General features: G+C 42.9%; 4 protein-coding genes and 1 long non-coding RNA gene across 5 annotated transcripts; 4 read left to right on the top strand and 1 right to left on the bottom strand.

Annotated features, from left to right (window-relative positions):
• The first annotated feature begins 17487 nt into the window (after nucleotides 1-17487).
• LOC124126750 lies at nucleotides 17488-28620 on the top strand. The gene is made up of 9 exons (XM_046490265.2): nucleotides 17488-17684; nucleotides 23560-23709; nucleotides 23969-24196; nucleotides 24614-24770; nucleotides 25144-25259; nucleotides 27323-27476; nucleotides 27867-27971; nucleotides 28317-28335; nucleotides 28516-28620. Exons 1-9 carry the CDS (start codon nucleotides 17513-17515, stop codon nucleotides 28528-28530), a joined length of 1116 nt encoding a protein of 371 aa, XP_046346221.1. The 5' UTR covers nucleotides 17488-17512; the 3' UTR covers nucleotides 28531-28620.
• An 11937-nt stretch (nucleotides 28621-40557) lies between these two features.
• On the top strand, nucleotides 40558-41421 carry LOC124126748 (uncharacterized protein K02A2.6-like). The gene has a single exon (XM_046490263.2). It carries the CDS (start codon nucleotides 40558-40560, stop codon nucleotides 41419-41421), a length of 864 nt encoding a protein of 287 aa, XP_046346219.2.
• Nucleotides 41422-42196: 775 nt separating this feature from the next.
• LOC125379993 (putative nuclease HARBI1) lies at nucleotides 42197-43239 on the top strand. Its single transcript, XM_048395945.1, has 3 exons — nucleotides 42197-42360; nucleotides 42463-42597; nucleotides 42998-43239. Exons 1-3 carry the CDS (start codon nucleotides 42212-42214, stop codon nucleotides 43218-43220), a joined length of 507 nt encoding a protein of 168 aa, XP_048251902.1. The 5' UTR covers nucleotides 42197-42211; the 3' UTR covers nucleotides 43221-43239.
• Nucleotides 43240-44546: 1307 nt separating this feature from the next.
• LOC124126751 lies at nucleotides 44547-45839 on the bottom strand. Its single transcript, XR_006859830.1, has 4 exons — nucleotides 45816-45839; nucleotides 45026-45188; nucleotides 44763-44823; nucleotides 44547-44598 (listed from the first exon to the last, which is right to left on the bottom strand). It is a non-coding gene; the product is annotated as an uncharacterized LOC124126751 (long non-coding RNA).
• Nucleotides 45840-47403: 1564 nt separating this feature from the next.
• On the top strand, nucleotides 47404-49366 carry LOC124126749 (L-proline trans-4-hydroxylase-like). The gene is given in 5 exon segments (XM_046490264.2): nucleotides 47404-47463; nucleotides 48000-48091; nucleotides 48597-48687; nucleotides 49178-49193; nucleotides 49196-49366. Coding segments are annotated over 5 exon segments (399 nt in total). The 3' UTR covers nucleotides 49336-49366.
• The last annotated feature ends 83540 nt before the right edge of the window (nucleotides 49367-132906 follow it).

The following is a 132906-nucleotide window of genomic DNA, read 5'->3' on the forward strand; positions in this document are numbered from 1 at the left end:
CTGTTATACCTACTTGGGTTGTCGGTCCAGATTTGAAGAGGTCATTTTAAGACGAAGTCGTATTGGCCATTCACGTTACACTCATGAATATATATTAAAAGGTGAGGATCCTCCATTCTGCATCCCTTGTGATGAAAGAATCACGGTCAAGCATGTCATGCTTGACAGCATTGATTTTTCCATCACAAGGGATAAATATTTCAAAGTATCATGTATCAAGGATCTTTTTTATCAGGTAAGTAGTCATTTAATTATTGTTTTTTTTAAAGGAAATCGATTTACTTCATAAATTTTGATTGTTATAATTTGTAAATAAATAAATAACTTTTATAATTAGTAGAATTATTCAGTAACTGAGATTGTTAGTGGCTATATCCTCGAAGGGGGTTAAAGTAGTGTAAAATTATTGTCCCCCTGAGAGGGTATGTAAGACCACCTCTTTCAAAGTATGTTTATTTCTGCTCGTTTTAAGACGTAGTATATATGTTCATTTGTTCTGGCTAGATTTGTCATAAATCGCCAGCAGCGGAAGGGATGATGTAAATCCGGCTGGGGTCCAAGCAGGTAGCAAAGGTACTGTAATTCCCCATGGACCCTAGCATGGTGATCTACCTTCAGCTGCTGGCGATCTATAGCCCTTTTTATATTGTACCGTTATATATAGTGATATCTTTTATAGTTGTATGCTAGTTTTAAATATTAATCTGTGATATTCTAGTAATTTTACTGTCCATCGATGACAGGTTTTAATTTAGTTAAAACATATGTATTAATAAGTGAAATTTCTCGTCACGATATGGCTGAAATATTGCCGATGTGACGTAAAGCTTTAACTCACTCACTCTTTATCATGGCTGGGAACTTTCGAGTAATGAATTGAGAGGAGATCTTATGAGCTTTAAGGGTGGTTTAGCGTATACTGTTACAAAATTTGTGCAACTTAACGATACAACATACGCTTGGAATGAATTTCTTAATGATAAAACAGAAAACAAGTTTACTAGCCCAGGAGTTGTAAGAGTTAATGAATCAATAAGAACTTATGTATGGGCAATTTGTGGTGCACAATCGCAAACACGAACGGGAATAATTAGTTCTGGGACGGCGCTAGATGCACAAAATCAGTTTCTCGCAAACGTAGAGGATGCTATTAATTCATCCGTTGACATACCATCTTCTTAAAAGCGTTATCAAGATGTATTACAGTACGCTCAATCCAAAGTAGACTACGTTTATGCGACGGGACTATACATGTCTCCGAGTAATATGGAACTTAAGATCGGTCAAGTGATAGGCTATAATAATTGAAGATGCAAGAAACACACACTTCCGACACTCGCACCCAGAGGGATTTTTATTACATGATGTTGGGCGTTAATCACAATGTTCAGTACAAACGTTGAACAATATCCATTCAGACATAATCGTTGGTGAAGGAGTTGAATTGAAGAGCTGACGTTGAACGGTAAAGACGACTTCAAAATACAACTTCAAACTATGTTTACGTTCTAAGGCGTTATAATGAGGCAATTTCAGTCTCGTTATAAGACGACTATCTTTGTTTGCATTGTTTACGTTGAATACGTTGGTGGGTGATGTTCAGAAAACTAAAATAGAAAGAAAATACAATCCTTACTTTAGGCTGAACCAGTCAAATTGTCAAAATTACCAATTTAAAAAAATAACAAACAACTTTCTGACAAAATACTCAAAATTGCTGCCAAATGGTTACTGAATGGAAGTTATAAATGCATTGAACACTTGAGAGAATAAATAATATTAACTTTGGCATTGAAAAATAAGAGTTTACTTACATTTGTGTTGCTTTACACTTTGGAGAATGTAACCGTGGTCCTTACAAGATGGAGATTTGACTGATTGTGTGGGGAACATGTGCTTTTTAGATCATGTAACTTGAAATGAAATTGAGGCTGTAAACAAGTTATTAATTTATCTACAAAAGGTTATTGAGAGATGGGGATTTGACCCCACAATCTCTATGTTTCAAACGACGATATAACTGAAACACTGTTACACAGGATACACGATGATATAACTGAAATACTGCTACAGGTGACACATGACAATATAACTAAAATAATGTTACAGGTGACACATGACGATATAACTGAAATACTGCTACAGGTGACACATGACGATTTAACTAAAATACTGTTACAGGTGACACACGGCGATATAACTGAAATACTGTTACAGGTGACACACGACGATATAACTAAAATAATGTTACAGGTGACACACGACAATATAACTGAAATACTGTTACAGGTGACAAACGACGATATAACTGAAATACTGTTACAGATGACACACGACGATATAACTGAAATACTGTTACAGGGGACACACGACGATATAACTGAAATACTGTTACAGGTGACACACGACGATATATATGAAATACTGTTGCAGGTAACAAACGACGATAAAACTGAAATACTGTTGCAAGAGACACACGACTATAGAACTGAAACACTGTTACAGGCAAAAGGCGACGATAGAACTGAAATACTGTTACACGTGACACACGACCATAGAACTGAAATACTGTTACAGGTAAAAGGCGACGATATAACTGAAATACTGTTGCAGGTGACACATGAAGATATAAATGAAATACTGTTAAGGGTGACACATAATGATATAGCTGAGATACTGTTACAGGTGACACACGATGATACAACTGAAATACTGTTACAGGTGACAGACGCCGATATCAATAAAATACTGTTACAGATGACACACGACGATATAAAAGAAATACTGTTACACTTGACAAATGATATAACTGAAATACTGTTGCAGGTGACACACGATGATATAACTGAAATATTGTTACAGGTGGCACACGACGATATAACTGAAATACTTTCACAGGTGACACACTAAGATATAAATGAAATACTGTTAAGGCTGACACATAATGATATAACTGAAATACTGTTACAGGTGACACACGACGATATATATGAAATACTGTTTGATGTGACACATGATTATATCAATGAAATACTGTTGCAGGGGACACACGACGATATAACTGAAATACTGTTGCAGGTAACACACGACGATATAACTGAAACACTGTTACAGGTAAAAGGCGACGATATAACTGAAATACTGTAACAGGTGACACACGATGATACAACTGAAATACTGTTACAAGTGACACACGACGATATAAAGAAAAACTGTTAAAGATGACACACGACGATATAACTGAAATACTGTTAGAGGTGACACATGATAATATAAATGAAATACTGTTGCAGGGGACACACGATGATATAACTGAAATACTGTTTCATGTGACACACGACGATATAAAGAAATACTGTTAAAGATGACACACGATGATATAAATGAAATACTGTTACACGTAAAACACGATGATATAAATGAAATACTGTTGCAGGGGAGACACGACGATATAAATGAAATACTGTTGCTGGTGACACACGACGATATAAATGAAATACTGTTAAAGATGACACACGATGATATAAATGAAATACTGTTAAAGGTGACACACGACGATATAAAGAAATACTGTTAAAGATGACACACGATGATATAAATGAAATACTGTTACAAGGGACACACGAAGATATAACTGAAATACTGTTACAGGGAACAGACGACGATATCAATAACATACTGTTACAGGTTACACACGATGATATCAAAGAAATACTGTTACACTTGACAAATGATATAACTGAATTACTGTTAAAGGTAACAAACGACAATATAACTGAAATACTGTTGCAGGGGAGACACGATGATATAAATGAAATACTGTTACATGTGGCACACGACGATATAACTGAAATACTTTTACAGGTGACACACGAAGATATAAATGAAATATTGTTAAGGGTGACACATAATGATATAACTGAAATACTGTTGCAGGTAACACATGACGATATAACTGAAATACTGTTGCAGGTGACACACAACGATTTAACTTTAATACTGTTACAGGTGACAGAAGAGGATACAAATGAAATACTGTTGCACGTGACACACGATGATATCAAAGAAATACTGTTACACTTGACAAATGATATAACTGAAATACTGTTAAAGGTAACAAACGACAATATAACTGAAATACTGTTGCAGGGGAGACACGATGATATAAATGAAATACTGTTACATGTGGCACACGACGATACAACTGAAATACTTTTACAGGTGACACACGAAGATATAAATGAAATACTGTTACACGTAAAACACGATGATATAAATGAAATACTGTTGCAGGGGAGACACGACGATATAAATGAAATACTGTTAAAGGTGACACACGACGATATAAAGAAATACTGTTAAAGATGACACACGATGATATAAATGAAATACTGTTACAAGGGACACACGAAGATATAACTGAAATACTGTTACAGGGAACAGACGACGATATCAATAACATACTGTTACAGGTTACACACGATGATATCAAAGAAATACTGTTACACTTGACAAATGATATAACTGAAATACTGTTAAAGGTAACAAACGACAATATAACTGAAATACTGTTGCAGGGGAGACACGATGATATAAACGAAATACTGTTACATGTGGCACACGACGATATAACTGAAATACTTTTACAGGTGACACACGAAGATATAAATGAAATATTGTTAAGGGTGACACATAATGATATAACTGAGTTACTGTTGCAGGTAACACAAGACGATATAACTGAAATACTGTTGCAGGTGACACACAACGATTTAACTTTAATACTGTTACAGGTGACAGAAGAGGATACAAATGAAATACTGTTGCAAGTGAAACACGACAATAAAAATGAAATACGTTTGCAAGTGACAAACGACGATATGACTGAAATACTGTTACAGGTAACACACGACGATATAAAAGAAATACTGTTAGACGTGACACAAGATATAACTGAAATACTGTTACAGGTGACACACGACGATATAACTGAAATACTGTTACAGGGGACACACGACGATATAACTGAAATAATGTTACAGGTGACACAAGAGGATATAAATGAAATACTGTTGCAGGTGACACACGACAATATAAATGAAATACGTTTGCAAGTGACAAACGACGATATGACTGAAATACTGTTACAGGTAACACACGACGATATAAAAGAAATACTGTTAGACGTGGCACATGATATAACTGAAATACTGTTACAGGTGACACACGACGATATAACTGAAATACTGTTAGAGGTGACACATGATAATATAAATGAAATACTGTTGCAAGAGACACACGACGATATAACTGAAATACTGTTGCAGGTGACACAAGAGGACACAAATGAAATACTGTTGCAGATTAAACTGAAATACTGTCACAGGTGACACACGACGATATGGCTGAAATACTGTTACAGGGGACACACGATGATATAACTGAAATACTGTTAGAGGTGACACATGATAATATAAATGAAATACTGTTGCAAGAGACACACGACGATATAAAAGAAATACTGTTAGACGTGGCACATGATATAACTGAAATACTGTTACAGGTGACACACGACGATATAACTGAAATACTGTTAGACGTTGCACATGATGTAACTGAAATACTGTTACAGGTGACTCACGACGATATAACTGAAATACTGTTGCAGGTGACACAAGAGGACACAAATGAAATACTGTTGCAGATTACACTGAAATACTGTCACAGGTGACACATGACGATATTGCTGAAATACTGTTACAGGGGACACACGATGATATAACTGAAATACTGTTACAGGTGACACACGACGATATAACTAAAATACTGTTACAGGTGACACACGATGATATAAATGAAATGCTGTTGCAGGTGACACACGTCGATGTAACTGAAATACTGTTTCAGTGACACACGTCGATATTACTGAAATACTGTTTCAGGTGACACACAACGATATAAATGAAATACTGTTACATTGGACATACGGCGATATAATGAAATACTGTTACAGGTGACACATGATATAACTGAAATATTATAACAGGTATAACGACGATATAAATGAAATACTGTTGCAGGTGTCACACGTCGATATAACTAAAATACTCTTGCAGGTGACACATGACAATATAAATGAAATACTGTTACAGGTGACACACGATGATATAAATGAAATACTGTTGCAGGTGACACACAACGATATAACTGAAATACTGTTACAGGTGACACATGACGATATGACTGAAATACTGTTACAGGGGACACACGACGAAATAACTGAAATACTGTTACAGGTGACACACGTCGATATAACTGAACTACTGTTTCAGGTGACACACGACGATATAACTGAAATACTGTTACAGGGAACACACGACGATATAACTGAAATACTGTTTTAAGTGACGAACGTCGATATAACTGAAATACTGTTTCAGGTGACACACAACGATATAACTGAAATACTGTTTCAGGTGACACATGTCGATATAACTGAAATACTGTTACAGGTGACACACGTCGATATAACTGAAATACTGTTTCAGGTGACACACGACGATATAACTGAAATACTGTTACAGGGGACACACGACGATATAACTGAAATACTGTTACAGGTGACACACGTCGATATAACTGAACTACTGTTTCAGGTGACACATGACGATATAACTGAAATACTGTTACAGGGGACACACGACGATATAACTGAAATACTGTTTTAAGTGACGAACGTCGATATAACTGAAATACTGTTTCAGGTGAAACACAACGATATAACTAAAATACTCTTGCAGGGGGCACAAGACGATATAAATGAAATAATGTTACAGGTGACACATGATGATATAACTGAAATACTGTTGCAGGTGACACACAACGATTGAACTGAAACACTGTCACATGTGACACACGATGATATGACTGAAATACTCTTACAAGGGACACACGACGAAATAACTGAACTACTGTTATAGGTGACACACGACGATATAACTGAAATACTGTTACAGGTGACAAACGACGATATAACTGAAATACTGTTACAGGGGACACACGACGATATAACTGAAATACTGTTTTAAGTGACACACGTCGATATAACTGAACTACTGTTTCAGGTGACACACAACGATATAACTAAAATACTCTTGCAGGGGGCACAAGACGATATAAATGAAATACTGTTACAAGGGACACACGACGATATAACTGAAATACTGTTGCAGGTGACAGACGACGATATAAATGAAATACTGTTACAGGTAACACACGACAATATAACTGAAATACTGTTGCAGGTGATACACGATGATATAACTGAAATACTGTTTCATATGACACACGACGATATAAATGAAATACTGTTGCAGGTGACACACGACGATATAACTGAAATACTGTTGCAGGTGACACACGATAATATAACTGAAATACTGTTGCAGGGGACAGACGACGATATAACTGAAATACTGTTACATGGGACATACGGCGATATAAAAGAGATACTGTTACACGTGACACAGAATGATATAAGTGAAATACTGTTTGAGGGGACACGAGGCGATATAATGAAATACTGTTACAGGTGACACACGACGATATAAAAGAAATACTGTTAGACGTGACCCATGATATAACTGAAATACTGTTACAGGTGACACACGACGATATAAATGAAATAGTGTTAAGGGTGACACACAATGATATAACTCAAATACTGTTGCAGGTGACACACGACGATATAACTGAAATACTGTTGCAGGTGATACACGATGATATAACTGAAAAACTGTTTCATGTGACACACGACGATATAAATGAAATACTGTTGCAGATGACACACGACGATATAACTGAAATACTGTTACAGGTGACACACGAAGATATAAATGAAATACTGTTGCAGGTGACACACGACGATATAACTGAAATACTGTTTCATGTGACACACGACGATATAAATGAAATGCTGTTGCAGGTGATACACGATGATATAACTGAAATACTGTTTCATGTGACACACGACGATATAAATGAAATACTGTTGCAGATGACACACGATGATATAACTGAAATACTGTTTCATGTGACACACGATAATATAACTAAAATACTGCTGCAGATGACAGACGACGATATAACTAAAGTACTGTTACACGTGACACACGACGATATAAAAGAAATACTGTTACACGTGACACATGATATAACTGAAATACTGTTACAGGTGACACACGATGATATAAATGAAATAGTGTTAAGGGTGACACATGACGATATAACTGAAATATTGTTGCAGGTGACACATGACGATATAACTGTAATACTGTTACAGGTGACACACAACGATAAAAATGAAATAGTGTTTAAGATGACACATGGCGATATAACTGAAATACTGTTACATGTGACACACGACGATATAACTGAAATACTGTTACACGTGACACACGATGAAATGAATAAAATACCGTTACAGGTGCCACACGACGATATAACTAAAATACCTTTGCAGGCGAAAAATGAAATGGCTAAAATATTGTTGTAGTTGGAAAACCTTGACAAAACTGAAATATTGTTCAATTTCGAAAACCTCGACAAAACTGAAATAATGTGCAGGTTGACTCACCATGAAACTTGAACAATATTTCAGTTTTGTCAAGGTTTTCCGACTTTAACAATATTTCAGTTTTGTTAAGGTTTTACAACTTGAACAATATTTCAGCCTTTTCATGGAGAGTCAACCTGATCAATATTTCAGTTTTGTCAAGATTTTCCAACTTGAACAATATTTCAGTTTTGTCAAGGTTTTCCAACTTGAACAATATTTCAGTTTTGACAAGGTTTTCCAACTTTAACAATTTTTCATTGACTGAAATAATGTACAGGTTGTCTCACCATGAAATGGCAGAAATATTTTTTCAAGTTGGAAAACCTTGACAGAACTGAAATATGGATCAGGTTCACTCACTATGAAATGGCTGAAATATTGTTCAAGTTAGAAAATCTTGACAAAACTTAAATATTGTTCAAGTTGGAAAACCTTGACAGAACTGAAATATGGATCAGGTTCACTCACTATGAAATGGCTGAAATATTGTTCAAGTTAGAAAACCTTGACAAAACTTAAATATTGTTCAAGTTGGAAAACCTTGACAAAACTGAAATAATGTACAGGTTGACTCACCATGAAATGGCCGAAATATTGTTCAAGCTGACACGTCGGTATATAACGGAAATACTGTTCAAGTTGACTCACCATGGTGAAACAGAAATACTGAAGTATAGTTCACGGACCTTCGCCTGTTGTAACACAATACCTCGTCAGTTCCCATGGTCGTAGCAATGTATATTTGTTGAAGCAATCTGATTTTTATCAATGATGTGTTTGTGGCTGTGTGAAGATTCGCTCACTCTATTCACAGATACACAATTGTTATCTAAAACAATAAATGTAATTCTTTGTTCTACCCAAAGTGTTAAAAAACGCTTCAATGGAATCACCAGTGTAATTGGCGTTTAATTTTAAAATATATTTGCAAGAGGGCAAGACCCTTGCCTGTTCAATCCTCACTAAAATATAAACTAAGAATATAGAGATTTACGAAGTAAGGATAACATATAGTTGACATATGGTTGACAACAATATATACATGATAGGAGGCAGTGTTTATACAGTTGAATTGGTTTAATATTCAGTTACGCTGGAGTGGAGAAGCCTGTTATGTATACAGAAGGGTAAAACATATTGGCCGGTGAATCCTGTAATATCAACAAAAGGGTGAAGTCAGTATTATAAACAGCAAAAAGTTTATGACTGATTTGGGTCTTTGATGAGTTGGTGGTACGCCGGTGGTATGTAGTAGCCTTGGTCACGGTTGATTGATGGTTGGAATCTTTTGATGTTGATGGCTTTTTCTAGTTTTCTGATTTTGAAGTCGTTGAGGTTGGTTGTGAGGACTTTACATTTGGTGATTTCAGTCAATTCATTTGATGACATTACTTTTTGAAATGAGGCTACCTTATGTTACAGTAGAAAAGACTCCAGGGGGGTACCAGGTGTTGGCGACAGAGGTTGACAGTAGTTTTCATGACCTCTCTCTATACCAATCAGTGCAAGATGGTGAACCCATGGTGACAGTCCACAACGTCAGAATCTCACACATTTTAGATATGGGGATATACACTCTTCAAAAAAATAAACGCACAGGTTGTATGCAGTTCATTGAACTACACGGAAAACCCGGTATATAATTTGGATATATGTTATTGGAAAATGTTGGTGGCCTGAAATTCGACAAAAGGTGCGCCAAAACGCAGCCATTGTCGATTTGCAATGTCTTAAACGGTATTGTCTTCACACTTGTTCAAAAATGTCATTGAGGAAAACAGTAAAGCAAAATGCACGTTCAAGTTATGGTATTCGTAACTCGTAAAAAAGGCTATAAGGCAAGCATAAACCAATAATGTGTCATTCAATTGTCAACATTTTTCAAGTTCGAAAATGCCGAGACTCAGCGCTGCCGATCGGAACATCGCCATAGGACGTATCCAAAGAGGAGAATCGCATGCAGTCTTCTGCTGCACGCCACTTCAACGTCCACCACAGCACCATTTGCCGCCTTTGTGACCGATACATGCATTTCAATTCCACTGCAGACCGACCAAGAGTTATCACCCCTGCACAGGATCACTCCATTCGACTGTTCCACCTACATCATCGCAGTGCCACAGCTACGGAGGCTGCAGGACGCATCCCTGGTTTGAGGAGGATATCGGACCAGTCTGTCGGGAACCATCTTCGCGAAGCTGGACTCCGGCCCAGAAGACCAGTTATCGTCCCTGTTTTGCAATAGATCCATCGACAGCGACGCTTGCCTTGGTGCCCTACCTTACAGCCTTGGAATTTGAGAAACTGGAGACGAGTGTGGTTTAGCGATGAATCACGATTTCTTCTTCACCAGCGAGATGGAAGACAACGTGTTTATCGTCGTCGATATGAGCGTTTTGCCCCACATTGTGTACGTGAATTCGACACATTCGGTGGCGGTAGTCTCATGGTGTCGGGGGCTATATCCTACACCACGACGACTGACTTGGTTGTGGTTCAAGGAAATTTGACAGCAAATCGCTACATGAATCAAATTCTTCAACCCCACCTTCTTCCAATCATTGACCGCCAGAGGTTGCTGTTTCAACAGGACAACGCTCCACTGCACACAGCTCGTGTCATGGTAGACTATATAATGCCAACATCAACGCCTTGCCCTGGCCGTCGAGATCTCCAGATCTTAACCAAATCGAACATTTCTGGGATGAACTTGATCGACGTGTACGTCAATGTCAGAACACGCCGCAGACACTCCTCACAACGCGTGACAAGCAGAATGGCGCAGAATTCCGCAGGACAGAATTCGTACACATATCCTGTCAGTGACGAGGAGATGCAGAGCCGTGATTGCTGCCCGGGGCGGTCACACGAGATACTCGCCACCTTCTGGCCTTGGTTGACATGACAATGAACAGTTTTCAATGCCTTTGTACAAAGACAACATGTCACTATCGAGCTCCAAAATGTCAAAGTGATGGAGTGTGTGGTGTGACAGAACAGTGTGGCTGTGTAATGTAGTTTGTGGTTTGAGAGAACCGTGTGGCTGTAATGGAGTGTGTGGTGTGATAGAACAGTGTGGCTGTAATGGAGTGTGTGGTGTGATAGAACAGTGTGGCTGTAATGGAGTGTGTGGTGTGATAGAACAGTGTGGCTGTAATGGAGTGTGTGGTGTGATAGAACAGTGTGGCTGTAATGGAGTGTCTGTGGTGTTGGAGGACATTGTAGCTGTGAGAGGATAGTGTGGCTGTAATGTAGTATGTAAGGTGTGAGAGGATAGTGTGGCTGTAATGTAGTATGTAAGGTGTGAGAGGATAGTGTGGATGTAATGTAGTATGTGGTGTGAGAGGATAGTGTGGCTGTAATGTAGTATGTTAGGTGTGAGAGGACAGTGTGGATGTAATGTACTATGTGGTGTGAGAGGACAGTGTGGCTGCAATGTAGTGTATGTGGTGTGAGAGGACAGTATGGCTTTTATGTAATGTGTGGTGTGAGAGGACAGTGTGGCTGTAATGTATTGTGTGTGGTGTGAGAAGAAAGTGTGGCTGTAATGTAGAATGTGTGGTGTGAGAGGACGGTGTGGCTGTAATGTGTATGTGCGCTGTGAGAGGACAGTGTGGCTGTAATGTAGTATGTGGTGTGAGAGGACAGTGTGGCTTTTATGTAATGTGTGGTGTGAGAGGACAGTGTGGCTGTAATGTATTGTGTGTGGTGTGAGAAGAAAGTGTGGCTGCAATGTAGTATGTGAGGTTTGAGAGGACAGCGTGGCTGTAATGTAGTATGTGTGGTGTGATAGAACACTGTGGCTGTAACGGAGTGCCTGGTGTGAGAGGACAGTGTGGCTGTAATGGAGTATGTGTGCTGTGAGAGGACAGTGTGGCTGTAATGTAGTATGTTAGGTGTGAGAGGACAGTGTGGCTGCAATGTAGTATATTAGGTGTGAGAGGACAGCGTGGCTGTAATGTAGTATATGTGGTGTGATAGAACACTGTGGCTGTAACGGAGTGCCTGGTGTGAGAGGACAGTGTGGCTGTAATGGAGTATGTGTGCTGTGAGAGGACAGTGTGGCTGTAATGTAGTATGTTAGGTGTGAGAGGACAGTGTGGCTGCAATGTAGTATATTAGGTGTGAGAGGACAGCGTGGCTGTAATGTAGTATATGTGGTGTGATAGAACACTGTGGCTGTAACGGAGTGTCTGGTGTGAGAGGACAGTATGGCTGTAATGTAGTATGTGTGGTGTGAGAGGGAAGTGTGGCTGTAATGGAGTATGTGTGCTGTGAGAGGACAGTGTGGCTGTAATGTAGTATGTTAGGTGTGAGAGGACAGTGTGGCTGCAATGTAGTATATTAGGTGTGAGAGGACAGCGTGGCTGTAATGTAGTATGTGTGGTGTGATAGAACACTGTGGCTGTAACGGAGTGTCTGGTGTGAGAGGACAGTATGGTTGTAATGTAGTATGTGTGGTGTGAGAGGGAAGTGTGGCTGTAATGTAATATGTGTAGTTTGAGAGGACAGTGTGGCTGCAATGGAGTGTGTGTGGTGTGAGAAGACAGTGTGGCTGCAATGTAATATGTGTGGTTTGAGAGGACAGTGTGGCTGTAATGTAGTGTGTTAGGTGTAAGAGAACAGTGTGGCTGTAATGTAGTTTGTTACATGTGAGAGGACAGTGTGGCTTTTATGTAGTGTGTGGTGTGAGAGGACAGTGTGGCTGTAATGTAACGTGTGTGGTGTGAGAGGACAGTGTGGCTGTAATGTAGTGTGTTAGGTGTTAGAGAACAGTGTTGCTGTAATGTAGTGTGTTAGGTGTAAGAGAACAGTGTGGCTGTAATGTAGTTTGTTAGGTGTGAGAGGACAGTGTGGCTTTAATGTAGTGTGTGGTGTGAGAGGACAGTGTTGCTGTAATGTAGTGTGTTGGGTGTAAGAGAACAGTGTGGCTGTAATGTAGTTTTGTTAGGTGTGAGAGGACAGTGTGGCTTTTATGTAGTGTGTGGTGTGAGAGGACAGTGTGGCTGTAATGTAACGTGTGTGGTGTGAGAGGACAGTGTGGCTGTACTGTAACGTGTGTGGTGTGAGAGGACAGTGTGGCTGTAATGTAGTGTGTTAGGTGTTAGAGGACAGTGTTGCTGTAATGTAGTGTGTTAGGTGTAAGAGAACAGTGTGGCTGTAATGTAGTTTGTTAGGTGTGAGAGGACATTTTTTTTCTTTTATGTAGTGTGTGGTGTGAGGGGACAGTGTGGCTGTAATGTATGGAGTGTGTGGTGTGAGAGGACAGTGTGGCTGTAATGTAGTGTGTTAGGTGTTAGAGGACAGTGTTGCTGTAATGTAGTGTGTTAGGTGTAAGAGAACAGTGTGGCTGTATTGTAGTATGTGTGGTGTGAGAGGACTGTGTGGCTGTAATGTATTGTGTTAGATGTGAGTGGACAGTGTGGCTGTAATGTAGTGTGTTAAATGTGAGAGGTCAGTGTGGCTGTAATGCAGTATGTGTAGTGTGAGAGAAGAGTGTTGCTGTAATGTAGTGTGTTAGGTGTGAGAGGACAAGTGGCTGTAATGTAGTATGTGTGCTGTCAGAGGACAGTGTGGCTGTAATGTAATGTGTTAGGTGTGAGAGAATTGTGTGGTTGTAATGTAGTGTGTTAGGTGTGAGAGGACAGTGTGGCTGTAATGTAGTATGTGTAGTGTGAGAGGACAGTGTGGCTGTAATGGAGTGTGTGGTGTGAGAGGAAAGTGTGGCTGTAATGTAGTATGTGTGGTGTGAGAGGACAGTTTGGCTGTGATGGAGTGTGTGTGGTGTGAGAGGAGAGCGTTGCTGTAATGTAGAATGTGTGGTGTTAGAGGACAGCGTGGCTGTAATGTAGTATGTGTTGTGTGAGATGACAGCGTGGCTGTAATGGAGTGTGAAGTGTGAGATAGAACAGTATGGCTGTAATGTAGTATGTATGTTGTGAGAGGACAGTATGGCTGTAATGTAGTGTGTTGTGTGATAGAGTGTGGTTGTAATGTAGTATATTGTGTTAGAGGACAGTTTGGCTGTAATGTAGTGTGTTAGGTGTTAGAGAACAGTGTTGCTGTAATGTAGTGTGTTAGGTGTAAGAGAACAGTGTGGCTGTAATGTAGTTTGTTAGGTGTGAGAGGACAGTGTGGCTTTAATGTAGTGTGTGGTGTGAGAGGACAGTGTTGCTGTAATGTAGTGTGTTGGGTGTAAGAGAACAGTGTGGCTGTAATGTAGTTTTGTTAGGTGTGAGAGGACAGTGTGGCTTTTATGTAGTGTGTGGTGTGAGAGGACAGTGTGGCTGTAATGTAACGTGTGTGGTGTGAGAGGACAGTGTGGCTGTACTGTAACGTGTGTGGTGTGAGAGGACAGTGTGGCTGTAATGTAGTGTGTTAGGTGTTAGAGGACAGTGTTGCTGTAATGTAGTGTGTTAGGTGTAAGAGAACAGTGTGGCTGTAATGTAGTTTGTTAGGTGTGAGAGGACATTTTTTTTCTTTTATGTAGTGTGTGGTGTGAGGGGACAGTGTGGCTGTAATGTATGGAGTGTGTGGTGTGAGAGGACAGTGTGGCTGTAATGTAGTGTGTTAGGTGTTAGAGGACAGTGTTGCTGTAATGTAGTGTGTTAGGTGTAAGAGAACAGTGTGGCTGTATTGTAGTATGTGTGGTGTGAGAGGACTGTGTGGCTGTAATGTATTGTGTTAGATGTGAGTGGACAGTGTGGCTGTAATGTAGTGTGTTAAATGTGAGAGGTCAGTGTGGCTGTAATGCAGTATGTGTAGTGTGAGAGAAGAGTGTTGCTGTAATGTAGTGTGTTAGGTGTGAGAGGACAAGTGGCTGTAATGTAGTATGTGTGCTGTCAGAGGACAGTGTGGCTGTAATGTAATGTGTTAGGTGTGAGAGAATTGTGTGGTTGTAATGTAGTGTGTTAGGTGTGAGAGGACAGTGTGGCTGTAATGTAGTATGTGTAGTGTGAGAGGACAGTGTGGCTGTAATGGAGTGTGTGGTGTGAGAGGAAAGTGTGGCTGTAATGTAGTATGTGTGGTGTGAGAGGACAGTTTGGCTGTGATGGAGTGTGTGTGGTGTGAGAGGAGAGCGTTGCTGTAATGTAGAATGTGTGGTGTTAGAGGACAGCGTGGCTGTAATGTAGTATGTGTTGTGTGAGATGACAGCGTGGCTGTAATGGAGTGTGAAGTGTGAGATAGAACAGTATGGCTGTAATGTAGTATGTATGTTGTGAGAGGACAGTATGGCTGTAATGTAGTGTGTTGTGTGATAGAGTGTGGTTGTAATGTAGTATATTGTGTTAGAGGACAGTTTGGCTGTAATGTAGTGTGTGTGGTGTGAGAGGACAGTGTGGCTTTAATGTAGTATGTGTGGTGTGAGAGAACGGTATGGCTGTAATGGAGTGTGTATGGTGTGAGAGGACAGCGTGGCTTTAATGTAGTATGTGTGGTGTGAGAGGACAACGTGGCTGTAATGTAGTATGTGTGGTGTGAGAGGACAGTATGGTTGTAATGTAGTGTGTGTGGTGTGAGAGGACAGTAAGGCTCTAATGTAGTGTGTTTGGTCTGAGAGTACAGTGTGGCTGTAATATAGTGTGTGTCGTGTGAGAGGACAGTATGGCTGCAGTGTAGTATGTGTGCCTTGAGAGGACAGTGTTGCTGTAATGTAGTGTGTGTGGTCTGAGAGGACAGTGTCGCTGTAATGTAGTGTGTGTTGTGTGAGAGGACAGTGTCGCTATAATGTATTGTGTTTGGTGTGAGAGAACAGTATGGCTGTAATGTAGTGTGTGTTGTGTGAGAGGACTGTGACTGCTGATCACAGGATTCTTTGTCCGTCTGACTTTGAGTTGTGAGGATTTTGGATTAGGTACAATGGGATCAGAAACGTCGATCTGTTTTGACATGGTTGCTTTATATCCTATTCTATTATTGGGCTAAACCTTGGTTAATGTAATTATGTGATGACTCCACGTGATTAAGTATGAATATGAATCGGATTGACACAAGTGGAAACAAAAGGTCAGGTCAAAGTCCTCTAGCCATAACCTAATCTTTCACACCAGTATACACTTTACTAAACTAAATTATAATTTAAACATTTTCTGAACATCTGGGACATCTGTTGTTTTTATATCTTATTTTATATGGCCATTATAAGTATTGTCAAGGTTGTATTTCAACTTGTTATAGAATGATGTGACCTTAACCAACCTTGAACGTGACTGCGTACCTAAGAGTTAAGCTCATTGCCACACAGTGGTAAGTGGGGAACATAATTCTATATATGGTTCAAACTAATAACTAGTATCTCGTTATCCTTCTAAATTAATGTTTTGTGTGAAGGTAATGTATTCACATTGCATTTACAGATGGCAATTTTATATAGTTATTCAGAAATGGTTAACACCCTGCTATTTATATTTAAGGATTTATTCATGCTAGTGCAAATGTGCTAGCTGATAAGATGAAGTCATGTAATTGTGTTTAATCTCTACGAAGGCAATATTATGTTCTTCTACAAAAATACTAATGATGTTTTTTTTATATTTTCAGGGTTTACTGTGATTATTATTATCTGCACTCTGAATAAAGATGGCAGTCATGTGAACTGACAAGTAGCGTCGTGTTGTGTGTGCCCCACCAACATCCACCCCATAACCGCTACTACACTATGTGGATCGATCAAATCGACCAAATCCTTTGGTGTGCGCCATCTGTTGTAATATTCAGTAGGCCAAGATAGACCAGTGTTTTGTAACACAGTTTCTCCAAATGAACTGCACCCAGCATGATGTCTACTACCACGTGGGTGATATACTGGGTCATGTGCGTCACTCCACTGGTCCACGTCAGCTTCAGTTGCCTATAAATGTTCCAAACTGAGGCGATCAGGCATTCGGAATCAACATGATGATGTTCAATAGCAGTCTCATCTTCGTCCTCCTGGCTGTCATTGCGCCATCGCTGGGGTGCAGCGATTTAGAGACGGATCTTGGAAGTGCCCTTGCCACACTGGAGGCAGCTATAGAAGCCTTCGGGTGTTATCCGAACATCACGGACGAACAATGTCCATGTATGAGTGAGTAAAGGAACTTTGTTTTAAAATTATAATTTTGTCTGAACTTCGTTTGGGTTTATTGATGGTACGTGTGAAAATAGTAATATTGTGGGGTTGATACACAATAGATTATACAATTTAATCCAGTCAAACACCCGACACAATCCGTTCCATATTTAGAAGAATTTTTGTTCTCCAATAGAGTCGATTATGCGATTCCGACTATATCATGGGCTTGCGTCAAATAGTGATGACAGCAGGTGTTCGCGATCATGTCAGCGTATCCTGCCTCTCTGGTAGCACCCGTCACTAACACTTCGATTGTTCACTTGACAAAATGCAAAAGACAACATATGGTACAAGCAAAAACAGAGAGATTACCTGATTGGGTGGATCTTTCCACTCCAACGGACAGTTTGCAACTATTCTTCCACTGTAAACAATAAGGGACAACATAGCTAAATCGTAAAACTCCAACATACAAACACAAATTCACAATTGCTGCAATAGGTGACCAAATTCAGCGTAGAAGAAAGACAAAGTTATTTTGCTCCTGGAGACCTTGAATGTACTTATTACTTGTAATCCTTTGTATCTGATGTGTTTTGTAAACACATAACGAGATTACCTTTTATTTGAACCTTGTCTTACATTATAGTAGCATAGCTTTCAAACACCCCTTTCATCCAATTATATATCCAAGGAGTATATCCCTGATTATTATGCCTCATAGTGAGTTAGACCAATCAGAGAGCAGAACTACTAACCCCATATAAGCCCGTATACCGTCAGTACAAATACAAGATGGTTATTACTGACCTAATATGAGACCGTATACCGTCAGCAACAGCCATTTTGGATTTTCCAACACCCACCTCACATATTTCATATGAAAATTCTGGTACAGAAATTCGTTATTCGACACTATTTTGTGGTTTAATATCATTAACTTTGCAAAGACGTTAATGTTTTTGTGGTTCACGTTCGTGGCTTTAATAAAGATTATATAAAGTTAAATTATCAACAAGGTATGGCCTCTGAGGTTTGATGAGTAGTCTCCCTTTGACCCTTAACGTCTTAGGTTGTAAGTGTTAAGTTTTGACCATGTGCGACACAGATACTAAATAGCAGAATCCTTTCAGCAAAATTTTCATTCGTTATAGTGTCTTTAGTTGCTGTATACGGTGCCATATTAGGTTAGCAGAAAAATATAGCCCAATATATTTCTGCGAAGCTAATATGACACCGTATACGGCATACGTATACGGCATCCTAAGACACCATGACTAATAATAAGTGCCACGTGGACCAGCGTACACACCAGGTTTACACCATGCACATTCCCTGAACTTTTACAAACAGTCGATCTGAGGAGTAAATCTCTTGTCAAATATATGGACATGTTTTTGATAATTGTATTGGTATCCAAAACATTTGGGAATACAGTATGTTTTCTAAGAGTATCTAAATATGTGTTAGTTAAGACTGTTGTTACCAGAAATGGAATTCCGTTAGAAAATGGTTCTCGATATTCAATGTAGAAAGAATAATTATACAAGCTTGTTAGAACCTGAAAAATACCTGAAAACAATAACTGTTGAAGTTGAACAATAATAAAGGAACATGGTAAACAATTCATAATTTTATGACGTGTACACAATTGATAATTTTATGACGTGTAAACAATTCATAATTTTATGACGTGTACACAATTGATAATTTTACGACGTGTAAACAATTAATAATTTGATGACGTGTCCACAATTAATAATTTGATGACGTGTATATCCATGATTGAATAATGAGACTGCTATTGAACGTGATGGCTCACGGGAGTATTGCTACTCAACAAGTTTGCTCCCTGTTCACTAAAATAAAGCTCTTCAACATCAAATCCGTTTGTACCTACAGGAAGCAGTGTAATGCGCAATGTTCTATTGTATACGTTATGGGAAGGTCGCTATTATCCACTTGATTTGACTTCAGATATCCATTTACTGTATTTGAGAGACCAAATTAGTTTTGCCATTGCCGTCAAAAGTCCTCAGCATATGAAATCAATGATATTTTTTTCCATTTACCTAATTAGGAGTATCAATATCTAATACAACGATTCCAACAGTTTACTCATTCGTAAGTTTTCACTAGTCCTCCTGACTCGTGAAGATCTGGGGTAGAATAAGCAACCCATGCTTGCCGTAAAAGGCGACTAACGGGATCGGGTGGTCTGGCTCGCTGACTTGGTTGATGCACGTCATCGATCCCAATTGCGTGGATCGATGCTCATGATGTCAATCACTGGTCCAGACTCGATTATTTACAGACCGCCGTCATATAGCTGGAATATTGCTGCGTGCGGCGTTAAACATCAAACAAACAAATAAACACTAGTCCCCCTAAAACTTGCATATGCAGATGTTCGATTACCAACAGAAAGATGATAGCTTTTAACGGAATTACTGCGATTATTGTCAATAGTATTATCCCCCGATGTCCGGGCCTAATTTAATAATGGGAACAAAGTTTGCATCAAGCAGTTTAGCATAATAGAAGAGTCGGAACTGCTTTACACATATCTACACAAGTCGCTTTCAGTGCGTGGATACTTTACTACATATTCATATCTATACAAGTCGCTTTCAGTGCTTGGATAATTTACTACATATTCATATAAACACAAGTCGCTTTCAGTGCGTGGATAATTTACTACATATTCATATCTACACAAGTCGCTTTCAGTGCGTGGATAATTTACTACATATTCATATCTACACAAGTCGCTTTCAGTGCTTGGATAATTTACTACACATTCATATCTATACAAGTCGCTTTCAGTGCTTGGATAATTTACTACATATTCATATCTACACAAGTCGCTTTCAGTGCTTGGATAATTTACTACATATTCATATCTACACAAGTCGCTTTCAGTGCTTGGATAAATTACTACATATTCATATCTACACAAGTCGCTTTCAGTGCGTGGATAATTTACTACATATTCATATCTATACAAGTCGCTTTCAGTGCGTGGATAATTTACTACATATTCATATCTACACAAGCCGCTTTCAGTGCGTGGATAATTTACTACATATTCATATCTACACAAGTCGCTTTCAGTGCTTGGATAATTTACTACATATTCATATCTACACAAGTCGCTTAAAATGCTTGGATAATTTACTACATATTCATATCTACACAAGTCGCTTTCAGTGCTTGGATAATTTACAACATATTCATATCTACACAAGTCGCTTTCAGTGCTTGGATAATTTACTACATATTCATATCTACACAAGTCGCTTTCAGTGCTTGGATAATTTACTACATATTCATATCTACACAAGTCGCTTTCAGTGCTTGGATAATTTACTTCACATTCATATCTACACAAGTCGCTTTCAGTGCGTGGATAATTTACTACATATTCATATCTACACAAGTCGCTTTCAGTGCTTGGATAATTTACTACATATTCATATCTACACAAGTCGCTTTCAGTGCTTGGATAATTTACTACATATTCATATCTACACAAGTCGCTTTCAGTGCGTGGATAATTTACTACATATTCATATCTACACAAGTCGCTTAAAATGCTTCGATAATTTACTACATATTCATATCTACACAAGTCGCTTTCAGTGCTTGGATAATTTACTACATATTCATATCTATACAAGTCGCTTTCAGTGCGTGGATAATTTACTACATATTCATATCTACACAAGTCGCTTAAAATGCTTGGATAATTTACTACATATTCATATCTACACAAGTCGCTTTCAGTGCTTGGATAATTTACTACATATTCATATCTACACAAGTCGCTTTCAGTGCGTGGATAATTTACTACATATTCATATCTACACAAGTCGCTTTCAGTGCTTGGATAATTTACTACATATTCATATCTACACAAGTCGCTTTCAGTGCTTGGATAATTTACTACATATTCATATCTACACAAGTCGCTTTCAGTGCGTGGATAATTTACTACATATTCATATCTACACAAGTCGCTTTCAGTGCTTGGATAATTTACTACATATTCATATCTACACAAGTCGCTTTCAGTGCGTGGATAATTTACTACATATTCATATCTATACAAGTCGCTTTCAGTGCGTGGATAATTTACTACATATTCATATCTACACAAGTCGCTTTCAGTGCTTGGATAATTTACTACATATTCATATCTACACAAGTCGCTTTCAGTGCGTGGATAATTTACTACATATTCATATCTACACAAGTCGCTTAAAATGCTTGGATAATTTACTACATATTCATATCTACACAAGTCGCTTTCAGTGCTTGGATAATTTACTACATATTCATATCTACACAAGTCGCTTTCAGTGCTTGGATAATTTACTGCACATTCATATCTACACAAGTCGCTTTCAGTGCGTGGATAATTTACTACATATTCATATCTACACAAGTCGCTTTCAGTGCTTGGATAATTTACTACATATTATTATCTACACAAGTCGCTTTCAGTGCGTGGATACTTTACTACATATTCATATCTACACAAGTCGCTTTCAGTGCGTGGATAATTTACTACATATTCATATCTACACAAGTCGCTTTCAGTGCTTGGATAATTTACTACATATTCATATCTACACAAGTCGCTTTCAGTGCTTGGATAATTTACTACATATTCATATCTACACAAGTCGCTTTCAGTGCGTGGATAATTTACTACATATTCATATCTACACAAGTCGCTTTCAGTGCTTGGATAATTTACTACATATTCATATCTACACAAGTCGCTTTCAGTGCGTGGATAATTTACTACATATTCATATCTACACAAGTCGCTTTCAGTGCTTGGATAATTTACTACATATTCATATCTATACAAGTCGCTTTCAGTGCTTGGATAATTTACTACATATTCATATCTACACAAGTCGCTTTCAGTGCTTGGATAATTTACTGCCAAGTGTATTGGTTCGAACAATCCGTGAAGCAAATGAAACAAGGCGTTTATAGTATACCACTCCTTCAATTTGTTAGGGTTAGGGTAGGGTTAGGGTTAGGGTTAGGGTAGGGTTAGGGTTAGGGTTAGGGTTAGGGTTAGGGTTAGTGAAGCAACCCGTGAAGCAAATGAAACAAGGCGTTTATAGTATACCACTCCTTCAATTTGTGAAAACAGTGTGATGCTCGAGACTGGTTATCGCTGGCGTTGACGGGTCCTATTCACTGGTCTCTGCTATGCATTGCTCAGGTGGGTAAATCGGTTGAAAGAATAGGCTATGTGACCATTATTTACTGAAAGTATCCATATTCCTGAAGGTTATCTAATCTTAGCAGAAACTCATGTGTAAAAAAACCCAGATCAGTAAGGAGTGGAGGACAATTGGTGCGCATAGGGATGCCTACTTCTTGCCTCAATTTCATACCCCAAGTTCTACAATATTTCAGAATAAACTTCTTAACAAACTTCAGATGACAATTGCTTCCATTTTTGAAAAAAATCCAACTAAACATTGAAGGGGCTGATGTAACTATAGATATGGGCACCACGTACAGCCACAGGGGATCAACGTATGAAGGTTTTACTCAGGCCTCATTCGTGACATTTCTATAAATGACGCATTAGTGAGAAAAATGATGTCCGATGCAATTCACTATTTTGACTTGTACCATGTGTTCGCGAGTTTTTTTCAGGTGAATATATGACTTGCCTTTTCTTGTTTTTGTGACGTTTGCCATCATTTTGGGCAGGATACGCTCACATTTTATCACCTGTTAATGTCACTATTTGTCAGTGAGGTCAATGAACGCTTGGGATATAAATGTTAAACCAAGCAATACATTTCTTTTTACTACGTTCATTATTTTCAAAGTAACAATTCTGTTTTTCTAGCTGAGGATGGCATATGTTTGGTCGGAAATGAAACGATAGATGATGTTGAATGCTTTGCAACTAAGCTGGAAGTTCTCAGGAATATCATGTACACCCTTCTTGATGACCTCGAGAATATAACGACAACCCGGCCTGATGATTGCCCAAACCGTAGGTATCCAAACCAAGCATCAATATTGTTAGTTTATAAGCATGATTAATATTGTTATTGTATTCTTGTATGTGCTGTACCCAAAACTCTATTATATTCCATTAAATAATTTGCTATTTGCATGTTAGCCAGCGAATAGTTAAACTAGAAATAATACAAATGTCTTCTTCATAATGACACACGGAAAACAGAACTAAGAACAAAGTATGCATTTGTTGGGTTTAAATTGTAAATTTACCTGGATGTTTATTTTTACAGTCGTAGGTTGTGCTGCACTTGTGTCTGGGTGTGAAACGGATGAAGTTGCTGTGGTCGACCCAGTTGGGACGATCCTGCCAAGTGTGAATCTGGCTACAAAAGTCAGCGGATTGACAACAGCTGATCCAGAAGCCTGTTATTATGTCTTCTCCTATAGTAACGCTCCTTTCACCCTAACCACAAGGTTGGAAAATGGATCCGATTACACCAATCTAGTGTTGGACACAGGTACTTTCTCGGCTCAGTATATTAGCTTCACCATGGTGATAGGCCACGCAAAATTCGGTTAGAATTCAGTATTCAAGTTATATTTGTGACTGTATCTGCAGTTCTTTGATTGTGATGTCATACATGTTCAAAAAAAGGTATTTGGTAATATCTTGTAATTGAAACAGCCAAGTGAAGCAGAGAGATTGTGATCAAAGGAAAACTCTACTATTATCAACCTTATCGCTCTTACAGTATGAATCTGTCACTGAACTATTCCCAAGATGGAAAAGTACAAGATTATCAACTAAGGTTACCATTATGCTTACACAATTACATTATGCATTTTCTTTTCCATTTCAAAGAAATGATATTCAGCTCAAACATACAGATATTCCATATTGCAATTTCTCTCTCTCTCTCTTACCCACCATCTAGGGTCGGCAACTGGCATTGCTCATTGTAATGCTGTTGTATATGTCGCCTTTGTAAACGGGAGTGATACCATTCTGGCAATTGACACATTGAATTCCAACACCGTCTCAACTATTGCCGATATTACCTGCAGCCCTGGCAAAGTTAGAGTATATGGCAGGTTGGTATCACAGTGTTGGAGCTATCTGCAACACAGCGCCCATTATAGAACATCAGCTGGAATTGTTTACCGGCTTGCTTTAGCTCTATCGGAGAAAATTGTTACATTTAAAGCATGCAATTGTTGAAACAGTTGTAAAAGAAGGTTCAATCAATAGATATTTAAAGAGATATGTATGTTTTTGGCGATTCTCCATACAAACAAGAAGATATAATATAATAACAAGTTATTGATAGTTAACACCAGTACACAGGTTGATTTATAAATAAATGTAATTATCCTTCAAATAGGAAAACAAATCTTCTTTTCGTCTTTGCCCAGACGATATTTCAACGACGTAATTGTGTTTAATATTTCACATCTTTCATTTCAGCCGAGTTTATTTCAGTGATTGCAATGAAATCAAAAGCGTCAACAAGACGGGTGGGGATGAACAGGACGAGGTGAAGTTTTCCATGAATATTGTCTCGTTTGATGTCCTTGAGGATGGTACGTATTCTGCACTACTGGACCATACTGGCTGAATACTGGATCCTACAGACTATATACTGGACCATATTGACTATATACTGGACCCAACTGACTATATACTGGACCCTACTGACTATATACTGGACCATATTGACTATATACTGGACCCTACTGACTATATACTGGACCATATTGACTATATACTGGACCATATTGACTATATACTGGACCTTACTGACGATATACTGGACCCTACTGACTATATACTGGGCCAAATTGACTATATACTGGACCATACTGACTAAATACTGGACCATATTGACTATATACTGGACCTTACTGACTATATACTGGACCCTACTGACTATATACTGGACCATACTGACTATATACTGGACCTTACTGACTATATACTGGATCCTACTGACTATATACTGGATCCTACTGACTATATACTGGACCTTACTGACTATATACTGGACCTTACTGACTATATACTGGACCTTACTGACTATATACTGGATCCTACTGACTATATACTGGACCTTACTGACTATATACTGGACCTTACTGACTATATACTGGATCCTACTGACTATATACTGGATCCTACTGACTATATACTGGACCTTACTGACTATATACTGGACCCTACTGACTATATACTGGACCTTACTGACTATATACTGGATCATATTGACTATATACTGGACCCTACTGACTATATACTGGACCCTACTGACTATATACTGGACCCTACTGACTATATACTGGACCCTACTGACTATATACTGGACCTTACTGACTATATACTGGACCCTACTGACTATATACTGGACCCTACTGACTATATACTGGACCCTACTGACTATATACTGGATCATATTGACTATATAGTGTATCTTACTGACTATATACTGGACCATATTGACTATATAGTGTATCTTACTGACTATATACTGGACCCTACTGACTATATACTGGACCATATTGACTATATACTGGACCATATTGACTATATACTGGACCTTACTGACTATATACTGGACCCTACTGACTAAATCCTGGACCATACTGGCTTCATACTGTACCATAATGACTAAATACTGGACTTTAATGGCTAAATAGTGGACCATACTGGCTAAATACTGGATCTTACTGACTATATACTGGACCATATTGACTATATAGTGGATCTTACTGACTATATACTGGACCGTACTGTCTAAATACTGGACCATACTGGCTAAATACTGGACTATACTGGCTAAATACTGGACCATACTAGCTAAATACTGGATCCTACTCACTAAATACTGGACCATACTGGCTTCATACTGTACCATAATGACTAAATACTGGACTTTAATGGCTAAATAGTGGACCATACTGGCTAAATACTGGATCTTACTGACTATATACTGGACCTTTCAGACTAAATACTGGATCTTTCATACTAAATACTGGATCTTTCAGACTAACTACTGGACCTTACTGATTAAATACTAAATGTTAGTGACTAAATACTGGATCTCGCAGACTAGATATGAACGAAGATCTATTATACCCACACAATCAAAATGTAGTATTTAATACATTAACTTTGAACACTCCCATCCAGAAGCTTTCCTAATGAAAATTAAATTTGACAAAAGCAGATGGATATACAATTTCCTATTAATCCTATTATACACTAACACTGTAACATCTAGATCGGGTGTCTTACATCAAGGAGGACGAACTGTGCTTCTGCAATTATCCTAGAAAATAGTGTCAAGAAAAAGACCTGGTTGGCGTCAAATTAACATTTAATACCATTTAATGACTTTAAAGCCTAAACATGTTCTTGTTATTCTATATACCATGGTAGTAGCTACAGTAAACTACGTTTATAACCATTATAACGAACTGACGGATGTGACGAACTTATTTGTTTGGTCCCGGCCATTTGCTGTATATATGTTGTACATATGCTTCTAACGAACTACGGTTATAACGAACTAAAATTAGAAGACAATTTGAGTTCGTAATAACCGTAGTTTACTACGTATAACAATTGTTGTGTATTTTCACTTCACTAGGGAAGATAGTGTTTGCTGATACTGCTGGTGGTCTGTGGGTCTATGACGAAACCACCGACTGTTTCACGCTGATCGACTGCGAGGACACAGCAAGTTCGGACGTCCTACTGAACCGCTGTACAGAGTTCATCTACGTTGTCTACCCTGACCGCGCGTACGTGCACAAATACAAAGTATTGGAAACATATGAAATAACTTCAGAATAAAGGTTGTTTTGGCAGGGGTAATTCAGTAAGTAAAGATCGAAGTTTATTCGGATATTAATGTCACTTTTAAGAAGTGATTGGTCGATCTCACACTAATGACTTCAGAAAGACAAAACCTTTCGTAAGTCGACAAGTTAATACGAATTGGTTCAACTTTGCAAGTTTAGAATGGCATCATGGTTGAATATTCCGTGGGACTCAGGGACTCACTGGCATCACTGCATATATGATATTACAGGGTTTTTATTTATATACAATATACAAGTTACAGGAAGTTACATAACAGCCGAGATGGATGGATGGATGGATAGATGGATACGAATAGTTTCTTCTTTCAGATATCTGTCCCGTTACAACGCCACTTCCTTTACGGAGGGCGATACGTTGCTCTACACTGAGTCCACACCCAGAGGCTGTCCTAGTCTCGCGTTTGAACCAAACTGGTACGTTAAATCACAACAGCTACAATACTCAATGATCAATATGAAGGCTTAGTTTGGCAAGATTGGAAACCCATTTAAAGTGGGTTTAATTTAAGGCAATAAAGATTGTAGCAACATGCAAATGCTGATCAAACGCCGTTATGCGAAGGAAACACTCTTGGCTTCACTAACATATTATCTACCTCGTTTGAACGTAGACTTCCTAAAGTTTCATTTCGACACTAACGTCCCTTTGTGGAACAGGCCTGCAAGGCAGCAATGAGGAAATATTCAACTTTCAATCAGAATTTAAAGGGCAAACAATTGTTATTCATCATCTTACAAGGAATTGTGTTTTTTTTACAGCGCTCGATCTGTCGATGGGGTAAGTTTTAGCATGAGCATCATGAAGCTGGGCCAGCTGCCTGGCTGTTTTAAATAACTGAATAAGTGAATGACCACCTCTTACTAGCTTTTGTCATCGACGACAGCCTTTCCACGAGTAAATGTTGTCTTCTATGTAACACATGCAAATGTATCTAAATAGTTGATTCTCTTTTTTCAGAATGCCTTCCCCTAAAAGCAGCTCCATGTGAAAGTAAACAAACGATGAAGTTTGTCAAATGAATTGAGTCCGATCTGTATCAGTTCAATAAACGTTTGAGCACGAGTTTGTGTTTTGGTCTTTCGACATACTAAAAGTAAAGTTTATTTTTGTTTCTTGTTAAAAAGTGAAGCGTTTTTGCCCTAATGAATCACATGACGATGCCCTGATGAGTCACATGACGATGCCCTGATGAGTCACATGACGATGCCCTGATGAGTCACATGACGATGCCCTAATGAATCACATGACGATGCCCTGATGAGTCACATGACGATGCCCTGATGAGTCACATGTCCGTTTGTCTGATGTAGACTCACCTGGTGTATCGGACCGCCTCTGTGGTCTTGTGGTAGAGCATCCGCGCGGAGAATGGAAGGTCTGGGGTTCGAACCCCGCCGTGTTAAACTAAAACACGTTATAAATGGTACTCATTGTTCACTTGTCCGGCGCACGGCATTAAAGGGTTTAAACTAGGATTGGTCGGCTCGGAGTCTGTATTCTCTGTCTGGGGGTGTGTGGGTTTCTTGTTAAACTGCGGTATTGTATCTCAGTGGGCTAGCACCTGGAAATCGGCATAAGTTCGGGCTGGTGCACGCTCTCACGCACGCACGCACGCACATGCACGTCGCTATATAAGTGCAATAATCTTGGACACGATGTTAAACCCCATTTCATATCGTTTGAACTTACATCATATGTAAGTTTATTTGATGCATCACATCTGAATATCTGATTATCACAAATCGATTCACCTGATGTTTCGTATGACGATTGAACCTGATGTTTCACATGTCGATTTATCTGATTATCACATGACGATTGACTTGATGCATCACATGTTAATTCACCTGATGTATCGGACTGTCTCTGTGGTCTGGGTGGTGGAGCATCCGCTCGAAGAGCGGAAGGTCTGCGTCCGACCCCGGCAGCGTCAAAACAAAAACATGAAAAGATGAGATAAATCAGGATAAATTACATGTGAAACATCAGGTTAATCGACATGTGAAACATCAGGTTAATCGACATGTGATACATCAGGTTAATCGACATGTGGTAATCAGGTTAATGGACATGTGATAATCAGGTTAATCGACATGTGATAATCAGGTTAATCGACATGTGATACACCAAGTTAATCGACATGTGATACACCAAGTTAATCGAAATGTGATAATCAGGTTAATCGACATGTGATAATCAGGTCAATCGACATGTGAAACATCAGGTTAATCAACATGTGATAATCAGGTCAATTGACATGTGAAACATCAGGTTAATCGACATGTGATAATCAAGTCAATCGACATGTGATAATCAGGTCAATCAACATGTGATACACCAAGTTAATCGACATGTGATACACCAGGTCAATGGACATGTGATACACCAAGTTAATCAACATGTGAAACATCAGGTTAATCGACATGTGATAATCACATAAATTGACATGTGAAACATCAGGTTAATCGACATGTGATAATCAGGTCAATCGACTTTTTCATACACCAAGTTAATCGACATGTGAAACATCAGGTTAATCGACATGTGATAATCAGGTCAATCGACATGTTATACACCAAGTTAATAGACATGTTATACACCAAGTTAATCGACATGTGAAACATCAGGTTAATCAACATGTGATAATCAGGTTAATCGACATGTGATAATCAGGTCAATCGACATGTGATACACCAAGTTAATCGACATGTGATACACCAGGTCAATCGACATGTGATACATCCGGTCAATCGACATGTCATACAACAGGTCAATTGACATGTGAAACATCAGGTCAATTGACATGTGAAACATCAGGTTAATCGACATGTGATAATCAGGTAAATCGACATGTGATAATCAGGTAAATCGACATGTGATACACCAAGTTAATCGACATGTGAAACATCAGGTTAATCGACATGTGATAATCAGGTCAATCGACATGTTATACACCAAGTTAATCGACATGTGAAACATCAGGTTAATCGACATGTGATAATCAGGTCAATCGACATGTGATAATCAGGTCAATCGACATGTGATACACCACGTTAATCGACATGTGATACACCAGGTCAATCGACATGTGATACATCCGGTCAATCGACATGTGATACATCAGGTCAATTGACATGTGAAACATCAGGTCAATCGACATGTGAAACATCAGGTTAATCGACATGTGATAATCAGGTCAATCGACATGTGATACACCAAGTTAATCGACATGTGATACACAAGGTCAATCGACATGTGATACATCAGGTCAATCGACATGTGATACACCAAGTTAATCGACATGTGATACACCAGGTCAATCGACATGTGATACATCAAGTTATTCGACCTGTGATACATCAGGTCAATCGATATGTGATACATCAAGTCATTTGACCTGTGATACATCAGGTCATTCGACATGTAATACATCAGGTCATTCGACATGTGATGCATCAGGTCATTCGACTTTTGATACATCAGGTCTATCGACATGTGAACATTAGGTAAATCCATTTATCAGGTCATCCAACATGTGATACATGAGGTAAAACGACCTTTGATGCATCAAGTCAGTCGACAGGTGATGCGTCAGGTCAATGGACATGTGCTATATCAGGTAAGTCAACATGTGATACATCAGGTCAATGGACATATGATACATTAGGTAAAACGCCATGGTTTCAATCATCCCAATCGACCTTTGATACATCAGGTCAATTGACATTTGATACATCAGGTAAATCGACATAAGAAACATCAGGTAAATCGACATGTGATTTATCAAGTCAATCGACATTTGATACTTCCAGTCAATCGATATGTAATACATCAGGTAAATTAACATATGATACTGTAGGAAAATCGGACTTGGATACATCAGGTCAATAGACATGTCATACATCAGGTAAATCGACATGTGATGCATCAGGTAAATCGGCATTTGAGCTCAATAAACATGCCGTTCATCAGATAAACCAACATGTGATTTATCAGGTCAATCGACATTCGATGCATCAGGTCAATCGATATGTGATACATTAGGTAAATCGGCATTTCATACATCAGGTTAATCGACATGTGATACATCAGGTCAATTGCCATGTGGTGCATCAGGCAAATCGGCCTTTGATACATCAGATCAATCTACATTTGATGCATCCGGTCAATCGATTTGTAATGCGTCTGGTCAATCGACATATGATGCATTAGGGCAATCGACATGTGATACGTCAGGTAAATCGACATAGGATGCATTAGGTAAATCGGCATTTGAGCTCAATAAACATGCGATACATCAGATAAACCAACATGTGATTTATCAGGTCAATCGACATTCGATGCATTAGGTCAATCGATATGTGATACATTAGGTAAATTGGCATTTCATACATCAGGTTAATCCACATGTGATACATCAGGTCAATTGCCATGTGGTGCATCAGGCAAATCGGCTTTTGATAAATCAGATCAATCTACATTTGATGCATCCGGTCAATCGATTTATAATGTGTCTGGTCAATCGACATATGATGCTTTAGGGCAATCGACATGTGATACATCAGGTAAATTGACATGTGATGCATCAGGTAAATCGACATGTGATGCATCGGGTTAATCGACGTGTAATGCGTCAGGTCAATCGACATTTGATGCATCAGGTAAATCGACATGTGATACAGCAGGTTAATCGACATATTATTTATCAGTTCAATCGATATGTGATACACAACATAAATCGACATGTGATGCATCAGGTAAATCTACATACAATAGATCAGGTCAATCGATACCTGATACATCAGTTGAATCAAACTTTGATACATCGGTTCAGTCAACATGTGATACAACAGGTCAATCGAAATATGATACATTAGGCCAATCGGCCTTGGATATATCAGGTCAATTGGCCTTTGATACATCAATCCAGTCAACATACCTTACATCAGATACATCGACATGTGATGCATCAGGTCAATCAACATGTGATACATCAAGTCATTCGACATGTGATACATCAGGTCATCCAACATATGATTCATCAGGTAAATCAAAGTGTGATGCATCATCTCAATCGACCTTTGATACATTAGGTCTATCGACATGTGTATGAAACCGGGGGTGTTCATGAATAACACAGGTCGTTAATTGTCGTGAGGATTTATTATCAGAACAAACAATCGCCCAGAAACATATTAAATGTAAAGATATATATACACGTAAATATATATGTATGTTAATATACACAAACACAGATATATAAGAGCACATCACATTATATTCATTCACATTGTCACACCGACGACATCATAGAAATAGATAGAACTCTTGCTTTCAACAAATACATTGAAGGATGTGTTATAACTTACAATAACTATATATACATTTGTATCCCTATACATGTGTAATAATATGATAAATACAATTAATTAATTTCATTTATACACAAGAAAATACAAGCATACCCTGTAGGTGAAACTGGGGCGGGAACTGCATTCACCAACGCAACTGACAGGACTTATGGTGCCTACATCTAAATACAAATACAAAGACAAATATACTTACTTAGGTAAAACGGGTAACCTTAGAAAACATGAGTTATGTGTTACACATAACATACCAATGAATGCTTTACATTATACATAAATAACATTGTCATAAGCAAACACATACATCATAAATACATACCCACTCGCTCATTCATTCTCAAATGAAACATTTAGGAAAGGTGAAGATATACAGTGCTAACCTAGTTAAAAACATTTACATGGCTGCAATTATATGACTATATGTAATGACCTATCTAAATATGTATTAAGACTGAGTAACACTACAGCTGATTACACAAATAGATGCAAGTACATTATAACAATATGTATAGAAACATTACTAACCTATTTGGACGGTCTCAGATGAAAATACTACACACAGCAGAAATTTGTTGTCCGCATGGTCAAGGTGTAGTGGCTGGTGTGCTGGTTAAATGCTGGGTGTTAGTATTTGAAACAAGGCCAATCAGGCGCAAGCTGTACTAAACAAAGGACCGACCCAAGCTACCTACTCTACCCCACAACCAGTAGAAGTTAAAATAAAAGAAAACTCCACGCAGAGATCAAGTCGTTATGCAGAGCTGTTAAATGCCATACAGGTTTATTTCATTTAATTCAACATAATAAAAGGTTAAAACACCATTTCATTACAAAACATCATATGTATACAAATATATAAAATACAGAAAATATGGATATATACAACACTGCCACACACTTCCCTCCACTACGAAATGATGTCCTCATCATTTAATCCTACCAGTCACAATATCCAGGATTGCATCAGATACTCGATGTGACTGATCAGAAAAACTTGCTGTATCAAGGAGGTTGTTGAGATAATTGGCTCTCGTTAGCCAGTCCGGCTGTGCAATGGCTGACAGAACATAGTCTCCACTTGTCATCCACTGTGGTTGTGCCCGCTGTCGATTAGACCGCCGAGGTTGGGGGACAGATGGCGTAGATGACCTCACACCAGAATGAGAGTTAGGATCTTCAGGATGAGTGAGTGATTCACCAGAGGGTTGTTCCTCCTGAGCATCCCGTGTCCTCCTCCTGATCTCCCTCAGTGACTGCAGTCATCTCATCATTCTGATTCTCTTCTACTACTGCTGCTTCAGGTGGCCTATCAGCTGTAGAAACAGCTGACTCTGAAGATTCTGAGGATTCATGGGAGAGATATGCGATATAATCATCCTCACTTTCTGTTTCACAATCAGATCCTGGTCTGTCTGCATCAGCCTCGTCAACTGGGATGGTCACAGTCGGTGCTAAAGTCCTCTGTCGTGGTCTTGGTGTTGGCGTTGGAGTTGCTGGATGTACTTTCCTTGGCCACGGTATGGGTGTCTCTTGGTTCTCAGGCTGTGGGATGGGTCCAATTGGAAGTAACAAGTTCCTGTGTAATGTCCGCTGCCGTCCTTCTCCACACTCCTTACCAACTGTATACACTGGTATGGATGGATTCGGCTGGGCAAGCACAATGTACACATCTGTTTCCCATTTGTTGGCCAACTTGTGTCTACCATCAAAAGCCACTACCTTGACAAGTACTCGGTCGCCTAATGCTAGAACAGCAGCTCTAGCCTTCTGGTCATAGTACTACTTCTGCTTACCGCGTGACTTCGTAGCTGCACTGGAAGCAATGTTGTAAGCTTGAGAGAGTCTTTCCCGAAGTTCCTTGGTGTACTTATTGATGGACTTGGACTTGCTTGGCTCCATGTCTAAACCAAATGCTACATCAACAGGCAACCGAGGGTGCCGTCCATACATCAGAAAGAAGGGAAACAACTCTGTAGACTCATGTCGGGTACAATTATAAGCATGGACCAGTGGTCCAACATGGGCTTTCCAATTCCTTTTGCTGTCAGGATCAAGTGTGCCGAGCATGTTGCATAAAGTACGGTTGAAGCGCTCACACATTCCATTTCCCATCAGATGGTAAGGCGTGGTCTGTGACTTGTCTATCTTGAGCAACTGACATAATTCCTGCATGAGCTTCCCCGTGAAATTTGCTCCCTGGTCTGAGTGTATGCGTTTCGGTATTCCGTAGTGAACAATAAAGTTGTTAAAAAAAACCTCTGCTGTTGTTCTTGCAGTCATGTTCTTTGTTGGTTAAGCCTGAGCATATCAGGTAAAATGATCTGTCACCACGAGAACATGTTGTTGGCCTCCTTTCGATGGTTCCAGGGTCAGGAAGTCCATGTATACAAGCTCCAAGGGTTGCGATGTTACAATGCTAACCAATGGTGATCTTCCAGCAGATGGAGTCTTTCTTCGTAGACAAGATACACAGTTCTGAACATGTGCTTCAACATCGCGAGTCATACCAGGCCATATATAGTCCTTTCCCTTCCTGGATGTCCAACATTGTCATGGAGTGATCGTAATGCTGCGATGCGGCACTGAATTGGAAGAACCAGCTGATCCCGCACTTCTCCATCTTTCATGGTAATTCGATAAAGAACTCCTCTCTTCAATCTTAGCTGCTGGTATATCTTGACAAGGGCTGTGAGATTGGCATCATCTGTAACTGGTATTCTGTCGCGCCTTGTCTTGTCCCTCAAGTGTCCAATGACAGTAGCCAGGGCTTGGTCCTTACCCTGAGCTCTCCTCCATTCTCTAACATTGGCTTCACACTTATCATCAGTGATCATCAGATTTTCATCATCATCCACATCATCATCGACTGAGACACAAAGACTCTCAATGTAGTTAGGTGTAGTAAGCCCATTGCAGATGGCTTTTACAGAGTCCACATTGACCAGGTCCAGTTGTGAGGGATCTGATGGAGTCGGAAGTCGCGAGAGAGTATCTGCATCAGTATCAGCTTTCCCAGGCCGGTACTTGATGGAGAAGTTGTAATTAGAGAGAGATGCGAGCCACCTATGACCAGTGGCATCAAGTCTTGCTGATGTAAGGATGTAAGTTAATGGGTTGTTATCCGTCACAACAACAAAGTCATTGCCATACAGGTAGTCATGGAATTTCTCTAATACTGCCCACTTCAAACACAGGAACTCAAGCTTGTGCGCAGAGTAATTCCTTTCAGAGGGCTTCAATCCTCTGCTGGCATAGGCTATGACTCGCTGCTGATCGTTCTGGTGTTGATAAAGAACTGCTCCCAGACCTTGGGTGCTTGCATCTGTGTGCAATTCAAATGGCTGGTGAAAGTCGGCATATCCTAGGACTGGCGGTATGGTAAGACGATCTTTGATTTCCTGGAAGGCCTGTTCTTGTGCCGCTCTCCACTCCCACTCGGTCTGCTGATGTTGTCGTCTCTTGGACTTCTTTGTTGCAGTCTTAGGCATCAGAATAGATAAAGGCCTTGCAATCTTAGAGAAATTTTACACGAACTTCCGGTTAATATCCAGCGAAGCCGAGAAACTTCCTGATATCTTCTGGATTGGTAGGTGTTGGCCAATTTCGTATTTTGTCCACTTTATCTGGGTCTGCCTCGATTCCATCAGCGCTGATAATGTAGCCCACATACTTGACCTTTCGTTTGAAGAACTTACACTTTTTGGGAGCGACCTTTAATCCACAGTCACGGAGGCACTTTAGAACTCTTTCAAGACACTCCAGGTGTTCTTCATATGTACGAGAAAATATGATCAGATCATCCAAGTACCGTATTTTCTTGAGTATAGTGCGCACCCATGTATAATGCGCACCCCCCTCTAGCGGGTTCAATATTTTGGAAAAAAAGAAATTTGAATATTATGCGCAGAAATTTTTTACACCGTACCCTTTCAGCGAAGTCCGGCAAACGAACGGGTGCTGAGAAAAAAACATCCAAACTCATAATTTGTGTATAATGCGCACCCCCTTCTACACAGCTGTGTTTTTTCGAAAAAAAGTGCGCACTATACTCAAGAAAATACGGTATATGAGACAGATTTGGAGATGAAATCCATCCAAGCACTGCTCCATAAGACGCTGGTAGGTTGCCGGGGCGTTGGAGAGTCCAAAGGGCATTTGTTATACTCAAAGAATCCCAAAGGTCCTACTGTGAAGGCTGTCCGTTCTTTGTGGCACTCCTCAATTTCCACCTGATGGTACCCACTCTTCATGTCCAGTGTGACAAGTAGTCTCACTACTAGCAGCATTTGTGTATGACGTCATTTGTATAACGTCATGTGTATGACGTCACAACTTTGGGTGTTCCGCCATCTTGCCGACTGAGTAAAGTATGTCCACCAAACTCTCACTGTTTGTGGTATCTTAGAACCCCAAGATTCATGTCTTTGTCAAAGACAGAGATGAAGCCTTAAACATGGTGTCAGAAGTGTACAGTGAGGAGAGTCGTACGTTCGTTTTCAAACAGCATTGGATCGTCATGGGAGACGAGGAGTCGCAAGAGATCATAGAAAATGGCGGCAACCACGTGAGTGTTGTGAGAGGACCCATACATCTCAAACCTCCAAATCAGTTGGATTTTCACTCCCCTAATCTTCAACACAGATGGAAGAAGTGGAGAGAAGAGACGGAGCTGTACCTTGATCTTTCTACGGAAGGCAAGTCTGCAGAATCGAAAATAAAGTACTTTCGATATCTGATCGGGCCCCAAGGTAGGGAAGTGTATGAAACCTTCACCTTGGTAGCGGGTGAAAGAACATTACAACATGTTTTTGATGCGTTTGAACTGTATTGTATTCCAAAGAAATCGGAAACTGTGGAGAGGTATAAATTCTTTACCAGGAATCAGGACACTAGTGAGAGCTATGATGTATATATAACTGACCTGAAAATCCTAGCTACCACATGTAACTTTGGTACATTGAGTGAATCACTGATTAGAGACCGCATTGTCTGTGGAGTTACAGACAAGGAACTTCGTGAACGACTCTTGAGAGAGGATGGTTTGGATCTGGAGAAGTGTGTACGCTTATGTAGAGCATCAGAAATTTCTAAGGAACAATTAAAAACCTTGGACACTGTGCAAACAGTTCACACAGTTAGAGAAAAGAACTGGTCAAATAAACCAAAGAATTGGAATACTGTACATGCCGGCGGGCATCACTCACAGAAAAAGAATTATAGATTGCACAGTCAACGGGCCACTCAAGTGAAACCAATTGTAAGTAGCAACACAATACAGTGCAGATTCTGTGGGCGAGAACATAAGAGGAACCGAAGTGTCTGCCCTGCATTTGGAAAAACTTGCTCCAGATGTAAGCAGAAGAACCACAGTCCAGCCATGTGTCGCACAATGCAATCACCTCGCCACTCTAGACCACGTGTAAATATCATCCATGAAGATGAAGACTCGGATGAATATTTCACCATCAACTCACTCACTCTCACAGAGCCAGTGATAGATGTGCATCAGGTGCAAGAGGAGTCTGAATATCCCAGACAAATATTCGCATCCATGAACATTGCAGGTAAACCAGTTTCATTTTAAGTCGACACGGGAGCCACCTGCAACCTGATACCAAGTTCTCTACTACCTCCTACTACAGAATTACAGCAGACATCCCAGTTGTTGAGAATGTACGACAAGACTGTCGTCAAGCCTTTAGGCAAATGCCCTGTAAAAGTAGTCAACCCCAAGGATGGGAGAAAGTACAAGGTAGACTTTATTGTCCTCAGTGACCCTTGTGCTACGCCAATATTAGGCAGTCACGCGTCTATGAGTATGAAGTTGATAAGAGTGGATCATGAACACATTACTATGGTTGATAAAGTAATGACAGCATCCATGCACTCAATTAATATTCCTCAGAATCTAACATTGAAGGGAGTAAAAGAGGAATTCAAAGATGTCTTCACGGGAACAGGAGAGTTTGAAGGAGCATACAAGATCCGACTTGACACATCGGTGGCATCAGTCGTTCACCCTCCAAGGAAAGTGCCACTAGCACAGGAGCCGAAGCTGAAGGCCGAACTAGAGCGTCTGGTGAATCTTAAAATACTCGCTCCTGTCACTGAACCAACACCTTGGGTATCTAGTCTCGTCATCGTGGAGAAACCCAATAAACTTAGGATTTGCATCGATCCAAAAGACCTAAACCGGGCAATTCTCTGCAGTCACTACCTACTACTAACTATTAAGGATATCTTACCGGACCTTGGCAAAGCTAAAGTGTTTAGCGTTGTGGACGCAAAGAATGGGTTTTGGCATGTGGCTATGGAAGACAGTAGTTCATACCTCACTACCTTCAACACCCCATTTGGACGTTTTCGTTGGTTACGTATGCCGTTTGGTATATCCTCCGCTCCAGAGGAATTCCAGCGACGGCAAGATCAGGTCATAGAAGGGCTCAAGGGTGTATGAGGAGTTGTGGATGATATTCTCATCTATGGCGAAGGAGACTCCATTGAAGAAGCATCTGTAGATCATGATGCAAACTTCAGAGCGCTCATGGAACACTGCAGAGTTCGCAACCTGCGGATCAACCCCAACAAGATAACATTTAAAGTACAGGAAGTTACCTTCATCAGACATCGTCTTACATCCAATGGTCTAGAGCCTGACCCAGCAAAGACCAAAGCTGTTCTCGATATGCCGAAACCAACAGATGTACAAGGTGTACTTCGCTTCGTTGGATTCGTGAACTATCTAAGCAAGTTCCTCCCACATCTAAGCAGTGCCTGTGAACCGCTAAGGCAGCTGACTCTGAAGGATGTTGAGTGGCATTGGGAACAGATTCATGATGACGCCGTCGATGATATCAAGAGGCTTGTAAGCAAGTACCCTGTGCTCAAGTTCTTCGACACACAGAGTCAGGTCACGATTCAGTGTGATGCATCTATGTCAGGTTTCGGCGCAGCTCTTCTCCAAGATGGTCAACCTGTGGCCTTTGCTAGTAGGGCATTGACAGACGCCGAAACCAGGTATGCCCAAATCGAGAAGGAATTGTTGGCAGTTGTATATGGGCTGCAAAAGTTCCACCAATACACGTACGGAAGGCCAGTTGACGTTCAATCTGACCACAAGCCACTTGAGACTATAGTTAGGAAGCCACTACACAGTGCACCCAAGCGTCTACAGAGAATGTTGCTAAGACTGCAGCGCTACGACATACAGCTCGCATACAGGCCTGGGAAACAGATGCAGTTAGCCGACACATTAAGCAGAGCACCCCTGCCTGAACTTGCAGATACAGGTATGGACCAGGAATTCATCAACATGATAGACTACGTCCCAATTGCTAAACCAAGAATGAAAGAGATACGGGAGAAAGTCAAGTCGGACGCAGATCTACAACAAGTGTAAGACATCATTTGGAAGGGCTGGCCGGATCAGTTGAAAGATGTTCCTGACGCTGCAAGACCATACTTCCACTGTCGAGATGAGTTGACTGTACAAGATGGAATTATCTACAGAGGTCAAAGAGTAGTGATTCCCCGAATCCTGAGAAGAGACTTGTTAGTGCAAATTCATTCTTCACACATTGGAGCAGAAGGATGTCTCCGACGTGCAAGGGAATGTATTGACTGGCCTGGGATGAATGGGGCAGTCAAAGATTATGTCGCAAAATGTGACATCTGCCGTGGAAGTGACAGGGAACAAGCTAAGGAACCCTTGTTGTCACACGCAGTAGCAGACCGACCATGGTCCAAAGTTGGAGCAGACCTGTTCGTTCTAGATGGCAACAACTATCTCATCACTGTAGATTACTTCTCAAACTATTGGGAAATTGATTACCTTACAGATACCAGGTCAGCCACAGTAGTGAACAAGCTAAAGGGACAGCACGCACGACATGGCATACCAGACACTTGCATATCTGACAACGGTCCACAGTTCTCAGCAGAGGAATTCAAGAAATTCGCTCATGACTGGGGATTTAATCATGTAACATCCTCTCCAGCCTACCCTCAGAGCAACGGAAAGGCAGAACAGGCAGTGAAAACTGCAAAACAATTACTGAAGAAAGCCAAACAGGCCAAGAGTGACCCTTACTTGGCCATACTGAACTTTCGTAACACACCGACACAGGGTCTTGACTCGAGTCCTGCTCAAAGGCTCATGAGCAGGCGAACACGAACATTGTTACCTATCCCTGAAAATCTGCTGATTCCGGAGACTGTTTCAGGAACTACTGAAAAGATGAGAAACCTCAAGTACAAGGCAGCTCAATACTACAACCAGGGTACGAAACAGCTTCCTTTTCTTCAGAGAGGTGATAGCGTGAGAATCTCACCCAAAACAATTGGTGACAAACTGTGGCGGAAAGCAGAAGTCTTGGGACCAATCAAAGACAGACCCCGTTCCTACGAGGTCATTACAGAGGACAATCAGATCCTGAGACGAAATCGCAGACATCTGAGAAAAACATCTGAATCACCAAGTCGTGGGCACTTGTAACTAGCTTACGACATCCTAAGTCAGCGTCTGATATGGCGACACTATTGAGAATTAGTGAAATTTTGAACAGGAGAAACATTAGGCGAGAGCGAATATTCAGGGATAGGACTCAAGTGTTGGATACTTTGACCGACACAGAACTGATTGCCAGGTATCGCTTTCCTTGACATACCATCCTACAGCTGGTTGATCGGGTCAGCTCGGAGATCTCTCGGCCGACCCAACGTTCGTGTGCCTTACCTGTCCATGTGCAGGTGTTAGTAACACTTAGATACTTTTCAAAAGGGGGATTCCTAAGCGAATTAGGAGATATACATGGTATTGCCAAATCAAGTGTTTGTCGCATGTTGGAAAAGACGACAGATGCAATCGTAAAGTCGTATGACTTGATCCGGTTTCTAACGCCCGACAAACACGCTAAACTAGCGGAGGATTTCTTCCACATCTGTTGTTTTCCGAAAGTTGTTGGCTGCATAGATTGTACTTTGACACCTATTCAACGACCAGCATTAGATGAAGCAGTATATGTGTGCAGAAAAGGATTCCACGCCACCAATGTCCAAGCTGTGTGCGACGCCCAACTCCGGTAAATATCCTTGACGTCCTTGACCCTTGCAATGTAAACAAACAATCTAGACTTGCTGGTACTTTCAGATAATAAACGTCATTGTGTCATAATTGATTTGTCAATAGCTCTTGTAGGCTCATTTATGTCCAAATGTTTCATAATTATTCGGCTTATTTAAATATTATTTTCTTAACAAATGTGTACTTGTGGATTTAGTTATTTATGTATGTATTTATTTATTTTTGCAGATTCACAAACATTATTATCCAATGGCCAGGATCAACCCATGATTCACATATTTTCAACAACTGCAATTTGAAAAGGCATCTGGAGGAAGGGAAATATGACATCTGGCTTCTTGGTGATTCAGGGTAGGTACATGCATGTCCAAGTTATTTATGTCATGTTTGTCTTTTAATGTATACATACATATATATTGGGAACATTAAATTTATCAAAACATTCTACATTAGGTATGCCTGTAGACCCTACCTCCTGACACCTGTCAACAACCCTGCAAATGAAAAAGAGGAGAAATACAACCGCTGTCATATTGGAACAAGGAACTCAGTTGAGAGGGCATTTGGATTGTGCAAATCTAGATTCAGGTAAATATTTAATTCATGGAAGGTTTATGTTTTAATTCAAGGTTTTGCTGAAGTAACTGGACTAATGAGTATGTGTATTGCTGATTGTATGTCATTCTGATTTCAAAATACCTGTGCTGTTGGCATGTATTTATCATGATATAACATTTATACTAACAGGTAAAACGCATAATATAAAATATGCGTTTTACCTGATGATAAGTATTACTTGATGATAAGTATTACTTGCTAAACTATAATTATATATGAAATGATGTATAAATATTACACCATGATAACTCATAAAAGCACTTGATGTGGATCTAATTATTATAGGAAAACGTAGTATAAATGTTATATCATGATATATTCATCACTATATTTGTAAACACAACTATATAAGTATGTTACATCTGCTTAGGTGTCTACACAAATCAACAGGATGCCTGTTATTCAGCCCACAGAAGAGCATCAAAATTATTACTGCCTGCTTTCAACTTCATAATTTGGCAATATTACTGAGGTTGCCTGAGCCTGATGTTCTTTGTGAGACTCCTGGACCAGAGGTGGACAGCAGTCCTGCTGATAACCACAACATAGATGGATGTAGAGTCAGGGGAAATCTTATCAACACTAGGTTTTAAATGAGGTAGCATACATATCCAATTGTGATACTTTTACTAAGAGGCCACATAATGTCAATAATCCCATACTAAAAGTTGTAAGGTAGCACTTTTTCAAAATCCAGCACCACTTTATGGCCACACTTGTGAATATTGCATATTATTGTTTTTTGGAGTTTATGAAAATGGATTGCTTTTGTACATATGCTATATCTAAATAATAACACAAACAACAAACAACTTTGTGATCACAAGTAAACAGTAACATGAGTCACTGCCTTTAATCAAATTTGATTATGGGAGACAATGAGTTTCCAAATGATTTTTTATATTCAAATTTTTCTCTTTCCAGGTCCAGGCTCTGTCTTTGGATGTCACGGATGTCCCGCTGCACAGACAGAATTTCCTCAAGGAGAAACATCTTTCTCTCCTCCTTGGCTTGTAAGGACTTTATCTCTCCCAGAATGTCTTCTGAAAATATTTAGACAATTTTGGGTTATATCAATGATATTTGGATGTTCATTAATATCATTTTATTAAACATTTATGATCATGATATGTAATACTGAAACCACTACATTATGAACAAATATATGCCATACCTTCATTAGATGTTTTCTTGATCAGAGGCTTCCCTTTAGGTTTTCCTTGAAAACAAATTTGTATTGTTATTAACTAGAATTCATGATATAGTGACTTGATTTTTTAATGTTAATACAAATTTACTATTGAATAAAGTTACATAATGTTTAATACATACTGGTTCTGATAGCAGGAGTCATCATTATATCCTCCAGACTGGCTTGGTTCTTTTCTGAAATGTATATAATATTTTTAAGATAATTGTAACTTCTAACATCTCACATGGGGTACCGGTATTCAGTTTGTTCACATGTATTTACAGCATACACTTGGATTTTTAGAATAAAATAGCACCAAGTATATGAATTTATTCACCATATCAGTGTAAATTGTAACATTTGATTATCTTTATTATTAAAAATTATTTCATACCTGTGATAGTTCCACAATCATTGTCTCCTGTGCTTGTAGCTGTCAGTGGAGTGTAAAACACCTCCTGTGGAGAATCTGAAATATATAAGTTGTGAGTCCACTAAAATATTTGTATTGAAGATATTGCTTAATTGTGCCTGACCGTTAAGTGCATCGAGAAATCTCAAATATTTCTTTTGTATACATGTGTTCATTTATAATACATTTAATATCTAAGGGGAATTTGCCAATATGCAGGAGGTATTAGTTTTTGAATATGGCAATATTTAGTTTATTTACATCTTCAAAACAAAGAAATAAATGAGTTTGAAGTATTATTTGCCAAACTTTATTGCCTGTGTAGCTTCTTCAGCTTCATCAGCTACTGAAGGAATCATGCTGAACACTGTTAAATAAATAAAACATATTTTTCATTGGTGTTATCATAACAAATACTGTCAATATGTCATAAATATACCATCAAATACCCATAAAACTGTATTAAGTTACATACTTTATTGACTTTAGTACACGTGTACATGAATCCCAAGAAGGAAGTGTCATCCTTACCAGGTGTTTCCATGCCTCCTGAGATCCCCTCAATAGCACAGGATGGAATCAGTTGTAGAATCTATTTAAAGAAGGAATTGGTGTCTATATTACTATAATAATAGTTTATTTTAAAATGTGTAATACACAATTAGTTTTTCATGAATTATGTCTATTGTCACACAAACTCAATATGTTTCAAACCATTTTACTTTATCAGGTACATATTGAAACATTTTTGTTTGTAGGCTTCATGCTGACATGAATTTATGTTAATTATTTACCCTCTTTTCAGTTGCAGTAAGGTCATCTGGGGGTGGTCCACCACCAGTCCTCCTTGCATTCAGCCTCCTGGCTGACTCTGCCTTCTTCACACATCCCTTCATGTCCGTCCATTTCTTACGTACTTCATCCTCATTCCGGGTTATGTCACCAGTGGCATTTAGTCTGATATTTAAAATTATTATTATTATTTATATTATTATGATTAGTAATGGTGTCATTTGTGAAAATTATTTGAAATTGGTATCTTTATTTAAAAATACGACTGTACTGTGTAAAATTCGTGTAAGATGTTAATTTATTTGTTCATCATAAAAAACTGGCAAGATTGATGATGTGGTTTTGAGGAACAATCACTCACCCACTCTCCTGTTGTTTCATATTTGATCATTATGCAATGATCATTAACAGTGAGAAGTTAATACAATTTTGAAGTGAAGTGGTGGTTCGTAGTTGTTTATGTCATAAAGTGAAACCAAACAAATGAAAATAATCTGACCTTATTTAACCATTACATTATGTAATCCAGTATAGATCAACTTCTCGCAATAAACCTTTCCCCCCATTTCCAATTTGTTTCATTATACCTCACATTTTATGACCCTTGAAACACATGACAAATTCTTGTTACGTTTTTGAACATTCTGGGAAACAAATATGTAAGTTGAAATAAATAAACAAATGAATATATAGTGGAATGTCCCCCTGCTTTCATGGGTGAAAATCCTAGACTCACCTTTATATTTTATGAGAGTTTCATTTTAAGGTTTCATCAGAATAAAAGGCGCTTACTTCGTGGTGATATCTTTCCAAATCTTTTCTTTGTATTATTTGTCACTGTATTTGTAAAGGCCTAATTCAGCGTGTCAAAATTACTTTCCACGCCTGACACAATGATATCTATGTCAGCCGAGGAGAAGTTTCTCTTTCTTTTCTTCAGTCCAGAAGCGTCCATAATAGATCTTAAGGTCGTCTGCCCCTACGAAGGGGAACAACTCTAATATTACAATCTTCCGTGTTTCCACACAAGAGAGTTACTATTTTTGCCGGTGCAGCTTGCTGTCGCAGGATTTACTATTCAAACCCTCACACTTGACAGCTATTGATGGAACTTTGATGTGTAACAGACTATCATTAAACTCGAACAGGTTTGTAGTTATCTATACTCACCACATGAGCTTTTATTTCATTCATGTTTAGCATCTGGCTCTTTTTTGATAAAAATTAACAGGTGCGCTTCCATTTCCGGTTTGAATTGTAAAGCGTTGCTACGCAAGTAAGGATGTCGTAAATCGTAATTTCACTCTTATCTTAAGAGGGGTTTACGACGGGCTTACGATGCCTTTGTGAAACGGTCGTAAGACATGTCATTAGGACATCCTAAACTAGGTCGCAGCGGGTAGGAGATCGTAGCGCTAAGAAGCTTTCGTGAAACGGCACCCTGGACGGTACAGAAATGAGTATCAACCAAGCGTAGTGCCATATCAAATCGACCCAGTGTTTTCTCTTTAAGTGAGGCTATCTGACCACTGCAGGTCTGGAATCACAACAGTAGTCAAATGAACCAAAGATTTCCCATGCGGTTTATTTCTGTTTGAAATATTGCCTACCGAATTCAATCAGTGTTGCACACATTTATTTGTCTGATGATCCTCTTGTGAAGCATGTCAAGACTCATGGTGAATACATTCCACAGTTTTCGTAAACGAGCCAAGGATGTGGGACATAATCTCAATGTCGGTGTTGATTTTGTTGATGGGTCTGTACTGCTGGACGGTACAGAAATGAATGTCAACCAAGTGAAGCGCCATATCAAATCGGCCCCAGACTCAATTTTCATGAAGAGGCTATCTGAATGACCACTACATCGAGATTATGTGCAGTGTGTTGAGACGATAAGCAACCCTGCAGAATCTTTCGCTTGGCTGAAGTCGGTTGGCCTCAAAATTGAAACAGAAGTCTTTCTGCTTGCCATTCACTTCCCACTCGAAACCTGCATCAAAATGTAAATATGAAATGAAGATTATGTACTCGATTTAATGAGACTGTCCAACACATTGTAACAGAGTTTTGGCACGACTACAGTATCTTACGACATGATGGGGTGGCTCGATCATTTTATTACCGTCTTCGCCATGCTTTAGGTTTTGACACAGAGGTCCTTCCACGGTATGACCCAGAATATGTAGAGGCTTCATGGAAAATGATAAATACAAAATTCTTTAGAATAGGCCCGTATACAGCCCAAGACCTATCCAGTCTAACAAACTTGATCTTGTCTTTTTTGATAAATCCAATAAAAGCATTTATATTATTGAAGTTTCTGACACTAATGTGAAAGACAAGATTGAGAAAAAACATGGCAAATATTGCTTTCAAAATGTCACGCTTGCATCCCAGGTACCAAGTTTCTGACTCCCCATTGTTCTTGGAGCCTCAGGTTTGGTACATCCCAATCTGTTGACTGACATTGGGAGAGTACCTGGGTTTGCTGCGAGGAATACAGCCCTTCTGACAATCTTGGTACTGTAGAAGGCTGCAGTGCTAGGGAATCTTCACATTCGCCGAAAAGTTCTGGATGGGTCCCATTCGCTGTCAGGGCTTCGAGAGGGGGCAAGGGACCCGAGTTGATGATGGGCCTAAACAGCCTGGATGAGCTAGGATAATCAAAACACTCTTTGCTGCTTTTAATCTGTACATGATAATCAAAATTTATGGTCATACCCACACGCCTATGTTTATACCTCCATGAACACAAAAAAGAACATTGTCAATTCCTCATTATAAATATATTTTTTAATACAAAATATCCAGTAGGTTCAACCAAGAATATTGATCAGTAACTAATGGGATGGTGTGGTAGCCTAGTGGTTCAAGCGTTCACTTGTCACGTAGAAGGCCCGTGTTCGATTCCCCACAAGGGTAACATGTGTGAAGCCTCATCCAATTCACTCACCATGCAAACTGTTATTTCAGCTTCTTGGTGGAGAGGTGTATCACTACCACAGCAAGCTTACGATGAAGAACGCTAAGGGCGGAAGCAAGTTCATCTGGCACCAGGACTATGGGTACGACCTTCTCCACGCTGCCATCCCTTTGTCTCCCCATATGTTTTACTGTCCATAGTTTTGTCTTTTGTCACAAACATCTGACCTCCGTGAGGATTCCGGGTTAGGATGCGCACGACTTAATCGGGTACTCGGTAACTTGATTGAATACGTGTCATCACAGCTCGAAAGTGTGGATTGTTGTTCGTAATATCAATCACTTATTGTCTGGCCCTACCACGTGTATTTACTGTCCACCATCACCGGCTGGAATATAAAAAACATATGGACAGTTCTGAATGTAAATAATAAAGCTGAATTATGACAGAAACACATCAATCATTCAGGTTATCCTGTGAAGCAGTTGATATCGTGGAACTTCTTTAACAAATGTGTCACAATCATGTTTCCAAATATACATGTGTACTATTTGTTTCTATTTGTACCATTTGTGTAAGTTTTATATTCTCGGGTTCATGTTGCTTGGCTAAATCGTAAATCAAGTACTTACCCTTACTTCCAACAGCTACTGGTACCAAAATGGCTGCCTATTCCCAGACATGCTCAGTGTCTTTATTCCGGTCGATCGCTGTGTGAAGGAAAATGGCTGCCTCGAGGTAGAGAACCTTTTTATCAGCCCGATGCGCATATATTTCCCTTTTCTGAATAAAACACCTAACCTAAATAAGCAAGAATACCAACTTTTTATGAATATTAAAATTTACAGTGTCATCATTTATATATTTAATAAGTAACATGTTGTCGTTTATGTAAAAACACTGTGCATTTTGTGTTGAAATTTATTATTTTAGGGAATACTGACCAGGGGATTTCTTTTGTTATCATAAAGCCATTGACTAGACATTATATCATACAATACCCCACAGGGATTCCATGTCAGCATATGTCAAAGCAACCTATTCTTGTAGTAGGTTATCGATGACCTGCATGTGATCAAACCCCGACAGAATTGGGCATTGCTCGTAACACCAATGACTGTTGTCCAGATTCGATTACTACAGGATGGCGTCATTTAGTTGGAATATTGCTGAGTGCGGAGTTACACAACGTATAATACAAATGTTAAAGGAATGTCTATATCGCCAGATTCTCGATGGCTCCAACTATGCGGTCGAATAGAACACCAATTTCGTGAAGGGCAACATGAGGCTGACACAGACAGGGTTAATGAAATAAGAAACCTTTGTCCTCATAAATATGTGGAGCTTGAACCAGGTGAGCATTTTATGAATCAAGTGTTTTAGATCTCCTTTCTCTTATAAAAAATACACCGGCCTTAGCTGATAGCCGCTCCACTGCAGCATGCAACATATCAACTGCTGAGAAAACCCAGAAAGAACACTATGATTCTCCGTCTCGTAATTCCAGGAAATATTACAGGAAAGAACAAACTGAAAACTCTCTGGTCTGGTCCGTTCATTGTAACAGATGGACTTAACAAAGGGACGTATCGTTTTCGTGGAAAGAAGACAATAATCAATGGTTCCAATTTGAAACTGTACAAAGAATCGGAAGTAGCAAAGGACAATTCAACTACAGCCGAAAGGAGCAAACTCTTCACCTCGGAATCAGGCCAGACTACAAAAATGCAAGCGAAGCTCCCATTCAAGATAAGAAAGTTGTATTCAGACCTGCCTGAGGGTGATATATTCAGCAAGTTTGTCAATTCGTGGAGCCTAGCTCTGGATGTCCATACCATAACGTCTAGTGCAACAGCAAAACCCAGTCGGGGCGACTGCGGTACAGACCCCCTTTTTCATTTTCCAGTTGGCCAATACTGGCATAGGGCAAAAGCAAGCTTGTTTGGCCTTGAGTGTCAAAACACTCTATAATGAAGCTCCCCAACTTTACTGCCTGCAAAAGAATCACCAAAGGATGTTGTTCGGATGCGAGGTGACGGAAACTGCCGTTTTCGTTCATTAAGTTTTGCAGTTTTTGGAAGCCAAAGTCTTCATGGTTTTGTATGAACTTCTGTTGTACAGTTTATGGTGTCCCACGCACATCTTTTGGATGATATAACTATCACTCCAATGGAAGAGTATATTAGCAGAAGTGATTTTAAAATTGACAGAGTAGAGATGGTTTGTGTGTAACATGTATATTTCTTTCATATAAATATGCATCCATTCACAAAATGCAAACGGAGTTGTTGTTACATAAATGTCCATTGTGTCCGAGATGTGCACACCTAATTACAGCCATAAAAATGATCGAGATTGAGATGGTTTGTGCGTAATATGTATCCTTCTTTCATATAAATATGCATTCAATTAAAAATTTGCAAACAGTGTTGTAGTTACTTGAATTGGCATCCTAGTGAATTGTAAGGCAGGACCTTTCACTGACAGAGCATTCAATCCATCATCAACAATCATGAAAATCGTATCCGCCCCGCCGCGTGTATACGAGGAGGAGTGTCGGCGGGGATACGATTATATAACATGATTGTTGATGATGCATAAATAAAACAGTTGGTCTATCTGTCTTGTTGTACATGGCCACCAAGTGATAAAACATGACATATGCGACTGGGTAAGTCGGCATTGATGTCCTGCACTAGCACCTGGTGTTCACATTATATGCAGTGAAAAATGCAATGCTAGGCTTGTCAAGGTTTTTAAAATATTTTTTCAAAATTATCTGTTATAAAAATCATTTGTTTATTAACACCAGGTGCCTGTGATGTGCTGCCTCTGTTATTCAATGACGGGCCAGAAACTAAGGGGAATTTACCACACCACATATAGATTCACCTGCAATCAAGTCCTTATATCAGGATAACGAAGTAGGACACTGCTGTATACCACAGTGAATAATATTGTACCCTGCCCTCGCAGAAATTAAAACGAGTACCCGCCACGTACAGAGTTCCGCCGCCCTGGCGAAATTCGAACTTGGGATATGTTAAAGTTTTGATCAGAGCCACTGTGCTGGTTTAAATCAAATTGGGGTCCAAATCGGGGATCTAATTACTATGGGAGCGTTCAAATACAATGGGGATCAAATTTCTACTTAAGGTGAGGGGGTCCAATAGCCACAGACGAGCCATAGTTCTATGGAATGGGGGGTCCAATTACTATGATTTTTTTTATTGTAGAAGTACTGGGGGATACAAATACTATGGGAGTCCAAATATTTCTTTACACCGGCTTTGAATGATTCACAGCGGATTTTTGGTTAAAAGTGTTCTTGCTGACTAGAATGAGGTTTAATATTAAAACACACTAACGTGTTCTCTTGCAAAACATGTTTGACTGGCTCTTTAGTAACATGTACCTCCACAAGAGAAGTATTTTACAAACTTTTATGAACAGATACACTTCCAACACACTGTACCTGATCGACATCTACATTTAAAATAGAACTAATAAGGGCCATACACGACCATTTATTTGCAAGACGTAATCAAACTTACTATATGATTTGCCGGTATAGGGCCTCAACACATTTGTTCACTATTTTGAAAGATTGCAAATGTTGATCTTCATTTGACCATGTGTTTGGCCATGCTGTTAAATGATCTCAAACTACGTTTCTTCGTACTGAAAACGTCATCTTCTCAGAAACCACTGATGAAGATAAAACTATACAATCTATTTTGACAGATAATCGAGACTGACAATATTCTGGCGTTGGCATTTGGTATATACCACATGTGTTTAAATATATATTGGTTTGGCGATTCTCTGGATGTGCGAGGCGATTAATGTGATGGTATATAACTAAGTCTAGGGGCTACTTTTCTAGAAGAGGAACGAGGAATCTCACAGAAGAGGCCATGCGTTATGGAACAGTCTTTGTGCCTTCATTATGTGCAGGTGCGAACAAATCTTGCATTTATCTCAATCTTGCCCATAAAGTCTACAATTTAGGAGAGCAGATTCAAGTGCAAATAGATCTGAATGATTTGAATGGCAACCGCAAATTTACGGGAGGTGATTTTTTGAGAGTTTGGATGGAGAACCGAGAGGCAGCAGCTTCCGTTGCCGGTCAGGTAAAGGACTTCAATAATGGAAGTTACACTGCTCTGCTGAGAGCCGTGTGGTCGGGAGGTGCTACAATTAAGGCATTTATTGCTACAAGGAAGGAGGAGATTGTTCTAAACTATATGATATACCACCAGCACAACAGTCCCTGGAAGATTGTATCTGAATTCCGGGCAAACAAGCTGACAGATGCAACAACGTGTTCAGTTAGACAAGAGGATTCTTTCAAGACGAATGAGTGGTGTAATTTTACGAATGAGAACAATGGCGCTAGTTGGTATTGTAAGAAGTCCACAATCAACCAGTTAACATGTGATACATGGTCGCGTTCATTTAGTGTCAACGTAATTGGATCTCTACTCAACAGCACCGAGAAAAGTATTATTGGTTTGTATGTATATTTTATATTTTTTTCAATTTTGATCATATTAACTTCATTCACCTTCAAAATATAGCTGTGTTAGTTGAGTTTAAAGGTGAAGTAAAAAATGGTTTAACGTGGCGTTCAAGGTTATTGCACTTCTCTAGCGACGTGGATGCACGTCTGTGTGTGTCTATGCTTTTATTAGACTGGACTATGCCGATTTTATAATGCTAGCCCACTGAGATACAATGTTGCAGTCCGAGCCGAGCCGACTATTTATTGCTTAACCCCTTAATGCTGAGCGCCAGGCAAGGTAATAACAAATACAATATTTTAATGTCTTTTGGTATGATGCAAGCGGAAATCGAACCCGCGACCCTCCGATATCCTGACAGACGTTCTATCCCTGGACAAGGGAGGCAGTCAGTTGATTTTAAAGTTGCTTTGAGGGGTATGTTGGTAATTTCAACTAATATGAGACGAAACTCTAAAAGTCAGAGATTTGACACCTGACACCTAACACATATGCCATTGTGAATCATATCCTCAATTGTTTCCTTATAAATGACATCTTAGGCCTTGTGATTGACCTTTGTAATCAAACAAATGAATATGCTTTTCCGAACACAGGTCTGTGAGGGATTCAAAAGAAGATATGTTACGGAGTCCAGTGCAGGTATATGTTGGAGGAGGTAAGCATTTTGCGTGTGTGTATCTCTCAGTGGACAAATCATCTATTCATAGTGTTAAAAGGAGGGATACAATTGTGCAAGATAGGTGCTGAAACAGTGTCTTCGGTGCTTATACCACTGGGCGTCAACAAGGCTACCACTAGGCTACCACGAGGCTACCTCTGTAGCCATGTTACAACAACTTTAAACTGAAGTTGAAATGATTAGTCAATGTTGTAAATCCGGCGATATACAACGCCATCAGTTGATGGGATGAGTAATGTTCAATACCGTCGAGACAATGACCTACAAGCAAGGTCAGAAATTGTTACTTATCGCTCTTCATAAGTACAAGCATTGCTCCATGAGAACCTAGTCTGACCCAGAATCCCTACGGTGACCGCGCTACAAAGGCAGTATATAATAACAGGTAAACATATATGACTCCGAGGATATATAAACCTTTAGGAACAATGAGTAAGTGAGTTAGAATATAAAGTTAGTTATGATTTAATTCCTGTCGACAGTTTAGATATAAAGCAAACCTGAGCAATATTAAAACAACGAATATTTCTGTAGATTAGATAATATACTACCCATCAAAAGTTTAGACTCACTGAAACCACTCACTATATCTCGTAGGAAAATCGTATTTGTGAAAGCTAACAATAAAAAAACCAAAAATCATTCATTTAGGTCTTCAAATCCATGTTCAGAAGGCCGTGTGCATTGATGATTAGTGAACCAGAATGCCGTATTGGCTGGTACCATACAAAAGTGAAATTGCAAAAGTTAATAACGGGTATGACCACCCCTGGCTCTAACACAGTCATTGCATCGACGTTGCATACCACGAATGAACAGTCCAATCTGCCGCTGGGGAATGTTTTGCCACTCCTCTAACAATGCATTGCGAAGTTGGCGAAGGTTAGCAGGGGGGGGAACTCTGGCATAAACATGCCATCCCAGCAGATCCCAAACATGCTCAATGGGGTTCATATCGGGCGATAATGCTGGCCAATCCATTCGATTCACCCCAAATTGTTGTAAACAAGCTGTCACGATGCGAGCTCTGTGAGGCCTGGCATTATCATCTTGGAAAACCGCGTGACCTGGCATGGCCCTTAAGAATGGAAGCACAATTGGAATGATGATCTCGTCCCTGTATCTCTGCCCAGTCAGATTTCCTTCCAGTACCAGTAAATCAGTTCTTCCAGTCATGGTGATACCTCCCCAGACCATAACGGATCCACCTCCAAACCGATCGTGCTCCACAACAGCAACGTCAGCGTACCGCTCTCCCTGACGTCTGTAGACTGGGATCCGACCATCGTTGAAATGCAGATTGAACCTTGATTAGTCGGAGAAGAGTACCCTTGCCCATCTGCGGGGACCCCAGCGTAAATGTCCATTTGCCCAATTCAGTCTGTTCTGACGGTGGCGTGGTGTAAGAGGGGGTCTTACAGCTGGACGACGTGCCCGCAGTCCGTAGTGACGTAATCGGCGGCGTATTGTTGATACAGATACACGTCGTCCTGTAGCTTGTTGGAAAGCATTATTGGCTGCTGTGGCTGTAATGTGTCTGCCCCTGAGAACCACCAAACAGACGTATCGGTCATCTTGCTGTGATGTTACCCTTGGCCTACCCGACCTGGGTCGATCCTGGACGGAGTTGGTCTGTTGAAAGCATACCCAGAGGTTGGAAACTGCCTTTTGGGATACGCCAAGACGTCTGGCAACACACCATTGTGATCTGCCATCTTGTAGCAGTGCCAAGGCTTGATGTCGTTGCTCAATACGGAGACTTCTCCCTCTACCCATGCTTGCATCAAAGAAGAATTTCTCCAGGAGCCAAATGCAATCCTTATAAAGATGAATTGCACGAGTAACCCGCGTCAAATTGCTGCTAAAACACGTGCATTATCGTGCATGTGAACAGCTGCGATTTGGTGCGAAGTTTTGTTTAAAAAAATGCGACATTTCACTGAATTTTATCAATTAATAACTTCAAAACTCTTATCTTTTCACCATTACAGATTTGGTTTTACGCCACATCAGTTCATGTGTTCACAGTACCTGTAAAACGTTTAGAATATTTGGCATTATCTGGTTTGGAACAGTTGAGTATAGTGAGTGGCTACATTTACACTGGTGAGTCTAAACTTTTGATAGTATATAAATTATAGGGTAGTATATAAATTAAAACCAGGCTAAAGAACACTGGAAGCCATCTACTGGATCACTTAAAGCCGTTGAAAGAAACCTTTAAATGCTAGAACTGAATAAAGTGACGCAACAAGACTGCTGATCCTGATTATAATGGTCTTGAAATTGTCTGTTAAAAACTTTGATTTAAAGTGTGGCAAGCAGTCTCTCAGACCCAAATCATTCTAATTCCGTAAAAAGGCCATGATTCAAGATGTCTTCTTAAGCTTTCTCAAGGCCGAAAAATATTAACACTGCATGTTGTTTGTTGAAAATAGCAATTTTCACGAAAGATTTGAATCGTACAAAAGGATTTAATAGAAACTGCATTGAATATTAATCATTAGATTTTTGGTTTGAAAGTACCTAACTAATCTATTATTTACCATTCGATCCATGGTTTTACAGACACAGCTTATTAAATATATAGGGCAGTAATTATAGGGATCTGTATGATCCTGACCAGGATTCGGGATAGGGACTACAATAGCATCATGCATGCCACGAAGGAGGAAACTTCCCTGAAGTCCATATTTGGTCAAAGATATCTAAAAGGGTTTCGAGACGTGATTAAGGCAAATAATTCAGGAGCTGATAGTGAAATATTATCAGCACATCCAGCTGCATCATGAGCTTGCCTAATGGCAGAATGTAGTTCATGTGACGAAATACTTCATTATAGCCTTTCAAGTTATCAGAGGTTTTTTTTCTCTGTTGTTTCTGATCTTTTTTAAATTCAGGGACGTAATGAGACGAGGACGAATGTTTTGCCAAAGTTTCACCAAGTGTATTGGCAATATCTGATGTAACAGTTAATAACTGAACATCTTCCTTGAGATGGTCAACGGACAAATATAATCCTTTTCCTTTTATCTGTTGTATCATGTTTCAGACCTTAAACATAGGAGTGCGTGAATTTATCTTATATACATACCTCCTCCACGATTGACACATAATATGTTGTCTTGCCTGGCCTATGCATTTGTAATATTTACTTGATCTAACTTATGAACTATAGGATGTCGGCGGAATTATCTTTCGGTTTTCTTACTGCACATGCATGCCTGTTTATAAAACCACTGTTTACGAATATGATGATGTGCAGAGAACTTGAGAACTGTGTGATAAGCTATTGTATTGAGCTGATCTGAAAACAATCGGATCTTCAATATTTCTAAGATATTCAGGGGTAAGGTTTGCTGTACAAAATATGTCATACAATGACCAACGGGCCTTTGTAAAATTACATCTGGATGAAGATAGCTTCAACAGATGTCATCATGGACTGACCATTCAAATTCGTTAAATAGATTTGAATCTGTGAGAGACAGATCAAGTGCTGAGTATGTTCCAGTGGAAGGATGGAAATAGGTGTTTGAATCAGCACTACAGATGCACAAATTATTATCACAAATGAATTCCTCAAGTACCATTATGAGACATGGTTTAGGGATCTGATCATACAGATTTTAAAGATACAGGGAACAAAGAGTAAAGACAGCTGGAAGATTTGTATTGAGAGTAACGGGGCTGTGAATCACGTCCTGCCCCACCAAGATAGAAGACCCTCCAATAGCTTTATCACCTGGAGGGAGGGGCGTATTATGAATGATAACAATTGTACTGCCTAATGTCAAATTTATTTAACTGAACGTTTAAGGTATGTTTCTTCAAGACATTTAATGCCATTAAAATCATTTCTGAGTCCTTTGCAATTCCACTGAATTAGGTTGGCTGATTGAGCCAGAGTGGTTCAACAGGAGACCTCTCACGTGATGGTGAGGAGCAGGTACTTCTACCTGTCTTCTGTTGACTGGGCCACCTCCATATGTAGAAGTCCAAATGAGGTGCTAAGAGGGATCTCGGGAAGTGAGGGGCTCCTAGGGTTTGGTTTCGTTTTTTCCTAATTAGAAACAATGAGCATAATCTTGAAATAATGATTTCCGTTTCATTTAAGGGTACGTTCAACCATCACAAGAAGCACGAACATGTACGTAGCCAACATTGAATTATTCATATAAAAACCCGTTTCTCTTCACAGTTTCCAACGATGTAAAACTATCGGCTCCTACGACTTCCTGTAATACACTACGGGCGGAAAAGACATGGCAACAAAAGTCCCTTAATGGTTTCTTTCACCAGAACAAGTGGCATTCGCTTCTGTGTAGTGACACACTGCCTCGCACCATTGATGCTTACAGACAATGCTTGAAAGGACGAACGCTCTGGCTTCATGGTGATTCCACGAGTAATCAGTTTAAAAGTGCTCTTCATTCAATATTACGCTTTCCTTCCCACAGTGATGGACATGTGCCTGTTACTGACACAGACTTCAAACATAATTTCTCAATTTCTTGGCATGCTCACGAATTACCCTTCTTCCATGGAAGTCGACACTATGAAAGGTCCACAAACCAGGCACAGTATATCATGATGGACCGTCTCCCGAACACCACCAAAGACATTGTAGTGTTATATATGTACGTTCATTTCACGCTTGTCCATCTGGATGTGTTTAGGCGACATGTTCAAAGACTTGTTCCATCTGCAGAGAACCTCTTTGCAAGCGCTCCTAATGTTACAATTGCAGTTCGTGGCCCACATGCATTTTTCAGAGCGACGCGTGGAGTGTTATCTTACTGGGGTCTTCTGTACACCGATATCTGGCATCAGGAATTTGCTCCATTGCAAGACAAGATTGTTTATTTAGATTTCTGGGACTTGACTATGGCTAGGTCATCTCGGGACTTTCACCCACAGACTGACACAGTGCATGAGATGGTACACAACATGATGTCATTGTTGTGCTTTAGAAAGTGACAGATGTGTTACTTCATGTGGACATATCCACAAGTACCTGTATTGTAACATGAGGGTATCATTATTTCATATAAACTGGTGTCCTGTATTTGTATACGAATTGTTCAAATTACATCAATAGGGTCAGCCTTAGCGCCATATGTCAATCGACCGTTTTGAGTCATACGTTAAAGTGCATTTGATTGATTGTTGGTATTCGTATCTTCCTGGAACGTATATTAAACAAAACTCGCACAACACCCTAAATATCCAAATCACATGCACACGCTTGGAGTACTACCCACAAACTGTTATGAAACATGTGTCCTAACACGTGCATGGAATCTGATGAGCACAAACGTGAACATTAATGTTTCATACACTGCTTTTGATTCATTGATTCATTCCGAAATATGATAAAAAAAAGTAAACAAAAATGTATGACTCTATTTTGCCACCCCAAAGGAATCGGCGTCAGCTAAAAATCGAAATTGGTTCTTTTTTGGCGTTGACGTTTTATATTTATTTTTTAGGTTTATTCACTGATGCATTTGGGGATATAGGTTTGTTTCATTAAAGTTTTATATCTATATTCACATTAATAACATGTAGATGAAAAGAGGGTTCAATATTAAGTAGACATGTCCCACACAGTAGAAATAAGACATTTCTATCCTATTCGATGATGAAGGATATAATAAGTTTAATATTGCATTTACATTATTGTCTTTACCTCGTTCATAAAAATATACAAGATAGGTCACGGAATAATGAATCAGTTGTACTTTGTTAAAATACTTATTCTCTAAAGCATGGCATTTTTTTGATTGCCTATAAAGCCACTGGAAATATATTTAAATAGTTCAAAATTTAGATTGCTATCACCCTCGTAGAAAATGGTATTCTTTGACCATATTTACGTCATAATAACTTCTACAGTTATTTAGAAATGAATTAATTATTAAGTATATGTAACTTTAGAATCTGACACCATAGTATCAGCTCAGACTCCATATACAATATATATACGATGAAAATAACCGATATGTTATTTGTTGTTTTTCGTGATTTAAATGTGTAGATGCCACAGAAGCTCAAAGGAGATCTTTTGAACGGAAACGTTTTAAGGCATAAAAACAGTCTTACAAAGTACATTATTACACCAAAAAAGAGTCATATGTAATTTCATTGGTATTGACAAAGCAAGAAACGACTGCCATGACCTCCAATTAGCGAGTATGCATATTGAAACTCAAGCTGAGGTCAGGCTGTAGGTGGGCCGTCAAATTAGTGTCTTGGCCGCCATTTAGTTTTGTTTACCCTGCATTAATCTACGTGATTTTCTGTTTTTCTTGGCCTATTGAAGACGCAAAAATGGGTATTGTGTGGGCGTGGGGGTGTATTTGATCATCAAACAAAAGAACGAAGTGTCATTTTTTGACATTCCAAGAGAAAACTCCGATTTAGAGACTAAGAAAGTTTGGATAAACCCATGTCAGCAGGAGGAATATGGAAACCTACAGGACATGCCACTTTGGCACAATTTTGGTGTACATAAATTCCGATATTTAGTTAAAGGTCTTAAACCTTTTAAACCCTTGTCTGATTCCGCAGGAAAAAGTCTCTCTTGGTTTATTCACAATACAAGCATGATCTACCTATCTACATTTCTCACAGCGCCAACTCTGCATTCCAAATACCATTTAATTTGTCTCAATTGCTCACCTGTAACCAGAATACTTCTCAACACAATTCTCGAAAGCATTAAGAAAATGTGCGATTTCCCGTAAAATTACTGAAAATATATGAACAAAGTAAACAGTTTAGTGGGGTTTTGGAGCGAAATATAACTTGTAAAAAACATTTCCAGACATTTTGTCATTGGTTGTTTTTGGGAACGTCGCATGACCATCAGGTAAGAAAATGGTTAACTGAGTGAAATTATTGATGTTGTGTAATCGCTTCAGGTCATATGATCCTGTGTTAGTTGTACGTCGTTAGGTGGTAATTAATCGTGTGTCAATAACTGTTTGTAAACACGTCACCTGCGTACTTCGCATATGGAAAAAGAAAATATAATATCTTACACACAAAACTGAAACACATGTGCAGTCAATTGAATTATGATTTATATAGAATTGGTATCAAAGAACTAATGGAAATCACAATTGCCGCGATACGATGAATGCCGCGGTACCACGGGGTCCGAGTATACATATGGCCTCAGACCACAATTAACCCGAACTGTACATCTTCAAATACATGTGAAAATACATATCATTATCTCATGGAATGTACAGTCATCAGCGTGAAAATATGTTTAACAACCTTAAAAATATTGTTCATAACATACCTGTTGATGTACACCTACTGTTATACAGCAATGCAGATCACGTTATTACAGAAAATGAAGCTATATTTAAGGCAGTACAACGTTATATATGTACAACTAAACGATTTGTGTAAAGAACTGTTTATTCAATAATGCATCTCTCCCCTTCAAACTATTTCAATCAAGCTCCTTCCCAGCGCTTGAAACTCTTGGCAACATCGCTACTGTCAGTGTGGAAGCACCATGAAACAAATCTTGAAATTTGCCCTTTAACCCCGAATGTATTCACGTTAATATCTGTGTTTAATTATGTCTTTGGGAATGCCATCATAGTGAATTTTGAAAAGACTTGCGACTGACCAGGTTTCCAAAATAAATTTTACCATTTTATTTGTTTAATGAGATTGATACTAGATAGCAGACTAACAAAAAAAAACACGAGCGTGGGTTCCTGTCTACCAAAAAAGAATAGCACTAAGCTTGCGTCGCGAATCAACAGTTGAACCAGTTTAATAAAATCACCCAACTTCCCCCTTACATTTCTACTGTTCCAGTTATATGATAGTTGATACGAAACAGAATTCAAATTGACAAAGAAATTAATTTCGCTGGGGTAGGCGTATTCGGCGTCACGGCAGTCATCCCTTTTTTTTTAAACATAATGGTCAGTCGGTTGCGAGTTGAACTCCTAGCATGGTTCTGGCCACCTATCACAGTGGGGAGCTTTGACTGGTGACAGCGACAGCAGAGAGAACTCCACGAATTGGCTATCACTGAGAGGGGTTTGCATTCCAATAAAAAGTACTGATCAATATGGAAGCACACGACTGTGGAAAGTAAAGCCAAGTGAGCGCTCTTGTTTGAAATCTAAATGTCCCAATAATTCATACCATTGGAAAGTAGCCTGCAACCTCGGGGTATCGCGGTTCTTGTCATGTACGTTAACGGAACAAAATGCACTCACTAACCTTTATGATTATTCGTGTTCTCTATATCATATATCATTTATTTTATCAAACAATGCATATTTTACTGATAAAAGTTCATTATTTACATTAGTAGCTCCGAGTAAAAGCCGGGCCTCGCGCTCTGTTTGACAAGGGAGAGAACTCCATTGTATCGCGAGAGAAAAGTTGTGTATGGAGGTCCGAATTGGACAAAAAGAGGACATAATTCTACCAACCACTTGGTATGATCATGCCAGACATCAGTTATTTGTCCAGACAAGTGCAAAGACAGCACAAGTAAAATTCTAAATGTGTTATCAGCAATAGGTATTCAATGCATTTTTACCGAAAAGTAAGAGAAAAATATTTTTATAAGTCAACAACAAAATATCAGAAATGATATTTTAAGATTGTTTAAAAAAAATTGGATGACAATAATTTGTCACAAAATGGAAAAATGTTAAAAGTCAACAATAAATATATAAAAAGCACTCCTAGTATGCCCAAAGTATGTATTTATCTTTTTATACATATGGCCTCAGACCACAATTAATTTCCTTCTTTGCTATCTACAGTGACATGACAGCCCACCATAATTATTATCAGTCGTAGGCTGTTCTCCTGTTGCATGCTGACCAATCTGCCACTTGTCACTTAAAACGCCAAGTTTCGGCCAGCATTCACCACCTTGCTTTCGCTGTAACCACTGTCAACAATGCTCACCGGAAGTTTCGAGCTGAAACACACACAACGGCCTTCAACTTGGGGTCAAATCATGGGAAGTTGGAATCAATACCTTCACAGATTGGGGCTAACAAAAAATTGACAGCAAAATGTCTTATCTTTCATTAAAGCTATCACAAGTCACTCCAAAAAAATTGCCACAGGCTGAACAGCCCATTTAAACAGGGTACTATATTCTCCTATTTTCCTTCCGGTTCATGGTAAAACTTAGGGGGGATAACTGTGGTCTGAGGCCATATCCTAACGGTGATAGACATATGGCATTTTTGTCGAAGTACACATTCATTGAGAATTTTCCGTGATTTTTATTTGCCGACAAAATTCCGTTGAAATTGCCAGTGTTTTTTGACGTCAAAACAAAATTGACGGAAGTGGTCGTGATTGGTTCAAACGCAGACTGTTTCAAAGACAAAATGAATGACGGTTTTGAATGTATGTCTTGAAGAAATCCCGATTACATCTATGTAGGTTTCAGTGTCCGTGCTCTTTCATTAGTGATAAAAACAACTTCGGGGTAATTGACATGCGACATTTTCACAGGACAAAATGTGCAACATCGCTAAACAGCCTTAACAATACTCAAATTGACATCGCTCAATATTGGACATCATTATTATTTCTTAATAATTAAGGAGATTATACTAACGTACTACCACCCAAGAGTAAGTGCACGTATAGATTCAATCAAAATCGTTGAAATGGTCAATATAAATATGCAATACTTGAACAAAACACTTCAGTTGCGGACTTAAGTAAATATGTCTGACCCGTCTGATCAATTTCTTTTTCAAATTGGCTGTGTGATATTATAATAGTTACGTGTATGTGGCATGGGTTCATAATAACAAATTCGCCATCATTCGCATGAAATTCAGCATGTCAGAAAAAGGTCGAGAAGGGCGGTAACCACTTCACTAATCTCACCATATTTAGCAATCGGTAGCATTGTATAAAATATGAGTTACACGATGTTGAAGCTTGGATGATACGGGTGATGATGGTTATAATTTTAATTCACAGTTGAAAAGGGACATTTTAAGGGTGTGAAAAGTGAGGGACCATATATGGTCCCGTGGCATCAAAGTGTGGATTAAGTGTAAAAAGTACTGCTAACAGCTTCAGTAGCAGAGCCATAAGTGATGTCATTTCATTGTGACGTCATGATAACACTGATGTCAGAAAGGCCTGCAAAGCATTGAGATGCAATATCATTGCAGTGATGCTTGATCTCACTCAAGCGATATCTCCTGTTGGAGTCAGTTTTGGATGATAAATAACACTAGTCATGTACTCAAGGATAACCATGACAACAGTTGAATTCGTGATCATCTATATCTCGGCTATACCGATGTCCTGTAAATGTACGATATGCTTAATATAATTTATGTGTGATTTGTCTATGTTTGGTGAGAACAAATGACGCCATGTGTGGTAGTATTTGTTGTATTTTAAAAAAAATTAATTTTTTTTATTTAATTGTTTCAAATATACTGACACACATGTCTAATGTCCATACACAACACTGACACACATCTCATGTCCATATGCAATAATGACACACATCTCAGACCATGTCTTGCCTATCTTTCTTTCTTTAAATGGGTGGTAGGGTAACCTAGTGGTTGAAGCAGTCGCTCGTCACCTCGAAGGCCCTGGTTCTCTTCTCACATGGGTACTATGTGTGAACCCATTGTGTGTGTCCACTCCCTGATATTGCTGGAATATAACTAACAGGGGTGGAAAACAATATTCACTCACTCTCTCCTTTTGTAAAAACATTCTATTACTCACTCACTCATGCAGTCTCCCAGCGTAATACAACCAGTAGTATAGGCGATGGCGGTACGGCCTCACCCTACCCTGGACCTGGTCCAGCTCCTGACAATGGTTCCATGGAGGTCTTAAGTTTTATCAATTATGTGATGTCCATTACTGGATCATCATGTTTGGCTTGTAAAATGTAGCAACTGCTAAAGTTTTACTTAACAGGAGCTGGACCTGGTCCAGGGGGAAGGCCGTACTCCCATCGTCTGTACTATTCAAGTAATGTTTGGGTTCAGAGAGTTACAACTACAAAACCTCTCCCTGTTCATACCGTTGATCAAAAGAGGCTAGACATGAACATAACTGCCATTCATGTTTGAGACATGCTGGATCTGACACGATTTGAACATTTGGCTGAGCATCAGTAATTAAGAAATACCACACTTTATTGGTTCTACACTAATGTGGGTGAAATCATAAAAAAATGTAACATAACGAAGGTAACACACTTACATGAAGATTTGGCAACACTTTAATTTATTGGTTTACAGATCTCCCACTTCATGTAACCATAGTAGCACAATTAAACATCTCCAGGCTAAAGTCAGAAGCCACAAACCGAAAACATTATATAAGTACACTTGTTGTATCGTCATTTACCGGTCTTTGCTTTTGTCATGAATAATGTTTATAATCTTTGGCCACTGATAACACCAGATAAAAAGAAGAAACTTCCTGACAAAAGATAAATGCATGTTTACATGACCTGCAAACATAGACACATCCTGCAGCCTAAGTCAAATTATCATCATTTTCTGTCTACTTCACCAACTCACCGAAATGATGTCATGACAAATATCATAATCTTGTTTGTATTTCCACTTCTCAGTTAGTCAGAGATCTGTTAGCCATCAAATAAAAACAAGCCTTGTCACAGTCTGAGGGTCACCAAGCATCTTGGCACCCCACCACTGTCCATGCAGGACCTTCATGGGGTGTGTCTCCAGTAACAGGTGCCCCCCACCCCACAGGTGTTTCCACAGAGACATTGCACCTAAACTGAATTGGCTGGTAGCTATCACAAATTGTAGTAGATTGAAACTTAAGTAATAAAAATATGTGTACCTTGTGGACATTATGCATCTTCCCGAGGCAAGAGAGTTAACTGACTTTGAAAGTCCAGTTTCCACCCTTGCCGAACTAGGCTGGAATTCCTGGGCTCGATCGTAGCGCCACCAGTGGCTATTACGAGTTATGTCCTTTCTATGCCTCTCCTATTGACCAATCAGATTCAACCTCTCCCACACTTGCATTTGTTTCAAACAAAACGGTGGCGCCCAGTCAAGACGATCTGATCGATAATCAAGATCTATATTGTGATAGAACGAGTCTTACATCGCGAAGTGCATCAAATCACGTTAGCACCTTGATTAAAAACATGAAAAGATTTAGAAAATATCTGTTGACAACGAGTTAGCGGTGCACATGCTTTGCAAAATCCTGTAGTCGACCGAAATCTGCATGACACTCTACAAACCGGATTTCGATTTCGGTGCGCGATTTTGATTGGACTATGCATAGACTCGTTAGTACAGCCAAAATCTAACTCCATAATACCAGCCTAGTTCTATAATACCAGCCTAGTTCAGCAAGGGTGGAAACTGGACTTTTATAGTCAGTTAACTCACTTGCCTCGTGAAGATGGACATTATGTAGTACTTAATATTACGTACAATCCCATCATTCATTCTGACTATCCAAACCAAACACTGCTGATCATGCTTGCTAACTGTTTGTTTGTTGTTTAATGCCGCACTCAGCAATATTCCGGCTATGAGACGGTGGTCTGTAAATAATCGAGTCTGGACCAGACAATCCAGTGATTGATATCATGAGCATTGATCCACACAATTGAGATTCGATGACATGCATCAACGAAGTCAGCGAGTCTGACCACCCGATCCCATTAGTCGCCTCTTATGACAAGAATAGCCACCTCTTATGGCAAGCATGGGTTGGTGAAGACCTATTCTATCCCGGACCTTCACAGTCTTACTGACCACCAAGGTATTTTGTTGTGTAAATATTATGTGGACACCTTGACCATCTTTTTCCATGACCATGATTTCTATGTAAAGAGAGGGATTAAAATAAGCGTTGTCTTGTTTAACGATCCCAGTTTTCAGTTGAAATAAAAATATGTTTACATCAAAATGGGGGCATTCCTTCTTGTTCAGAACCTACTGTTATACATACAAATTCCCCCGAGCATGATGTTGGTTAGACAATAGAGGTTTAGGCGGGCATATCACATTTGAAACAACTAATTGCTGAACATCTCTCAAATAAGACAACAAATCAGTGAACTATATTTACAGCCACTGTACAGAGTGAGTGCACAAAAGACATTATTCAATCAGCATGATTTGGGCTTTAAAATACAAGAATTACAGACAAGATGCAGTATTCCACTACGGCAAATGGACATGTTGATGAACAGTTTATTCCCAATTCTAAGGCAGATTGCCATTTGATTTTTCACTGGATAGAAGTCCATGGAATGTTCACAAAAGTATGTCCAACAACCATGAACACTGAACATGACTTCGGCCACCTCAGTGGCCTAGTGGTATAGCATCTGCCTGGAGAGCGGAAGGTCTTGGGCTCCCAGCCATGTCATACCATGGTTGTTGTTGTTACCTTGTCTGGCGCTTAGCGAAAACAAGGATTGCTTGACTCGGAGTCAGCATACTGTGTCTGAGTGGGGTATTCATGTTAAACTGCCCCATGATATCTCGGCACTGTAAATCGGCATCAGTCCAGACTACTACAAGTATGCATCCACATCCACACCCACACCAACACACCCACACCCGCACCCACACTCACACTCACACACACCCACCCACCCACCCACCCACCCACACACACACACACACACTCACTCACTCACTCACTCACTCCCCCACCCCACCCCCCCCCCCCACACACACACACAAACACCATTATGTAAGTGCAATAAACCTTGCACGCGACGGTAAACCCCATCTCACCTCACCTCACCAAAACATGACTTGGTCAACATATGAAGAAAATACTAGGGTTGTAATGATTCACTGATACCTACCATATCATCAATACTTAGGTACACACGATACTTGAATAGTCAGTTTGTGAGATCGCAATACTCTATAAATAGTACAGGAACTGATAGAGTTACCTCCTGTAATGGTAAAAGTAGAACATCGCAACCCATCGCAGAACACGAGGACAGGCCAACTAACTGTCACATTTAATAACCAACCTTCATTTAGAACTGTTTTGATGTTGTGGTTTTCTATGTTAAAGTTTTTCAGATAACTATGAATAAATGTACGAAGAAAGAAGTCTTAAAGCTGTATTTCAGTGACTTCATTCTTTCTTACCAGTAGTATCGTCAGTCCATACCATGACACAAATCATATCGCAAGATACTAGGCGATACTCAGCTCTACAAAATACTGATATCTTTTTCACTACATTTTGACTACTCCTCGAAAAATCCCTGTCTTATTTACATCATCTGCTTCAAATATGCCCTCAAGTTGAGTGAAATAAACGCATACATTAGTGTTATGGTAATTTCTAAATTAGACAATTAAAAACTAACGCAAAATGAGCAAACGAGAGATTGTTAATTTTATACATACACTACATTTAGAAAACAGTAATATATAACCAAAATTATATTTTCTGTGTTTTCATGGCATAAACACTGATTATGTTTACTGTGAACCTGTTACTGTCTTGGATGAGTGAAGATGTTCTTGGATGAGAGAGAGCAGTCCAAGACAGAAGTTTGCCCTGCAGTGTGGACATCAACGTGAACCCTAAGAAAGTGAATGATGACACCAAGTAGACACCAAGCTGAGACCAACCAAAGACAGCTTGATGTGTGACAATCTCAGAATGATGGACTATATTGACTAGTGGTGTAACGATACATCCAACTATCGATTGATTGTGATTGCTTGTCTCACGATAGTACACTATCGATTGCAACTTGAAACAATCGATACTATTGGCGATAGTTTGTCTATCGATAGTTTCGATAGTTAATTTGTTTGGTACATTTACCTTCTTAAAAAACATAGAAACAACTCCTCATCTAACCTCTGTCGTGCTTTCGTTTGGATTGCACTACTTTATCTGCTTGATTTAGAGTTACGTCCCTTAGCTACTCGTCGCTAGGCAACATTGACAAGATGGCGGACACCACATGTCAGTTTTTGTTAACTTTGTTTCCTAATTGATATGTTGAATCGCATTTAGTCATTCAGTGAATGCCAATGTGACAATTAAAGAGTTTGACAGTTTGTATAGTCAAATACTAGTCATTCAATCACATTCATTCACATTGGTGCTAAAACACTGCAGTAACCTAAGACTTTACCAGTTACATGAAGTGAAATTTTGTATTAAAATGTTTTTGAGAGGTCAATTTGAACTCGTTTTCTTCTCATTTCTTGTTTTCTTTACAAATAGTATCAGAGAGTTATAATTATTTTGGTGGTGTCAGTCAAAATGCTGAAATATATGCTGCTAAAGCCTGCTTTAATTGCAAGTGTAAACTATCGCAATAGTAGAGCCACTATTGCAATAGTATTGCAATAGTTGTTTTAACTATCGCAATAGTATCGCAATAGTCAAAAATGCCTCAATAGTCACCCCTAATATTGACTAGTTAGGTCTTCTAATGCCTACAGTGACACATGCCTACAGGGAATAATAGCTACAGAGTATATTGACTGGTCAGGTCTACTAATGCCTGCAGTGACACACGCCTACAGGGAATAATAGGGAACATCTTCTACATATCATCATCATCATCATCATCATCATCCAACTCAACACTACGATCAACCAACAATAAAGTCTACCTGACCACCACACAGCTCAGCCAGATCCACCACCGACAAATCCACCCAACTCACACAACCTAAAACAAACAGAAATAACATGAGATCATATATATCACCTACGGAACTGCATAAAAACAGCAAAAAAAGTATGCACCAAAAAAACACCCCCAAATATAGAACATAAAATTTAATATGCCAACTTTTGCGGCCGAGGCTTCAAATCACCAAACCAATCAGCACTCCATAACGCACTAAGAGCCCCCATCATTGATGGTTTAAACATAAATTGGCAGCCCCCAGAAGGCAAACACAAATACAAAGCGTCATTTACCTGGACACAAGACATGGAAGAATAGATACAATTAGCAAACCAATACCCAACACAACCAAAAATACTAGAATACATAACAGTAAAGAGGAAACAACCCATCACAGGCAGAACATCCACCTAAACAATTTTCATAACATTCAAAGCCACATCACTCCCCACTCACATAAACTTCGGCAGACTAAATGATAAAGTCCACCCTATCAGAAAAAAACCCAATCCAATGTGACCAGTGCCACTCTTTTGATGCACTCTACTACATGCAAAAACGATCCACTATGTCCAAAATGTGACTCTGAAAACCATCTTATTCAGGAGTGCACGTGGGCCCCTTCTTGTAGGAACTGTAACACCGAAGGACATATAGCAAACCAAAACACCTGTCCAATCAAAGAACATATTTTTAAACTTGATAAAAACATAAAACAGTCACATGTACCAAAACCAGCAATCATACAACACACATTACCACAGACGAGGAATTCATACCACTGTCAGACCAAACCCTAGACTCTACAGTTAGCTCCTTCCAACCCCTCCCCCCACTCCCCCAAACAACCAGAAACCACAACCTCAAAGACAAAAACTTAAACCAAAACAGATACTCACAACTTCTCAACTCACCTCAAAACACACAGAAACAATAGTAGACATACATTCCCCACCCCCTACCCCCCACCCCCAAACCAAACCTAATACACATACACATCCTATCCTACCCTACAACTTAAACCATACCAACTCCCAACCCCGGCCCCTACTACAGTCAATACCCAGGCCCAAACCCCAATTTAAATCCACCCGCCCCATACCACTACCACCCAACCATCCACCATCACAACCCCCAATCCCGTCAGCACGCCCAACCACTCCAACACCAATACAACCATCCACCATCACAACCCCCAATCCTGTCAGCACGGCCAACCACTCAAACACCCATACAACCATCCACCATCACAACCCCAAATCCCATCAGCACGCCCATCCACTCAAACACCCATACAACCACACCACCACCCACTTTACTCAGCAAAATAACAGAAAATCAAAACTTAAAACCAGCACCTTCAGCAACCACAACTCAACAAAAATATAACAACATAACAAACTTATAAAGTTCATAGCAGCTGCCCTTCTTATTATATTGTAAAAAATACAATAGCCTAGCTCACAAGTTCAAACTCTACCAAAAATCTTATGCCAGTTTCCTAACTGCCACCCACAGTTGAAAAATAAACTAAAGTCATATCACTAAACTAAAATTATCTCAAAGTTATACCCATCACAATGTCATTCATAACTATCTCTTTGACAGCAAATCTGTTACAAAAACAAGCTGGGAAGTTTATAATGGCAGTGATCACTGGTCCTCAAAATCATACTTAATATAATAAACAAATCCCTTTTAACTAACGATCAAACTTGAGGAAACACCCAGCAAACAAATTTCAATTTAAAAGAAATAAACTGGCCACAGTTCATCAAACTCTACAATCAATATGACACATCACATGATCACATCACATGATCACATCACATGATCACAAATACAAAACACAGACACAGACACTTTAAACACAAAAGTATACCCACCTAAATAAATAACTTCTTACACACCCCAGTCCCTTGGTGGAGTAACAAAATAATCAAGGCTAGAAAACAAAGAAAAAAGGCTCCCAATCATTTTAAGAGAGACCGTTCTAAATTACCTGTAGTTATAAATCTGAGAAACAAAACTAAACAAATAATCATGGCAGCGCAAAGATAATACACTGGCAAAATTTCAGTAAAAACTTAAACATTAGCAAACAAAACACTGGGCTAGTAAGGAACAAATTAAAAGCCATAAAAGCTAATTCCCTAAAATCTATTTACTCCAACATTAAGAACCTCATCACAAATAAAGCCAAAACTATTGCAATCGCTGCCAACTTTTTGAAAACAAACTGCTCAGCCAACACCTAAAACACAGCCTCAGCCACAGGACAAGATAATATCAGTTTCATAATCATAAACAAAATCCCAATTAGAATACAAAAACTAAATATAGACAACGGGCGCAATGGAAACATTCTGATATAGTACAAGTCCTCAAATGAGGAAAACCCCAAAACAAGCCTGACTCCTACCGTCCCATATAAACCATACCAACTCAAACTGGCCATCACATACCCACACATACGCTGATGCATCACAAGACACAAACTGGCCATCACATACCCACACACACATACACCGATGCATCACAAGACACAAACTGGCCATCACATACCCACACATACATACACCGATGCATCACAAGACACAAACTGGCCATCACATACCCACACATACACCGATGCATCACAAGACACAAACAACAACACCAGCATAGGTATCCATGTAGACTAACCCCATACAATAACCACTAATCATCATCACAAAATATCAAATACAGCAGAATTACTGACCATATCAGCAGCACTACACCAAGCGAAAACCCTGAACCGAACCAACTTTCTTATAATTATGAAAAAATGTTTATGAAAAAATTTGGACCAAACATAATTAAATGGGTTAATATCTTAACTAAGAATCCATCATCTTGAGTAATAAAAATGGACATCTCTCCACCTTTTTTCAGAACCAAAGAGGATGCCGACATAAAAGGAATAACAATAAATGATATGGAGTATAAATTAGGTCAATATGCAGATGATACACAGTTATTTTTAGATGGATCTGAAGAGCTGCAATTGATACTTTGAATAAATTTTATAGAATATCCGGTCTTAAGGTAAATATTGACAAACCTAAAGCTACATGGATAGGTTCAATGGCAGGAAGCTGCATCAAAAACTAGAAGACATGAAGACATGATATCAGACTGGCATGAGGGAAACTTGGAAGTCTTGGGAATAATATTTAATCCCACATTACATGATCTATGGGTAATGAATACAAAAAAAAAGACTCGAACATATTAATAGATTACTGGGAAGCTGGAAAAAAAGACATCTAACATTAACAGGTAAAATCACAGTTTTTAAGACTCTGGCTCGTTCAACATTAGTTCATATATTTTCAGCACTTCCAAACCCACCTGATAATTTTATTGGAAAATTTAATAAACTATTTTATACATTCATTTGAAATAACAAACCAGACAAAATAAAAAGATCTGCTTTGATAAGGAAATATGAAGGAGGTGGTCTGAGAATGATAGATACCAGCCAGCCATTTTATTGATTCATTGAAATTATCATTTTTAAGGACAAGTTTACAAAAACAGACTTCATCAACATTAAAGAACTTCCAATCAGATATTCCTTTGGGGAGCAAATATTGATAAGTGTATTACTTTGAAAAATCCCTTTTTGGGGGACATATTGAATATTTGGGGTAATTACTAAAGAAAACAAAGTTGACTAACCAAGTATTGACGAAATTTTATCAGAACCATTATGGTTCAATAACCAATATAAAAATAACTTCATTCTAAAACATTGGTTTAATAAGGGTATTCATAGTTTAAAAGATTTATGTAGCAACAACAGATTTTGAACATTTGAAGAATTACAAAACCAATTTCAAATTAAAGGTACTATACTTGACTACAACAGAGTAATGCTAAATGTCCCTAAATCATGGGACAAAGCAATAAATGGCAGATCTTCTATCACAGCTAACTTATACATAAATAACATTTTGAGAGACTTGTTGATAAGAACAAAGGGCTCCAGAATATTTTATGATAAACTTATAGCTATAAACTAACTTTTCTCTGATGTGTGATAAATGGGTGTGATAAACGCTTTCTTTATTTGTAGATTGTGTACTAATGATGTTAAACTAATAGATTTCCAGTACAGATTCATAAATTGAGCTTTATATACCAAAAAGGAATCATGGAAAATGAAGTTAATAGATGATGATACATGCTCATTTTATGTCTCTGAATCTGAAAACGTATACCATGTGTATGTAGAATGTGTTTTTGTAAAGGAATTTTGGTTAGAAATTGAAGTGTACCTAAACTCAAAACTTGCACATGATATTCATATTACCATTCTGGATAAGTTATTTTGCTACAACAAAAACAACTACCTATTCAACCACATCATTCTTCTTGCAAAAAAATGCATTCACCAGTCAAGCACTAAGAAAACTCCATTATGCTTTCCTTTTTTCATAAAATGTTGAAAGATGTATGTAAAATAGAAAAATTCATGAAAAATAGTAGTATTAAGAGATTCGACAGAAAATGGATGGAAATATCAGCCTACTTATTATAATTTCTCAGTCAATCAATAGATGTACTTACCCATATCTGATCATGTTTTAAGATTCTATGAATAGCTACATGTATATATATATACCTCATGTACCAATGTTACATATATGTCTACTGAATTGAAATAAAAATATTTAAAAAAAACAACAAAAACACTTTCTTATAATTTCAGACTCTTTAAGCTCCATAAAAAAATTCAAAATAAATACTTAAAAACCTGACTAGACTTAAAAACAACATGATTAAACTAACTTCAGAATTAAGATCAGATAAATCAGTTGATCCACCATAGATACCTAGCCACTCAAACATACCAGGTAATGACTCCGCTGACACAGCAGCCAAAGAAGCAATGATAAATCAATCCCCCAAATTAAACTTTTCCACCTCTCTAAGCCGAAGCATTAAAAATCTAAATTTTCAATCACTAAATAAAAATTATAACTCCACCTGGAGGAAATCCCTTTTCACCAAACCTCTAATACCTTTTAGTATTAGAGATATGGTTCGAACAAACAGATACACCACTATCAACAATCAGTCAAACTTGTTGCTTTGGAAACAGGAACTTTTTCTTTTTAAATTCAAAAATAGCAAAAAGCACCACTTTAGCCCTCGATTAATACATGTACCAGGTTTACATGAAAAGTCATTCACAGTTTTCAAGTTGTGCTGTGGAAACGACACCTATCCCCACCTTTTGACACTAACTCCAAATTGTTTCCATGGAAATCAAGAAAAAGAAAAATGCCCAAAATCTGTAAAATAGCAAAGGGCACCTCTTTGGAATCTGTTTGATATATCTGCCAAGTTTTGTTAAAAGATTTTGAATGGTTTTCCAGTTACGCTCTGGAAATGAAATGATTACGGATGGACATACGGACAGACAGACAGACAGACAGACAGACTAACAAGAGGTACAGTTCATGTTGTTTTAGTTTTCGCTTCTCTTCACTTGCATCTCCAGTATTTTGATGGCAATTTAGAGTCAAGTTTGAATTATTTCAAGAGAAATAAGAATTTCTTTTTCTTTACTCAAAATGGAGAAGGAAATGTATAGTTATAAAATGCTTATCATGGAATCTTTAAACTATGACAAATCCAAAGAAAGTTGAATACTTCCCGTGGCAGAAAGGCGGTAGGTAAGTCCTCCTCCATGGCTTCAGATACAGACTCAACAACCAGTGACTGACTTGTGTACACTGGAAAAATGTACAGCGCCAAGGATTAGTCAACACCGCAGTGTCAACTCAATGCAGTTTATTCTGCAACCATAACATCGACAGAAAAACCGGAAGGCCCGGTTCAACCAAAAGTTGGAATAAACAAAAGCGAACGCGGATGCGTGTAATGGCACAGGGTGGCTGCCTTGGCAAGTGTGCCACAGTGGGTCGGTATCAAGTTAGCTCAGATGGTTCATGGTGCCCGTCCCCAATCCCTTAATAGAACTTACACTGAGATGGATCAGAGGTTGCGGACAAGTTCATAGCAGGATTAAGACTCCCCTTGAATTTCTTAGTGCTGCTGGACAACCAAATAACTGTGCTGACATGTGACTTTAAAGATAGGTATTAAAGTGACAATACAGTGAGACATATTTTATAAAATATATATCTACATTTTTAACTTGTAATGATAACTTAATACTAAGAACCATAACAATTTGGAACGTGAACACACAATGATATTTAGAATGTAACAAATGTTATATTTGGGATCACACTTTCTAAGCCTCGGTGGCTGAGTGGGTTAGATCGCTGAGTGCCTCACTCTATTTGTCAACATAATTATGATCTCTAGAGGGGCATTACTGCCATCACTCATCTAAACTGTGACTTGACTTTCAGTGCATATCTTTATTTATTATGATTATTTATTCTGAACTTTATTTTGTCATGGTCACTGTACAAATGCCTTATGGGTGACCTCTATTGTGCTGACCTGTCTTGTGTGAGAGGTTAACATGCAGATTATATACAGATGATCTGAAAACCTTTAATTTTATGCTATTTATTATGCCTGTTTGGCATTATTTTTGTTTAACATTTGAAAATCTATACTGCATTCACATTTCATACAACACAAGTGCATTTGTTGGCTGTTTTCCATCCACTATGTGGTTGCTCAAACCACACTTATCAGCTGTTCAGTGGATCAGCTTGCACTTAACAATCATACTCAGCTCCCTAGGGAGTATACAACCCAAACTGCTTTGAGGCACTAGCAGGTTAACCGTCACATTGACATCTCATCCTACTGGGTACCCATTCACTGCTGGGTGAACAAAGGCACATTTCAAACAGTCACTTGCCCAAGGGGACACCACAAACGTTAAATGTGCTTCAGAGTGAGGCATTACCAAAGTCCAAGCTGCTGAACAAAGTCATCAAACTACCCCCCACAACCAGTGTAGCTTAACTTGACATGATTTGTGACTTGTGCGCTGTGCACAGGACCACATGCCACCAGCTCATGCATTCTGATACAGATATGATAAATGATCAATAATTCTTATATTAAAACAACTATCTTGACACCTTACTTTGCAGACTCTGAGTTTCTATCCAAATTGATCCTATGAAAGTGTTTGATGGGAGTAGGTATTGTACAGTATCAACAGAGAATCAGGGCATTTAATTGTAAGGTTCTTTGTACAAAGAGATTTAAACACAGTCTACATCTATATTATATTATCTAGTTCATCTGTACTTTCAGCACTAGGGGGATATAGATGCCTAGTATAGGAAGTCCCAATTACAAGATTCATATTATTAACATCAAATTTAATGATATAATGTAATATATATTAGAAAAAACAGGTTACACTCTCATATTTTAAATGAAGAAATTACTACCAGGTTTCCGCAGTGCATTTACTCTAGATAGATCTACAAGGGTCGCAGGGGTTGCCATCTATATTAATGACAACTTATTTACTAAATGCATGGATAACTTATTAATAGGACTCAAGACATTTTGGATGAAAATCACTTGTAAGAAGGAACAACTGTTGATCTGTGATAGAGATGTTGTAACATACTTAAAGTGGTCAATACTGCGGCTTGATTGATATGTTAATAGGTATTGATTCAATATAGATTACCTTAGTATCTTTAAACCACTAGAATATTTGCAGGCAACTTTTGGTCTTCATGAAATTATTATTGAACCCACAAGTAAGTAAGTAAGTCAGTCAGTCAGTCAGTCAGTCAGTCGGTCGGTCGGTCGGTCGGTCGGCCGGTCGGCCAGGCAGGCAGGCAGGCAGGCAGATATGACATTCACACACACACACACACACACACACACACACACACACACACACACACTATGATCCGGGTTACAATAGATCTTCAGCAACCCATGCTTGCTGCAAATGGTAAAAGGCAACTAATGGGATTCGCTGACTTGGTTGATGCATGTCATCGTATCCTAATTGTGTGGATCGATGCTCATGTTGTCAATCACAGGATTGTCTGTTCCAAACTAGATTATTTACAGACCGCCGTCATATAGCTGAGAGCAGCATTAAACAAACAAACAATCAAATCAAATCAAATCAAATCAAATCAAATCAGAATAGGGCTGTTAAGTCTTATGAACTGTGAAATAACTGAGTTAAAGCCTTGGCAGGTTTACTAAGAGTGCAACATTGTTTCTACAGTGAAGAACATTTAAGAGTCTCCAAACAGTGAGTTGGTATGAACTTGTTTCTCTGTAAAACACTGTGCCAGTTAGCACCACTATAAGCAGTTCAACACAGGGTTGTTGTTGTTGTTGTTGTTGTTGTTGTTCAATAGGTAGTTGACAATGGCCCCAAAGCCGCAGACGAGCTGCCTCCTTTAAATGATTGCATCTTACAAGAAGGCATAATATGACATTGACATTGAACAAGAGGACAAATGGTAGTGGTTGGTTCCATGATGGTGTGTTTGATATTTAAAAACAATCCACAACATTATTTTTGATTATTGGTGGTGAAATATTAATATATTTTTTATCTCTTTGTAATGACGTGTCAATGTTGTTTTATTCCACTGTGGACGACATTCTGAATAAATGTTTGTGACATGCCGACAACACCGTTGCTTAATTGGGCGTGGCAGAAAGAGTGAACAGAAACTGAAGCTCTCTCGCGTGATGAAGTATTTTTGGATTTTCTGTTGCTGCAAAGACAATTTAACTTTGCATGTGCTGCTCAATGCAACCTCAATATTACTTACCTACACTGTGTGAAAAGAACTCTTCATATTCCTCACTGGGATGATAAGCAATCGGCGACTTTAGGTGACAGGCGCAAGGGAGCAATGGCTGCATGGAAGTCGTACAATTCTGAATTGAAGGAAATGAACGCAATAGGACGTTGGCAGCGGTATGATGGTCCCGGAAAAGACAAATATATGTTAGGAAAACACGCTAAGGACCCAGACCTATGTAAATAGCACGTAAGCTAGTAGCAAAGCTGTTTTGTGAAATGTTATGAAAGAAATTCTCCCAGACGGGGTTTTTTTCCTTGGCCGTCGTTGATAAAAACTAGTTCCCAAATAATGAAATCGATGGTTGCCCATTTTTGGATCGTCAGTAGTGTATGGAACATTCTGTTGAACTATCCAGCGGTGGTTATTTGTCCAAACTGTCTATAGTCGCGACGCGGTGCTGTGCGAAAGCTTGCACTATTTTCTCTTTTCTGGGGACCATCACCAACATTCTCTTGACTTTTTGTTTGTTCCAATAAATGTTTCAAGGTGTATACTGAGGGCCATTTAAAGTGAAATACATTGTTTGTGTGAGACGGTGGTAAGACATAAGGGCGAGGACGAACTAAACAGCAAGGTGTGAAAAAATCCATAAAAAAAACAAAGGTTTCATTGCTTGTCTTCGAGTTTAGAACATTGGACGTATGAAACACAAGGTCCAAAGTTCATCTGCTGCCGAACTTATCAGGTCTTTCTACTAATAAGGTATACCTCATACCCGGGCGCAGCATAGCAAGTATGTTTGATTGGTGTAAATGCTGTTCGGACATAGACATAGACATAGACATAGACATACACAAACACATAGACATAGACAAAGACATACACACACATTTATTTCAGTAACGTAAAGCCTCAGGCCCATAATACAATTGAATAGTTTTTTCCCCAAGCATTCTAGTATACGAAGAGTTGGTACAATATGTTATAAAAAGTTCAGGAACATTGTTCACAGATATACAGTATTAAATTTATAATACAGGATATCAATAGACTTTTGCACTGTACACAATTATCGCCCGAGGCACAGTAGCAGTAGTATCTGTATTGCTAAAATAACTTCACAAGCCATTCATGTAACAATTTAGGCTCTCGGTAAACGGTTTGATGTGATTGAAAACAATATCGTAGCATTTGCAGACCGGAATAACATTGAACTAATCCTCGCCATATGAAATGTTATGTGAGCAATGGGAGTATTTCAATACCTAATATATGCCATATTTGACATTTTTGGTCGAAAATGCACATAAGACTAACACCTGGCGCTCAAATGCCACTCGGATGTCAAAGTTGTCGCAGCGCATTGAAATTTTGCATGCGGGCAGACCTTGACCTGGAGGTCACGTTCCCACCGTTCTTGACCCCAGATCACCTCTGTGAGCGGAGCTATGGGCTCCATTATCCAACTGTAACATTGGCTCCAAAGTGAAAAATGTTTCGTTGAGAATGCTCCATTTGACCTAAGGAGTCGTCCTGCCAAGTCTGAGACTCCTACGGCGATTTGACATTTTTGGTCGAAAATGCACATAAGACTAACACCTGGCGCTCAAATGCCACTCGGATGTCAAAGTTGTCGCAGCGCATTGAAATTTTGCATGCGGGTAGACCTTGACCTGGAGGTCACGTTCCCACCGTTCTTGACCCCAGATCACCTCTGTGAGCGGAGCTATGGGCTCCATTATCCAACTGTAACATTGGCTCCAAAGTGAAAAATGTTTCGTTGAGAATGCTCCATTTGACCTAAGGAGTCGTCCTGCCAAGTCTGAGACTCCTACGGCGATTTGACATTTTTGGTCGAAAATGCACATAAGACTAACACCTGGCGCTCAAATGCCACTCGGATGTCAAAGTTGTCGCAGCGCATTGAAATTTTGCATGCGGGTAGACCTTGACCTGGAGGTCACGTTCCCACCGTTCTTGACCCCAGATCACCTCTGTGAGCGGAGCTATGGGCTCCATTATCCAACTGTAACATTGGCTCCAAAGTGAAAAATGTTTCGTTGAGAATGCTCCATTTGACCTAAGGAGTCGTCCTGCCAAGTCTGAGACTCCTACGGCGATTTGACATTTTTGGTCGAAAATGCACATAAGACTAACACCTGGCGCTCAAATGCCACTCGGATGTCAAAGTTGTCGCAGCGCATTGAAATTTTGCATGCGGGCAGACCTTGACCTGGAGGTCACGTTCCCACCGTTCTTGACCCCAGATCACCTCTGTGAGCGGAGCTATGGGCTCCATTATCCAACTGTAACATTGGCTCCAAAGTGAAAAATGTTTCGTTGAGAATGCTCCATTTGACCTAAGGAGTCGTCCTGCCAAGTCTGAGACTCCTACGGCGATTTGACATTTTTGGTCGAAAATGCACATAAGACTAACACCTGGCGCTCAAATGCCACTCGGATGTCAAAGTTGTCGCAGCGCATTGAAATTTTGCATGCGGGTAGACCTTGACCTGGAGGTCACGTTCCCACCGTTCTTGACCCCAGATCACCTCTGTGAGCGGAGCTATGGGCTCCATTATCCAACTGTAACATTGGCTCCAAAGTGAAAAATGTTTCGTTGAGAATGCTCCATTTGACCTAAGGAGTCGTCCTGCCAAGTCTGAGACTCCTACGGCGATTTGACATTTTTGGTCGAAAATGCACATAAGACTAACACCTGGCGCTCAAATGCCACTCGGATGTCAAAGTTGTCGCAGCGCATTGAAATTTTGCATGCGGGTAGACCTTGACCTGGAGGTCACGTTCCCACCGTTCTTGACCCCAGATCACCTCTGTGAGCGGAGCTATGGGCTCCATTATCCAACTGTAACATTGGCTCCAAAGTGAAAAATGTTTCGTTGAGAATGCTCCATTTGACCTAAGGAGTCGTCCTGCCAAGTCTGAGACTCCTACGGCGATTTGACATTTTTGGTCGAAAATGCACATAAGACTAACACCTGGCGCTCAAATGCCACTCGGATGTCAAAGTTGTCGCAGCGCATTGAAATTTTGCATGCGGGTAGACCTTGACCTGGAGGTCACGTTCCCACCGTTCTTGACCCCAGATCACCTCTGTGAGCGGAGCTATGGGCTCCATTATCCAACTGTAACATTGGCTCCAAAGTGAAAAATGTTTCGTTGAGAATGCTCCATTTGACCTAAGGAGTCGTCCTGCCAAGTCTGAGACTCCTACGGCGATTTGACATTTTTGGTCGAAAATGCACATAAGACTAACACCTGGCGCTCAAATGCCACTCGGATGTCAAAGTTGTCGCAGCGCATTGAAATTTTGCATGCGGGTAGACCTTGACCTGGAGGTCACGTTCCCACCGTTCTTGACCCCAGATCACCTCTGTGAGCGGAGCTATGGGCTCCATTATCCAACTGTAACATTGGCTCCAAAGTGAAAAATGTTTCGTTGAGAATGCTCCATTTGACCTAAGGAGTCGTCCTGCCAAGTCTGAGACTCCTACGGCGATTTGACATTTTTGGTCGAAAATGCACATAAGACTAACACCTGGCGCTCAAATGCCACTCGGATGTCAAAGTTGTCGCAGCGCATTGAAATTTTGCATGCGGGCAGACCTTGACCTGGAGGTCACGTTCCCACCGTTCTTGACCCCAGATCACCTCTGTGAGCGGAGCTATGGGCTCCATTATCCAACTGTAACATTGGCTCCAAAGTGAAAAATGTTTCGTTGAGAATGCTCCATTTGACCTAAGGAGTCGTCCTGCCAAGTCTGAGACTCCTACGGCGATTTGACATTTTTGGTCGAAAATGCACATAAGACTAACACCTGGCGCTCAAATGCCACTCGGATGTCAAAGTTGTCGCAGCGCATTGAAATTTTGCATGCGGGTAGACCTTGACCTGGAGGTCACGTTCCCACCGTTCTTGACCCCAGATCACCTCTGTGAGCGGAGCTATGGGCTCCATTATCCAACTGTAACATTGGCTCCAAAGTGAAAAATGTTTCGTTGAGAATGCTCCATTTGACCTAAGGAGTCGTCCTGCCAAGTCTGAGACTCCTACGGCGATTTGACATTTTTGGTCGAAAATGCACATAAGACTAACACCTGGCGCTCAAATGCCACTCGGATGTCAAAGTTGTCGCAGCGCATTGAAATTTTGCATGCGGGTAGACCTTGACCTGGAGGTCACGTTCCCACCGTTCTTGACCCCAGATCACCTCTGTGAGCGGAGCTATGGGCTCCATTATCCAACTGTAACATTGGCTCCAAAGTGAAAAATGTTTCGTTGAGAATGCTCCATTTGACCTAAGGAGTCGTCCTGCCAAGTCTGAGACTCCTACGGCGATTTGACATTTTTGGTCGAAAATGCACATAAGACTAACACCTGGCGCTCAAATGCCACTCGGATGTCAAAGTTGTCGCAGCGCATTGAAATTTTGCATGCGGGCAGACCTTGACCTGGAGGTCACGTTCCCACCGTTCTTGACCCCAGATCACCTCTGTGAGCGGAGCTATGGGCTCCATTATCCAACTGTAACATTGGCTCCAAAGTGAAAAATGTTTCGTTGAGAATGCTCCATTTGACCTAAGGAGTCGTCCTGCCAAGTCTGAGACTCCTACGGCGATTTGACATTTTTGGTCGAAAATGCACATAAGACTAACACCTGGCGCTCAAATGCCACTCGGATGTCAAAGTTGTCGCAGCGCATTGAAATTTTGCATGCGGGTAGACCTTGACCTGGAGGTCACGTTCCCACCGTTCTTGACCCCAGATCACCTCTGTGAGCGGAGCTATGGGCTCCATTATCCAACTGTAACATTGGCTCCAAAGTGAAAAATGTTTCGTTGAGAATGCTCCATTTGACCTAAGGAGTCGTCCTGCCAAGTCTGAGACTCCTACGGCGATTTGACATTTTTGGTCGAAAATGCACATAAGACTAACACCTGGCGCTCAAATGCCACTCGGATGTCAAAGTTGTCGCAGCGCATTGAAATTTTGCATGCGGGTAGACCTTGACCTGGAGGTCACGTTCCCACCGTTCTTGACCCCAGATCACCTCTGTGAGCGGAGCTATGGGCTCCATTATCCAACTGTAACATTGGCTCCAAAGTGAAAAATGTTTCGTTGAGAATGCTCCATTTGACCTAAGGAGTCGTCCTGCCAAGTCTGAGACTCCTACGGCGATTTGACATTTTTGGTCGAAAATGCACATAAGACTAACACCTGGCGCTCAAATGCCACTCGGATGTCAAAGTTGTCGCAGCGCATTGAAATTTTGCATGCGGGTAGACCTTGACCTGGAGGTCACGTTCCCACCGTTCTTGACCCCAGATCACCTCTGTGAGCGGAGCTATGGGCTCCATTATCCAACTGTAACATTGGCTCCAAAGTGAAAAATGTTTCGTTGAGAATGCTCCATTTGACCTAAGGAGTCGTCCTGCCAAGTCTGAGACTCCTACGGCGATTTGACATTTTTGGTCGAAAATGCACATAAGACTAACACCTGGCGCTCAAATGCCACTCGGATGTCAAAGTTGTCGCAGCGCATTGAAATTTTGCATGCGGGTAGACCTTGACCTGGAGGTCACGTTCCCACCGTTCTTGACCCCAGATCACCTCTGTGAGCGGAGCTATGGGCTCCATTATCCAACTGTAACATTGGCTCCAAAGTGAAAAATGTTTCGTTGAGAATGCTCCATTTGACCTAAGGAGTCGTCCTGCCAAGTCTGAGACTCCTACGGCGATTTGACATTTTTGGTCGAAAATGCACATAAGACTAACACCTGGCGCTCAAATGCCACTCGGATGTCAAAGTTGTCGCAGCGCATTGAAATTTTGCATGCGGGCAGACCTTGACCTGGAGGTCACGTTCCCACCGTTCTTGACCCCAGATCACCTCTGTGAGCGGAGCTATGGGCTCCATTATCCAACTGTAACATTGGCTCCAAAGTGAAAAATGTTTCGTTGAGAATGCTCCATTTGACCTAAGGAGTCGTCCTGCCAAGTCTGAGACTCCTACGGCGATTTGACATTTTTGGTCGAAAATGCACATAAGACTAACACCTGGCGCTCAAATGCCACTCGGATGTCAAAGTTGTCGCAGCGCATTGAAATTTTGCATGCGGGTAGACCTTGACCTGGAGGTCACGTTCCCACCGTTCTTGACCCCAGATCACCTCTGTGAGCGGAGCTATGGGCTCCATTATCCAACTGTAACATTGGCTCCAAAGTGAAAAATGTTTCGTTGAGAATGCTCCATTTGACCTAAGGAGTCGTCCTGCCAAGTCTGAGACTCCTACGGCGATTTGACATTTTTGGTCGAAAATGCACATAAGACTAACACCTGGCGCTCAAATGCCACTCGGATGTCAAAGTTGTCGCAGCGCATTGAAATTTTGCATGCGGGTAGACCTTGACCTGGAGGTCACGTTCCCACCGTTCTTGACCCCAGATCACCTCTGTGAGCGGAGCTATGGGCTCCATTATCCAACTGTAACATTGGCTCCAAAGTGAAAAATGTTTCGTTGAGAATGCTCCATTTGACCTAAGGAGTCGTCCTGCCAAGTCTGAGACTCCTACGGCGATTTGACATTTTTGGTCGAAAATGCACATAAGACTAACACCTGGCGCTCAAATGCCACTCGGATGTCAAAGTTGTCGCAGCGCATTGAAATTTTGCATGCGGGTAGACCTTGACCTGGAGGTCACGTTCCCACCGTTCTTGACCCCAGATCACCTCTGTGAGCGGAGCTATGGGCTCCATTATCCAACTGTAACATTGGCTCCAAAGTGAAAAATGTTTCGTTGAGAATGCTCCATTTGACCTAAGGAGTCGTCCTGCCAAGTCTGAGACTCCTACGGCGATTTGACATTTTTGGTCGAAAATGCACATAAGACTAACACCTGGCGCTCAAATGCCACTCGGATGTCAAAGTTGTCGCAGCGCATTGAAATTTTGCATGCGGGTAGACCTTGACCTGGAGGTCACGTTCCCACCGTTCTTGACCCCAGATCACCTCTGTGAGCGGAGCTATGGGCTCCATTATCCAACTGTAACATTGGCTCCAAAGTGAAAAATGTTTCGTTGAGAATGCTCCATTTGACCTAAGGAGTCGTCCTGCCAAGTCTGAGACTCCTACGGCGATTTGACATTTTTGGTCGAAAATGCACATAAGACTAACACCTGGCGCTCAAATGCCACTCGGATGTCAAAGTTGTCGCAGCGCATTGAAATTTTGCATGCGGGCAGACCTTGACCTGGAGGTCACGTTCCCACCGTTCTTGACCCCAGATCACCTCTGTGAGCGGAGCTATGGGCTCCATTATCCAACTGTAACATTGGCTCCAAAGTGAAAAATGTTTCGTTGAGAATGCTCCATTTGACCTAAGGAGTCGTCCTGCCAAGTCTGAGACTCCTACGGCGATTTGACATTTTTGGTCGAAAATGCACATAAGACTAACACCTGGCGCTCAAATGCCACTCGGATGTCAAAGTTGTCGCAGCGCATTGAAATTTTGCATGCGGGTAGACCTTGACCTGGAGGTCACGTTCCCACCGTTCTTGACCCCAGATCACCTCTGTGAGCGGAGCTATGGGCTCCATTATCCAACTGTAACATTGGCTCCAAAGTGAAAAATGTTTCGTTGAGAATGCTCCATTTGACCTAAGGAGTCGTCCTGCCAAGTCTGAGACTCCTACGGCGATTTGACATTTTTGGTCGAAAATGCACATAAGACTAACACCTGGCGCTCAAATGCCACTCGGATGTCAAAGTTGTCGCAGCGCATTGAAATTTTGCATGCGGGTAGACCTTGACCTGGAGGTCACGTTCCCACCGTTCTTGACCCCAGATCACCTCTGTGAGCGGAGCTATGGGCTCCATTATCCAACTGTAACATTGGCTCCAAAGTGAAAAATGTTTCGTTGAGAATGCTCCATTTGACCTAAGGAGTCGTCCTGCCAAGTCTGAGACTCCTACGGCGATTTGACATTTTTGGTCGAAAATGCACATAAGACTAACACCTGGCGCTCAAATGCCACTCGGATGTCAAAGTTGTCGCAGCGCATTGAAATTTTGCATGCGGGTAGACCTTGACCTGGAGGTCACGTTCCCACCGTTCTTGACCCCAGATCACCTCTGTGAGCGGAGCTATGGGCTCCATTATCCAACTGTAACATTGGCTCCAAAGTGAAAAATGTTTCGTTGAGAATGCTCCATTTGACCTAAGGAGTCGTCCTGCCAAGTCTGAGACTCCTACGGCGATTTGACATTTTTGGTCGAAAATGCACATAAGACTAACACCTGGCGCTCAAATGCCACTCGGATGTCAAAGTTGTCGCAGCGCATTGAAATTTTGCATGCGGGTAGACCTTGACCTGGAGGTCACGTTCCCACCGTTCTTGACCCCAGATCACCTCTGTGAGCGGAGCTATGGGCTCCATTATCCAACTGTAACATTGGCTCCAAAGTGAAAAATGTTTCGTTGAGAATGCTCCATTTGACCTAAGGAGTCGTCCTGCCAAGTCTGAGACTCCTACGGCGATTTGACATTTTTGGTCGAAAATGCACATAAGACTAACACCTGGCGCTCAAATGCCACTCGGATGTCAAAGTTGTCGCAGCGCATTGAAATTTTGCATGCGGGCAGACCTTGACCTGGAGGTCACGTTCCCACCGTTCTTGACCCCAGATCACCTCTGTGAGCGGAGCTATGGGCTCCATTATCCAACTGTAACATTGGCTCCAAAGTGAAAAATGTTTCGTTGAGAATGCTCCATTTGACCTAAGGAGTCGTCCTGCCAAGTCTGAGACTCCTACGGCGATTTGACATTTTTGGTCGAAAATGCACATAAGACTAACACCTGGCGCTCAAATGCCACTCGGATGTCAAAGTTGTCGCAGCGCATTGAAATTTTGCATGCGGGTAGACCTTGACCTGGAGGTCACGTTCCCACCGTTCTTGACCCCAGATCACCTCTGTGAGCGGAGCTATGGGCTCCATTATCCAACTGTAACATTGGCTCCAAAGTGAAAAATGTTTCGTTGAGAATGCTCCATTTGACCTAAGGAGTCGTCCTGCCAAGTCTGAGACTCCTACGGCGATTTGACATTTTTGGTCGAAAATGCACATAAGACTAACACCTGGCGCTCAAATGCCACTCGGATGTCAAAGTTGTCGCAGCGCATTGAAATTTTGCATGCGGGTAGACCTTGACCTGGAGGTCACGTTCCCACCGTTCTTGACCCCAGATCACCTCTGTGAGCGGAGCTATGGGCTCCATTATCCAACTGTAACATTGGCTCCAAAGTGAAAAATGTTTCGTTGAGAATGCTCCATTTGACCTAAGGAGTCGTCCTGCCAAGTCTGAGACTCCTACGGCGATTTGACATTTTTGGTCGAAAATGCACATAAGACTAACACCTGGCGCTCAAATGCCACTCGGATGTCAAAGTTGTCGCAGCGCATTGAAATTTTGCATGCGGGTAGACCTTGACCTGGAGGTCACGTTCCCACCGTTCTTGACCCCAGATCACCTCTGTGAGCGGAGCTATGGGCTCCATTATCCAACTGTAACATTGGCTCCAAAGTGAAAAATGTTTCGTTGAGAATGCTCCATTTGACCTAAGGAGTCGTCCTGCCAAGTCTGAGACTCCTACGGCGATTTGACATTTTTGGTCGAAAATGCACATAAGACTAACACCTGGCGCTCAAATGCCACTCGGATGTCAAAGTTGTCGCAGCGCATTGAAATTTTGCATGCGGGTAGACCTTGACCTGGAGGTCACGTTCCCACCGTTCTTGACCCCAGATCACCTCTGTGAGCGGAGCTATGGGCTCCATTATCCAACTGTAACATTGGCTCCAAAGTGAAAAATGTTTCGTTGAGAATGCTCCATTTGACCTAAGGAGTCGTCCTGCCAAGTCTGAGACTCCTACGGCGATTTGACATTTTTGGTCGAAAATGCACATAAGACTAACACCTGGCGCTCAAATGCCACTCGGATGTCAAAGTTGTCGCAGCGCATTGAAATTTTGCATGCGGGCAGACCTTGACCTGGAGGTCACGTTCCCACCGTTCTTGACCCCAGATCACCTCTGTGAGCGGAGCTATGGGCTCCATTATCCAACTGTAACATTGGCTCCAAAGTGAAAAATGTTTCGTTGAGAATGCTCCATTTGACCTAAGGAGTCGTCCTGCCAAGTCTGAGACTCCTACGGCGATTTGACATTTTTGGTCGAAAATGCACATAAGACTAACACCTGGCGCTCAAATGCCACTCGGATGTCAAAGTTGTCGCAGCGCATTGAAATTTTGCATGCGGGTAGACCTTGACCTGGAGGTCACGTTCCCACCGTTCTTGACCCCAGATCACCTCTGTGAGCGGAGCTATGGGCTCCATTATCCAACTGTAACATTGGCTCCAAAGTGAAAAATGTTTCGTTGAGAATGCTCCATTTGACCTAAGGAGTCGTCCTGCCAAGTCTGAGACTCCTACGGCGATTTGACATTTTTGGTCGAAAATGCACATAAGACTAACACCTGGCGCTCAAATGCCACTCGGATGTCAAAGTTGTCGCAGCGCATTGAAATTTTGCATGCGGGTAGACCTTGACCTGGAGGTCACGTTCCCACCGTTCTTGACCCCAGATCACCTCTGTGAGCGGAGCTATGGGCTCCATTATCCAACTGTAACATTGGCTCCAAAGTGAAAAATGTTTCGTTGAGAATGCTCCATTTGACCTAAGGAGTCGTCCTGCCAAGTCTGAGACTCCTACGGCGATTTGACATTTTTGGTCGAAAATGCACATAAGACTAACACCTGGCGCTCAAATGCCACTCGGATGTCAAAGTTGTCGCAGCGCATTGAAATTTTGCATGCGGGTAGACCTTGACCTGGAGGTCACGTTCCCACCGTTCTTGACCCCAGATCACCTCTGTGAGCGGAGCTATGGGCTCCATTATCCAACTGTAACATTGGCTCCAAAGTGAAAAATGTTTCGTTGAGAATGCTCCATTTGACCTAAGGAGTCGTCCTGCCAAGTCTGAGACTCCTACGGCGATTTGACATTTTTGGTCGAAAATGCACATAAGACTAACACCTGGCGCTCAAATGCCACTCGGATGTCAAAGTTGTCGCAGCGCATTGAAATTTTGCATGCGGGTAGACCTTGACCTGGAGGTCACGTTCCCACCGTTCTTGACCCCAGATCACCTCTGTGAGCGGAGCTATGGGCTCCATTATCCAACTGTAACATTGGCTCCAAAGTGAAAAATGTTTCGTTGAGAATGCTCCATTTGACCTAAGGAGTCGTCCTGCCAAGTCTGAGACTCCTACGGCGATTTGACATTTTTGGTCGAAAATGCACATAAGACTAACACCTGGCGCTCAAATGCCACTCGGATGTCAAAGTTGTCGCAGCGCATTGAAATTTTGCATGCGGGTAGACCTTGACCTGGAGGTCACGTTCCCACCGTTCTTGACCCCAGATCACCTCTGTGAGCGGAGCTATGGGCTCCATTATCCAACTGTAACATTGGCTCCAAAGTGAAAAATGTTTCGTTGAGAATGCTCCATTTGACCTAAGGAGTCGTCCTGCCAAGTCTGAGACTCCTACGGCGATTTGACATTTTTGGTCGAAAATGCACATAAGACTAACACCTGGCGCTCAAATGCCACTCGGATGTCAAAGTTGTCGCAGCGCATTGAAATTTTGCATGCGGGTAGACCTTGACCTGGAGGTCACGTTCCCACCGTTCTTGACCCCAGATCACCTCTGTGAGCGGAGCTATGGGCTCCATTATCCAACTGTAACATTGGCTCCAAAGTGAAAAATGTTTCGTTGAGAATGCTCCATTTGACCTAAGGAGTCGTCCTGCCAAGTCTGAGACTCCTACGGCGATTTGACATTTTTGGTCGAAAATGCACATAAGACTAACACCTGGCGCTCAAATGCCACTCGGATGTCAAAGTTGTCGCAGCGCATTGAAATTTTGCATGCGGGTAGACCTTGACCTGGAGGTCACGTTCCCACCGTTCTTGACCCCAGATCACCTCTGTGAGCGGAGCTATGGGCTCCATTATCCAACTGTAACATTGGCTCCAAAGTGAAAAATGTTTCGTTGAGAATGCTCCATTTGACCTAAGGAGTCGTCCTGCCAAGTCTGAGACTCCTACGGCGATTTGACATTTTTGGTCGAAAATGCACATAAGACTAACACCTGGCGCTCAAATGCCACTCGGATGTCAAAGTTGTCGCAGCGCATTGAAATTTTGCATGCGGGTAGACCTTGACCTGGAGGTCACGTTCCCACCGTTCTTGACCCCAGATCACCTCTGTGAGCGGAGCTATGGGCTCCATTATCCAACTGTAACATTGGCTCCAAAGTGAAAAATGTTTCGTTGAGAATGCTCCATTTGACCTAAGGAGTCGTCCTGCCAAGTCTGAGACTCCTACGGCGATTTGACATTTTTGGTCGAAAATGCACATAAGACTAACACCTGGCGCTCAAATGCCACTCGGATGTCAAAGTTGTCGCAGCGCATTGAAATTTTGCATGCGGGTAGACCTTGACCTGGAGGTCACGTTCCCACCGTTCTTGACCCCAGATCACCTCTGTGAGCGGAGCTATGGGCTCCATTATCCAACTGTAACATTGGCTCCAAAGTGAAAAATGTTTCGTTGAGAATGCTCCATTTGACCTAAGGAGTCGTCCTGCCAAGTCTGAGACTCCTACGGCGATTTGACATTTTTGGTCGAAAATGCACATAAGACTAACACCTGGCGCTCAAATGCCACTCGGATGTCAAAGTTGTCGCAGCGCATTGAAATTTTGCATGCGGGTAGACCTTGACCTGGAGGTCACGTTCCCACCGTTCTTGACCCCAGATCACCTCTGTGAGCGGAGCTATGGGCTCCATTATCCAACTGTAACATTGGCTCCAAAGTGAAAAATGTTTCGTTGAGAATGCTCCATTTGACCTAAGGAGTCGTCCTGCCAAGTCTGAGACTCCTACGGCGATTTGACATTTTTGGTCGAAAATGCACATAAGACTAACACCTGGCGCTCAAATGCCACTCGGATGTCAAAGTTGTCGCAGCGCATTGAAATTTTGCATGCGGGTAGACCTTGACCTGGAGGTCACGTTCCCACCGTTCTTGACCCCAGATCACCTCTGTGAGCGGAGCTATGGGCTCCATTATCCAACTGTAACATTGGCTCCAAAGTGAAAAATGTTTCGTTGAGAATGCTCCATTTGACCTAAGGAGTCGTCCTGCCAAGTCTGAGACTCCTACGGCGATTTGACATTTTTGGTCGAAAATGCACATAAGACTAACACCTGGCGCTCAAATGCCACTCGGATGTCAAAGTTGTCGCAGCGCATTGAAATTTTGCATGCGGGTAGACCTTGACCTGGAGGTCACGTTCCCACCGTTCTTGACCCCAGATCACCTCTGTGAGCGGAGCTATGGGCTCCATTATCCAACTGTAACATTGGCTCCAAAGTGAAAAATGTTTCGTTGAGAATGCTCCATTTGACCTAAGGAGTCGTCCTGCCAAGTCTGAGACTCCTACGGCGATTTGACATTTTTGGTCGAAAATGCACATAAGACTAACACCTGGCGCTCAAATGCCACTCGGATGTCAAAGTTGTCGCAGCGCATTGAAATTTTGCATGCGGGTAGACCTTGACCTGGAGGTCACGTTCCCACCGTTCTTGACCCCAGATCACCTCTGTGAGCGGAGCTATGGGCTCCATTATCCAACTGTAACATTGGCTCCAAAGTGAAAAATGTTTCGTTGAGAATGCTCCATTTGACCTAAGGAGTCGTCCTGCCAAGTCTGAGACTCCTACGGCGATTTGACATTTTTGGTCGAAAATGCACATAAGACTAACACCTGGCGCTCAAATGCCACTCGGATGTCAAAGTTGTCGCAGCGCATTGAAATTTTGCATGCGGGTAGACCTTGACCTGGAGGTCACGTTCCCACCGTTCTTGACCCCAGATCACCTCTGTGAGCGGAGCTATGGGCTCCATTATCCAACTGTAACATTGGCTCCAAAGTGAAAAATGTTTCGTTGAGAATGCTCCATTTGACCTAAGGAGTCGTCCTGCCAAGTCTGAGACTCCTACGGCGATTTGACATTTTTGGTCGAAAATGCACATAAGACTAACACCTGGCGCTCAAATGCCACTCGGATGTCAAAGTTGTCGCAGCGCATTGAAATTTTGCATGCGGGTAGACCTTGACCTGGAGGTCACGTTCCCACCGTTCTTGACCCCAGATCACCTCTGTGAGCGGAGCTATGGGCTCCATTATCCAACTGTAACATTGGCTCCAAAGTGAAAAATGTTTCGTTGAGAATGCTCCATTTGACCTAAGGAGTCGTCCTGCCAAGTCTGAGACTCCTACGGCGATTTGACATTTTTGGTCGAAAATGCACATAAGACTAACACCTGGCGCTCAAATGCCACTCGGATGTCAAAGTTGTCGCAGCGCATTGAAATTTTGCATGCGGGTAGACCTTGACCTGGAGGTCACGTTCCCACCGTTCTTGACCCCAGATCACCTCTGTGAGCGGAGCTATGGGCTCCATTATCCAACTGTAACATTGGCTCCAAAGTGAAAAATGTTTCGTTGAGAATGCTCCATTTGACCTAAGGAGTCGTCCTGCCAAGTCTGAGACTCCTACGGCGATTTGACATTTTTGGTCGAAAATGCACATAAGACTAACACCTGGCGCTCAAATGCCACTCGGATGTCAAAGTTGTCGCAGCGCATTGAAATTTTGCATGCGGGTAGACCTTGACCTGGAGGTCACGTTCCCACCGTTCTTGACCCCAGATCACCTCTGTGAGCGGAGCTATGGGCTCCATTATCCAACTGTAACATTGGCTCCAAAGTGAAAAATGTTTCGTTGAGAATGCTCCATTTGACCTAAGGAGTCGTCCTGCCAAGTCTGAGACTCCTACGGCGATTTGACATTTTTGGTCGAAAATGCACATAAGACTAACACCTGGCGCTCAAATGCCACTCGGATGTCAAAGTTGTCGCAGCGCATTGAAATTTTGCATGCGGGTAGACCTTGACCTGGAGGTCACGTTCCCACCGTTCTTGACCCCAGATCACCTCTGTGAGCGGAGCTATGGGCTCCATTATCCAACTGTAACATTGGCTCCAAAGTGAAAAATGTTTCGTTGAGAATGCTCCATTTGACCTAAGGAGTCGTCCTGCCAAGTCTGAGACTCCTACGGCGATTTGACATTTTTGGTCGAAAATGCACATAAGACTAACACCTGGCGCTCAAATGCCACTCGGATGTCAAAGTTGTCGCAGCGCATTGAAATTTTGCATGCGGGTAGACCTTGACCTGGAGGTCACGTTCCCACCGTTCTTGACCCCAGATCACCTCTGTGAGCGGAGCTATGGGCTCCATTATCCAACTGTAACATTGGCTCCAAAGTGAAAAATGTTTCGTTGAGAATGCTCCATTTGACCTAAGGAGTCGTCCTGCCAAGTCTGAGACTCCTACGGCGATTTGACATTTTTGGTCGAAAATGCACATAAGACTAACACCTGGCGCTCAAATGCCACTCGGATGTCAAAGTTGTCGCAGCGCATTGAAATTTTGCATGCGGGTAGACCTTGACCTGGAGGTCACGTTCCCACCGTTCTTGACCCCAGATCACCTCTGTGAGCGGAGCTATGGGCTCCATTATCCAACTGTAACATTGGCTCCAAAGTGAAAAATGTTTCGTTGAGAATGCTCCATTTGACCTAAGGAGTCGTCCTGCCAAGTCTGAGACTCCTACGGCGATTTGACATTTTTGGTCGAAAATGCACATAAGACTAACACCTGGCGCTCAAATGCCACTCGGATGTCAAAGTTGTCGCAGCGCATTGAAATTTTGCATGCGGGTAGACCTTGACCTGGAGGTCACGTTCCCACCGTTCTTGACCCCAGATCACCTCTGTGAGCGGAGCTATGGGCTCCATTATCCAACTGTAACATTGGCTCCAAAGTGAAAAATGTTTCGTTGAGAATGCTCCATTTGACCTAAGGAGTCGTCCTGCCAAGTCTGAGACTCCTACGGCGATTTGACATTTTTGGTCGAAAATGCACATAAGACTAACACCTGGCGCTCAAATGCCACTCGGATGTCAAAGTTGTCGCAGCGCATTGAAATTTTGCATGCGGGTAGACCTTGACCTGGAGGTCACGTTCCCACCGTTCTTGACCCCAGATCACCTCTGTGAGCGGAGCTATGGGCTCCATTATCCAACTGTAACATTGGCTCCAAAGTGAAAAATGTTTCGTTGAGAATGCTCCATTTGACCTAAGGAGTCGTCCTGCCAAGTCTGAGACTCCTACGGCGATTTGACATTTTTGGTCGAAAATGCACATAAGACTAACACCTGGCGCTCAAATGCCACTCGGATGTCAAAGTTGTCGCAGCGCATTGAAATTTTGCATGCGGGTAGACCTTGACCTGGAGGTCACGTTCCCACCGTTCTTGACCCCAGATCACCTCTGTGAGCGGAGCTATGGGCTCCATTATCCAACTGTAACATTGGCTCCAAAGTGAAAAATGTTTCGTTGAGAATGCTCCATTTGACCTAAGGAGTCGTCCTGCCAAGTCTGAGACTCCTACGGCGATTTGACATTTTTGGTCGAAAATGCACATAAGACTAACACCTGGCGCTCAAATGCCACTCGGATGTCAAAGTTGTCGCAGCGCATTGAAATTTTGCATGCGGGTAGACCTTGACCTGGAGGTCACGTTCCCACCGTTCTTGACCCCAGATCACCTCTGTGAGCGGAGCTATGGGCTCCATTATCCAACTGTAACATTGGCTCCAAAGTGAAAAATGTTTCGTTGAGAATGCTCCATTTGACCTAAGGAGTCGTCCTGCCAAGTCTGAGACTCCTACGGCGATTTGACATTTTTGGTCGAAAATGCACATAAGACTAACACCTGGCGCTCAAATGCCACTCGGATGTCAAAGTTGTCGCAGCGCATTGAAATTTTGCATGCGGGTAGACCTTGACCTGGAGGTCACGTTCCCACCGTTCTTGACCCCAGATCACCTCTGTGAGCGGAGCTATGGGCTCCATTATCCAACTGTAACATTGGCTCCAAAGTGAAAAATGTTTCGTTGAGAATGCTCCATTTGACCTAAGGAGTCGTCCTGCCAAGTCTGAGACTCCTACGGCGATTTGACATTTTTGGTCGAAAATGCACATAAGACTAACACCTGGCGCTCAAATGCCACTCGGATGTCAAAGTTGTCGCAGCGCATTGAAATTTTGCATGCGGGTAGACCTTGACCTGGAGGTCACGTTCCCACCGTTCTTGACCCCAGATCACCTCTGTGAGCGGAGCTATGGGCTCCATTATCCAACTGTAACATTGGCTCCAAAGTGAAAAATGTTTCGTTGAGAATGCTCCATTTGACCTAAGGAGTCGTCCTGCCAAGTCTGAGACTCCTACGGCGATTTGACATTTTTGGTCGAAAATGCACATAAGACTAACACCTGGCGCTCAAATGCCACTCGGATGTCAAAGTTGTCGCAGCGCATTGAAATTTTGCATGCGGGTAGACCTTGACCTGGAGGTCACGTTCCCACCGTTCTTGACCCCAGATCACCTCTGTGAGCGGAGCTATGGGCTCCATTATCCAACTGTAACATTGGCTCCAAAGTGAAAAATGTTTCGTTGAGAATGCTCCATTTGACCTAAGGAGTCGTCCTGCCAAGTCTGAGACTCCTACGGCGATTTGACATTTTTGGTCGAAAATGCACATAAGACTAACACCTGGCGCTCAAATGCCACTCGGATGTCAAAGTTGTCGCAGCGCATTGAAATTTTGCATGCGGGTAGACCTTGACCTGGAGGTCACGTTCCCACCGTTCTTGACCCCAGATCACCTCTGTGAGCGGAGCTATGGGCTCCATTATCCAACTGTAACATTGGCTCCAAAGTGAAAAATGTTTCGTTGAGAATGCTCCATTTGACCTAAGGAGTCGTCCTGCCAAGTCTGAGACTCCTACGGCGATTTGACATTTTTGGTCGAAAATGCACATAAGACTAACACCTGGCGCTCAAATGCCACTCGGATGTCAAAGTTGTCGCAGCGCATTGAAATTTTGCATGCGGGTAGACCTTGACCTGGAGGTCACGTTCCCACCGTTCTTGACCCCAGATCACCTCTGTGAGCGGAGCTATGGGCTCCATTATCCAACTGTAACATTGGCTCCAAAGTAAAAATGTTTCGTTGAGAATGCTCCATTTGACCTAAGGAGTCGTCCTGCCAAGTCTGAGACTCCTACGGCGATTTGACATTTTTGGTCGAAAATGCACATAAGACTAACACCTGGCGCTCAAATGCCACTCGGATGTCAAAGTTGTCGCAGCGCATTGAAATTTTGCATCGCGGGTAGACCTTGACCTGGAGGTCACGTTCCCACCGTTCTTGACCCCAGATCACCTCTGTGAGCGGAGCTATGGGCTCCATTATCCAACTGTAACATTGGCTCCAAAGTGAAAAATGTTTCGTTGAGAATGCTCCATTTGACCTAAGGAGTCGTCCTGCCAAGTCTGAGACTCCTACGGCGATTTGACATTTTTGGTCGAAAATGCACATAAGACTAACACCTGGCGCTCAAATGCCACTCGGATGTCAAAGTTGTCGCAGCGCATTGAAATTTTGCATGCGGGTAGACCTTGACCTGGAGGTCACGTTCCCACCGTTCTTGACCCCAGATCACCTCTGTGAGCGGAGCTATGGGCTCCATTATCCAACTGTAACATTGGCTCCAAAGTGAAAAATGTTTCGTTGAGAATGCTCCATTTGACCTAAGGAGTCGTCCTGCCAAGTCTGAGACTCCTACGGCGATTTGACATTTTTGGTCGAAAATGCACATAAGACTAACACCTGGCGCTCAAATGCCACTCGGATGTCAAAGTTGTCGCAGCGCATTGAAATTTTGCATGCGGGTAGACCTTGACCTGGAGGTCACGTTCCCACCGTTCTTGACCCCAGATCACCTCTGTGAGCGGAGCTATGGGCTCCATTATCCAACTGTAACATTGGCTCCAAAGTGAAAAATGTTTCGTTGAGAATGCTCCATTTGACCTAAGGAGTCGTCCTGCCAAGTCTGAGACTCCTACGGCGATTTGACATTTTTGGTCGAAAATGCACATAAGACTAACACCTGGCGCTCAAATGCCACTCGGATGTCAAAGTTGTCGCAGCGCATTGAAATTTTGCATGCGGGTAGACCTTGACCTGGAGGTCACGTTCCCACCGTTCTTGACCCCAGATCACCTCTGTGAGCGGAGCTATGGGCTCCATTATCCAACTGTAACATTGGCTCCAAAGTGAAAAATGTTTCGTTGAGAATGCTCCATTTGACCTAAGGAGTCGTCCTGCCAAGTCTGAGACTCCTACGGCGATTTGACATTTTTGGTCGAAAATGCACATAAGACTAACACCTGGCGCTCAAATGCCACTCGGATGTCAAAGTTGTCGCAGCGCATTGAAATTTTGCATGCGGGTAGACCTTGACCTGGAGGTCACGTTCCCACCGTTCTTGACCCCAGATCACCTCTGTGAGCGGAGCTATGGGCTCCATTATCCAACTGTAACATTGGCTCCAAAGTGAAAAATGTTTCGTTGAGAATGCTCCATTTGACCTAAGGAGTCGTCCTGCCAAGTCTGAGACTCCTACGGCGATTTGACATTTTTGGTCGAAAATGCACATAAGACTAACACCTGGCGCTCAAATGCCACTCGGATGTCAAAGTTGTCGCAGCGCATTGAAATTTTGCATGCGGGTAGACCTTGACCTGGAGGTCACGTTCCCACCGTTCTTGACCCCAGATCACCTCTGTGAGCGGAGCTATGGGCTCCATTATCCAACTGTAACATTGGCTCCAAAGTGAAAAATGTTTCGTTGAGAATGCTCCATTTGACCTAAGGAGTCGTCCTGCCAAGTCTGAGACTCCTACGGCGATTTGACATTTTTGGTCGAAAATGCACATAAGACTAACACCTGGCGCTCAAATGCCACTCGGATGTCAAAGTTGTCGCAGCGCATTGAAATTTTGCATGCGGGTAGACCTTGACCTGGAGGTCACGTTCCCACCGTTCTTGACCCCAGATCACCTCTGTGAGCGGAGCTATGGGCTCCATTATCCAACTGTAACATTGGCTCCAAAGTGAAAAATGTTTCGTTGAGAATGCTCCATTTGACCTAAGGAGTCGTCCTGCCAAGTCTGAGACTCCTACGGCGATTTGACATTTTTGGTCGAAAATGCACATAAGACTAACACCTGGCGCTCAAATGCCACTCGGATGTCAAAGTTGTCGCAGCGCATTGAAATTTTGCATGCGGGTAGACCTTGACCTGGAGGTCACGTTCCCACCGTTCTTGACCCCAGATCACCTCTGTGAGCGGAGCTATGGGCTCCATTATCCAACTGTAACATTGGCTCCAAAGTGAAAAATGTTTCGTTGAGAATGCTCCATTTGACCTAAGGAGTCGTCCTGCCAAGTCTGAGACTCCTACGGCGATTTGACATTTTTGGTCGAAAATGCACATAAGACTAACACCTGGCGCTCAAATGCCACTCGGATGTCAAAGTTGTCGCAGCGCATTGAAATTTTGCATGCGGGTAGACCTTGACCTGGAGGTCACGTTCCCACCGTTCTTGACCCCAGATCACCTCTGTGAGCGGAGCTATGGGCTCCATTATCCAACTGTAACATTGGCTCCAAAGTGAAAAATGTTTCGTTGAGAATGCTCCATTTGACCTAAGGAGTCGTCCTGCCAAGTCTGAGACTCCTACGGCGATTTGACATTTTTGGTCGAAAATGCACATAAGACTAACACCTGGCGCTCAAATGCCACTCGGATGTCAAAGTTGTCGCAGCGCATTGAAATTTTGCATGCGGGTAGACCTTGACCTGGAGGTCACGTTCCCACCGTTCTTGACCCCAGATCACCTCTGTGAGCGGAGCTATGGGCTCCATTATCCAACTGTAACATTGGCTCCAAAGTGAAAAATGTTTCGTTGAGAATGCTCCATTTGACCTAAGGAGTCGTCCTGCCAAGTCTGAGACTCCTACGGCGATTTGACATTTTTGGTCGAAAATGCACATAAGACTAACACCTGGCGCTCAAATGCCACTCGGATGTCAAAGTTGTCGCAGCGCATTGAAATTTTGCATGCGGGTAGACCTTGACCTGGAGGTCACGTTCCCACCGTTCTTGACCCCAGATCACCTCTGTGAGCGGAGCTATGGGCTCCATTATCCAACTGTAACATTGGCTCCAAAGTGAAAAATGTTTCGTTGAGAATGCTCCATTTGACCTAAGGAGTCGTCCTGCCAAGTCTGAGACTCCTACGGCGATTTGACATTTTTGGTCGAAAATGCACATAAGACTAACACCTGGCGCTCAAATGCCACTCGGATGTCAAAGTTGTCGCAGCGCATTGAAATTTTGCATGCGGGTAGACCTTGACCTGGAGGTCACGTTCCCACCGTTCTTGACCCCAGATCACCTCTGTGAGCGGAGCTATGGGCTCCATTATCCAACTGTAACATTGGCTCCAAAGTGAAAAATGTTTCGTTGAGAATGCTCCATTTGACCTAAGGAGTCGTCCTGCCAAGTCTGAGACTCCTACGGCGATTTGACATTTTTGGTCGAAAATGCACATAAGACTAACACCTGGCGCTCAAATGCCACTCGGATGTCAAAGTTGTCGCAGCGCATTGAAATTTTGCATGCGGGTAGACCTTGACCTGGAGGTCACGTTCCCACCGTTCTTGACCCCAGATCACCTCTGTGAGCGGAGCTATGGGCTCCATTATCCAACTGTAACATTGGCTCCAAAGTGAAAAATGTTTCGTTGAGAATGCTCCATTTGACCTAAGGAGTCGTCCTGCCAAGTCTGAGACTCCTACGGCGATTTGACATTTTTGGTCGAAAATGCACATAAGACTAACACCTGGCGCTCAAATGCCACTCGGATGTCAAAGTTGTCGCAGCGCATTGAAATTTTGCATGCGGGTAGACCTTGACCTGGAGGTCACGTTCCCACCGTTCTTGACCCCAGATCACCTCTGTGAGCGGAGCTATGGGCTCCATTATCCAACTGTAACATTGGCTCCAAAGTGAAAAATGTTTCGTTGAGAATGCTCCATTTGACCTAAGGAGTCGTCCTGCCAAGTCTGAGACTCCTACGGCGATTTGACATTTTTGGTCGAAAATGCACATAAGACTAACACCTGGCGCTCAAATGCCACTCGGATGTCAAAGTTGTCGCAGCGCATTGAAATTTTGCATGCGGGTAGACCTTGACCTGGAGGTCACGTTCCCACCGTTCTTGACCCCAGATCACCTCTGTGAGCGGAGCTATGGGCTCCATTATCCAACTGTAACATTGGCTCCAAAGTGAAAAATGTTTCGTTGAGAATGCTCCATTTGACCTAAGGAGTCGTCCTGCCAAGTCTGAGACTCCTACGGCGATTTGACATTTTTGGTCGAAAATGCACATAAGACTAACACCTGGCGCTCAAATGCCACTCGGATGTCAAAGTTGTCGCAGCGCATTGAAATTTTGCATGCGGGTAGACCTTGACCTGGAGGTCACGTTCCCACCGTTCTTGACCCCAGATCACCTCTGTGAGCGGAGCTATGGGCTCCATTATCCAACTGTAACATTGGCTCCAAAGTGAAAAATGTTTCGTTGAGAATGCTCCATTTGACCTAAGGAGTCGTCCTGCCAAGTCTGAGACTCCTACGGCGATTTGACATTTTTGGTCGAAAATGCACATAAGACTAACACCTGGCGCTCAAATGCCACTCGGATGTCAAAGTTGTCGCAGCGCATTGAAATTTTGCATGCGGGTAGACCTTGACCTGGAGGTCACGTTCCCACCGTTCTTGACCCCAGATCACCTCTGTGAGCGGAGCTATGGGCTCCATTATCCAACTGTAACATTGGCTCCAAAGTGAAAAATGTTTCGTTGAGAATGCTCCATTTGACCTAAGGAGTCGTCCTGCCAAGTCTGAGACTCCTACGGCGATTTGACATTTTTGGTCGAAAATGCACATAAGACTAACACCTGGCGCTCAAATGCCACTCGGATGTCAAAGTTGTCGCAGCGCATTGAAATTTTGCATGCGGGTAGACCTTGACCTGGAGGTCACGTTCCCACCGTTCTTGACCCCAGATCACCTCTGTGAGCGGAGCTATGGGCTCCATTATCCAACTGTAACATTGGCTCCAAAGTGAAAAATGTTTCGTTGAGAATGCTCCATTTGACCTAAGGAGTCGTCCTGCCAAGTCTGAGACTCCTACGGCGATTTGACATTTTTGGTCGAAAATGCACATAAGACTAACACCTGGCGCTCAAATGCCACTCGGATGTCAAAGTTGTCGCAGCGCATTGAAATTTTGCATGCGGGTAGACCTTGACCTGGAGGTCACGTTCCCACCGTTCTTGACCCCAGATCACCTCTGTGAGCGGAGCTATGGGCTCCATTATCCAACTGTAACATTGGCTCCAAAGTGAAAAATGTTTCGTTGAGAATGCTCCATTTGACCTAAGGAGTCGTCCTGCCAAGTCTGAGACTCCTACGGCGATTTGACATTTTTGGTCGAAAATGCACATAAGACTAACACCTGGCGCTCAAATGCCACTCGGATGTCAAAGTTGTCGCAGCGCATTGAAATTTTGCATGCGGGTAGACCTTGACCTGGAGGTCACGTTCCCACCGTTCTTGACCCCAGATCACCTCTGTGAGCGGAGCTATGGGCTCCATTATCCAACTGTAACATTGGCTCCAAAGTGAAAAATGTTTCGTTGAGAATGCTCCATTTGACCTAAGGAGTCGTCCTGCCAAGTCTGAGACTCCTACGGCGATTTGACATTTTTGGTCGAAAATGCACATAAGACTAACACCTGGCGCTCAAATGCCACTCGGATGTCAAAGTTGTCGCAGCGCATTGAAATTTTGCATGCGGGTAGACCTTGACCTGGAGGTCACGTTCCCACCGTTCTTGACCCCAGATCACCTCTGTGAGCGGAGCTATGGGCTCCATTATCCAACTGTAACATTGGCTCCAAAGTGAAAAATGTTTCGTTGAGAATGCTCCATTTGACCTAAGGAGTCGTCCTGCCAAGTCTGAGACTCCTACGGCGATTTGACATTTTTGGTCGAAAATGCACATAAGACTAACACCTGGCGCTCAAATGCCACTCGGATGTCAAAGTTGTCGCAGCGCATTGAAATTTTGCATGCGGGTAGACCTTGACCTGGAGGTCACGTTCCCACCGTTCTTGACCCCAGATCACCTCTGTGAGCGGAGCTATGGGCTCCATTATCCAACTGTAACATTGGCTCCAAAGTGAAAAATGTTTCGTTGAGAATGCTCCATTTGACCTAAGGAGTCGTCCTGCCAAGTCTGAGACTCCTACGGCGATTTGACATTTTTGGTCGAAAATGCACATAAGACTAACACCTGGCGCTCAAATGCCACTCGGATGTCAAAGTTGTCGCAGCGCATTGAAATTTTGCATGCGGGTAGACCTTGACCTGGAGGTCACGTTCCCACCGTTCTTGACCCCAGATCACCTCTGTGAGCGGAGCTATGGGCTCCATTATCCAACTGTAACATTGGCTCCAAAGTGAAAAATGTTTCGTTGAGAATGCTCCATTTGACCTAAGGAGTCGTCCTGCCAAGTCTGAGACTCCTACGGCGATTTGACATTTTTGGTCGAAAATGCACATAAGACTAACACCTGGCGCTCAAATGCCACTCGGATGTCAAAGTTGTCGCAGCGCATTGAAATTTTGCATGCGGGTAGACCTTGACCTGGAGGTCACGTTCCCACCGTTCTTGACCCCAGATCACCTCTGTGAGCGGAGCTATGGGCTCCATTATCCAACTGTAACATTGGCTCCAAAGTGAAAAATGTTTCGTTGAGAATGCTCCATTTGACCTAAGGAGTCGTCCTGCCAAGTCTGAGACTCCTACGGCGATTTGACATTTTTGGTCGAAAATGCACATAAGACTAACACCTGGCGCTCAAATGCCACTCGGATGTCAAAGTTGTCGCAGCGCATTGAAATTTTGCATGCGGGTAGACCTTGACCTGGAGGTCACGTTCCCACCGTTCTTGACCCCAGATCACCTCTGTGAGCGGAGCTATGGGCTCCATTATCCAACTGTAACATTGGCTCCAAAGTGAAAAATGTTTCGTTGAGAATGCTCCATTTGACCTAAGGAGTCGTCCTGCCAAGTCTGAGACTCCTACGGCGATTTGACATTTTTGGTCGAAAATGCACATAAGACTAACACCTGGCGCTCAAATGCCACTCGGATGTCAAAGTTGTCGCAGCGCATTGAAATTTTGCATGCGGGTAGACCTTGACCTGGAGGTCACGTTCCCACCGTTCTTGACCCCAGATCACCTCTGTGAGCGGAGCTATGGGCTCCATTATCCAACTGTAACATTGGCTCCAAAGTGAAAAATGTTTCGTTGAGAATGCTCCATTTGACCTAAGGAGTCGTCCTGCCAAGTCTGAGACTCCTACGGCGATTTGACATTTTTGGTCGAAAATGCACATAAGACTAACACCTGGCGCTCAAATGCCACTCGGATGTCAAAGTTGTCGCAGCGCATTGAAATTTTGCATGCGGGTAGACCTTGACCTGGAGGTCACGTTCCCACCGTTCTTGACCCCAGATCACCTCTGTGAGCGGAGCTATGGGCTCCATTATCCAACTGTAACATTGGCTCCAAAGTGAAAAATGTTTCGTTGAGAATGCTCCATTTGACCTAAGGAGTCGTCCTGCCAAGTCTGAGACTCCTACGGCGATTTGACATTTTTGGTCGAAAATGCACATAAGACTAACACCTGGCGCTCAAATGCCACTCGGATGTCAAAGTTGTCGCAGCGCATTGAAATTTTGCATGCGGGTAGACCTTGACCTGGAGGTCACGTTCCCACCGTTCTTGACCCCAGATCACCTCTGTGAGCGGAGCTATGGGCTCCATTATCCAACTGTAACATTGGCTCCAAAGTGAAAAATGTTTCGTTGAGAATGCTCCATTTGACCTAAGGAGTCGTCCTGCCAAGTCTGAGACTCCTACGGCGATTTGACATTTTTGGTCGAAAATGCACATAAGACTAACACCTGGCGCTCAAATGCCACTCGGATGTCAAAGTTGTCGCAGCGCATTGAAATTTTGCATGCGGGTAGACCTTGACCTGGAGGTCACGTTCCCACCGTTCTTGACCCCAGATCACCTCTGTGAGCGGAGCTATGGGCTCCATTATCCAACTGTAACATTGGCTCCAAAGTGAAAAATGTTTCGTTGAGAATGCTCCATTTGACCTAAGGAGTCGTCCTGCCAAGTCTGAGACTCCTACGGCGATTTGACATTTTTGGTCGAAAATGCACATAAGACTAACACCTGGCGCTCAAATGCCACTCGGATGTCAAAGTTGTCGCAGCGCATTGAAATTTTGCATGCGGGTAGACCTTGACCTGGAGGTCACGTTCCCACCGTTCTTGACCCCAGATCACCTCTGTGAGCGGAGCTATGGGCTCCATTATCCAACTGTAACATTGGCTCCAAAGTGAAAAATGTTTCGTTGAGAATGCTCCATTTGACCTAAGGAGTCGTCCTGCCAAGTCTGAGACTCCTACGGCGATTTGACATTTTTGGTCGAAAATGCACATAAGACTAACACCTGGCGCTCAAATGCCACTCGGATGTCAAAGTTGTCGCAGCGCATTGAAATTTTGCATGCGGGTAGACCTTGACCTGGAGGTCACGTTCCCACCGTTCTTGACCCCAGATCACCTCTGTGAGCGGAGCTATGGGCTCCATTATCCAACTGTAACATTGGCTCCAAAGTGAAAAATGTTTCGTTGAGAATGCTCCATTTGACCTAAGGAGTCGTCCTGCCAAGTCTGAGACTCCTACGGCGATTTGACATTTTTGGTCGAAAATGCACATAAGACTAACACCTGGCGCTCAAATGCCACTCGGATGTCAAAGTTGTCGCAGCGCATTGAAATTTTGCATGCGGGTAGACCTTGACCTGGAGGTCACGTTCCCACCGTTCTTGACCCCAGATCACCTCTGTGAGCGGAGCTATGGGCTCCATTATCCAACTGTAACATTGGCTCCAAAGTGAAAAATGTTTCGTTGAGAATGCTCCATTTGACCTAAGGAGTCGTCCTGCCAAGTCTGAGACTCCTACGGCGATTTGACATTTTTGGTCGAAAATGCACATAAGACTAACACCTGGCGCTCAAATGCCACTCGGATGTCAAAGTTGTCGCAGCGCATTGAAATTTTGCATGCGGGTAGACCTTGACCTGGAGGTCACGTTCCCACCGTTCTTGACCCCAGATCACCTCTGTGAGCGGAGCTATGGGCTCCATTATCCAACTGTAACATTGGCTCCAAAGTGAAAAATGTTTCGTTGAGAATGCTCCATTTGACCTAAGGAGTCGTCCTGCCAAGTCTGAGACTCCTACGGCGATTTGACATTTTTGGTCGAAAATGCACATAAGACTAACACCTGGCGCTCAAATGCCACTCGGATGTCAAAGTTGTCGCAGCGCATTGAAATTTTGCATGCGGGTAGACCTTGACCTGGAGGTCACGTTCCCACCGTTCTTGACCCCAGATCACCTCTGTGAGCGGAGCTATGGGCTCCATTATCCAACTGTAACATTGGCTCCAAAGTGAAAAATGTTTCGTTGAGAATGCTCCATTTGACCTAAGGAGTCGTCCTGCCAAGTCTGAGACTCCTACGGCGATTTGACATTTTTGGTCGAAAATGCACATAAGACTAACACCTGGCGCTCAAATGCCACTCGGATGTCAAAGTTGTCGCAGCGCATTGAAATTTTGCATGCGGGTAGACCTTGACCTGGAGGTCACGTTCCCACCGTTCTTGACCCCAGATCACCTCTGTGAGCGGAGCTATGGGCTCCATTATCCAACTGTAACATTGGCTCCAAAGTGAAAAATGTTTCGTTGAGAATGCTCCATTTGACCTAAGGAGTCGTCCTGCCAAGTCTGAGACTCCTACGGCGATTTGACATTTTTGGTCGAAAATGCACATAAGACTAACACCTGGCGCTCAAATGCCACTCGGATGTCAAAGTTGTCGCAGCGCATTGAAATTTTGCATGCGGGTAGACCTTGACCTGGAGGTCACGTTCCCACCGTTCTTGACCCCAGATCACCTCTGTGAGCGGAGCTATGGGCTCCATTATCCAACTGTAACATTGGCTCCAAAGTGAAAAATGTTTCGTTGAGAATGCTCCATTTGACCTAAGGAGTCGTCCTGCCAAGTCTGAGACTCCTACGGCGATTTGACATTTTTGGTCGAAAATGCACATAAGACTAACACCTGGCGCTCAAATGCCACTCGGATGTCAAAGTTGTCGCAGCGCATTGAAATTTTGCATGCGGGTAGACCTTGACCTGGAGGTCACGTTCCCACCGTTCTTGACCCCAGATCACCTCTGTGAGCGGAGCTATGGGCTCCATTATCCAACTGTAACATTGGCTCCAAAGTGAAAAATGTTTCGTTGAGAATGCTCCATTTGACCTAAGGAGTCGTCCTGCCAAGTCTGAGACTCCTACGGCGATTTGACATTTTTGGTCGAAAATGCACATAAGACTAACACCTGGCGCTCAAATGCCACTCGGATGTCAAAGTTAAGTTGTCGCAGCGCATTGAAATTTTGCATGCGGGTAGACCTTGACCTGGAGGTCACGTTCCCACCGTTCTTGACCCCAGATCACCTCTGTGAGCGGAGCTATGGGCTCCATTATCCAACTGTAACATTGGCTCCAAAGTGAAAAATGTTTCGTTGAGAATGCTCCATTTGACCTAAGGAGTCGTCCTGCCAAGTCTGCTCCTACGGCGATTTGACATTTTTGGTCGAAAATGCACATAAGACTAACACCTGGCGCTCAAATGCCACTCGGATGTCAAAGTTGTCGCAGCGCATTGAAATTTTGCATGCGGGTAGACCTTGACCTGGAGGTCACGTTCCCACCGTTCTTGACCCCAGATCACCTCTGTGAGCGGAGCTATGGGCTCCATTATCCAACTGTAACATTGGCTCCAAAGTGAAAAATGTTTCGTTGAGAATGCTCCATTTGACCTAAGGAGTCGTCCTGCCAAGTCTGAGACTCCTACGGCGATTTGACATTTTTGGTCGAAAATGCACATAAGACTAACACCTGGCGCTCAAATGCCACTCGGATGTCAAAGTTGTCGCAGCGCATTGAAATTTTGCATGCGGGTAGACCTTGACCTGGAGGTCACGTTCCCACCGTTCTTGACCCCAGATCACCTCTGTGAGCGGAGCTATGGGCTCCATTATCCAACTGTAACATTGGCTCCAAAGTGAAAAATGTTTCGTTGAGAATGCTCCATTTGACCTAAGGAGTCGTCCTGCCAAGTCTGAGACTCCTACGGCGATTTGACATTTTTGGTCGAAAATGCACATAAGACTAACACCTGGCGCTCAAATGCCACTCGGATGTCAAAGTTGTCGCAGCGCATTGAAATTTTGCATGCGGGTAGACCTTGACCTGGAGGTCACGTTCCCACCGTTCTTGACCCCAGATCACCTCTGTGAGCGGAGCTATGGGCTCCATTATCCAACTGTAACATTGGCTCCAAAGTGAAAAATGTTTCGTTGAGAATGCTCCATTTGACCTAAGGAGTCGTCCTGCCAAGTCTGAGACTCCTACGGCGATTTGACATTTTTGGTCGAAAATGCACATAAGACTAACACCTGGCGCTCAAATGCCACTCGGATGTCAAAGTTGTCGCAGCGCATTGAAATTTTGCATGCGGGTAGACCTTGACCTGGAGGTCACGTTCCCACCGTTCTTGACCCCAGATCACCTCTGTGAGCGGAGCTATGGGCTCCATTATCCAACTGTAACATTGGCTCCAAAGTGAAAAATGTTTCGTTGAGAATGCTCCATTTGACCTAAGGAGTCGTCCTGCCAAGTCTGAGACTCCTACGGCGATTTGACATTTTTGGTCGAAAATGCACATAAGACTAACACCTGGCGCTCAAATGCCACTCGGATGTCAAAGTTGTCGCAGCGCATTGAAATTTTGCATGCGGGTAGACCTTGACCTGGAGGTCACGTTCCCACCGTTCTTGACCCCAGATCACCTCTGTGAGCGGAGCTATGGGCTCCATTATCCAACTGTAACATTGGCTCCAAAGTGAAAAATGTTTCGTTGAGAATGCTCCATTTGACCTAAGGAGTCGTCCTGCCAAGTCTGAGACTCCTACGGCGATTTGACATTTTTGGTCGAAAATGCACATAAGACTAACACCTGGCGCTCAAATGCCACTCGGATGTCAAAGTTGTCGCAGCGCATTGAAATTTTGCATGCGGGTAGACCTTGACCTGGAGGTCACGTTCCCACCGTTCTTGACCCCAGATCACCTCTGTGAGCGGAGCTATGGGCTCCATTATCCAACTGTAACATTGGCTCCAAAGTGAAAAATGTTTCGTTGAGAATGCTCCATTTGACCTAAGGAGTCGTCCTGCCAAGTCTGAGACTCCTACGGCGATTTGACATTTTTGGTCGAAAATGCACATAAGACTAACACCTGGCGCTCAAATGCCACTCGGATGTCAAAGTTGTCGCAGCGCATTGAAATTTTGCATGCGGGTAGACCTTGACCTGGAGGTCACGTTCCCACCGTTCTTGACCCCAGATCACCTCTGTGAGCGGAGCTATGGGCTCCATTATCCAACTGTAACATTGGCTCCAAAGTGAAAAATGTTTCGTTGAGAATGCTCCATTTGACCTAAGGAGTCGTCCTGCCAAGTCTGAGACTCCTACGGCGATTTGACATTTTTGGTCGAAAATGCACATAAGACTAACACCTGGCGCTCAAATGCCACTCGGATGTCAAAGTTGTCGCAGCGCATTGAAATTTTGCATGCGGGTAGACCTTGACCTGGAGGTCACGTTCCCACCGTTCTTGACCCCAGATCACCTCTGTGAGCGGAGCTATGGGCTCCATTATCCAACTGTAACATTGGCTCCAAAGTGAAAAATGTTTCGTTGAGAATGCTCCATTTGACCTAAGGAGTCGTCCTGCCAAGTCTGAGACTCCTACGGCGATTTGACATTTTTGGTCGAAAATGCACATAAGACTAACACCTGGCGCTCAAATGCCACTCGGATGTCAAAGTTGTCGCAGCGCATTGAAATTTTGCATGCGGGTAGACCTTGACCTGGAGGTCACGTTCCCACCGTTCTTGACCCCAGATCACCTCTGTGAGCGGAGCTATGGGCTCCATTATCCAACTGTAACATTGGCTCCAAAGTGAAAAATGTTTCGTTGAGAATGCTCCATTTGACCTAAGGAGTCGTCCTGCCAAGTCTGAGACTCCTACGGCGATTTGACATTTTTGGTCGAAAATGCACATAAGACTAACACCTGGCGCTCAAATGCCACTCGGATGTCAAAGTTGTCGCAGCGCATTGAAATTTTGCATGCGGGTAGACCTTGACCTGGAGGTCACGTTCCCACCGTTCTTGACCCCAGATCACCTCTGTGAGCGGAGCTATGGGCTCCATTATCCAACTGTAACATTGGCTCCAAAGTGAAAAATGTTTCGTTGAGAATGCTCCATTTGACCTAAGGAGTCGTCCTGCCAAGTCTGAGACTCCTACGGCGATTTGACATTTTTGGTCGAAAATGCACATAAGACTAACACCTGGCGCTCAAATGCCACTCGGATGTCAAAGTTGTCGCAGCGCATTGAAATTTTGCATGCGGGTAGACCTTGACCTGGAGGTCACGTTCCCACCGTTCTTGACCCCAGATCACCTCTGTGAGCGGAGCTATGGGCTCCATTATCCAACTGTAACATTGGCTCCAAAGTGAAAAATGTTTCGTTGAGAATGCTCCATTTGACCTAAGGAGTCGTCCTGCCAAGTCTGAGACTCCTACGGCGATTTGACATTTTTGGTCGAAAATGCACATAAGACTAACACCTGGCGCTCAAATGCCACTCGGATGTCAAAGTTGTCGCAGCGCATTGAAATTTTGCATGCGGGTAGACCTTGACCTGGAGGTCACGTTCCCACCGTTCTTGACCCCAGATCACCTCTGTGAGCGGAGCTATGGGCTCCATTATCCAACTGTAACATTGGCTCCAAAGTGAAAAATGTTTCGTTGAGAATGCTCCATTTGACCTAAGGAGTCGTCCTGCCAAGTCTGAGACTCCTACGGCGATTTGACATTTTTGGTCGAAAATGCACATAAGACTAACACCTGGCGCTCAAATGCCACTCGGATGTCAAAGTTGTCGCAGCGCATTGAAATTTTGCATGCGGGTAGACCTTGACCTGGAGGTCACGTTCCCACCGTTCTTGACCCCAGATCACCTCTGTGAGCGGAGCTATGGGCTCCATTATCCAACTGTAACATTGGCTCCAAAGTGAAAAATGTTTCGTTGAGAATGCTCCATTTGACCTAAGGAGTCGTCCTGCCAAGTCTGAGACTCCTACGGCGATTTGACATTTTTGGTCGAAAATGCACATAAGACTAACACCTGGCGCTCAAATGCCACTCGGATGTCAAAGTTGTCGCAGCGCATTGAAATTTTGCATGCGGGTAGACCTTGACCTGGAGGTCACGTTCCCACCGTTCTTGACCCCAGATCACCTCTGTGAGCGGAGCTATGGGCTCCATTATCCAACTGTAACATTGGCTCCAAAGTGAAAAATGTTTCGTTGAGAATGCTCCATTTGACCTAAGGAGTCGTCCTGCCAAGTCTGAGACTCCTACGGCGATTTGACATTTTTGGTCGAAAATGCACATAAGACTAACACCTGGCGCTCAAATGCCACTCGGATGTCAAAGTTGTCGCAGCGCATTGAAATTTTGCATGCGGGTAGACCTTGACCTGGAGGTCACGTTCCCACCGTTCTTGACCCCAGATCACCTCTGTGAGCGGAGCTATGGGCTCCATTATCCAACTGTAACATTGGCTCCAAAGTGAAAAATGTTTCGTTGAGAATGCTCCATTTGACCTAAGGAGTCGTCCTGCCAAGTCTGAGACTCCTACGGCGATTTGACATTTTTGGTCGAAAATGCACATAAGACTAACACCTGGCGCTCAAATGCCACTCGGATGTCAAAGTTGTCGCAGCGCATTGAAATTTTGCATGCGGGTAGACCTTGACCTGGAGGTCACGTTCCCACCGTTCTTGACCCCAGATCACCTCTGTGAGCGGAGCTATGGGCTCCATTATCCAACTGTAACATTGGCTCCAAAGTGAAAAATGTTTCGTTGAGAATGCTCCATTTGACCTAAGGAGTCGTCCTGCCAAGTCTGAGACTCCTACGGCGATTTGACATTTTTGGTCGAAAATGCACATAAGACTAACACCTGGCGCTCAAATGCCACTCGGATGTCAAAGTTGTCGCAGCGCATTGAAATTTTGCATGCGGGTAGACCTTGACCTGGAGGTCACGTTCCCACCGTTCTTGACCCCAGATCACCTCTGTGAGCGGAGCTATGGGCTCCATTATCCAACTGTAACATTGGCTCCAAAGTGAAAAATGTTTCGTTGAGAATGCTCCATTTGACCTAAGGAGTCGTCCTGCCAAGTCTGAGACTCCTACGGCGATTTGACATTTTTGGTCGAAAATGCACATAAGACTAACACCTGGCGCTCAAATGCCACTCGGATGTCAAAGTTGTCGCAGCGCATTGAAATTTTGCATGCGGGTAGACCTTGACCTGGAGGTCACGTTCCCACCGTTCTTGACCCCAGATCACCTCTGTGAGCGGAGCTATGGGCTCCATTATCCAACTGTAACATTGGCTCCAAAGTGAAAAATGTTTCGTTGAGAATGCTCCATTTGACCTAAGGAGTCGTCCTGCCAAGTCTGAGACTCCTACGGCGATTTGACATTTTTGGTCGAAAATGCACATAAGACTAACACCTGGCGCTCAAATGCCACTCGGATGTCAAAGTTGTCGCAGCGCATTGAAATTTTGCATGCGGGTAGACCTTGACCTGGAGGTCACGTTCCCACCGTTCTTGACCCCAGATCACCTCTGTGAGCGGAGCTATGGGCTCCATTATCCAACTGTAACATTGGCTCCAAAGTGAAAAATGTTTCGTTGAGAATGCTCCATTTGACCTAAGGAGTCGTCCTGCCAAGTCTGAGACTCCTACGGCGATTTGACATTTTTGGTCGAAAATGCACATAAGACTAACACCTGGCGCTCAAATGCCACTCGGATGTCAAAGTTGTCGCAGCGCATTGAAATTTTGCATGCGGGTAGACCTTGACCTGGAGGTCACGTTCCCACCGTTCTTGACCCCAGATCACCTCTGTGAGCGGAGCTATGGGCTCCATTATCCAACTGTAACATTGGCTCCAAAGTGAAAAATGTTTCGTTGAGAATGCTCCATTTGACCTAAGGAGTCGTCCTGCCAAGTCTGAGACTCCTACGGCGATTTGACATTTTTGGTCGAAAATGCACATAAGACTAACACCTGGCGCTCAAATGCCACTCGGATGTCAAAGTTGTCGCAGCGCATTGAAATTTTGCATGCGGGTAGACCTTGACCTGGAGGTCACGTTCCCACCGTTCTTGACCCCAGATCACCTCTGTGAGCGGAGCTATGGGCTCCATTATCCAACTGTAACATTGGCTCCAAAGTGAAAAATGTTTCGTTGAGAATGCTCCATTTGACCTAAGGAGTCGTCCTGCCAAGTCTGAGACTCCTACGGCGATTTGACATTTTTGGTCGAAAATGCACATAAGACTAACACCTGGCGCTCAAATGCCACTCGGATGTCAAAGTTGTCGCAGCGCATTGAAATTTTGCATGCGGGTAGACCTTGACCTGGAGGTCACGTTCCCACCGTTCTTGACCCCAGATCACCTCTGTGAGCGGAGCTATGGGCTCCATTATCCAACTGTAACATTGGCTCCAAAGTGAAAAATGTTTCGTTGAGAATGCTCCATTTGACCTAAGGAGTCGTCCTGCCAAGTCTGAGACTCCTACGGCGATTTGACATTTTTGGTCGAAAATGCACATAAGACTAACACCTGGCGCTCAAATGCCACTCGGATGTCAAAGTTGTCGCAGCGCATTGAAATTTTGCATGCGGGTAGACCTTGACCTGGAGGTCACGTTCCCACCGTTCTTGACCCCAGATCACCTCTGTGAGCGGAGCTATGGGCTCCATTATCCAACTGTAACATTGGCTCCAAAGTGAAAAATGTTTCGTTGAGAATGCTCCATTTGACCTAAGGAGTCGTCCTGCCAAGTCTGAGACTCCTACGGCGATTTGACATTTTTGGTCGAAAATGCACATAAGACTAACACCTGGCGCTCAAATGCCACTCGGATGTCAAAGTTGTCGCAGCGCATTGAAATTTTGCATGCGGGTAGACCTTGACCTGGAGGTCACGTTCCCACCGTTCTTGACCCCAGATCACCTCTGTGAGCGGAGCTATGGGCTCCATTATCCAACTGTAACATTGGCTCCAAAGTGAAAAATGTTTCGTTGAGAATGCTCCATTTGACCTAAGGAGTCGTCCTGCCAAGTCTGAGACTCCTACGGCGATTTGACATTTTTGGTCGAAAATGCACATAAGACTAACACCTGGCGCTCAAATGCCACTCGGATGTCAAAGTTGTCGCAGCGCATTGAAATTTTGCATGCGGGTAGACCTTGACCTGGAGGTCACGTTCCCACCGTTCTTGACCCCAGATCACCTCTGTGAGCGGAGCTATGGGCTCCATTATCCAACTGTAACATTGGCTCCAAAGTGAAAAATGTTTCGTTGAGAATGCTCCATTTGACCTAAGGAGTCGTCCTGCCAAGTCTGAGACTCCTACGGCGATTTGACATTTTTGGTCGAAAATGCACATAAGACTAACACCTGGCGCTCAAATGCCACTCGGATGTCAAAGTTGTCGCAGCGCATTGAAATTTTGCATGCGGGTAGACCTTGACCTGGAGGTCACGTTCCCACCGTTCTTGACCCCAGATCACCTCTGTGAGCGGAGCTATGGGCTCCATTATCCAACTGTAACATTGGCTCCAAAGTGAAAAATGTTTCGTTGAGAATGCTCCATTTGACCTAAGGAGTCGTCCTGCCAAGTCTGAGACTCCTACGGCGATTTGACATTTTTGGTCGAAAATGCACATAAGACTAACACCTGGCGCTCAAATGCCACTCGGATGTCAAAGTTGTCGCAGCGCATTGAAATTTTGCATGCGGGTAGACCTTGACCTGGAGGTCACGTTCCCACCGTTCTTGACCCCAGATCACCTCTGTGAGCGGAGCTATGGGCTCCATTATCCAACTGTAACATTGGCTCCAAAGTGAAAAATGTTTCGTTGAGAATGCTCCATTTGACCTAAGGAGTCGTCCTGCCAAGTCTGAGACTCCTACGGCGATTTGACATTTTTGGTCGAAAATGCACATAAGACTAACACCTGGCGCTCAAATGCCACTCGGATGTCAAAGTTGTCGCAGCGCATTGAAATTTTGCATGCGGGTAGACCTTGACCTGGAGGTCACGTTCCCACCGTTCTTGACCCCAGATCACCTCTGTGAGCGGAGCTATGGGCTCCATTATCCAACTGTAACATTGGCTCCAAAGTGAAAAATGTTTCGTTGAGAATGCTCCATTTGACCTAAGGAGTCGTCCTGCCAAGTCTGAGACTCCTACGGCGATTTGACATTTTTGGTCGAAAATGCACATAAGACTAACACCTGGCGCTCAAATGCCACTCGGATGTCAAAGTTGTCGCAGCGCATTGAAATTTTGCATGCGGGTAGACCTTGACCTGGAGGTCACGTTCCCACCGTTCTTGACCCCAGATCACCTCTGTGAGCGGAGCTATGGGCTCCATTATCCAACTGTAACATTGGCTCCAAAGTGAAAAATGTTTCGTTGAGAATGCTCCATTTGACCTAAGGAGTCGTCCTGCCAAGTCTGAGACTCCTACGGCGATTTGACATTTTTGGTCGAAAATGCACATAAGACTAACACCTGGCGCTCAAATGCCACTCGGATGTCAAAGTTGTCGCAGCGCATTGAAATTTTGCATGCGGGTAGACCTTGACCTGGAGGTCACGTTCCCACCGTTCTTGACCCCAGATCACCTCTGTGAGCGGAGCTATGGGCTCCATTATCCAACTGTAACATTGGCTCCAAAGTGAAAAATGTTTCGTTGAGAATGCTCCATTTGACCTAAGGAGTCGTCCTGCCAAGTCTGAGACTCCTACGGCGATTTGACATTTTTGGTCGAAAATGCACATAAGACTAACACCTGGCGCTCAAATGCCACTCGGATGTCAAAGTTGTCGCAGCGCATTGAAATTTTGCATGCGGGTAGACCTTGACCTGGAGGTCACGTTCCCACCGTTCTTGACCCCAGATCACCTCTGTGAGCGGAGCTATGGGCTCCATTATCCAACTGTAACATTGGCTCCAAAGTGAAAAATGTTTCGTTGAGAATGCTCCATTTGACCTAAGGAGTCGTCCTGCCAAGTCTGAGACTCCTACGGCGATTTGACATTTTTGGTCGAAAATGCACATAAGACTAACACCTGGCGCTCAAATGCCACTCGGATGTCAAAGTTGTCGCAGCGCATTGAAATTTTGCATGCGGGTAGACCTTGACCTGGAGGTCACGTTCCCACCGTTCTTGACCCCAGATCACCTCTGTGAGCGGAGCTATGGGCTCCATTATCCAACTGTAACATTGGCTCCAAAGTGAAAAATGTTTCGTTGAGAATGCTCCATTTGACCTAAGGAGTCGTCCTGCCAAGTCTGAGACTCCTACGGCGATTTGACATTTTTGGTCGAAAATGCACATAAGACTAACACCTGGCGCTCAAATGCCACTCGGATGTCAAAGTTGTCGCAGCGCATTGAAATTTTGCATGCGGGTAGACCTTGACCTGGAGGTCACGTTCCCACCGTTCTTGACCCCAGATCACCTCTGTGAGCGGAGCTATGGGCTCCATTATCCAACTGTAACATTGGCTCCAAAGTGAAAAATGTTTCGTTGAGAATGCTCCATTTGACCTAAGGAGTCGTCCTGCCAAGTCTGAGACTCCTACGGCGATTTGACATTTTTGGTCGAAAATGCACATAAGACTAACACCTGGCGCTCAAATGCCACTCGGATGTCAAAGTTGTCGCAGCGCATTGAAATTTTGCATGCGGGTAGACCTTGACCTGGAGGTCACGTTCCCACCGTTCTTGACCCCAGATCACCTCTGTGAGCGGAGCTATGGGCTCCATTATCCAACTGTAACATTGGCTCCAAAGTGAAAAATGTTTCGTTGAGAATGCTCCATTTGACCTAAGGAGTCGTCCTGCCAAGTCTGAGACTCCTACGGCGATTTGACATTTTTGGTCGAAAATGCACATAAGACTAACACCTGGCGCTCAAATGCCACTCGGATGTCAAAGTTGTCGCAGCGCATTGAAATTTTGCATGCGGGTAGACCTTGACCTGGAGGTCACGTTCCCACCGTTCTTGACCCCAGATCACCTCTGTGAGCGGAGCTATGGGCTCCATTATCCAACTGTAACATTGGCTCCAAAGTGAAAAATGTTTCGTTGAGAATGCTCCATTTGACCTAAGGAGTCGTCCTGCCAAGTCTGAGACTCCTACGGCGATTTGACATTTTTGGTCGAAAATGCACATAAGACTAACACCTGGCGCTCAAATGCCACTCGGATGTCAAAGTTGTCGCAGCGCATTGAAATTTTGCATGCGGGTAGACCTTGACCTGGAGGTCACGTTCCCACCGTTCTTGACCCCAGATCACCTCTGTGAGCGGAGCTATGGGCTCCATTATCCAACTGTAACATTGGCTCCAAAGTGAAAAATGTTTCGTTGAGAATGCTCCATTTGACCTAAGGAGTCGTCCTGCCAAGTCTGAGACTCCTACGGCGATTTGACATTTTTGGTCGAAAATGCACATAAGACTAACACCTGGCGCTCAAATGCCACTCGGATGTCAAAGTTGTCGCAGCGCATTGAAATTTTGCATGCGGGTAGACCTTGACCTGGAGGTCACGTTCCCACCGTTCTTGACCCCAGATCACCTCTGTGAGCGGAGCTATGGGCTCCATTATCCAACTGTAACATTGGCTCCAAAGTGAAAAATGTTTCGTTGAGAATGCTCCATTTGACCTAAGGAGTCGTCCTGCCAAGTCTGAGACTCCTACGGCGATTTGACATTTTTGGTCGAAAATGCACATAAGACTAACACCTGGCGCTCAAATGCCACTCGGATGTCAAAGTTGTCGCAGCGCATTGAAATTTTGCATGCGGGTAGACCTTGACCTGGAGGTCACGTTCCCACCGTTCTTGACCCCAGATCACCTCTGTGAGCGGAGCTATGGGCTCCATTATCCAACTGTAACATTGGCTCCAAAGTGAAAAATGTTTCGTTGAGAATGCTCCATTTGACCTAAGGAGTCGTCCTGCCAAGTCTGAGACTCCTACGGCGATTTGACATTTTTGGTCGAAAATGCACATAAGACTAACACCTGGCGCTCAAATGCCACTCGGATGTCAAAGTTGTCGCAGCGCATTGAAATTTTGCATGCGGGTAGACCTTGACCTGGAGGTCACGTTCCCACCGTTCTTGACCCCAGATCACCTCTGTGAGCGGAGCTATGGGCTCCATTATCCAACTGTAACATTGGCTCCAAAGTGAAAAATGTTTCGTTGAGAATGCTCCATTTGACCTAAGGAGTCGTCCTGCCAAGTCTGAGACTCCTACGGCGATTTGACATTTTTGGTCGAAAATGCACATAAGACTAACACCTGGCGCTCAAATGCCACTCGGATGTCAAAGTTGTCGCAGCGCATTGAAATTTTGCATGCGGGTAGACCTTGACCTGGAGGTCACGTTCCCACCGTTCTTGACCCCAGATCACCTCTGTGAGCGGAGCTATGGGCTCCATTATCCAACTGTAACATTGGCTCCAAAGTGAAAAATGTTTCGTTGAGAATGCTCCATTTGACCTAAGGAGTCGTCCTGCCAAGTCTGAGACTCCTACGGCGATTTGACATTTTTGGTCGAAAATGCACATAAGACTAACACCTGGCGCTCAAATGCCACTCGGATGTCAAAGTTGTCGCAGCGCATTGAAATTTTGCATGCGGGTAGACCTTGACCTGGAGGTCACGTTCCCACCGTTCTTGACCCCAGATCACCTCTGTGAGCGGAGCTATGGGCTCCATTATCCAACTGTAACATTGGCTCCAAAGTGAAAAATGTTTCGTTGAGAATGCTCCATTTGACCTAAGGAGTCGTCCTGCCAAGTCTGAGACTCCTACGGCGATTTGACATTTTTGGTCGAAAATGCACATAAGACTAACACCTGGCGCTCAAATGCCACTCGGATGTCAAAGTTGTCGCAGCGCATTGAAATTTTGCATGCGGGTAGACCTTGACCTGGAGGTCACGTTCCCACCGTTCTTGACCCCAGATCACCTCTGTGAGCGGAGCTATGGGCTCCATTATCCAACTGTAACATTGGCTCCAAAGTGAAAAATGTTTCGTTGAGAATGCTCCATTTGACCTAAGGAGTCGTCCTGCCAAGTCTGAGACTCCTACGGCGATTTGACATTTTTGGTCGAAAATGCACATAAGACTAACACCTGGCGCTCAAATGCCACTCGGATGTCAAAGTTGTCGCAGCGCATTGAAATTTTGCATGCGGGTAGACCTTGACCTGGAGGTCACGTTCCCACCGTTCTTGACCCCAGATCACCTCTGTGAGCGGAGCTATGGGCTCCATTATCCAACTGTAACATTGGCTCCAAAGTGAAAAATGTTTCGTTGAGAATGCTCCATTTGACCTAAGGAGTCGTCCTGCCAAGTCTGAGACTCCTACGGCGATTTGACATTTTTGGTCGAAAATGCACATAAGACTAACACCTGGCGCTCAAATGCCACTCGGATGTCAAAGTTGTCGCAGCGCATTGAAATTTTGCATGCGGGTAGACCTTGACCTGGAGGTCACGTTCCCACCGTTCTTGACCCCAGATCACCTCTGTGAGCGGAGCTATGGGCTCCATTATCCAACTGTAACATTGGCTCCAAAGTGAAAAATGTTTCGTTGAGAATGCTCCATTTGACCTAAGGAGTCGTCCTGCCAAGTCTGAGACTCCTACGGCGATTTGACATTTTTGGTCGAAAATGCACATAAGACTAACACCTGGCGCTCAAATGCCACTCGGATGTCAAAGTTGTCGCAGCGCATTGAAATTTTGCATGCGGGTAGACCTTGACCTGGAGGTCACGTTCCCACCGTTCTTGACCCCAGATCACCTCTGTGAGCGGAGCTATGGGCTCCATTATCCAACTGTAACATTGGCTCCAAAGTGAAAAATGTTTCGTTGAGAATGCTCCATTTGACCTAAGGAGTCGTCCTGCCAAGTCTGAGACTCCTACGGCGATTTGACATTTTTGGTCGAAAATGCACATAAGACTAACACCTGGCGCTCAAATGCCACTCGGATGTCAAAGTTGTCGCAGCGCATTGAAATTTTGCATGCGGGTAGACCTTGACCTGGAGGTCACGTTCCCACCGTTCTTGACCCCAGATCACCTCTGTGAGCGGAGCTATGGGCTCCATTATCCAACTGTAACATTGGCTCCAAAGTGAAAAATGTTTCGTTGAGAATGCTCCATTTGACCTAAGGAGTCGTCCTGCCAAGTCTGAGACTCCTACGGCGATTTGACATTTTTGGTCGAAAATGCACATAAGACTAACACCTGGCGGCTCAAATGCCACTCGGATGTCAAAGTTGTCGCAGCGCATTGAAATTTTGCATGCGGGTAGACCTTGACCTGGAGGTCACGTTCCCACCGTTCTTGACCCCAGATCACCTCTGTGAGCGGAGCTATGGGCTCCATTATCCAACTGTAACATTGGCTCCAAAGTGAAAAATGTTTCGTTGAGAATGCTCCATTTGACCTAAGGAGTCGTCCTGCCAAGTCTGAGACTCCTACGGCGATTTGACATTTTTGGTCGAAAATGCACATAAGACTAACACCTGGCGCTCAAATGCCACTCGGATGTCAAAGTTGTCGCAGCGCATTGAAATTTTGCATGCGGGTAGACCTTGACCTGGAGGTCACGTTCCCACCGTTCTTGACCCCAGATCACCTCTGTGAGCGGAGCTATGGGCTCCATTATCCAACTGTAACATTGGCTCCAAAGTGAAAAATGTTTCGTTGAGAATGCTCCATTTGACCTAAGGAGTCGTCCTGCCAAGTCTGAGACTCCTACGGCGATTTGACATTTTTGGTCGAAAATGCACATAAGACTAACACCTGGCGCTCAAATGCCACTCGGATGTCAAAGTTGTCGCAGCGCATTGAAATTTTGCATGCGGGTAGACCTTGACCTGGAGGTCACGTTCCCACCGTTCTTGACCCCAGATCACCTCTGTGAGCGGAGCTATGGGCTCCATTATCCAACTGTAACATTGGCTCCAAAGTGAAAAATGTTTCGTTGAGAATGCTCCATTTGACCTAAGGAGTCGTCCTGCCAAGTCTGAGACTCCTACGGCGATTTGACATTTTTGGTCGAAAATGCACATAAGACTAACACCTGGCGCTCAAATGCCACTCGGATGTCAAAGTTGTCGCAGCGCATTGAAATTTTGCATGCGGGTAGACCTTGACCTGGAGGTCACGTTCCCACCGTTCTTGACCCCAGATCACCTCTGTGAGCGGAGCTATGGGCTCCATTATCCAACTGTAACATTGGCTCCAAAGTGAAAAATGTTTCGTTGAGAATGCTCCATTTGACCTAAGGAGTCGTCCTGCCAAGTCTGAGACTCCTACGGCGATTTGACATTTTTGGTCGAAAATGCACATAAGACTAACACCTGGCGCTCAAATGCCACTCGGATGTCAAAGTTGTCGCAGCGCATTGAAATTTTGCATGCGGGTAGACCTTGACCTGGAGGTCACGTTCCCACCGTTCTTGACCCCAGATCACCTCTGTGAGCGGAGCTATGGGCTCCATTATCCAACTGTAACATTGGCTCCAAAGTGAAAAATGTTTCGTTGAGAATGCTCCATTTGACCTAAGGAGTCGTCCTGCCAAGTCTGAGACTCCTACGGCGATTTGACATTTTTGGTCGAAAATGCACATAAGACTAACACCTGGCGCTCAAATGCCACTCGGATGTCAAAGTTGTCGCAGCGCATTGAAATTTTGCATGCGGGTAGACCTTGACCTGGAGGTCACGTTCCCACCGTTCTTGACCCCAGATCACCTCTGTGAGCGGAGCTATGGGCTCCATTATCCAACTGTAACATTGGCTCCAAAGTGAAAAATGTTTCGTTGAGAATGCTCCATTTGACCTAAGGAGTCGTCCTGCCAAGTCTGAGACTCCTACGGCGATTTGACATTTTTGGTCGAAAATGCACATAAGACTAACACCTGGCGCTCAAATGCCACTCGGATGTCAAAGTTGTCGCAGCGCATTGAAATTTTGCATGCGGGTAGACCTTGACCTGGAGGTCACGTTCCCACCGTTCTTGACCCCAGATCACCTCTGTGAGCGGAGCTATGGGCTCCATTATCCAACTGTAACATTGGCTCCAAAGTGAAAAATGTTTCGTTGAGAATGCTCCATTTGACCTAAGGAGTCGTCCTGCCAAGTCTGAGACTCCTACGGCGATTTGACATTTTTGGTCGAAAATGCACATAAGACTAACACCTGGCGCTCAAATGCCACTCGGATGTCAAAGTTGTCGCAGCGCATTGAAATTTTGCATGCGGGTAGACCTTGACCTGGAGGTCACGTTCCCACCGTTCTTGACCCCAGATCACCTCTGTGAGCGGAGCTATGGGCTCCATTATCCAACTGTAACATTGGCTCCAAAGTGAAAAATGTTTCGTTGAGAATGCTCCATTTGACCTAAGGAGTCGTCCTGCCAAGTCTGAGACTCCTACGGCGATTTGACATTTTTGGTCGAAAATGCACATAAGACTAACACCTGGCGCTCAAATGCCACTCGGATGTCAAAGTTGTCGCAGCGCATTGAAATTTTGCATGCGGGTAGACCTTGACCTGGAGGTCACGTTCCCACCGTTCTTGACCCCAGATCACCTCTGTGAGCGGAGCTATGGGCTCCATTATCCAACTGTAACATTGGCTCCAAAGTGAAAAATGTTTCGTTGAGAATGCTCCATTTGACCTAAGGAGTCGTCCTGCCAAGTCTGAGACTCCTACGGCGATTTGACATTTTTGGTCGAAAATGCACATAAGACTAACACCTGGCGCTCAAATGCCACTCGGATGTCAAAGTTGTCGCAGCGCATTGAAATTTTGCATGCGGGTAGACCTTGACCTGGAGGTCACGTTCCCACCGTTCTTGACCCCAGATCACCTCTGTGAGCGGAGCTATGGGCTCCATTATCCAACTGTAACATTGGCTCCAAAGTGAAAAATGTTTCGTTGAGAATGCTCCATTTGACCTAAGGAGTCGTCCTGCCAAGTCTGAGACTCCTACGGCGATTTGACATTTTTGGTCGAAAATGCCACTCGGATGTCAAAGTTGTCGCAGCGCATTGAAATTTTGCATGCGGGTAGACCTTGACCTGGAGGTCACGTTCCCACCGTTCTTGACCCCAGATCACCTCTGTGAGCGGAGCTATGGGCTCCATTATCCAACTGTAACATTGGCTCCAAAGTGAAAAATGTTTCGTTGAGAATGCTCCATTTGACCTAAGGAGTCGTCCTGCCAAGTCTGAGACTCCTACGGCGATTTGACATTTTTGGTCGAAAATGCACATAAGACTAACACCTGGCGCTCAAATGCCACTCGGATGTCAAAGTTGTCGCAGCGCATTGAAATTTTGCATGCGGGTAGACCTTGACCTGGAGGTCACGTTCCCACCGTTCTTGACCCCAGATCACCTCTGTGAGCGGAGCTATGGGCTCCATTATCCAACTGTAACATTGGCTCCAAAGTGAAAAATGTTTCGTTGAGAATGCTCCATTTGACCTAAGGAGTCGTCCTGCCAAGTCTGAGACTCCTACGGCGATTTGACATTTTTGGTCGAAAATGCACATAAGACTAACACCTGGCGCTCAAATGCCACTCGGATGTCAAAGTTGTCGCAGCGCATTGAAATTTTGCATGCGGGTAGACCTTGACCTGGAGGTCACGTTCCCACCGTTCTTGACCCCAGATCACCTCTGTGAGCGGAGCTATGGGCTCCATTATCCAACTGTAACATTGGCTCCAAAGTGAAAAATGTTTCGTTGAGAATGCTCCATTTGACCTAAGGAGTCGTCCTGCCAAGTCTGAGACTCCTACGGCGATTTGACATTTTTGGTCGAAAATGCACATAAGACTAACACCTGGCGCTCAAATGCCACTCGGATGTCAAAGTTGTCGCAGCGCATTGAAATTTTGCATGCGGGTAGACCTTGACCTGGAGGTCACGTTCCCACCGTTCTTGACCCCAGATCACCTCTGTGAGCGGAGCTATGGGCTCCATTATCCAACTGTAACATTGGCTCCAAAGTGAAAAATGTTTCGTTGAGAATGCTCCATTTGACCTAAGGAGTCGTCCTGCCAAGTCTGAGACTCCTACGGCGATTTGACATTTTTGGTCGAAAATGCACATAAGACTAACACCTGGCGCTCAAATGCCACTCGGATGTCAAAGTTGTCGCAGCGCATTGAAATTTTGCATGCGGGTAGACCTTGACCTGGAGGTCACGTTCCCACCGTTCTTGACCCCAGATCACCTCTGTGAGCGGAGCTATGGGCTCCATTATCCAACTGTAACATTGGCTCCAAAGTGAAAAATGTTTCGTTGAGAATGCTCCATTTGACCTAAGGAGTCGTCCTGCCAAGTCTGAGACTCCTACGGCGATTTGACATTTTTGGTCGAAAATGCACATAAGACTAACACCTGGCGCTCAAATGCCACTCGGATGTCAAAGTTGTCGCAGCGCATTGAAATTTTGCATGCGGGTAGACCTTGACCTGGAGGTCACGTTCCCACCGTTCTTGACCCCAGATCACCTCTGTGAGCGGAGCTATGGGCTCCATTATCCAACTGTAACATTGGCTCCAAAGTGAAAAATGTTTCGTTGAGAATGCTCCATTTGACCTAAGGAGTCGTCCTGCCAAGTCTGAGACTCCTACGGCGATTTGACATTTTTGGTCGAAAATGCACATAAGACTAACACCTGGCGCTCAAATGCCACTCGGATGTCAAAGTTGTCGCAGCGCATTGAAATTTTGCATGCGGGTAGACCTTGACCTGGAGGTCACGTTCCCACCGTTCTTGACCCCAGATCACCTCTGTGAGCGGAGCTATGGGCTCCATTATCCAACTGTAACATTGGCTCCAAAGTGAAAAATGTTTCGTTGAGAATGCTCCATTTGACCTAAGGAGTCGTCCTGCCAAGTCTGAGACTCCTACGGCGATTTGACATTTTTGGTCGAAAATGCACATAAGACTAACACCTGGCGCTCAAATGCCACTCGGATGTCAAAGTTGTCGCAGCGCATTGAAATTTTGCATGCGGGTAGACCTTGACCTGGAGGTCACGTTCCCACCGTTCTTGACCCCAGATCACCTCTGTGAGCGGAGCTATGGGCTCCATTATCCAACTGTAACATTGGCTCCAAAGTGAAAAATGTTTCGTTGAGAATGCTCCATTTGACCTAAGGAGTCGTCCTGCCAAGTCTGAGACTCCTACGGCGATTTGACATTTTTGGTCGAAAATGCACATAAGACTAACACCTGGCGCTCAAATGCCACTCGGATGTCAAAGTTGTCGCAGCGCATTGAAATTTTGCATGCGGGTAGACCTTGACCTGGAGGTCACGTTCCCACCGTTCTTGACCCCAGATCACCTCTGTGAGCGGAGCTATGGGCTCCATTATCCAACTGTAACATTGGCTCCAAAGTGAAAAATGTTTCGTTGAGAATGCTCCATTTGACCTAAGGAGTCGTCCTGCCAAGTCTGAGACTCCTACGGCGATTTGACATTTTTGGTCGAAAATGCACATAAGACTAACACCTGGCGCTCAAATGCCACTCGGATGTCAAAGTTGTCGCAGCGCATTGAAATTTTGCATGCGGGTAGACCTTGACCTGGAGGTCACGTTCCCACCGTTCTTGACCCCAGATCACCTCTGTGAGCGGAGCTATGGGCTCCATTATCCAACTGTAACATTGGCTCCAAAGTGAAAAATGTTTCGTTGAGAATGCTCCATTTGACCTAAGGAGTCGTCCTGCCAAGTCTGAGACTCCTACGGCGATTTGACATTTTTGGTCGAAAATGCACATAAGACTAACACCTGGCGCTCAAATGCCACTCGGATGTCAAAGTTGTCGCAGCGCATTGAAATTTTGCATGCGGGTAGACCTTGACCTGGAGGTCACGTTCCCACCGTTCTTGACCCCAGATCACCTCTGTGAGCGGAGCTATGGGCTCCATTATCCAACTGTAACATTGGCTCCAAAGTGAAAAATGTTTCGTTGAGAATGCTCCATTTGACCTAAGGAGTCGTCCTGCCAAGTCTGAGACTCCTACGGCGATTTGACATTTTTGGTCGAAAATGCACATAAGACTAACACCTGGCGCTCAAATGCCACTCGGATGTCAAAGTTGTCGCAGCGCATTGAAATTTTGCATGCGGGTAGACCTTGACCTGGAGGTCACGTTCCCACCGTTCTTGACCCCAGATCACCTCTGTGAGCGGAGCTATGGGCTCCATTATCCAACTGTAACATTGGCTCCAAAGTGAAAAATGTTTCGTTGAGAATGCTCCATTTGACCTAAGGAGTCGTCCTGTCAAGTCTGAGACTCCTACGGCGATTTGACATTTTTGGTCGAAAATGCACATAAGACTAACACCTGGCGCTCAAATGCCACTCGGATGTCAAAGTTGTCGCAGCGCATTGAAATTTTGCATGCGGGTAGACCTTGACCTGGAGGTCACGTTCCCACCGTTCTTGACCCCAGATCACCTCTGTGAGCGGAGCTATGGGCTCCATTATCCAACTGTAACATTGGCTCCAAAGTGAAAAATGTTTCGTTGAGAATGCTCCATTTGACCTAAGGAGTCGTCCTGCCAAGTCTGAGACTCCTACGGCGATTTGACATTTTTGGTCGAAAATGCACATAAGACTAACACCTGGCGCTCAAATGCCACTCGGATGTCAAAGTTGTCGCAGCGCATTGAAATTTTGCATGCGGGTAGACCTTGACCTGGAGGTCACGTTCCCACCGTTCTTGACCCCAGATCACCTCTGTGAGCGGAGCTATGGGCTCCATTATCCAACTGTAACATTGGCTCCAAAGTGAAAAATGTTTCGTTGAGAATGCTCCATTTGACCTAAGGAGTCGTCCTGCCAAGTCTGAGACTCCTACGGCGATTTGACATTTTTGGTCGAAAATGCACATAAGACTAACACCTGGCGCTCAAATGCCACTCGGATGTCAAAGTTGTCGCAGCGCATTGAAATTTTGCATGCGGGTAGACCTTGACCTGGAGGTCACGTTCCCACCGTTCTTGACCCCAGATCACCTCTGTGAGCGGAGCTATGGGCTCCATTATCCAACTGTAACATTGGCTCCAAAGTGAAAAATGTTTCGTTGAGAATGCTCCATTTGACCTAAGGAGTCGTCCTGCCAAGTCTGAGACTCCTACGGCGATTTGACATTTTTGGTCGAAAATGCACATAAGACTAACACCTGGCGCTCAAATGCCACTCGGATGTCAAAGTTGTCGCAGCGCATTGAAATTTTGCATGCGGGTAGACCTTGACCTGGAGGTCACGTTCCCACCGTTCTTGACCCCAGATCACCTCTGTGAGCGGAGCTATGGGCTCCATTATCCAACTGTAACATTGGCTCCAAAGTGAAAAATGTTTCGTTGAGAATGCTCCATTTGACCTAAGGAGTCGTCCTGCCAAGTCTGAGACTCCTACGGCGATTTGACATTTTTGGTCGAAAATGCACATAAGACTAACACCTGGCGCTCAAATGCCACTCGGATGTCAAAGTTGTCGCAGCGCATTGAAATTTTGCATGCGGGTAGACCTTGACCTGGAGGTCACGTTCCCACCGTTCTTGACCCCAGATCACCTCTGTGAGCGGAGCTATGGGCTCCATTATCCAACTGTAACATTGGCTCCAAAGTGAAAAATGTTTCGTTGAGAATGCTCCATTTGACCTAAGGAGTCGTCCTGCCAAGTCTGAGACTCCTACGGCGATTTGACATTTTTGGTCGAAAATGCACATAAGACTAACACCTGGCGCTCAAATGCCACTCGGATGTCAAAGTTGTCGCAGCGCATTGAAATTTTGCATGCGGGTAGACCTTGACCTGGAGGTCACGTTCCCACCGTTCTTGACCCCAGATCACCTCTGTGAGCGGAGCTATGGGCTCCATTATCCAACTGTAACATTGGCTCCAAAGTGAAAAATGTTTCGTTGAGAATGCTCCATTTGACCTAAGGAGTCGTCCTGCCAAGTCTGAGACTCCTACGGCGATTTGACATTTTTGGTCGAAAATGCACATAAGACTAACACCTGGCGCTCAAATGCCACTCGGATGTCAAAGTTGTCGCAGCGCATTGAAATTTTGCATGCGGGTAGACCTTGACCTGGAGGTCACGTTCCCACCGTTCTTGACCCCAGATCACCTCTGTGAGCGGAGCTATGGGCTCCATTATCCAACTGTAACATTGGCTCCAAAGTGAAAAATGTTTCGTTGAGAATGCTCCATTTGACCTAAGGAGTCGTCCTGCCAAGTCTGAGACTCCTACGGCGATTTGACATTTTTGGTCGAAAATGCACATAAGACTAACACCTGGCGCTCAAATGCCACTCGGATGTCAAAGTTGTCGCAGCGCATTGAAATTTTGCATGCGGGTAGACCTTGACCTGGAGGTCACGTTCCCACCGTTCTTGACCCCAGATCACCTCTGTGAGCGGAGCTATGGGCTCCATTATCCAACTGTAACATTGGCTCCAAAGTGAAAAATGTTTCGTTGAGAATGCTCCATTTGACCTAAGGAGTCGTCCTGCCAAGTCTGAGACTCCTACGGCGATTTGACATTTTTGGTCGAAAATGCACATAAGACTAACACCTGGCGCTCAAATGCCACTCGGATGTCAAAGTTGTCGCAGCGCATTGAAATTTTGCATGCGGGTAGACCTTGACCTGGAGGTCACGTTCCCACCGTTCTTGACCCCAGATCACCTCTGTGAGCGGAGCTATGGGCTCCATTATCCAACTGTAACATTGGCTCCAAAGTGAAAAATGTTTCGTTGAGAATGCTCCATTTGACCTAAGGAGTCGTCCTGCCAAGTCTGAGACTCCTACGGCGATTTGACATTTTTGGTCGAAAATGCACATAAGACTAACACCTGGCGCTCAAATGCCACTCGGATGTCAAAGTTGTCGCAGCGCATTGAAATTTTGCATGCGGGTAGACCTTGACCTGGAGGTCACGTTCCCACCGTTCTTGACCCCAGATCACCTCTGTGAGCGGAGCTATGGGCTCCATTATCCAACTGTAACATTGGCTCCAAAGTGAAAAATGTTTCGTTGAGAATGCTCCATTTGACCTAAGGAGTCGTCCTGCCAAGTCTGAGACTCCTACGGCGATTTGACATTTTTGGTCGAAAATGCACATAAGACTAACACCTGGCGCTCAAATGCCACTCGGATGTCAAAGTTGTCGCAGCGCATTGAAATTTTGCATGCGGGTAGACCTTGACCTGGAGGTCACGTTCCCACCGTTCTTGACCCCAGATCACCTCTGTGAGCGGAGCTATGGGCTCCATTATCCAACTGTAACATTGGCTCCAAAGTGAAAAATGTTTCGTTGAGAATGCTCCATTTGACCTAAGGAGTCGTCCTGCCAAGTCTGAGACTCCTACGGCGATTTGACATTTTGGGTCGAAAATGCACATAAGACTAACACCTGGCGCTCAAATGCCACTCGGATGTCAAAGTTGTCGCAGCGCATTGAAATTTTGCATGCGGGTAGACCTTGACCTGGAGGTCACGTTCCCACCGTTCTTGACCCCAGATCACCTCTGTGAGCGGAGCTATGGGCTCCATTATCCAACTGTAACATTGGCTCCAAAGTGAAAAATGTTTCGTTGAGAATGCTCCATTTGACCTAAGGAGTCGTCCTGCCAAGTCTGAGACTCCTACGGCGATTTGACATTTTTGGTCGAAAATGCACATAAGACTAACACCTGGCGCTCAAATGCCACTCGGATGTCAAAGTTGTCGCAGCGCATTGAAATTTTGCATGCGGGTAGACCTTGACCTGGAGGTCACGTTCCCACCGTTCTTGACCCCAGATCACCTCTGTGAGCGGAGCTATGGGCTCCATTATCCAACTGTAACATTGGCTCCAAAGTGAAAAATGTTTCGTTGAGAATGCTCCATTTGACCTAAGGAGTCGTCCTGCCAAGTCTGAGACTCCTACGGCGATTTGACATTTTTGGTCGAAAATGCACATAAGACTAACACCTGGCGCTCAAATGCCACTCGGATGTCAAAGTTGTCGCAGCGCATTGAAATTTTGCATGCGGGTAGACCTTGACCTGGAGGTCACGTTCCCACCGTTCTTGACCCCAGATCACCTCTGTGAGCGGAGCTATGGGCTCCATTATCCAACTGTAACATTGGCTCCAAAGTGAAAAATGTTTCGTTGAGAATGCTCCATTTGACCTAAGGAGTCGTCCTGCCAAGTCTGAGACTCCTACGGCGATTTGACATTTTTGGTCGAAAATGCACATAAGACTAACACCTGGCGCTCAAATGCCACTCGGATGTCAAAGTTGTCGCAGCGCATTGAAATTTTGCATGCGGGTAGACCTTGACCTGGAGGTCACGTTCCCACCGTTCTTGACCCCAGATCACCTCTGTGAGCGGAGCTATGGGCTCCATTATCCAACTGTAACATTGGCTCCAAAGTGAAAAATGTTTCGTTGAGAATGCTCCATTTGACCTAAGGAGTCGTCCTGCCAAGTCTGAGACTCCTACGGCGATTTGACATTTTTGGTCGAAAATGCACATAAGACTAACACCTGGCGCTCAAATGCCACTCGGATGTCAAAGTTGTCGCAGCGCATTGAAATTTTGCATGCGGGTAGACCTTGACCTGGAGGTCACGTTCCCACCGTTCTTGACCCCAGATCACCTCTGTGAGCGGAGCTATGGGCTCCATTATCCAACTGTAACATTGGCTCCAAAGTGAAAAATGTTTCGTTGAGAATGCTCCATTTGACCTAAGGAGTCGTCCTGCCAAGTCTGAGACTCCTACGGCGATTTGACATTTTTGGTCGAAAATGCACATAAGACTAACACCTGGCGCTCAAATGCCACTCGGATGTCAAAGTTGTCGCAGCGCATTGAAATTTTGCATGCGGGTAGACCTTGACCTGGAGGTCACGTTCCCACCGTTCTTGACCCCAGATCACCTCTGTGAGCGGAGCTATGGGCTCCATTATCCAACTGTAACATTGGCTCCAAAGTGAAAAATGTTTCGTTGAGAATGCTCCATTTGACCTAAGGAGTCGTCCTGTCAAGTCTGAGACTCCTACGGCGATTTGACATTTTTGGTCGAAAATGCACATAAGACTAACACCTGGCGCTCAAATGCCACTCGGATGTCAAAGTTGTCGCAGCGCATTGAAATTTTGCATGCGGGTAGACCTTGACCTGGAGGTCACGTTCCCACCGTTCTTGACCCCAGATCACCTCTGTGAGCGGAGCTATGGGCTCCATTATCCAACTGTAACATTGGCTCCAAAGTGAAAAATGTTTCGTTGAGAATGCTCCATTTGACCTAAGGAGTCGTCCTGCCAAGTCTGAGACTCCTACGGCGATTTGACATTTTTGGTCGAAAATGCACATAAGACTAACACCTGGCGCTCAAATGCCACTCGGATGTCAAAGTTGTCGCAGCGCATTGAAATTTTGCATGCGGGTAGACCTTGACCTGGAGGTCACGTTCCCACCGTTCTTGACCCCAGATCACCTCTGTGAGCGGAGCTATGGGCTCCATTATCCAACTGTAACATTGGCTCCAAAGTGAAAAATGTTTCGTTGAGAATGCTCCATTTGACCTAAGGAGTCGTCCTGCCAAGTCTGAGACTCCTACGGCGATTTGACATTTTTGGTCGAAAATGCACATAAGACTAACACCTGGCGCTCAAATGCCACTCGGATGTCAAAGTTGTCGCAGCGCATTGAAATTTTGCATGCGGGTAGACCTTGACCTGGAGGTCACGTTCCCACCGTTCTTGACCCTTAACACCTGGCGCTCAAATGCCACTCGGATGTCAAAGTTGTCGCAGCGCATTGAAATTTTGCATGCGGGTAGACCTTGACCTGGAGGTCACGTTCCCACCGTTCTTGACCCCAGATCACCTCTGTGAGCGGAGCTATGGGCTCCATTATCCAACTGTAACATTGGCTCCAAAGTGAAAAATGTTTCGTTGAGAATGCTCCATTTGACCTAAGGAGTCGTCCTGCCAAGTCTGAGACTCCTACGGCGATTTGACATTTTTGGTCGAAAATGCACATAAGACTAACACCTGGCGCTCAAATGCCACTCGGATGTCAAAGTTGTCGCAGCGCATTGAAATTTTGCATGCGGGTAGACCTTGACCTGGAGGTCACGTTCCCACCGTTCTTGACCCCAGATCACCTCTGTGAGCGGAGCTATGGGCTCCATTATCCAACTGTAACATTGGCTCCAAAGTGAAAAATGTTTCGTTGAGAATGCTCCATTTGACCTAAGGAGTCGTCCTGCCAAGTCTGAGACTCCTACGGCGATTTGACATTTTTGGTCGAAAATGCACATAAGACTAACACCTGGCGCTCAAATGCCACTCGGATGTCAAAGTTGTCGCAGCGCATTGAAATTTTGCATGCGGGTAGACCTTGACCTGGAGGTCACGTTCCCACCGTTCTTGACCCCAGATCACCTCTGTGAGCGGAGCTATGGGCTCCATTATCCAACTGTAACATTGGCTCCAAAGTGAAAAATGTTTCGTTGAGAATGCTCCATTTGACCTAAGGAGTCGTCCTGCCAAGTCTGAGACTCCTACGGCGATTTGACATTTTTGGTCGAAAATGCACATAAGACTAACACCTGGCGCTCAAATGCCACTCGGATGTCAAAGTTGTCGCAGCGCATTGAAATTTTGCATGCGGGTAGACCTTGACCTGGAGGTCACGTTCCCACCGTTCTTGACCCCAGATCACCTCTGTGAGCGGAGCTATGGGCTCCATTATCCAACTGTAACATTGGCTCCAAAGTGAAAAATGTTTCGTTGAGAATGCTCCATTTGACCTAAGGAGTCGTCCTGCCAAGTCTGAGACTCCTACGGCGATTTGACATTTTTGGTCGAAAATGCACATAAGACTAACACCTGGCGCTCAAATGCCACTCGGATGTCAAAGTTGTCGCAGCGCATTGAAATTTTGCATGCGGGTAGACCTTGACCTGGAGGTCACGTTCCCACCGTTCTTGACCCCAGATCACCTCTGTGAGCGGAGCTATGGGCTCCATTATCCAACTGTAACATTGGCTCCAAAGTGAAAAATGTTTCGTTGAGAATGCTCCATTTGACCTAAGGAGTCGTCCTGCCAAGTCTGAGACTCCTACGGCGATTTGACATTTTTGGTCGAAAATGCACATAAGACTAACACCTGGCGCTCAAATGCCACTCGGATGTCAAAGTTGTCGCAGCGCATTGAAATTTTGCATGCGGGTAGACCTTGACCTGGAGGTCACGTTCCCACCGTTCTTGACCCCAGATCACCTCTGTGAGCGGAGCTATGGGCTCCATTATCCAACTGTAACATTGGCTCCAAAGTGAAAAATGTTTCGTTGAGAATGCTCCATTTGACCTAAGGAGTCGTCCTGCCAAGTCTGAGACTCCTACGGCGATTTGACATTTTTGGTCGAAAATGCACATAAGACTAACACCTGGCGCTCAAATGCCACTCGGATGTCAAAGTTGTCGCAGCGCATTGAAATTTTGCATGCGGGTAGACCTTGACCTGGAGGTCACGTTCCCACCGTTCTTGACCCCAGATCACCTCTGTGAGCGGAGCTATGGGCTCC

This window comes from Haliotis rufescens, unplaced genomic scaffold, assembly GCF_023055435.1.
Source record: "Haliotis rufescens isolate VD_foot unplaced genomic scaffold, xgHalRufe1.0.p SCAF_15, whole genome shotgun sequence".
In the NCBI taxonomy this organism is placed as follows: Eukaryota; Metazoa; Mollusca; class Gastropoda; order Lepetellida; family Haliotidae; genus Haliotis; species Haliotis rufescens.

Excerpts from the sequence above, each read along its gene's own strand:
- LOC124126748 (XM_046490263.2), top strand. The coding sequence starts at position 40,558 with ATGAATGGGGCAGTCAAAGATTATGTCGCAAAATGTGACATCTGCCGT.
- LOC125379993 (XM_048395945.1), top strand. The coding sequence starts at position 42,212 with ATGTATGTATTTATTTATTTTTGCAGATTCACAAACATTATTATCCAA. Across the intron at positions 42,361-42,462 it reads TGGCTTCTTGGTGATTCAGG|GTATGCCTGTAGACCCTACC; the intron begins GTAGGTACATGC and ends ATTCTACATTAG. Across the intron at positions 42,598-42,997 it reads TTGTGCAAATCTAGATTCAG|GTGTCTACACAAATCAACAG; the intron begins GTAAATATTTAA and ends ACATCTGCTTAG.
- LOC124126750 (XM_046490265.2), top strand. The coding sequence starts at position 17,513 with ATGATGATGTTCAATAGCAGTCTCATCTTCGTCCTCCTGGCTGTCATT. Across the intron at positions 17,685-23,559 it reads CGAACAATGTCCATGTATGA|CTGAGGATGGCATATGTTTG; the intron begins GTGAGTAAAGGA and ends CTGTTTTTCTAG. Across the intron at positions 24,197-24,613 it reads CAATCTAGTGTTGGACACAG|GGTCGGCAACTGGCATTGCT; the intron begins GTACTTTCTCGG and ends CCCACCATCTAG.